The 116,852-nt window shown below is 36.3% G+C and overlaps 1 protein-coding gene across 7 annotated transcripts; it reads left to right on the top strand.

The window, feature by feature from the left end:
- Positions 1-19,577: 19,577 nt before the first annotated feature.
- Positions 19,578-99,956, top strand: ENTREP1 (endosomal transmembrane epsin interactor 1). Of its 7 annotated transcripts, XM_051961979.1 has the most exons (13): positions 52,798-52,976; positions 53,986-54,606; positions 62,870-62,989; positions 74,040-74,150; positions 76,361-76,489; positions 78,738-78,845; positions 78,967-79,100; positions 81,224-81,319; positions 88,809-88,938; positions 89,918-89,996; positions 92,343-92,495; positions 94,704-94,993; positions 97,448-99,956. In XM_051961979.1, the coding sequence occupies exons 3-13, from the start codon at positions 62,969-62,971 to the stop codon at positions 97,649-97,651; spliced, it is 1,455 nt and encodes a 484-aa protein (XP_051817939.1). In that variant the 5' UTR covers positions 52,798-52,976; positions 53,986-54,606; positions 62,870-62,968; the 3' UTR covers positions 97,652-99,956. The 7 variants fall into 7 exon arrangements, 5 of the variants coding, with proteins under 5 accessions (XP_051817910.1, XP_051817930.1, XP_051817922.1 ...); XM_051961950.1 differs by lacking the exons at positions 52,798-52,976; positions 53,986-54,606; positions 62,870-62,989 and adding exons at positions 19,578-21,342; positions 35,717-35,773; XR_007947716.1 differs by lacking the exons at positions 52,798-52,976; positions 53,986-54,606; positions 62,870-62,989; positions 97,448-99,956 and adding exons at positions 19,581-21,342; positions 35,717-35,773; positions 93,296-93,407 and having other exon boundaries at positions 94,704-94,771.
- The last annotated feature ends 16,896 nt before the right edge of the window (positions 99,957-116,852 follow it).

Consider the following 116,852-nt stretch of genomic DNA (forward strand, 5'->3'; position numbering starts at 1 on the left):
GAAACTGTCATGTTTGTTTTCCCTCAGGCGGGGTTCCTCACAGAGGAAAAGTTGAAGGAGATTTTCTCCTTTAAGGATTTTTAGAGTTTGGGGGTTTCTTTTTCAAGACCATAAGTCACCTGAGGGTATGGACTTCTTTTTTTAAGCTTTGTATTTCCAGCACTTTGCCTGTGCCTGACACATGGTAAGGATTAATAAATGTTACTCATTGGCTCAATAGAGGCTGTGTGATATTTTTTAGAGGTCTAGTCCTGAAAAGGCTGGGTTCAGATTTTGTCTCTGGTGCACACTGAGTGATTGTGGGTTGTCACTTAACTTGTCTAAAGAGTATACCTGCAAAAGAATTGCTAAAATCTAAACTTTTTTTTTTTGTTAACTACAATGTGTACAGTCTGAAAAGAAATATCTTGGGCATAAATATAATCTCAAAGATAACGGTAACTAATGTTTACAACAACAACCATGGAAGATAGAAGTTATAGTTGACCCCATTTTACAGATGAGGAACCAGAGACAGAGGTTAAGCTACTTGCCTAGGATCACATAGCTAGTGATCTGAAGCTGGATATAAATTCTAAGCAAGTATTTTAGAGGGTGAAATAGGATCTACAGAGAGAGGGAAAATAGGTCTTTATTCATTGAAGAGAGATGAAGAACACTTTATTCTCCAAAGATTCCCATTCTTTCTTATTTAACCCACTGTTTCTTCAGCCAGATTTTTTTTTTTAACTCCATATTTACCTCCAAGAGCCCTATGCTTTTGACTGTGAGACTCTTCCTCTATATTAAAGAATATATGTTTAGGACATTTGAGATACTATGGATCCTCGAATTTATTGCCTAACAGCCTCTCTTTTTTTGAAGCAATAATGTCTAAATTCATAGCTCCTGTATTTCAAATTGTTCCCCAAGTTTCAAATTTTACACTGAAATTCTAGTAAGGAGCAAGGAAGACAAAGATTTATGAAGCAAGTGCCAGGCACTCTGCTAATGATTGGGGGACAAAGACAAATGAATAAGAATCTTATATGCTACTGGAAAGAGTCAGAGAAGTAGGCAATTTGATATAATTAACATATATGTTATCTTGTAAAGCTTATTTTCTTACTAGTCACAGTTGTAAAAGAAGAAACACACCAAAAAGGGAAAACCATGAAAAAGAATAATATAAGTGAAAGAATGTGCTTTGGTCTGCATTCAGACTCTATCAGTGCTTTATCTTCATGTGGATAGTATTTTCCTTTGTGAATCCTTTGTGTTCATCTTGCATAATTGCATTACTCAGAGGAGCTGAGTAATAGTTGACCATCACACAACGTTGCTGATACTGTGTACAATGTTTTTCTAGTTCTGCTCATTTGTATCAATTTACACAAGTCTTTCCAGGTCTTTCTGAAATCTGCCTGTTTATCATTTCTTATTGCACAATAAATAGTATTCCATTACATTTATATACCACAGCTTATTCAACTATTCCCTAATTGAGAGATATCTCCTCAATTTCCAATATTTTGACACCTCAGAAAGAGTTGCTATAAATATTTTTGCACAAGAAAGTCATTTTTTATGATCTCTTTGACACATAGACCTAGTAGTGACACTATTGGATCAAAGCTCAAACAGTTTGGTTGTCCTTTGGGCATAGATCCAAATTGCTCTTCAGCAATTTGGTTGGTTGGATCAGTTCACAACTCCACCAACAATGCATTAATGTCCTAATTTTCCCACATCAGATGGTTAAATATTTTCTGATATCATTTAGTCATTTGACAGCAGCTCTAGGAGATATCCTGGGTCACTTACAATCTTGACCTTTATCTTGTTACTGAACTCCAAGGACATGAGGAAAGAGTAAGACTGATGTCTTTGTGCAACTCTGCCTCACTCTTTGATGTCATTTGTCCATCTCAAAACCAAAGGACAAATAGCAAAACTAGGAATAGGGCTCGTGCCTGTCATATGATATTGTACTCATTTTATTTTGTAACATTTAGAGTTGGAAGCCATGTCCCAGTTCTTAGGATATACATGTACCATCCTATTAGCATAATTCTGATTCAGCTGAATAAGTGATTCCTGGTTTAATATTATATTGACAACTCTTCCATTATTAGAGCCAAGGATGGTTATCTCTTTCCAAAGAACTTATATACTCACCCAAACATGCACAAATAATAGAGAACTTCTAACTCAGTGAAATGTAATTTTATAGTTATTTGAATAACTAAGTGTAGGTCTATTTTTGCCTGTATTTTCAGTCTATTCTCACAAAGTACTACACATACCACCACCCTCACACACACACATTTCCCATCTTACATTTGGGTCCCATAAAAAGCTGCCCTGCAAAGGTATTCTATGAAAGTGAATATATACATGTACCCATTCAAAGCCATAGTTCATGAGCACTCAGCCATCTTTAACCATTTCACTGTTCAGTAATTTTTCAGTTGTGTCCAACTTTTCCTAACTCCATTTTTGATTTCTTGGCAAAGATACAGGAGTGGTTTGTCATTTCCTTCTCCAATGATTTTACGGATGACTAACTGAAGCAAACAGTATTAAGTGATTTATCCAGCATCACATGGCTAGTATCACAAAAATGAGTCTTCTTAACTCCAGACCAATACTAGGTCCACTGTAGCACCTAGTTGCCCCTCTTTAACCTTTTATAATAAAATAAATCTTTTTGAGAAGAACTACAATATATACAACACTTTTGAATTTAAGGATCTGAAATATTATCCATGTGGGTTTTCTTTCCTTGGATAGATATTTTAACCTCTCCATGCCCTAGAAGATGATTACATGAGCTGCTATTTTGTTACCCCCCCCCCAAAAAAAAAATTGACTCCCTTTGACAGCTTTCTCGTGATCAAATTGTCGAATTTAGTTACCCTGGTCCTCATGTGACACATATACAGTCTGTTGCTAGGCTATGATTGAAGTTTTTCCAGTGTGGCAGGATTGAGCAGAGTTAAGTTCCACTGGCATATGCTTTAAGAACCCAGGATCACTTCCATGCTATAATTAAATAGCAAAGGAGGGCTTAAAGAAGACACTTCTTACATGGTCTGAAATAGTATATTTACCTTGAGATACATTTTTCAGAGAAAATTATTTTTCTTCCTTCCTCTTTTCATAAGAATGACATTCAGAGAATAATTGATAGGGGGAAAAGACCATTTAAAAGAATTTCACTTAAATAATGACCTATTTTGAGTTTTTTTCCATCTCATCCCTCCATATCTAATATGTTTCTTTCTTGGATTCTCTTCTTTTCTCTCTATACCCTTTCTCTCAGTTGTTTCACCAATTCTTTAGGTTCACTTATCTCTGTAAAAGTCACTCCTGAATTTACATTTGACAATGATTAATAAATTCCCATGGTATCATACCCTCTTTTCATCCTAGTGATTCTAAATATCTAGCTGTCATGGTTTAAACCCTGTTATCTTGACTATTCCCTTATTTCCATCCCCTTCAACTAAGTCCTCCTAGTATCCCACTTTAAAGCTATCCACTCTTTCACTGTATTCTTTAGAATGCCTGCTCTACAGACAATAAATTAGTTCTTATCTTAAATTTTTGCTTTCTTGTTCCTCCTATCTTCTTGAATTCACTGAAATCTATCTTTTTTTTTTTCTGATGACACAGCTTGTTAGACCACCCTTTCCCACATTGGTTTCACTTTCACCCATACCTCTGAAATCACACTGGTCATGGTGGGTAACTTGTATTAGTCTTTGCTCTTTGCTGACACTGTCAGACTCTTCCTGTACTCCCATTGCTCAGAAACCTTTCTTTCTCTGTAGGTTCACTCAATCCATATTTCCTCCATTCAAGATCTCAGTAGTTTTCTATTAATTATTGGAATAATCTCCTTTCTTTAATAATTTGAGGGCCTGATTTATAATCCTTTTCTTTTTCCAACTCCTGCTCTCATACTATGAGACATTATTATATATATGTTGTTATGCCCTCAACACCCTAATCTTACATTTTCCTTTTTTTTCCTTAATAGCATTTTATCTTCCCAAATACATGTAAAGATAGTTTTCAACATTCATTTCTGTAAGATTTTCCTGTTCTAAATTTTTTCTCCTTTCCTCCCCTATCCCAATTTTCCTTCTCCCAAAACAGCAAGCAATCTGATATAGGTTATACATCTGCGGTATTTCTAAACATATTTCCACACAAATTTTCAATTTATTCATTTAACAAGATATATTCCTCTATTTCATCCCAATGATACACAAAAATGATCATAAACTTGATCTTACCATCACCCATAAATACACCACTTCAAGGATTCTAAAGTTGCCTCAATTGATCACAATCTATTGCCATGGAGCTGCAACCTCATCATTTTGGGAACTCCTTAATCTCTTGATTCCCTACCCCATTCCTTTCTAAGTTGTTACTTTCACACTAGCTAAACTCTCTTCCCTTCCCCATCTTGACCATACAGTGAACCAATTCAATTCTATACTATCCTCTATTCTGTAGCCCATCTTTTCCTTATCCTAATACTTATACTGTTCTACCAAGTGATAGCATGAATTACTCACTTGCTTTTACTCCTATTCATATGCTGGTGAACAAATACATGATAATTACAAAACTGTGCTGATGAGTCCATTACAAATTTATGTTAAATCTGAAAACAAATGACCCAAAAATCACAGATTATGCAACTGCTCGTCTAACCCAGAAAATGCCAAAGAGTTCACAAAGGTTCTCACAAACCATGGTTTATAACTAAGAAATAAAATAAACAAATAAACAAAAGACCAAAGAGCTAACAGTATCATAAGTAAAAAGTTATCTTTATTCCATTGGAGGAAGGAAACTAGATGTGTTCTGGGGCCTCTTCTAGAAGAAGAACAGTTTTAGTGAGACCAAATCTTAATACATAGAGCAATAACTATGCAGTTAGCTGTAGCCCTGACAATGCTTTATAACAAGGCTTCACAAGTAGAATATGGATCTTTTAGGATTCAGAATTCAGAAAATAACAGTAAGGAGGACCTCAGGCCTAGGGCAATGTTACCCACAACACAGGATTAAAGTCTAATTATAATAATAAGCTTCTAAAAATAAAATAGAATTAAAATAAATAAGCAAAGATAAAAGAACCCAACCACAGATAGCTACTTTGGCATAAAAGAAGATCTGAGTTCATATTCAGAGGAAGATAGTGAGGTGGAAAAAAAGCCACTCCTACCCAAAGAGTAGCATCAAATGATCACAATTCCAAAAAGACTTCTTGGAAGAACTTAAAAAGGAATTGAAAAATCAAATAAGAGAGATTGAGGGGAAAAAAACAGAAAAAAAACCCAAGAAATTTATGAAAAGAAAATTAAGAAAGTTAAAAGAGTCCAGAATTTTAAGAAAGAAAATAACTCCTTGAAAACTAGAATTTGGGCAAGAAGAATTGAACAGCATTATAATATATCAAGAAATAATAAAAGAAGAAGAAAAAAAAGAGACTCAGAAATCTCATTAGAAAAAATAACTGATATATAGAACAGATTGAGAAGAGACAAAATGAGAATTATTAGACTACCTGAAAGTTATAATAAAAAAGAATATGGATACAATATTATAAGAAATTATTAAGGAAAATTGTCCTGAATTTTACAACAAGAGGGTAAAATAGAAATAAAACAAAATCTACCATTCGCTACCTGAAAGATATCCCAGGAGGAAAACTTACAAAAATGTCATAACCAAGTTTCAAAACTCCCAGGTTAAGGAAAAAATACAGCAAGCAACAACAACAAAAAAATACAACTTGAATATGATGGAAAAAGTCAGGATTTCACAAGACCTAGTATCTTCTATTATAAAAGACCACAGATCTTGAAATGTTGTATTTCAAAGAACAAAAAAAAATGGACATTATTATCTAAGAATAACTTAATCACCAAAGTTGAGTATAATCCCAACTGGGGGAAAAAAGAATAGTTAAGGAACTGAAAGACTTGTATGTATTTGTAATTAAAAAAACCAGAACTCAATGAAAAATTTGAAGTGAAAGCTCTACAAGAGATATAAGGAAAACACTTAACATATATATGTGTGTGTGTGTGTATGTGTGTGTGTGTGTGTGTGTGTGTGTGTAAAGATATGTGGGTATTATATATGAATGAATATATATGCTTTTATATATGTAATCAATATTGTTAAAACTGTTATTAGTAAGGTAGTTTTAAAAAAAGGTTGGGATTATTTAATTACTTAATGGAGTGAATAAATATCTTTGATACTTGCAAGAATTATTTTCATAAGGATTTTTCTTGTAAAGTAGATGCACTTCCATAATTAGAGATTTTTTCTCACTCACCTATTTTTTAAAATGTTAATGTCTTCTATTCTTTTGTGTATTATCATTCTGAAGTGATCACAGGTGTTTAAAATTTAGTTGTTTTTAGAATAGATCACTTCTGTATATATTAGTCAAGGTCAACTGCGTTATGGACCAGAACTCTGAACTTGAAACAAAGGATTCTTACAAGGTACTAAGTCAGTGGAATTGATAGAGACAATAGTTATCTAATTTAGCATGGTTCAGTATGATTGATTTAATCCTACGAGGAGATGTTATGGGCCAGAACTTAAAACAAGGTACTAAGTGGAATTGAGGAGACAATGGTTAAATCTAGTTTGGCATTGATTCAACCCTACAATAAATAATGGTTTCCTAGTGATATAATGGTTGGTTTGTCCTCAGTATGGAGCTTATAAGCTAGAAGCCTCAGCCAGAGATATTTGGAGGGACAAGCAGACAGAAGGCTGGAGGCTGAAGGCTGGAGCACAAGCCCAGATTCATCCCATCTCATACCACCTTGGTGGCAGGCTCTCCTCCCACCTCATTTCTCCTTTTAAACCAAGACTCCAGAAGGCCTCCAGAAAACTAGCCGAGCCCCAAGTGAAGGAGACAAGACTTTGAAGGAGACAATAAAGGATTTGAACTTTAACACCTGGCTGCACCTATGGTGATTACTGAACTGAAATGAAGGCTGCTCCCAGAGACCCCAAGAAAACCTCAATAGAGAACATTACATTTTAGAGAGAATATTACACAATTGTTCTAAAATTTTCTTCAGTGTTAATTTCACTTTCTCATCTAGCACACTGTGTAATGCCTCAGTTTCCCTATGTTTTTGTTGTGCCTCAGTTTCCCTGAATTTTGCTATGCCCTGAATAAAATTATGGCCACTCCAACTTCCTTACCTTGTTAAGCTTTGGCCACTCTCACATTCCAGTAAGTCATAAAGCTCCAGATGGTTTATCTCAAATGCTTAAGTATTGCTCACTGTCTCTTGCTCTAGACTCATTGTCTCCTGCTCCCAATCTTCTTGACCCCCAACTCTAACTAAGTTAGAGTTTACCCAGTGTTCTCCCCCTTACCTTGATTTCTCTGATAGCTGGAGCCCTATAAAAGTCTCTGTAATTAATTGCTTGGTACTGAATGCTTTGAGACAAGAATCCTATTCAGCAAACTAGGGGTCAGATATCTTTTGGACATGATTCCTGTTTGACCACTAGCCCAAATTCTCCATTAATAAAATATTAAAAACTAATTTCTGTCTTTCCTCAATTTCTCCAGCATTATAACTGGATATGGAGGAATTAGCATTCTAATGTGACCCCATTGTTACTGATGATTGAAAAAATAAGCTTATTATAGAAATACGGGCAGATTCAGTACCTTTTGTGTTTTTCTCTTTAGTTTCATGTATGAATACTCTTGAAAAATTTCCCTTAGTTCGATCTCATGAAGTTTTCTGCAGTCTTGTTTTTCCATGACCTCTAGCCTTTGCCATTTTCTTTTTCTGTCATGTTATATGAATAATTATTATTCTGCATTTGTCCCTCTTAATTAAATCCTTTGAGAAAGGAAAGAAACCAGCACTTATCAGTTATTTCAGTCTTGTCCAACTCTTTGTGATCCCATCTGGAGTATCTTGCAAAGATACTTAAAAGATTTACTTCAACAAGATTTCCTTCTTGAGCTTGTTTTACATATGGGGAAACCGAGGCAAACAGGGTTAAGTGACTTGTCCAGGGTCATACAGCTAGTGTTTAAGGTCAGATTTGAACTCTGGTCTTTCTGACTCCAGGTCTGTTGCTTAATCCACTGTACCGCCTAGCTGCCCTATTTATTTGGTATCTATTATGTTCCTGGCACTGTGCCAAATGCTTTGCAAATATTATCTCAGTAGCTTTTCACAAATAACCTTGTGGAACAGGTCCCATTATTATCACCAGTTGAGGAAACTGAGGAAGACAGAGATTAAGTGATTTACTCAGGTCATACACAGTATGTTAATACAGTCCAAGGCTGTACTGGACTTCTTGACTGTAGGCTTAGTTCTCTAATTACTATATCACCTTGCTGCCTTTAAGGCCTATTTCTCTGGCTTGTGTCATCACTGAATTATTCCTAAATAAATAGTTTCTCCAGTGTAATTCTCTCTTTTTTTTTTTAATTTTTTATTTAATAATTACATTATATTGACACTCATTTCTGTTCCGATTTTTTTTTCCCCTCCCTCCCTCCACCCCCTCCCCTAGATGGCAAGCAGTCCTTTATATGTTGGATATGTTGCAGTATATCCTAGATACAATATATGTTTGCAGAACCGAACAGTTCTCTTGTTGCGTAGGGAGAATTGGATTCAGAAGGTATAAATAATCCGGGAAGAAAAACAAAAATGCAGATAGTTCACATTCGTTTCCCAGTGTTCTTTCTTTGGGTGTAGCTGCTTTTGTCCATCATTTATCAATTGAAACTCAGGTCTCTTTGTCAAAGAAATCCACTTCCATCAAAATATGTCCTCATACAATATCGTTGTCGAAGTGTATAATGATCTCCTGGTTCTGCTCATTTCACTTAGCATCAGTTCATGTAGGTCTCTCCAAGCCTCTCTGTATTCATCCTGCTGGTCATTTCTTACAGAACAATAATATTCCATAACATTCATATACCACAATTTACCCAGCCATTCTCCAATTGATGGGCATCCATTCATTTTCCAGTTTCTAGCCACTACAAACAGGGCTGCTACAAACATTTTGGCACATACAGGTCCCTTTCCCTTCTTTAGTATTTCTTTGGGATATAAGCCCAATAGAAATACTGCTGGATCAAAGGATATGCACATTTTGATAATTTTTGGGGCATAATTCCAGATTGCTCTCCAGAATGGTTGGATTCGTTCACAACTCCACCAACAATGCATTAGTGTCCCAGTTTTCCCGCATCCCCTCCAACATTCATCATTATTTTTTCCTGTCATCTTAGCCAATCTGACAGGTGTGTAGTGGTATCTCAGAGTTGTCTTAATTTGCATTTCTCTGATCAATAATGATTTGGAACACTCTTTCATATGAGTGGTAATAGTTTCAATCTCATCCTCTGAAAATTGTCTGTTCATATCCTTTGACCATTTATCAATTGGAGAATGGCTTGATTTCTTATAAATTTGAGTCAGTTCTCTATATATTTTGGAAATGAGGCCTTTATCAGAACCTTTAACTGTGAAAATGTTTTCCCAGTTTGTTGCTTCCCTTCTAATCTTGTTTGCATTAGTTTTATTTGTACAAAGGCTTTTTAATTTGATGTAATCGAAATTTTCTATTCTGTGATCAGTAATGGTCTCTAGTTCATCTTTGGTCACAAATTTCTTTCTCCTCCACAAGTCTGAGAGATAAACTATTCTATGTTCCTCTAATTTATTTATAATCTCGTTCTTTATGCCTAGGTCATAGACCCATTTTGATCTTATCTTGGTATATGGTGTTAAGTGTGGGTCCATGCCTAATTTCTGCCATACTAATTTCCAATTATCCCAGCAGTTTTTATCAAATAATGAATTCTTTTCCCAGAAGTTAGGGGCTTTGGGTTTGTCAAACACTAGATTGCTATAATTGACTATTCTGTCTTGTGAGCCTAGCCTTTTCCACTGATCCACTAATCTATTTCTTAGCCAATACCAAATGGTTTTGGTGACTGCTGCTTTATAATATAATTTTAGATCAGGTACAGCTAGGCCACCTTCATTTGATTTTTTTTTCATTAATTCCCTTGAGATTCTCGACTTTTTATTGTTCCATATGAATTTTGTTGTTATTTTTTCTAGATCAATAAAATATTTTCTTGGAAGTCTGATTGGTATAGCACTAAATAAATAGATTAGTTTAGGGAGTATTGTCATCTTTATTATGTTCGCTCGGCCGATCCAAGAGCACTTAATATTTTTCCAATTATTTAAGTCTGACTTTATTTGTGTGGAGACTTTTTTATAATTTTGCTCATATAATTCCTGACTTTCCTTTGGTAGATAGATTCCCAAATATTTTATGGTATCAACAGTTATTCTGAATGGAATTTCTCTTTGTATCTCTTGCTGTTGGGTTTTGTTGGTGATGTATAAAAATGCTGAGGATTTATGGGGATTTATTTTGTAGCCAGCTACTTTGCTAAAATTATGAATTATTTCCAATAGCTTTTTGGTAGAATCTCTGGGGTTCTCTAGGTATACCATCATATCATCTGCAAAGAGTGATAGTTTGGTTTCCTCATTGCCTACTCTAATTCCTTTTATATCTTTCTCGACTCTTATTGCCGAGGCTAGTGTTTCTAATACGATATTAAATAATAATGGTGATAGTGGGCAACCTTGCTTCACTCCAGATCTTACTGGGAAAGGTTCCAGTTTTTCCCCATTGCATATGATGCTTACTGATGGTTTTAAATATATGCTCCTGACTATTTTAAGGAAAAGTCCATTTATTCCTATGCTCTCAAGTGTTTTTATTAGGAATGGATGTTGGATTTTATCAAATGCTTTTTCTGCATCTATTGAGATGATCATGTGGTTTTTGTTTGTTTGGTTATTGATATAGTCAATTATGCTAATAGTTTTCCTAATATTGAACCATCCCTGCATTCCTGGTATAAATCCTACTTGGTCATAGTGTATTATCCTGGTGACAATTTTCTGTAATCTTTTTGCTAATATTTTATTTAAGATTTTAGCATCAATATTCATTAGGGAGATTGGTCTATAATTTTCTTTCTCTGTTTTCAGCCTACCTGGTTTAGGTATCAGTACCATATCTGTGTCATAAAAGGAGTTTGGTAGGACTCCTTCAATCCCTATTTTTTCAAATAGTTTATATAACATTGGAGTTAATTGTTCTTTAAATGTTTGGTAGAATTCACATGTAAATCCATCTGGTCCTGGGGATTTTTTCTTAGGGAGTTGATTGATAGTTTGTTCTATTTCTTTTTCTGAGATGGGACTGTTTAGGATATTTACTTCTTCCTCTGTTAGTTTGGGCAAGCTGTATTTTTGGAGGTATTTTTCTATTTCATTTAAGTTGTCGAATTTATTGGCATAAAGTTGGGCAAAGTAACTCCTAATTATTGCTCTAATTTCCTCTTCGTTAGTGGTGAGTTCTCCCTTTTCATTTTTAAGACTAACAATTTGATTTTCCTCTTTCCTTTTTTTAATCAGATTTACTAAGGGTTTGTCTATTTTGTTGGTTTTTTCATAGAACCAACTCTTAGTTTTATTAATCAATTCAATAGTTTTTTTACTTTCAATTTTATTGATCTCACCTTTTACTTTTAGAATTTCAAGTTTAGTGTTTGACTGGGGGTTTTTAATTTGTTCCTTTTCTAGCATTTTTAATTGCAAACCCAATTCATTGACCTTCTCTTTCTCTATTTTATACAAATAGGCCTCTAGAGATATGAAATTTCCCCTTATTACCGCTTTGGCTGCATCCCATACATTTTGGTATGATGTCTCATTATTATCGTTTTCTTGGGTGAAGTTATTAATTATGTCTATGATTTGCTGTTTTACCCAATCATTCTTTAGTATGAGATTATTTAGTTTCCAATTATTTTTTGGTCTACTTCCCCCTGCTTTTTTGTTGAATGTAATTTTCATTGCATCGTGGTCTGAAAAGGATGCATTTACTATTTCTGCCTTACTACATTTGAGTTTGAGGTTTTTATGTCCTAATATATGGTCAATTTTTGTATAGGTTCCATGAACTGCTGAAAAGAAAGTGTATTCCTTTCTGTCTCCATTACATTTTCTCCAGAGATCTATTATATCTAGCTTTTCTAGTATTCTGTTTACCTCTTTGACTTCTTTCTTATTTATTTTCTGGTTTGATTTATCTAATTCTGAGAGTGCAAGGTTAAGATCTCCCACTATTATAGTTTTACTGTCTATTTCTTCTTGCAGCTCTCTTAGTTTCTCTTTTAAGAATTTAGATGCTACCCCACTTGGTGCATATATGTTTAATATAGATAGTGCTTCATTATCCATGCTACCCTTTAGCAAGATATAGTGTCCTTCCTTATCTCTTTTAATTAGGTCAATTTTTGCTTTAGCTTGATCTGAGATCAGGATGGCTACCCCTGCTTTTTTGACTTCACCTGAAGCATAGTAGATTTTGCTCCAACCTTTTACCTTTAACCTGCATGTATCTCCCCGCTTCAGGTGTGTTTCCTGTAAACAACATATTGTAGGATTTCCAGTGTAATTCTCAGTTGAACATACTCTGAATTTAAGGATTTTTTACTCCAATATATCTGGCTTTCTTTATTGACTCCAAGTGAGTAGTGTCAGTTTATTTCTCTGGTACTCAGACAAAGCTTTCCATAGATTGGCTTTATCATACAAGTTTTGTCTCCTGAGCTTTACAGGGAGCAATCATAGTTAGGCTGTGTATGAATGAATTGCAACATCTGTGTATGTTGCTTTCCAGTGTTTGGTAATAAACACACATTGAAGACTGTATTCATTAAAATTGTTGAATTTTATAATCCTACCAAGCACTCTGCTTATATATATATTCCCCTGGCTTGGAAGGCACAGAGTACAAAAAGAAAGCACAGTTCCTGCTCTTAGCAGCTTAGGTTCACCAAAGAGAGATAACACAGTTCTCATGAAAGATATACCTGATATACAGGCAGTAATCTGATATCGGAATTGTGAGGGCTTCAGTTTTGTTTCAGTTTCCTTTAAAAACATACCTTTCTTTGACAATTTATTCTTGAGGAAGTTTTATCATCAGTATTTCCTAGTTTCAGGAAACCCAAAATCACGGTAGTTTAGGAAAGAGATAAAGGGAGCCAGCCATTACTGTGATGGCTTTTGGGATTCTTGAACATACTGATGGAATTTAGAATCATAGAATTTGTTTCCTTTGTTTATACATCCCATGCATTTCCCAAAGTCTCTAATCCTTTTCTTCTTCCAGATAGCCATCCGTTATTAGAAGGAGATAGGAAAGAAAGGAAGGAGGGGGAGAAATAAATATTTATATAGTGCCTATCATATGCAACATAATGCATTAAGGCATTTCAAAATTTTTTCTTTTACAAATAGTGCCTTATTTGATCCTCACAACAATCCTGCAAAATAGATGCTGTTATTATCACCATTTGTAGTTGGGAGAATTGAGGAAGAAAGAAGTTAAATGAGTTGCACAAGGTCACATAAGTATCTGAAGTTGGTTTTGAATTTAGATCTTGACTCCAGACCAGAGCTGTAATCACTGAGCCCCTAGCTGATTTGGGAAGAAAAATAAGGCAGGCAAGAAAGGCAAAAAACATTTATTAAGCATCATTGTGCTAAGTGCTTTACAGATATTATTTCATTTGATCTTCACAATAATCCTGGGAACAAGGTTCTATTATTATACTCATATTACAGTTGAAGAAAATGAGGCAGAGGCTAGTTAAGTGACTTGTCTATGGTCACACAGTTAGTAAAATGTTTAAGGTGGTATTTGAACTCAGATCTTTCTAACTCCAGACCTAGCATTATTTCCATTAAAAGTCACAAAGAAAAATAATAAAACAAAACACTACATTATGTAGTATATAATATATAATCTATGTTCTATACACACACATACAGCAAGAGAGAGAAAGAAAGAACCTTTTGAAAGTATAGTGAAGGTTGTTCACTTTTACTAAAAATAATGTTTTAAATGTATAAAATAAAAAACCAATATTACAAAGGAAAACAATTACACTGAAATATGTTTCTCAAGTGGGAACTAGGTGGCATAGTGGGAAGAGTCTTTTTTAATTTTTATTTAATAATTACTTTATATTGACACTCGTTTCTGTTCCGATTTTTTTTTCCCTCCCTCCCTCCACCCCCTCCCCTAGATGGCAAGCAGTCCTTTATATGTTGGATATGTTGCAGTATATCCTAGATACAATATATGTTTGCAGAACCGAACAGTTCTCTTGTTGCATAGGGAGAATTGGATTCAGAAGGTATAAATAACCCGGGAAGAAAAACAAAAATGCAGATAGTTCACATTCGTTTCCCAGTGTTCTTTCTTTGGGTGTAGCTGCTTTTGTCCGTCATTTATCAATTGAAACTCAGGTCTCTTTGTCAAAGAAATCCACTTCCATCAAAATATGTCCTCATACAATATCGTTGTCGAAGTGTATAATGATCTCCTGGTTCTGCTCATTTCACTTAGCATCAGTTCATGTAAGTCTTGCCAGTCCTCTCTGTATTCATCCTGCTGATCATTTCTTACAGAACAATAATATTCCATAACATTCATATACCACAATTTACCCAGCCATTCTCCAATTGATGGGCATCCATTCATTTTCCAGTTTCTAGCCACTACAAACAGGGCTGCTACAAACATTTTGGCACAAACAGGTCCCTTTCCCTTCTTTAGTATTTCTTTGGGATATAAGCCCAATAGAAACACTGCTGGATCAAAGGGTATGCACAATTTGATAATTTTTTGGGCATAATTCCAGATTGCTCTCCAGAATGGTTGGATTCGTTCACAACTCCACCAACAATGCATTAGTGTGTGGAAAGAGTCTTGATCCTACAGTCAGAACTCTTGAGTTCAAATTTGTCCTCAGATACTTACTAGCTGTGTGACCCAGGGAAAGTCACTTAACCCTGTTTTCAGTTTCTTTTTCTGTAAAATGAGCTGGAGAAGTGGCAAACCATCCCAGTCTCTACTAAGGAAACCCTAGAAGAGGTCATGAAAAGTTGGACATGACTGAAAAAGACTAAAATGATTATCAAAATATATTAACAAAAAAAAGTTCACAGACCCCCAGGTTAAGAACTCTTGATCAATACCATGCTGCCTATAATTCTTTGTGACTGTAGAAATCACAATTCTCCGCAATCCAAGAAGAAAACTGAATTGACTTCCTATGCATAGGATCCGTATTGATAGAGCTACCTCATAAGAAAATATTGATGTGGATATATTTAATTGATTATTAAACAACTTCATCCTCTTAGGGCAAACATTGATGTATATCAATTATCTTTTTTGGGGGGAGGTTAACTAAATCAACATTTAATTATAGCGGGTGAACTCTATTCCATGATGGAGCTGTGAATGCCACAGAAATCCTGCTAATGTAAAACTGGTAATTATATCAATACTGGGTTACTAAGAAGTCCTTCCATTCTCTTTCAAACACTATTATATGAAGCAATATTCATCTTCCCCCCAAACTGAGGCCCCAAAGGAGTCCAGTGAATACAGTTATCCAAATGCACTCCTGATGATCAATAGCTGGCTGTGGAGGAACTAGCAGCCAGGGTAGGAGTTTCAAGTATATGTCATTGCATATTACTGTGTGAAGAAGTAGTGACAATGAAAATCCAGTGATGGCTAAAAGGAATGTTCATGATACTGGTCTTTATCATCATCATAATCAGATGTCTCTTCTATCAACAAATGAATTACTAGATTCAGCATTTTTTTGCTGGCCAAACTTCTGGCATAGTAAACCAAGTAATTACTCCTTAGATTTAATGACAAGAGTCCTCAAGGTAAGGAGGGTATGTGCCTCTAATGTTGAAATTGTCTTCAATTTATTCTGTGTTAGATAAATTGTAGGGCTGGTAATAACAGCATTATCTTAGTTTAGTTAAAATACTCAGAGGTTGTTGAACATTTAATACAAAAGGTTTACATTGCCCTAACCCAGCAAGATAATACAACATGGAATCTCAATTTCTTGTAGCCAGGCTCAGTAGCCTGCTCATCAGTATTAGAGAATTCATTTGGTTTTAGGCACTCATCAAATCTGTGAGGGATAGATTTTGGAACCTTTTAAGTTTTTTTCAACACCTGGAGTCAATCAGGGCTCAAGATAGCTTTGTCCTAAGCTTATCCCTTATTGGCTGGAGGGGTGGGAGGTGGGAAAGGAAGCTTCATCATCAAAGCAGAGGCCAATCAGTTAGAGGTGGGAATGAGGGTAGGCATAGATTTGTCCTATTATATCCTCTATGTTATATTGTTTGTACAGAATTGTTTGTAGGTTGTTTCTCCTATTTGACTGTGAATTCCTTGAGAGCAGGGATCATATATTCTGTCTTTCTTTGTATCCTTAGCCCTTACCATAGTGCCTACACATCACAGGTGTTTAATAAATGTTTGTTAAATTTATTTTAGCCACAAGTATTCCCTTATAAGTGGTATAGAATCCAAATTCTTGGAGAAGTTAAATGAGTTACAGGTAGAAATAGACAGCAAAACTTTAATAATGGGGGGAGGGTCTCAACTCCTTCCTCACAGAACTAGTTAAGTCTAACCACAAAATAAATAAGGAAAGGAAGCAAATAGAATTTTTAGAAAAGTTAGATATGATAGAACTCTGGAGAAAATTGAATGGGGATAGAAAGAAAAGTACCTGTTCTCAGTAATATATGGCATCTACACACACTCACCCCCCCCCCCCAATCAAATGCAGAAGTATTATTAGATACATCTTTTTCAGATCATGACAAAAATTACACAGAATAAAGGGTCATGAAATGTGACTAAAAATTAATTGGAAACTAAATAATCCTAAAAGAAGAGTGGGTCAAACAAATAATAGAAACAATAATTTCATCAAAGAGAAACACTGTAATGAATCAACATACTGAAACTTGAGGGATTCAGCCAAAACTGATCTTTGGGGAAATTTTATATCTCCAAATTCTTATATGAATAAAATAGGGAAAGATGAGATCGGTGAAATGGGCATACAATTTAAAAAGCTAGGAAAAAGACAAATTAAAAATCCCTAATTAAATACCAAATTAGAAATTCTGAAAGTCAAGGAAGAGATTAATAAAATTAAAAGAAAATTATTGAACTAATATATTTTTAAGGAAGCTTAAATTATTTTAATGTATACCTTGTTGAATACATTTTATTTTACTGAATCAGTTTTTTGGGAGACAGCGGAAAAGAAGCATGGTGGAATCTCGGCATCTTTCAAGTAATTGTGACATTATATTCATATTTTTCTAGTATAATTAGTACTACTGATTTCTAATCATTAAGTTCTGGATAAAACTTCTTTTTTTAAATAAGTGTCATATGCATGGAAAAAAAATCTTGCACTTTATTACTATCAAAAAAAAAGGCAACTGAGACAATAATATCTACTGACTTATATGATTACACTTCCATCTATTAAAAAAATCTTTATGAGTCATCCATATTTGGATGGAGAGAATCATTAATCAAAGTATTTTATTGTAATATCTGGACTAGCTCTCTGGAGGACCTTGGAGTCCACCCCAGTCCTTGGTCTTAGTAGAGGACTGATGGAGGCAGAAGAGCTACCATGTAGATGGTCAAAGATGGAGTCTGAAGGATGGTGGCTCAGAGAACATTCCCAGTTGTCCCAGATCTTAAAATACTTCAGTACGATTACATCACTACAACACACTGAACATGCACACAACCATTACATGACCATATCAAGTACTAAATATATGCTTAACTATAAGTACTTTGCTAATCTAGATTTAAGTACACCTTTTCAGAGTTCTGGCCTTCTACATTTTATAGAGAACAAGCTGTTTTCACAAGTAATATTTAATAATGGACCATGGGAGTATGATAGGGCAAGCATAGTATTGGTTACTGGTAGTTGGATGGCCCAGGGCAGTGGTAAAAGGAGGGCAATTTCTAGGTCAAATAGGAGGAATGTAATACCAACTAGGAAGAATTTTATTGAGAATGGGAGTTGGGCGGAGCCTAAGGGATCAAATCCACATTTGTAGGAGCTAGATTTTTCTAGGTGTAAGTAGAGTTGTGGTAATCAAAAGGCGATGAAAACCATGATTGTTGCTGGGGCAGAGTTGATCAGGAGAGTTATGATTAGGTTCACAGGACAAAATAGTCAATAATTATAGCAATCTAGTGTTTGACAAATCCAAAGATCCCAACTTTTGGGATAAGAATTCACTATTTGACAAAAACTGCTGGGAAAACTGCAAATTAATATGGCAGAAATTAGGCACGGATCCACACTTAACACTGTACACCAAGATAAGATCAAAATGGGTCCATGATTTAGGCATAAAGAACGAGGTTATAAATAAATTAGAGGAACATAGAATAGTTTACCTCTCAGACTTGTGGAAGAGGAAGGAATTTGTGACCAAAAAAGAACTAGAGATCATTATTGATCACAAAATAGAACATTTTGATTATATCAAATTAAAAAGCCTTTGTACAAACAAAATTAATGCAAACAAGATTAGAAGGAAAGCAACAAACTGGGAAAACATTTCCACAGTTAAAGTTTCTGATAAAGGCCTCATTTCCAAAATATATAGAGAATTGACTAATTTATAAGAAATCAAGCCATTCTCCAGTTGATAAATGGTCAAAGGATATGAACAGACAATTTTCAGATGATGAAATTGAAACTATTTCCACTCATATGAAAGTGTTCCAATTCACTACTGATCAGAGAAATGCAAATTAAGACAACTCTGAGATACCACTACACACCTGTCAGACTGGCTAGGATGACTGGGGAAAAAATAGTGATGAATATTGGAGGGGATGCGGGGAAAATTGGGACATTGTTGTTGGAGCTGTGATCTAATCCAACCATTCTGGAGAACAATGTGGAATTATGCCCAAAAAGTTATCAAGCTGTGCATACTCTTTGATCCAGCAGTGTTACTATTGGGCTTATATCCCAAAAAGATACTAAAGAAGGGAAAGGGACCTGCATGTGCCAAAATGTTTGTGGCAGCCCTTTTTGTAGTGGCTAGAAAATGGAAAATGAATGGATGCCCATCAATTGGAGAATGGCTGGGTAAATTGTGGTATATGAATGTTATGGAATATTATTGTTCTGTAAGAAATGACCAGCAGGATGAGTACAGAGAGGCCTGGAAAGACTTACATGAACTGATGCTAAGTGAAATGAGCAGAATCAGGAGATCATTATATACTTCAGCAACAATACTGTATGAGGATGTATTCTGATGGAAGTGGATATCTTCGAAAAAAAGAAAGATCTAATTCAGTTCCAATTAATCAGTGATGGACAGAAGCAGCTACACCCAGAGAAGGAACACTGGAAAATGAGTATTTGCATTTTTGTTTTTCTTCCCAGGTTATTTTTACCTTCTGAATCCAATTCTTCTTGCACAACAAGAGAACTGTTCGGTTCTGCACACATATATTGTTATCTAAGATATACTATAACATATTTACCATGTATAAGACTGATTGCCATCTAGGGGAGGGGGTAGAGGGAGGGAAGGGAAAAATCGGAACAGAAGTGAGTGCAAGGGATAATGCTGTAAAAAATTACTCATGCATATGTACTGTCAATAAAAAGTTATAATTAAAAAAAAAAAAAAAGAAACCATGCAAAGTGACATCTTGAGCCGCTGCTTGGGATAGTCATCCAGACAGAGCATCAACAAGTGGGTTTGGAGAGCGACCCTATCCGCTCAGGTTTCCCTTTTGTTAACAGCTCTGACCCCAGTAGTCTGGCGACTTCCTCGGCTCCAAAAATTTCCTAGAAACGCAACGACTCTAAAACTCAGGTTGGTGGCAGGGAGGAGAGAGCTGGCTGAGGTCATCCTCAGACCTCCGACTTCCCACCTCCAACGAGACACGAGATTAAAAGTAGAGAAGCGACAAGGGAAAGGAAGATTCAGGACCCAGCTCGGTTCCTGTTTGCTACTTGCAGCCGTGGCGGCCAAACAACCTCAGTCTCATTCCCCTTCCTCCCTCCAACCCCCACCTCTTGAGGTCTCTCAGGATCGCTTCTTTCCTCTCTCGTTAAGGACCGGCAAACAATCCAGCAGATTAAGAGACTCTCCCCACTACCTCAGGAGGAGTTACTGGAAAACTTCAAACTCGGAGCCTTCCGCCTCAGACCGTTCGCCTGTAGAGAGGCTGGCCGCGGGCTGATCTTCCTCCCCTCCCCCCCGCCAGATTATAGTTTAACCGCCGGAGTACTGGAAACCATGCGACTGCCGGTGCACTAGGTTGTGGGCGGTGGCTATGGCAGCGGCCGCGGCAGTAGCAGCAAGTAGTATGTGGGGGAGGGAGGAGACTGTCAATGGCTGCAGGTGGTTTGAGTGGATCGAGCGGCCTCAGTAACAGCAGCAGCTCAGTATTCGAGGTGGAAGAAGTACTTGCAAGTGTTGGAAGACCGGGTCCTCCAGTACTTGGGAAAAGCTCGGCACCGGTTGTAGAAACTAGGATACCGTTTCCTTCTTACTTCGTTTCTCTGACATCTCCTTTGCCCCCGCCCCTTGCCCCACTCTGAGTGGTGCTTACCGCCTCTGTCGTCTCCTCTTCCTTCCCCTCCTTCTTCTCCCTTTCCCTCCTCCCTGTCCCTTTCCCTCCTCCCTTCTCCCCCTCCTCTTTACTCCTTTTTCTTCTCCTTCCTCCCCCTCTTTTCCTTTCTCCCTCTCTTTCCTCTTTCCTCCTCCTCCTTTCTTCCTCTTCTCCCTCCTCCTTCTCCTCCCCCTCCTTCCCCTTTTCATCAGACTAGGATCCAGCCCCTGCCCTTCAACGTCTCCTTGCAACCGAGGCCGCCCACCCTTCCTTCCCATGTCTCTTCCCGTGGTACTCCCAGGCTCCTGCTGCCCGGTGGCGGGACTTTGCGCCGGGACGCAGGCTGGGGGTCCCAGCAATTCGGCTACTATGGCCACCGCAGCCCGAGAGCCGCCGCTGGCCCCGCTCCAGCCCCGCTTGTCGCGGGCAGGGCTGCAGCCCACGGTGCGGCCTCGCTGTGCAGTTGCTTCGGCCACCTCAGTGCTCTCGCCGTTACAGCCCCCGCTGTCCTCCCGCCGGGCTGCCTCCGCCGCCGCCGGGGTTTCGGGATCCGGACTGCTGCCCGCCCGCCCGTTGCTGTCCCTGGGCCTCCTGCAGCTCATCTTAGGTTGCTGCATGGTGGCGCTCAGCTTTGGAGCGCTATCTCTGAGTAGTTCCCCGCAGGTGAAGAACTCGTGCCCGTTTTGGGCAGGCTCTTCGGTAAGTAGTTCTCTGGTCTCTGAGCTTGAGCAGTCCCAGGTGAGAAGCATGCATGAGGATGACAGCATTCTTTTAGGGACAAGGAAGTTAAGGGGTCTTGCCTACTTCAGGCTCTTCTGTGCCCCTCCTAATTTGTTCTTCGGGGTAGCACTTTTATGGTGCAATTCTGTTGTGGCTCATAGCTTTGAGAGGTTGGGCAGCCTTTTATGAATGTATGTAAAGATTGTAACTTTTTTCCATCTGGATTTAAAATTTTAATACGTAACTGTCATCTTTCTGGAGTAATGTTTTACAGCTATTCCCACTAGTTAAAGTAGAGAGGAGCACACTGAAGGGAGAGAAAGGGAGAAGAAAAGGGAGAGGGAGAGAGAGATTGAGATTTTCGGGGTTATGATGAGCTTGTCTGGGGTAGAATCTATACTTTTCCTTCATTGCTGCGTATGTACATGTAACTATTTTTAAATGTGATATTTGCATAATATAGCTATGTAACGATAGTATTTGAGGAAAGGTTCAAATGTAATGGAGAAGGTACAGGTGCAGATAGGATGTATTTTGTTATTCTGGTGTAAATAGAAAAAAGTTTTAAGTAATTGTGTTATGTTTCTATAACCTATGTTTCTATAGGTATGTCACTATATGAAGAAAGCAGTTTTAACCTTAAATCAGATACAGTGTTTAATTCAGGAGACCATCTAGAGATGCCTGTTTTTAGCCTCAGGATTCTTGTCTTGCACAACAGTTGCAATTTGATACTGGTTCCCTGTTGAATATGTTTTAAAGTACATGAACCCTTAATAAATCTGTTCATAGGATCTCCATGTAGGCCTTTGAGAGTGAGAGTAATAGCTTCATAGGATTGCCTGCTGTTAAGAGATGTAGCCACAGCCTATTTAAGGTGCAGTGATGAATCTTAAGTGCTGTAACAATCTAGGCATGTGAAAAGTTAGAAAACATAATGACCCAAAAAGTTTTCTGTGAGGGTTTTGCTCTCCAAGACTTGGAGTCTTGGAAACAAAGGCTCACATTCCACCAGGGGGGCTTTGTGGAAAAGCAAGAGGGCCAGTCACTATGAAATTTAAGACAAATTAAGTTTCTTATGAACTAGTTAAAACCCTAATGAAAACTTCTAGACTACACTTTCTTTTTAATGCATGTGTCTTTAGGGCTCTAATGAATATACATTATGTGTTGAATCTCATATTTTCCTGTAACACACTTCCCTTTAAAAAAAAAAAAGAGTGATTTATTTATTTTCTTTCCTTTTTGATCTGATTTTTCTTGTGTAGCAAGAGAATCGTATAAATATGTTTACACATATTGAATTTAACATATATTTTAACATGTATAACATATATTGGATTGCTTACCATCTAGGGGAAGGGGTGGGAGGAAGAAGGGGAAACTCAGAAACACAAGGCTATGCAAGGATCAATGTTGAAAAATTATCCATGCATATGTTTTGAAAATAGAAAGTATTTTTTTAAAGATTGAAACAATCATACAAACAGAATAATATAGAAGAGTCAAAAGTAACTTCCCACAGTTCAGCTTTATGTTTGACTAATGTAACATCAACATTAGAGGGCCCAACTAGATTGATATTTTATTCTTAATTTTTCTTTCCTCACTGCAGTAGTCCAATGATAGATGATTTTTATGGATAATACAATATATACTGTGACCAATAATGTGTAAAACCTGCTATGAGACCACCATTATCACCTTCTAATAATCAAAAATTGGCTTCTTGCTTTGCTCTACATTCTGGTGCCTCTTTTAGGAGGATATTCAGTGGATCATAAGCCTAGAGCAGAAGAGCACTCATAGCCTCTATTGTCCAACTACCCTTTCCTGTTTTATAATTTTTTAAAAATAACTTTTTATTGACAGAACCCATGCCAGGGTAATTTTTTACAGCACTATCCCTTGCACTCACTTCTGTTCCGATTTTTCCCCTCCCTCCCTCCTTCCCTCCCTCCCTTCCTCCATCCCCTTCCCCCTTCCTCCACCCCCTCCCCCAGATGGCAAGCAGTCCTTTACATGTTAAATAGGTTACAGTATATCCTAGATACAATATATGTGTGCAGAACCGAACAGTTTTCTTGTTGCACAGGGAGAATTGTTTTCAGAAGGTATAAATAACCCGGGAAGAAAAACAAAAATGCAAGCAGTTTATATTCATTTCCCAATGTTCTTTCTTTGGGTGTAGCTGCTTCTGTCCATCCTTGATCAATTGAAACTAAATTAGCTCTCTTTATCGAAGAGATCCACTTCCATCAGAATACATCCTCAAACAGTATCGTTGTTGAGGTATACAATGATCTCCTGATTCTGCTCATTTCACTTAGCATCAGTTCATGTAAGTCTTGTCAGTCCTCTCTGTATTCATCCTGCTGGTCATTCCTTACAGAACAATAATATTCCATATCCTGTTTTATAATTGAGGAAACTGAAGTCAAAGTATGTTAAGTGGGTTTGGTCACATAGGAAGTATGGGTATCCTTTCCCTAGTACCACACGACTTCCCAACTTTAATCAGAGGTCTACATTTAACAGTTTGGGAATCAGATCCATAGTTCATTTATAAATATATATAATTATATATAATATACATAAATATATATAAAATAAATGAGGCAAGTCCTAGTTACTACATGATAGACTTAGATCTAAATGGGATCTTAGAGACCATTCATTGAAAGGCACCTAAGTATTGTGGGTAGAGTACTTGATCTGGAGTCAGATGATCTACTTCAAATTCCATCTCGTGACACATACCTATGTGTGTCCTTGGACAAGTTCTCTGACAAGTTTTCATCTATAAAATGAAACAATTGGATTGGATGCTCTCCGAGTATCCTTTCTGATATACATGTACCCTTCTTTATTTTATATATGAAGGATTCAGGTCCAGAGGAGTCAGAAGTTCCATGAGATTAGGAACACTATATTTTATTAATATTTTATCTTTCTCATGCTTGTAGACTGTTATACAATAGATGCTTAATGAAAGTATAAGGCACTGGAGGAAGAACAGATTCAAACATAGTACAAAGAATACTAGTCCAATTAATCCAGTCATCTTCACAGAAGCCTGTATTGTTCCTCTTCTCTGTCTCACCTGTGCCTTCTCTGGTATGATGCTTAGGAAATGGCAAACTAGTTTAAATAATTTGTGATTTGGAACAAGAAACTCCATTTTGTCCTGGAAATTTTTTTCTTGTTTTAAGTTCAACCTTCCCACTAAGTTATATGCAGTAATTTTCCATAAATGGCTTCTTTACTTTAGATTGATCCCATTCTTTACTGGGATCACAAAATCAACACCTACTTACTATAGTTGAATAAACAGGAGGTTAACAGTAAGTGCTTTAATTCCTGAATTATTTGGCTGTTAACATCTTGATAAAAGTTTACATATCATTAAAATGTTTTTATATTACATTTTTTTAATCAACAAAAATCCAGTTTCTCTCTCTGCCACCTTAATCCCACTTGAGAAAGAAAAAAAAACATTTGCAAATATTTACAAACAATATTCTTGCATTGTTCATGTTAAAAAATAATAAAAAGCTCTCAATCTGCACTCTGCATTTATCACCTCTATTAGAAAGTGAATAGTGTGTTTCATCATGAATTCCCTGATCATTGTGATTAGAGTTCCTAAATCTTTCAGTTTTATGTCTATACATGTTATTGGCCTTGTTGTTCTCCTAGTTCTGTTCACTTCACTTTGCATTGTTCATACAAGTTTTCTCAAATTTCCTTGAAACCATCCTTTTCAACATTTTCTATAGTAGTACCTTTCCTGTCACATTTATAAACCATAATTTGTTCAGACCCCAACTGATGGGTAGTCCTCTCAGTTTCTAATTCTTTGCTACCACAAAAAGAGCTTCTATATTTTGCTATATGAGACTGACACCATTTAAAGTAATTATTTGTATTCACAATTGTAATTATGATATTGTCCTGGAATCAGGAAACTTTTGATTTATTTCAACATGGGAAAGACTAAAAATATTGACATCTCTTATTATTAGGCCCAACTCATTTAATTTTATTTAGCTAAAATAAAGTGTTCATAGAAAAGCTGAAAAATACCATGGGTGAGGAATGGGCAGTAGTTTTAAATTCAAGGTAATTCCTTCAATATCATTTGAAATTTAGGGAGCTAGATTAGAAAGAACAACATAACCTAAATATTGAATTGCACTAAATATAAAATAGGAGCACTATGTATACGGATATCCTCAATATGTTAAGATTTGAATGGCCAGCATGGGCTTTGGCCCATACCAATTAAATAGACAAATCTATTGACTTTAAGGAGAGTTTTGCCCACAAGAGGAATACAGATTAGGGCTCATGAATAAATAAATGCATTATTTAAGAGAGAAATAAAACACTGGAATATATCAACAATAGAGGTATTTTTCCAAACTTCTGAAAATCATAGTATTCTAGAAACCAAGAAGAGAATGTCTATGTAATTTCTGTTGTCTAAATACTAAAGAGTTAAAGAAGTAAAAATATGTAGTTTTTTATTAAAGAACAAACAAGCCCTATTTGATAAAATCATAAACAAAAGAACCAGTTTTTAGAACTTTAAACTGTCCTCTCAAAAAGTTATAGAAACAATTTGAAGGCTAATTTCATTAACATATATGACATACTTGAGAAATAGCCCAAATGCCTTCTCCTTGTCTCTGTCTCTCTTTGTCCCCCCATCCCTTATGTGTGATTCCATCAGTGCAAGGACCCCCCAGTGAGAAAACTTGTGTCCATGCTGGTCCTGTGTTCTTAGAGGATTTCTATGAACACTGAGATTAAACGTCCAAGGTCAGACAGAGAGCATGAATTAGAAGCCTCGCATAAGTTCTAAATAAGATTTGCACCCAAGCCTTCTTAACTCTAGAGAGAGTCTGAAAAAGCTGAGTTGATTCTAGATTTAGGATCTTGCGACAGATTATCTCTAAGAATGTAAGTTAAAGATAGGTTGTTAAAAGGAATTTCCACTGAGAACATACACTAATAAAATGATAGAAAATGGGCAAACATAGACACACACACACATACCCCCACACCCACCCACCCTCTCTCTTTATACAGGCACACACATACACACATGTATTAAAACTAGTTAGCTTTAACTGGCCTATTGATGAATAGGATCTAAGCCAAGTCTCATTTAGTCATTTAGTCATTTAGTCACCCAAAAGTACTCATTTTGGGTACTGATTGACTTAGATTGAATGTAAATAGCAGTCGTTTCTGCTTTGACCATAAACACCTAAATCTTCCCCTGCAGAATCATTTATTTAGATTTTTTGGGACTAAGCTAATGAGATTCTTTGCTTTAATTGCTGTCTAGTTTTAATCATTGAATGGGTACAGCCTCAGTCAAACTGAGACCTCTTGAAGAACTTAGCTTAAAAAGGCCAATATCTCCCATTTCATCCAGGGCCATCTCCAGTCATCTTGATCTATATTGATTTAAAGGGGATTTTCTACCCCTTTATTCTCAGTGGATTTCTTAATTTGGAGTAATTAGGTGATTAAAAATGGGGGCTGACAGTGAACTTTTAGCTATTGCAGTCTCTAGCTTATGGATGATCTATACACAGTAACAGCTGCTGCTATTCTCCCCCAACGCTTCCTTTCCTCCTTCTGCCTGAGCCGCAGCTATTGCTGCCTTCTAGGAGCCACAGATTATTGCTCCCTTACTCTCAGCTCTTTTTTTATTTAGCAGGCAATGCAGAAGGTTCCACACCCATACTTCCCTCTCTCCACCTTCAATTCAGTCTCACAGGAGCTCTGCTTTGCTCTTCTCCACTGGAGATCTTTGAGGAGCTGGAGGAAGAGGGAGTATTCACCACACATGTGAATGAAGAAGATGGTTCTTGTGCTCAGATTGTGGAAGAGGAGATGAGTTCTTAGCATCTCTAGTAGGAATTTTCGATACATCTTCCAAATGAAGCAATTTTTAAAAAGGTGGTTAGGTTCTATTATGCCATCAGTACTACATACATAATGTTATTGTTGTTCAGTCGGGTCTGAATTTTGTGACACTATGGATTAAGTATAATATCCATAGTGTTTTCTTGGCAAAGTTATTGGAGTGGTTTGTCATTTCCTTCTCCAATGGATTAAGCCAAAAAAAAAAAAAAAAGTTGGTGTAAGTGACTTGCCCAGGGTCTACTAAGAATTTGAAGCTGGATTTGATCCTAGGTCTACATCATTTTAGTCCCAGAGTTCTAGCCACTGAATTATCTAGCTACCTTGTGTTACATGGTGCATCAGTATAATATCCTAAACAGATTGTTGTGTCTTAATCTGGGCATCTAACCACAATTTACAATATTATTTTGGGTGGAATTCATTTTGAATTACAATAGTGATAGTAATGTAATCCTTTAAAGCAAAAAGTCTTAAACTTTCTGTAGAATGGACTACTTTGGCAACTGGATGACACTTATGGACTCCTCAGAAGAGACAAAAAAGCAATAGTCTCCAAACTATTTATATTTCTCTTTGGAATGCATTATGCTAGGGCTGTTCTCCATATTTATCATTTACTAAAAAGCAGTAAAGTATGATGGAAATAAGCCTTGGTTCCAAAGAAAAAAAGTGAGAAAACAACTACTTCTACTCCACATCTTTCTACACTATAAAAGCATGTCTTACTTTTTTTACTCGTTTTGTAAATGTCTTCCCTTCTTCTCCCTTCATTTTTTATTCTTTGTTAAAAGGGATTGCTTTTATGATGAAAAAATATTGTAATTTAGACACATGTCACTAAAGGGGAAATCTCTGAGGTTTTATACATTTTTAAACATGTATGTGGGAAGGGAAACATTCACTGGAAATGTAGACGACTGAAATTAGGCTTGGAGCTCATATATTTCTTTTTTTTAGCATCGACAGTTTTATATTATAATTTTATAATCATAATTCATATTATACAAAAGTATATATGTAAATTATATACAGTGTACGATAATATGTATTTTATATTATGAGCGTTGTCCTGATTCCTAGGCTTTTTAGATGTTGAAATGTTACTTTTTAAAAATAACTTGATATGAAAAATATTCTTTGAGTGACCTTAAAAATTTTTGGTAACTTTGAAGTAAGCATTTAATTTAATTTTTATATTCAAATGTCAGAAGATAATAAAATTTACTATAAGGCACTGGTTCAAATCTTGGCTCAGACATTTCACTTATTAACTTAGGGGCTTCAGATAAGTCAACTTGGTGTGCCTTAGTTTCTTATCTGCAAAATAAGAATAGTGATGCCTGTATGATTCTCTTCATAGAGTTGCTGTACACAAAAAAATGCTTTGTAAGACTGAAATTAATATACAAATGTGAGCTTTTTTTATTTTGATCTTCACAAATGTAGTTTTTTTATTCTTAGCACATACCAGTGATATCAGATATATGTTACACACTTTTCAGAAAAAGGATTTTTAGAAACATATTAACTTAATATCTAATATTTAAAAAGTGCTATATGGTTTGCAAAATGCTTTGCAATTATTAAAATTCTATATTAGAATATGGAAATCAGATATTGAGAAAAGTTTGTTAAAGAAGAATCTTTAAGGAATTTCCTTAACATTTTTGGCCAAAAGTGGGGTATACTGTTTTTTTTTTTTCCTATATTAGAATATGTTAGTATTTTTTCTTTTTCTTTTTTTTTTAATTTTATTTTTTAAAATAACTTTTTATTGACAGAACCCATGACAGAGTAATTTTTTACAGCATTATCCCTTGCACTCACTTATGTTCTGATTTTTCCCCTCCCTCCCTTTACTCCTTCCCCCAGATGGCAAACAATCCTTTACATGTTAAATAGGTTACAGTATATCCTAGATACAGTATATGTGTGCAGAACCGAACAGTTTTCTTATTGCACAGGGAGAATTGGATTCAGAAGGTATAAATAACCCGGAAGAAAAACAAAAATGCAAGCAGTTTATATTCATTTCTCAGGGTTCTTTCTTTGAGTGTAGCTACTTCTGTCCATCCTTGATCAATTGAGACTGAATTAGCTCTCTTTATCGAAGAGGTCCACTTCCATCAGAATACATCCTCATACAGTATCGTTGTTGAAGTATATAATGATCTCCTAGTTCTGCTCATTTCACTTAGCATCAGTTCATGTAAGTCTTGCCAATCCTCTCTGTATTCATCCTGCTGGTCATTCCTTACAGAACAATAATATTCCATAACGTTCATATACCACAATTTACCCACCCATTCTCCAATTGATGGGCATCCATTAATTTTCCAGTTTCTAGCCACTACAAACAAGGCTGCCACAAACATTTTGGCACATACAGGAGGGATATACTCTTGTTTGGGAAGAGGGAACACTGAGTACAAGAGAAACTTTATACTTTTTAGTTCGGTTCACTCTCAGTCCCCTACCTTCAGAGAAAGGATTGTTCCATTCTGTGCCAGGTTACAAGCTTTCTGATACTTCCACTTCCTCCTAAATGTCTAAGCATGTCTAAGCATGTCCTATTCCCCCCTTATCATATAGCCCACGTTCAAAAATGGCAGAAAACTCTTCCTATAAGGCCTGTTGTTTAATATTCAATTAACCTAAGCAAGCACAGTAGTGATTTGGTTCAGTGAGGTCATTGACCTCAACCAGTTTGAGCTAGATCTGCTATTATCTTAAGTTTGGTTTTCTTAAAACCACAAGGCTCTTTCTGATTGGCTGAATCCACCTGTGCCTTCCCAGCTCCCCAATTCCTTGTTCACTTAAGACTTCTTTTTAGAAGTTTCAATGTTTTCATTGAAACTTAATTGTTCTGTGGAAACTTAACCTTCCTTAATTTCTTACATTCTGAAAACCCATTGATCAGTGATACAAGTGGTATTTTACAATACTTTGAAGCTTACAACATTCTATGGAAACTTGACTTTTCAGTATTTCTTACAATTCCCCCATTTCCTTTTAATAAGGATTTGTTTTCTACATTTTTTCTGTTGCCCCTTCTTCAAACCTTTTTAATATCATCTCATATTCCTGATTTATGTTTTGATCTTCCTCAAAAGTAACCATTCTCATTTAACATTTCCCTTTAAACTAAAAATATAACCTGAAAGGAATAAGACTAACAGGAATACAATAAACTTGGCTCACACAAGCGGAACAATAAAAACAATATGTTCCACATTCCTTAGCTAAGTACACAGTTATATGTAGATCCTTAGCTTGAACCCATCATCTTTCTATTTTTTGGGGGAGATGGTATTCTGGGGACAAAGGCTGGAGATATCAGTCTTCCACAGGAATTGTGGCTACTTTAAACTGTAAGGGATGTGGAGTTGAGTCATTCTATAGGGTAAACCTTATTTCATATAGACATATGCATGTAGCAAGAGATAAAGGACTAAGCCAAGGCTTATTTACTTACTATTTAGGATAAATGATTACATATTTTCAGATTCAAAACTGCAAGATCTTACATATTTGAATTGTACTTATGGTTTGACCACTTTTCCTCATTATAGAAACTTGCCATCAGAAGAAAAAGCAGGAATATGTTTATAAGAACAACAAAACTGATTCTTCAGGTCTCATCCTATCATATATGTGACAAGATAAAGCATCCTTAGCTCAGTTTGACTTGATAATTGTCAGTTTTCAACCAATTATTCATTTTATAGTCAGACTCAGGAATAATGAAATAGGTTTTTATTCAAAGTAACACCACTGAGAAATTGAGTCAGAAGGATCTTATCTTAAGTGGAGCCCAAGGTTGTTCTCCCAGCTCTTGCCTAGATACTAATCTCCATCTGTAACAGTTCAGGATCATATTTTTCTCAGTAACTTGTGGCATATTTCTCTCAGATGGTGGATTACAGAATTAATGATTTCATCAGTCAATTATACCAAAATTCAAAACTAGAAAATACAGCTCCAAGAGATTTTATCTCAAATAGCAGGTATCATTAATGAAAGTCTCAGGTGAATTTAAAATTCAAGGATTACATCCTAAATAAGTATTGACTGTAATCTTACAGTGATAATAGTAAGAAATTTGTCCCAGAAAGTTCACAGTTTACCTTGATATCTAAATAGATGGTTTTAAGTTCAACAATACACAAGTCATTTTGCTTTAAGATACTCAATAACCAATCTGTAGCAAAACATGTTCAATTATTAACTATGTTCAAAAGGACAAAGACATAGATTATTGTTCTCAGAATCTCTTTAAACAGTGGGAACAGCTTTAAGATGACTCAAAACAATCAATTAAATCTCATATATGTAAGAGATTTCACTTAACATTTTTGACCCACTCTTTTTTTCTTTTTGAGTTTAAATTCATTTTATTATATAAGGCAAACATTAGATTAAAAGGGACTTCTGGCCAAGATATACTTGGTGCATGCAGAAAGCACACGCACATCTATTTAAGCTCCATCTTTGCTGACAGAATACTTTCATAACAAGGCCTTGGAATTAGTGCTTGATGAAAAAAAAAAAAAACCACCCACAAATAATTACCAACAGAAGATATCCTCAAAATTCACCAGAAAAGGTCTGTTTTTGCTCACGGGTGGGGATGGTTAGATTAGGCGCAGACTAAGGGCAGGCAGCGGCAGCACAGCAGACAGTGAGAGTACAGAAGGCAGCCCACACTGAATTGACAACTGAGGGGAGTGGGGTGTGATCTCAGCCGTTTCTACGGGGAGAACTTTACCACAGTGTGGCTACTTTGCCCTGGCAGCAAGGCAGTAGATTAGCAGAGAAGCTATAAACACAGGGAGTAAAGATTATAACCCTGAAAAGATAGGGTCTCTCAGGACCTGGCCACAACTACCCAGAGTGTCTCAGCACACTCTCAGAGTCTCAGAGCACAGATGCAGCACAGCCATTGCTGTCTTGCTAGTGCCTCACTGCTGCCCCTTGCAGTTTGTAGAGGAAGCTCAATAATACCATCCAACCCCCCTCCAAAAAAAAAAAAAAAAAAAGCAGACTGCATTTGTTTTATTTGTGAGTTTGTTTTCTTTGATTCTTCTTTCACAAAATGAGCAAAAAATTAAAACGGACTCTTAACTATTGATAGCTTCTATATGGATAGAGAGCAGACTTTAAACCTTGAGGAGACTAAAAACAGACTGTCTCCAGATGAATCCCCAAAGAGGACTATGATCTGGCCCTCAACACACAAGATTCTCATAGAAGAAATTTTAAAAACTCTCACAGGAGATCTAGAAGAAAATTGGGAAAAGGAGAGGGAGGCTTGGCAAGAGAGTCTGGATAAGTCATCCCACTCATTTAAAGATAGAGTGGATAAAAAAAATCAAATCCTTGAAAAACAGAATTAGTGAAATGGAAACAGAAAATAGCTCTCTAAGAAATAAAATTGGCAAAATGGAAAAAAAATTCCATAGAACAAAACAACTCACTTAAAAACTCAATTGAACAATTAGAAAAAGATATAAAAAAGTAAGCGAAGAAAATATTCATTAAAAATCAGAATTGAACAGATGGAATTGAATGACTTGAGCAGACATCAAGAATCAGTCAAGCAAAACCAAAAAAATGAACCAATGGAAAAAAATTTGGAACAAAAGGTCTTGCAGGGGTCAGTGTTGAAAAATTACTCATACATATGTTTTGTAAATAAAAAGGTATTATAATAATAATGTAAAAAAAGAAACATAAGTTTTCAGTATTTTTCATAACTCCATCTCACAGAAAAAGAAACTGAGGCAGACAAAAGTTAAGAGATCTGCTCAGGTTTATATAGCTAGCTAGGTGGAATTTGAATTTAGGTCTTCCTGACTCCAGACCTTCTGCTCTAGCCACTGCTCCCCACTTGACTAACTTATATAGAAATATGATGCCAGTTGAATTTAAATTTTTCTATGGGTAAACTGCAGAGTGGAGAAATCATAACCAAATAAATGAGTGTTAACAATGTGTGTTATACATTTTTTGGGGAAAGGTAAATTGCTTTTTGGAATATGTAAAGCTCCAAAGTACCATGTAATCTTTAAATCATAATATATTTTTGTTTCAACAGATGATGATACAGAGAAATTTGTTCTTCCCAGATTGTTTTTGGCTGTCAATATTAAGATGGGTTTATGTTCTCTCCCTTTTGCAGAGGATATGTCTGCTAGTTCACTCTGTACACAAGGGGAGTCCCCTTTGCAACATTTCCCAAAATGTTTGTGCCTTTGCCCCCAAATGATAGAGAACCCCCTGTCTTGGCAACTCTAATTGTTGGGAAATTTTTCTTGACATCAAGCTTAAATTTGTCTTGTGTATTTTGTGTTATATCTTATTATTTTTGAGGGAGGGACATTTTATTTTAAAATATTTTTTGAAGTTAGGAGGACTTCACACACTTTGGACATAAAAATATATCTTACTGTACAGGAAAGTGTAGATGGGAAAGGAAATAAATTATGACAAAAGGAAAGATGGATTTGGGGAGGTCAGTAGTCAGAAACAAAATATTTTTGATATGTTGAAAGGAAAGAGTGAAAAGAATTAAAAGGAGGGAAATAGAAGGAGAGGAAATACACTTAGCAATGAAAACATTTACAAAGCAAGTTTTTCTGATAAAGGCCTCATTTCTCGAATATATAAAGAATTTTTTTTCAGTTTCAAATTTATAAAAAATAAGACTTTAATCATTCTCTACTAGTTCTTCATTTTTTTGTGAAGTGGAAGTTAACTTTTCATTATTTGTGACTATCCTTGATTTTTTTAGTTATTTAGAATTGGTCTTTTTAGTGATTTCATGTGTATGCTTTTAGTCAGTGTGAATTTTTTGTTGTTGTTCTGTTCTTTTTATGAAGCTAATTCTCCCTGATAAAAAGAGAAGCAAAAATTAGACTTGAATGGATATGGCTTTTCTCCATGGTACATTATCATTGTCTCATTTAATTGGATTATAGGTCTAGTTCCTTTTTTGATATTCCTTTAGCCCCCAAAATGACTGGAAAAAAAAAAACAAACAAATCCTTTTTTGTTGTCTTTAGCATTCATCACCAATTCTGTTTGTCCTGAGTTTTGGTATTCCTAACACTTCTTACAGGGCCACATTATACTTTTGTCTTCATTCTCTATTATCTTGTCCTAGTTTCTATATGTTGTTTCAAAATTTAAGCTGGTTAATAACTTCCTGGAATATGCATACAAGTTTCTTAAAACTTATATGTTTTATAAAAACTTGTAAGCTCTTAAAAAAAAAAAAGCTCTTTCTTTGCTCTTTTCTTTCTTTTTTGGTATCTTATATGCTTGTGGCTCTGGCGTTTTATTCTTCAGAGTTCTTTGTCTAGTCAAGTCCCATTTAATGCTGTGGTAAAATTTACTCCTAATTTGTGAAGGTGTATAGTGTATTAAACTTTCTTGGGTGTTTTTGACTTTTTGAATATTTAACTTTTCTGGGGGAAAAAAACATAAAAATTTTATTATTCGTAAATGGTAATAGTGAATTACTGTTGGATTTGGCAAGAAAAAGCATGTGCGAATTAAAAAAACCTACCACAAGTGGCCCAAACTTCATTGTAAAATGGTAATGGGTTTAGAACAGTGACTGGAATGTAATCAAGGGGTTGAATAACTATTTCCATTATGATTCATTGGCCAACTGCTTAGAATTATAATATCCACAAGGTGGATTCTAGTTTGAGGTTTTAGAAAAAAAAATTCTCTGACTCCTTTTCCTGAGTTTTGAGCTTGTGTTTTATTGAAGTAATACTGTGACTTTTTAATTAGATTCTTCTTAATTGAAATATTGAATTTTTTCCCCAAAGAATACAACATAAAATCATTTCCATTTAACCCAGCTTCATCCTGTTCCCACTGTTCCCCTTCCTAAGAGTCAGTGTGGAAAAATGGGAGTGATGGATTTAGAGTCAAAAACACTTGGGTCCAACCCATACATACTATCTTTATAATTCTGGCCAAGGCACAACCTCTCTCAGCATCAATTTTCTGATTTGTAAAAAGAGAGAGCTGAAATACAGAGCCTCTACCCATGTCTAAATCGATGAGCCTATGATATCGTTGCTGAAGACTTTTATAATAAACTTTTGAGAAGAATGAAACACTTTCTATCTGTGTAGTTCTGTTTTGCTTAAAAGGAAAGACACCCAATTAACAAGGCTATTGTGGAGGAATGGAGATAGCATTTTGTGAAATAGCATACTTAACATTGTCAAGGTAGTGTCTTCTAAGGCTCAGATTTTTTGTAATGAGCAGCAGTGTCAACACTTTTTTTATTAGAAAATTTTAAAGTTTTACAATCTCTTTCAATACATCTCAGAGATTACAGGGACTGTTTTATTGAAAGAAAAATTCATATCCATATTTACTTTTGCAGGTGATCCTTTCTGGAATCATAGGACTAACAACGTGGAAAAGACCGATGATACTTTTGGTATGTTGTGATTTAAAAAACTGTTAACAGGGTTAAAATGTACTGTTAAAAAAAAATCAGTTCTGATATAAAGTGAACATCAAAAAAGTTAAATTTCCTCCTCAAAAAATGAGTGGTGCTGATGAAATTAAGGTCTGGCAGTTGGCACCATATGATGGGATTTGGTAGCAATTTACATCTAACGAACTCACAAGGGTTTTTCTCTTTGCCAAAAGGTTCCTTTATTTATGAGAAGTTACAGACAAAATAAAAAGATAAAATAAATACCAGGAGGAGTAAATATGAAATTGTTTTGGGATAACATATAGTTAGCAAGAAAAGGGGTTAGCAATTAGTACTGGAAAAGACAAGGTCCCCAGTGGAACTGGCAATTAATTAAGAGAAAAGTAGTACTCCATGAGGTGGGAATATATCATTGACTGGCAGGCTAAATCCTAAAAGGCATTTAGCATCCAAAGAGTTAGATAGATAGCTATAACAAGGAGAAATACTTAAAGAAGCATGGGGAAATGTGGGAAGAAATAAGCAACTAAACCAAAAAAGATTCAGCAAAGATGAAGTGGGCCATGGACAGATTTATAGGATAAATTTAACCTGCGAGAGCAGGATTTGACATTATAATGACTTTCTGATTACATGAATTGAGGTGGGATTACCCAAGACCTCCACAGGGTGTAGCTGATCCTCATCAGTGCCCTTTCCTACTTGCCTCAGGAAGTAGTCTTATCAATACTTCAGGCTTTCACCCAGGACCTAGTTAGTGCTAACAAGGCAAAATAATGTAGTTTTACTTATTCATGAAAATAGGATTAGTTATGTCAAACATTCCTTTTTTTTTTTTTTTTGGCTTAAAAAACAATAGCAATTAAACAGGTTACAGCACTTGTCAGAACTGGGTTTATTTATTTCTTCTTGCATAACTAGTGCCATATATTTTTAGTTTTAATTCTTCCAAGGATCTCATTCTACTTTTTTGGTACTCTTACTCCCAGTTAGTTGTATGTAGTACATGATTTATAGAGACATATGTCATTGGTGTGGGTACTTTTTCTTCACTTTTTCATTCATATAATTTTGTTTATGTCTTCTGTGAATCCTCTTTTGAGATTCTAGGTTAGTACATTAGAGGCGATCTTATTCTTTTAATTAATATATGTTGAAGTTAATATTCACTAACTGCCTCTAGCCCTATAATACTACAAATTATTCTTCCTCCCTCCCCCATGAAATCCACTGTCATTTGAAAGTAGTTAAACTACTTGTTCTGGAAAAACAAATTGGATGAAAAATGCATATTGCTTTAATGAAAACATGCAATTGGAGTTAGCATGTACAATCTGATCAGGTGCTGTTGCTGTACAATGATCTGGATACAAAATCAAATAAAAAGAGATCAAAGTGGATTATATTTGGGAATTAATACAGGTTCTTCAATAACCTTAAAAGGTTCATTGATACAAAAATTACTTTTTGAACAATAATATCTTTGGGTTTCAGATTATGGCCGTAAATTTTGGAGTGCCATGATTTTGACGGGGGTGAACCCTGAAACTGTCCCCCTTGACTTGTGGGGAAACAATGGTGGTGAACTCTGAAACTCTCTTCTGACAGTGACCCACCCTTCAGGGCAGTTAGGTGCTTTCATTCTGTTGGAAATCTTGGCACAGACTAGTTGCACCCTCTATTGAGTAGCTATATCCTCTATTGAGTTGAAGATTAGCCCAGGACCATTCCCAGTAGCTCGAACTTAAGTGGTCTCATTCAATTGGAGATCTGGGCCTGATATTCCTGTTGAGTGGCTTGAAACTCCAAGATAAGTACTCTCTTTTCAACTGGAAATCTAGGCCTGGGGGCATTGAATAGAAGCCCCAGCCTCAGACTAATTATAAAAACACAATTTTGAATCCCAAATCTCTGCAGAAGTCTGAAGTCGGATTATGCTTTGCCAAGAAGCTCTCTTCTTGGCACAGCTGCCTGCCAGGACTCTTGCCTGCTGTAAAGATGCCCTTTTCTTAATGTTAACTTTTGCCATTTTCCCTGATAGGACCTTTTGTCACTAAGAAGCCTGTCTTCCTAACAAAGCTGGCATCTCAGTGCCAATAAAAATCCCTTTTCTTGCCACATCCAGATTTTGGGTTTGTGAATTCTTTTGCATTGGACCTGCATCGACCAGAGAGGATTTTCACACCCCAATTCTCTACCATTAACACCGCATCAATTTCAGAAGAATCAAAAAATGTGGGTTGTCCCAAAGATAATAGAAAAAAAATTATGTGACAGGTGTAATTTACACAGAAAAGTATCATAAAAAATATATTTGAGGCCATTTGTTTAGTGAAAATAGGAAAGAACATATAGATAGCCAATCTACTTGGAAGGGAACTATGACTTGGAATTTTAGTGCCTGAGTTAAATTTAGTTTTTCTTGATCCTAGGAAATCACTGAGGTGGCATTGGTGCAGGGTGTTATGCCAGAAATCCACCCTGGGGAAAAAGTGGGTCTCTGAATATATAGTGTCTTGGAACAAGCTCCATCTTCCAGTCACTGGTACTATTAAATTCTTGGAAATGTTAAAAGAACCCAAAGGAAGGGATGATTTATAAATGTTGTTCAGTTGTTTCAGGCATGTCCAATTTTTCATATCTCATTTGGGGATTTCTTGGCAAAAGATACTGGAGTTTGCCATTTTCCTTTTCAACTTATTTTATAGAAGAGAAACTGAGGTAAATAGGGTTTAAGTGACTTGCCCAGGATCACATAGCTAGTAAGTGTCTAAGGCTAGATTTAAACTCAGGAGAATGAGTCTTCCTCATTCCAGAATCTGGGCTCTACCTACTGTACTACCTAGCTCCCCCCATTGACAGACAGACAGACAGAAATTATACAAAAAAAGAATATGTGAAAAGCTTATAATCTGTTCCAGTGGAGGAGGGAACAAATTAATGGGATCATGGATCTAAATAGAATCTAAGTATACCAGAAATAGGGATATACCATTTGAAAAAGTGGGAGCATACTGTGTAATATTGATTCATTAATTAAACTGATTCATTTAATATTTGATCTATTGCCTTCAACACAAAAGGTACTGTGTCAGGTGCTATGTCAATGCGAAAGTGAATAAAATGTGCTATTTGATCCTTATAATTTTGTAGGTGAGATGAATCAGGCCTATAGCTTACTATAATGTATGTATAATTCATTAGACATGTTCTTTCTGGTTTTAGAAGGGAGATAGGTGGCAAAGTGGATAGAGCACTGGACCTAAAGTTAAGATGACCTTGAGTTCAAATCTAATCTCAGACTTTTACTAGCTATATGAACTGTACTCATTTTACTGAGCAAGTCACTTCTATCCATATCAATTTCTTTATTTGCCAAAGTGGATAATAACAGCATCTATTTTTCAGGGTTGTTAAGAAAATAAAATTGGATATTTTAAAAGCATTTTGCAAACCCAATAGCCCTCTATCAGTGTTTTCATATTATTATTATTTATGATAAGTAATTTTGTCCATGTACCTCAAAAACAATTTAGCAAAATTATGTTACATGTAGTATTTTAAATAAAAAATTCCCTGATGATTTTGGGGAGAGAATACATTGCCTATTTTATCTTTTTTGTTTGTTTCTTTTTTACTATTTGGGCCAATAGATTTTATTTGTGAGTTTGTTCTTTTAGGTTTGTCTTCCAACACTTGCTTCAGTTTTGTAGAACTTTGTGTTCATCCCTAGGTTAATTCACAGTTGTCAGATTGCTCTTCACATCCATATCACAATTCCCCTTCTAAAGGATCTTTTTGGGGGCAGCTCTTGGTAGAGTATTATTTTAAGTATTTGATCACCCTTTACTGAAGAACACTTATCAAATTCCTGCTCTTTCTTTTATCATTGTTTCAGTAATTACCTCAAACTTCTCACTGTGTGTGAACTAAGGAGGGCTATCAAATTCAAGTTAATTTGAAAACTTCAAGGATAAGAAATTCACAGTAAACTATTCTTCATACAGATTAAAACTTCCATGTATTATATATAAAAACAAAATGTTTATAAGAATATATTTGGTTCCATTTGAATTTAAGTTAAATTTTAAAGAAAGGTATTTGATATAAATATGTGTGTATTTTTAGGGGGAGCATTCTAGGATATTTTTATCCATTGAGACCAGATACTCTGCATTTAGATCAGAGGATATGAAGAGCTTCCAAATTGTTTCTAGAATGGTTGGATCAATTCACAGTTGAGTCAACAATGGGACTTTCTTTCTATAGTATCTCTACCACTGATCCTTTGTGATCTATGCCACTTTGTTAGATGTGAGATGAAACCACAACATTATTTTTTTTTTAATTTTTAATAACTTTTTACTGATAGAACGCATGCCAGGATAATTTTTTACAGCATTATCCCCTTGCATTCACTTCTGTTCCGATTTTTCCCCTCCCTCCCTCCACCCCTTCCCCCAGATGGCAAGAGTCCTTTACATGTTGAATGGGTTGCAGTATATCCTAGATACAATGTATGTGTGCAGAACCGAACAGTTTTCTTGTTGCACAGGGAGAATTGAATTCAGAAGGTATAAATAACCCGGAAGAAAAACACAAATGCAAGCAGTTTATATTCATTTCCCAGTGTTCTTTTTCTGGGTGTAGCTGCTTCTGTCCATCTTTGATCAATTAAGGCTCTCTTTATCGAAGAGGTCCACTTCCATCAGAATACATCTTCAAACAGTATTGTTGTTGAGGTATATAATGATCTCCTGATTCTGCTCATTTCACTCAGCATCAGTTCATGTAAGTCTCGCCAGTCCTCTCTGTATTCATCCTGCTGGTCATTCCTTACAGAACAATAATATTCCATAACATTCATATACCACAGTTTACTCAACCATTCTCCAACTGATGTGCATCCTTTCATTTTCCAGCTTCTAGCCACTACAAACAGGGCTGCCACAAACATTTTGGCACATACAGGTCCCTTTCCTTTCTTTAGTATCTCTTTGGGATATAAGCCCAGTAGAAACACTACTGGATCAAAGGGTATGCACAGTTTGATAACTTTTTGAGCATAGTTTCAAATTGCTCTCCAGAATTGCTGGATGTGTTCACAATTCCACCAACAATGTATCAGTGTCCCTGTTTTCCCACATCCCCTCCAACATTCCCCATTATCTTTCCCTGTCATTCTAGCCAATCTGACAGATGTGTAGTGGTATCTCAGAGTTGTCTTAATCACAACATTATTTTTTACTTCTCTTATTATTAGTGATTTGGAGTGTGTTTTGATTTGGCTATTGGTAGTTTCCATTTCTTTTGGAAACTGTTGCTAGCCATTGACCATTTATCTTTATCTTTTGGGGAATGGCTCTTGAGCTTATTTGTTTATGTTAATTTTATATGTATGTATGCACACATACACATACATATGTGTGTGTGTGTGTGTATATATATATATATATATATATATATATATTAGAAAATAGACTTTTATCAGAGATATTTAATACAAAGATTTTTTCCCCCTTTGACATTTTTTTCTTTTTTGTTGTTGAGGCAATTGAGATTTTAAGTAACTTGCCAAGGTTCGCATAGCTAATAAGTATCAGATATCTGAGGTCTGATTTGAACTCAGGTCCTCCTGACTCCAGGGCCAATGTTCTATCCACTATGCCACCGACTTGCTCCTTGACAGTTTTTTTTTTCTCCTTATCCTAAATTCATTAATTGTTTGCAATCAATTGTTTTGATTTTTTGAAGCCCTTCGAACCTGACTCCTTTAAACTTTCCAGTCTTCTTACATTTTGATAATGATGTTTAATTGTTTTAGTTGTGCCCAACTCTTCATGACCCCATCCGAGGTTTTCCTTGCAAAGATATTGGAGTAGTTTGCCATTTGCTATAGATAAGGAAACTGAGGCTAACAGGGTTAGTTGACTAGTGTATGAGCCCCAATTTGAACTCATATTTCCTGGCAGTATAGTCTATCTACTGTGCCACCTAGCTGCCCTTCATTTTATTCCTCTCCATATACCCAATGATCCAGTAACATCAATCTTCTTGCTGTTACTCAACCATGACATTTCATCTCTTGTTTCCTTGCCATTTCTCTGGCTGTCCTTCATGCCTGGAATCCTCTATTTCTTAACCTCTGCCTTCTGGTTTCTCCAGCTACTTTCAAGACTGAGCTCAAGCATTATCTTCTTCAGGAGGCTTTTCTGGGTTCTCCCCTTAGAGATTATCTTTCATTTATACTTTATATATCTTGTTGTATAGTGTGTGTGTGTGTGTGTGTGTGTGTGTGTGTGTGTGTACTCTGTGTGTTTTGTATATCCAATTTTTTTGCATGTTGTCTTTCACTTAAGAATGAGAGTTCTGTGGATAGAGCACCAGCTCTGAAGTAAAGGAGGCCCTGAGTTCAAATCTGTCTCAGACACTTAATACTTCTAAGCTGTGTGATCCTAGGCAAGTCACTTAACTCCAATTGCCTCAGCAAAAAAAAAAGAAAAAAAAAGAATGAGAGTTCATTGAAGAAAGGGTCCTTATGTTTTTGTTTTGTTTTGTTTTTGCCTTCCTTTGTATTCCCAGCATTTAGCATAGTCCCTGAATTAATATTATTTAATAAATACTTGTTGATTTATTGACTGACAGTGTCACAAAAACTCAGAGAGGAAAGAGTATCCTGGAAAAATGTGACCAGCAAGATCAAATATTGCCAAGAAGTCAAAAAAGGTAAGCAGTGAGAAAAGGGCCATTGAATCTGGCAATTAAGAAATTATTGATAATTTTAGAGAGAAGAGTTTCAATTGAATGATGTGGTCAGAAGCCATTGCAGAAAGTTTAGAAGAGAGAAATAAGGACATTGAGTACTAAAAACTTTTTCAAGACAGAATTGGAAGGAATTCATCCCATCCAACCATTTAAAAACTGAGATTCAGAGAGTGATTTGGAAATGTGGTTTTATTTTTAAGATTATGCCTGTCCTGGTACTCCATATTCTGGCAAGGAAGCAGTGATATAACTGAGCTTCTACTTTTATCAACCAGCTAATACTTACGAACTTTACAAATATAAATAGCAACTTGAATTGCTTCTGAGTAGAGGCAACTAGGTAGAACAGTGAGTAGAGCATTGGGCCTGGAATTAGGAAAACCTGAGTTCAAATTTGGCCCTGACTAATGAGTGATCCTGGGCCAGCCATTTAGCTTCTGTTTGCCTCAGTTTTCTTAACTGTAAAGTGGAGATAACAGCACTAACCTGCCAAAGTTGTTGTGAGGCTAAAATGAGATATTTGTTTTACCTGTCTAAGCATAAATGCTTAGTCCTTTCCTCTTTCTCACTTTTGAATAGGTGGATGATTGAGATCAGGAATTGGGGCTGGAATGAATCTATCCTTATTCCTCCTTCTTTTCTGAGGGTTTTTCCTACTTTCACCTCCCAGGGTAAACTAATGTCACTGTCCAACCCAAAAAGGAAAGTCTGGTTCAGAACTGAAAGAGGACAGTTGTTGTTTCTTAATGTTTTTCAGTTTAAAGTAGAGACTAGAGTGCTTGTCACCACTGTTTAAGGGCTAGGGAGGAATAATGTACTAGGGCAAAGGTGAGGCAGCTACCGGGAAGGAGAGACTGAAAGACTTGGAGAATGGTTGAGGGGAGAGACAGAGTGCAATGTAAGGAGTAGTGAATGATAAAGACTCAAATTTTGCAACCAGAGATCTATAATTCTAAAGAAAATCTTGCTTGATTCCTTCTCTACCAAATTGAATTTATGTTGTCATTTCTATTCTGAAAGGTAAAGACAGATTTTTGATTAGTTAAAATAGCAAATATGGCTGTTATTGTTAGGATTCATAGCCAGTTATTTTGTTAGTAAAATGTGCTGCAGAACAGAGACAAGGTCAATAGCAAAATGATTAATAAAAGTTCATAGATAACTTTATGTCTCGAGAATAGTTTTCTCTGTCAAAAACAATGTTGATTCTTGGAAAGACTATAACTAATGTACACTTTCATGTTCCATAAGTATTTTTACCTTCTGGTGCTCAGCCAAGCTACCTGATTACTTAAATATATTCATTGTTTGAGAGTCCCAAAATAGTATGTGACTCACATGGTGAATCTGAGAAGCAAAATATGTACCGAGGGCAGAGTACCTGGTGCCTTTTGTCCTCTATTAAGTTAGAATGTCACCTTACTAATAAAGTCTTTTCCTTGGAAATAAAGGGAGATGATTTGAAAGTAAAGAAAGTCAAGGCAAGGACATTGGGGAGTCAAGCAGGAAAAAAGCCATGTAGAAAATCTGTCTTGGCAAAAAAGAATTTGCCTTTTATGGATCAGAAGTCCTGTAAGTACCATTGTGATTTGCAAATATTCTTGCCAGGAATAAAGACTTGGAAGTAATACATTCTTTTAGTTCTCCTAATAACTGTGCTTGAACAAAATAAAGTTTGTATCTTCAGCTCTGGAGGGGAAAGGGAAAAAAGAATCCTTTTTGCTTTATTTAGAGGTAGAAAGATAATAAAAATTGTCCTTAAAAAGCAAACAAACAAACAAGAAAAGGAACTATAACGATCAGGGAAGGGTCATTGCAAAATGGAAATTTTTGAAACAATAAAGATATGGTTAATTCTGTTTGCAATTAAGTCCTGGCTAATTCTGTTTGCAGTTAAACTTCTTGTCTGATTTGTTGGCATAGTGCACCTGTTCTAAGATGAGAATTTATTTGCCAGACTTCTGGATAAGATTTAAAGAATAAGCACAGAAACAGACTTTTTGGGATCTGGGGAACAGCCCAGGAAAACAATTCTGTTTGTGTAAACTCCAGAAACAGGTCTAAGGAAATTGGAATCTTAGGCTTTGTGATAGATTGAAATATAATGTATTTTGTTGCTTTTCTTAGTAGTGGATATTCAGTCCTTTTATTTCTTTTATAAAATGGGTACTTCACAAAGATTTATTTTGTTGTCTCATCATGGTTTTCTTTAAAACATCACTGTAGTTAATGAGTGATTTTTAATGCTGGATATTAAAATGTATGCCACAAATTAAATTATTTGATAGCTTATTAAAATTAAAGAATTGAATAACTATATAATATAGCCTATATATCTTAGCTGTGTGAACCTAAGCAGCTCCCAATTTAGAATTAATTGTTTGCAACTAGGAATACAAACACATTTTTTCCCCCATAAAAATCATCTAACAACTTATGGCTGGTCCAAAAAAAGTTATTTAATTTATAATATAGTTGAACTACTTGTCTGAACATTCCTCAGTCTTCTTGTTTGGATAATCACACATATCTCACCCTCTCACTGTGAATGGCCCTCAGGCTCTTTCTTGGGTCCTTTTCTTTTTCCTGGTATATATATTTTTCTTTATTTCTCCTAATGCTTCATGGTCTTTTGAATTATCTTTTGAGGAAGTTGGATGACTGTCTGAATAGAGCACGGCACCTGAAGTGAGCAAGGCCTGAGTTTAAATCCTGCCTCAGATATGGATTAGCTGTGGGAACCTTGCCAAGTCACTTAATTTCTCTCAACCTCAATTTCCTTATCTGTAAAATGAGGATAATAATAACACCTAGCCTCTAGGCTTGTAGGAATAAAACAAGATAATTTGAAAAGTGCTTCATAAATCTTAAGATACATATAAATGCTAACTATCATTTGTTTTTCATATAGTTCCAAATTATCTTTGAACTAACATCAATTTAAATCTTCATACATTTTTATTAGATGTATTTCCTATAGATGCACTTCATGCTAATAAGATAAAAATGAATTATTAATGATCCATTGATGCAGAATCTTAGAAATCATTATTACTATAACTCATGTTCAAGATTTTGATTACATCATTCTTTGGAAGATATGTGTCAACTTTTTGAATGGATAGAGGAATGTATCTACTGGGATATATTTATTAACACCTCATTTAGAATGAGTGATTGAGTGTCAGTGATTATGGATAATTTGGTTGAATGGGCTTTTCTTTGTTGGTGGTACAAGTTCTGTATAATTCCTTTGTGCTGAATCTATGAAAGAAAGTATTCATTGTAGAATTATTCTTTTCTCCTACCCCTACTTTTTCTTTTCAATTATTTCAGAAACATCTGAGACCTAAAGACTTGAGAGTAGATTTTAGTCTCTAATAGAGTGAAACCTATATATCATACACACACACACACACACACACACACACACACACACACACACATCTCCTATACACATATCTTTTCAATGCCTGTTGACTCTTTGCTTTAATTCTGCTCCTTAACTTGCCTTGCTATTACCTAACCTTCCTCTTTCCACCTCCTCCCCATGGATCCCTCCTTTGTCGTCTTCCCTCATCCTTTGCTTCCCCATCTGCCCGTCCCTCCCATCTTATTTCTTTATAGATTTTGCAGAGTACTATACCCTTTATAGTATATATATTCCCAATGTGAATAGATTTTCAGAACTATGAGCCTTCCTCTTCCCTCTAATGCCTCTATGTCTATTCTTCCTCTGCACTTCATTTGTACATCATAATTACTATTTTTACCTTAACTCTGTCCCAAACTTTCTTTTGAGTTACCCTATTGTTGATGTCATTCTTAAACTTGGTATATGTTCCCCATGTTAAAAAAAAATAAGCAATTGTTCATGTTGAGTTCCTTGAAATTGATCTTTGATATTGGCTCTTATATATTAAATTTTCTATTAAGTTTGGGTTTGGTTGATAAAAAGCCTTAGGAATCTGCAAGTTCATTGAATGTCCATTTTTATCATTCAATTTTATAGATAATTTTGCAGAATATAATATTTTTGGCCACAGCCTAGTTCTTTTGATTTTAGGGCCTGCAGTCTTTTTATTGTGGCTGCTTGATAGGTCCTTTACAATTCTAATTGTAGCTCTAGTGTATTTGAATTGTTTTTTCTTGTTTCTTGCAAACTGTTCTCTAATCTGTGAAATTTGGTAATATTTCTATGTGTTTTCCACAAAGAATCTAATTGAAATGGTGATTTGTGGTGTTTTTTTTTTTTTCTATTTCTACTTTCCCTTCATATTCCAAGACAATTTTCTTGAATTCTTTCTTGCATTATTGTGTCAAGGTTCTTTTTTTTTTTTTTTGGTTGCAACTTTCAGACAGTACAATTATTCTTATATTTTCTCTTCTTGATCTATTCTTCAGATCTGTTATTTTTCTTATAAGATGTTTCACATTCTGTTCTATTTTTTCATTGTTTAGACTCTGTTTTATTTCTTGATCTCTTTAGCTTCACTGGCTTCCCCTTGCTCAATTCTAATTTTCATAGAGTTATTTTCATTTTTGAGACTGTATCTCCTTTTCTAATTGATTAGCTTTTTAAATAATCTTCTTGTTTTTCTTTGATGGTTTCTATTTATTTATTTTAGTTTTTCTTCAATTGCTTTCATTTGATTTTTAAATTCTTTTTTTGAGCTTTTCTATAAGTTCTTTCCAGACAGGGTGCCATTTCAATCTTTGGGATAGAAGCAGCTCTTTTTATTTCAGTGTCCTTCTGAAGATGAACCCTGGTCTTTGTTCCCATGTAAGTTTCTATGGTGGAGTTCTTTCTTCTTCTTCTTCTTTTTAAATTAGAGATACTATTGTAAGCACCTCTAATCCTGGGATGGGGGATGGTCCCATTAGCTTCCCTTCAATTCTCCCCTCTGCTCTGAAACCCCAAACCAAGTGCTCCACTCTCTAGCAAGTGCCCACAGCCAACAGCGTCCCTGCCCCTCTGTCTCTTCACTTACAGGTGTGCTATTTCATCTTGTTCAGAGTCGTGTCCCTGCAGCATATCTGGACCTGGCATTCTTAATCAACCGAGGTTCATTCAACCTCAGTCTTCCCAGATCCAGACCTCTATTCCACACCAGCCTGGAGGTGGAAGTTCCTACTAAGGCTTCAGGCAAATCAGCTAGACCCAGCATTCCTCACTAGTTATTTCTATAGAGCTAGCCTGGAGGTGTTTGCACTTCACATAGGTTAATGTCTTCCTCCATATCTTCTTGAGTTGGATTGGGAGAACCCTTGTTCTGCCTCGTCTTCTTGATTTTTCACCAGTCTATGTTCACCCTGAAGTGTAAATTTGTTTTATTTGTGAGGGAAATCTGGAGAGCTTAAAACTTAACAACCTATTCTACCATTTTCCCAGAATCCTCCATGACTGCTACTGTAATGATGGAGAAACTGAGGCAAGACAGAGATTAGTTTTTAATATTTTAATAATGGAGAATTTGGGCTAGCCAGTTGGACATAATTCCAAAATATGTCCGACTCCCTAGCAGTTAAGACACAGATTTTTTTCATAGGGCTCCAGCTATAAAAGAAACAAAGGCAAGGGTGGGAGGAGAACACTGAGTAAGCCATAATTCCAGGAAAGGATCATAACTTTAGTCCTGAGAGGATGAAGGTCAAAATAAGATGGTCGAGGGCAGGAGACAGGAGTTAGAGGGACAAATCCCAGCAGGCATTTGAGATAAGCCACCTGAATTTTCTGACTCTTTGGAATGTAAAGTGGTCAGAGCTTCAAGATTTTAATTCAGCCCTAATGGCCAAGAACGGGGAGGCGGCCATAATAATTTTATTCATAATAATTTTATTGCATTACATTTATTATAATTATTTAAATTATAGCATAATAATTCAGGGAAACTGAGGCATAACAATTCAGGAAAACTGAGGCAGGGAAACTGAGGCATTACATTCCACACGCTCTCTAGTGGGTATTCAGATCATTGAAATATCTTTCCCCAGATACCTGGAGGTCTTAGCACCATGATTTTGACTGACACTATCTGGGAGTGAATCGAATAAAATTAGAAAATATGCAAGGACCTATGGCAAGGGCAAGGAGAAGGAGAAACAATAGCCTTATAAGGGATGGGATAAGGATGGTTAGCCATGGGAAGGAATTAAACAGAGACTGATACCAATTCGAACCCTGACCCTGCTCCAGTTTTCTAGACTCAAGATTCTTATGGACCAAGAGTCAGACTTTTCCTGATTATCCTAGAGTTGTTAGCCTAAAAGCAGCATTTCTCATTTAGGATGGCACAAAGGCCTCATCATTGCAAGAATAGCAAGTGAATCCCCCTGCTGTTTTGGAGTACCATCTCAGATAGGGAATCAACCTGGTCTTCCAATTTCAAGATGGATGATTCAATGTGAATTAGGTCTGTAGTCATTTGTGCACTTAACTCAGCTTAACCAGAACTGCCCATCAGGAGGGCAGTGGTGCTAAGGGCTGTTGTGCCAGCTAACCCTAGTCTTACTATGAGGGGAAGGAGTTGCATAGTACATCGCTATCTGATAAGACTCCAAGGGGGAAAAATGAGACCTGAAGTGGTTCTATCTATTCCTGTAAAGGGCTGAAACTTTGAATAGGTGCACTTGAATCAGACAGCCGAGCACTTAAGGCTAATTACTTATTGGCCAATACTCTGTTAGCATATGTTTGGAATTGCTCTTCTCACAGTTAATGCTGGCTCAATGTTTGGAGTTAAGAAAATTATAAGTAAGGATTAGGGGGTGGGGTGAGAGAGGCCAGAGGACTTCACTTTGCTGCAGGACCAGGAGAAGAAAGGTTAGTGGCGAGCTTGTGGCATTTTATCCTTCACTTCTCCCCCCTAAAGATCTAGGACTTTTACTTATCCTGACTCCGGCTGTTCCTGAGGTCTCCAGGGAGCTAGTCCAGACTTCATACATCCCCTTGTGGAAGAACAGACAGGCCAGGGAACACCGCTACCAGGATACAGAAAGGATCCAGATTTCTGAGCAGGGTATCAGAGCATGCACACTTAAGCCATCACGGCAGCGTTCTGATACAAGACTGCAATGTCCTTTGAGGATGCTGAAATGTTAATTAAGGAACTGGGATTACAAGACTGGAAGAGTAGATCAGAAAGACTCATGAAAGCAGTCACAAAACAGGACCTGTGTCTTGGAAATTTCCAAGGGTGATTTTTGGTTATTCCCTAGAACAGGTAGATTGAGAAGTGGTCCTAGAAACTGAGTCTGCCAGGGTAATTCCAACAAAATAAGAGGGTACAGAGTTAAAGCAGAGCCAGCAATCACAATCTAACTGGGGATTTGTGGAGTTCAAATATGGGTACACTATTGGCAATAAATCAAGCATGGAGTGGGGACCAAAGGATTTGGCGGGGGGCTGTCAGCTGGAATTGATGGGTCAGGAAGGATAGAAAAATTTAGGACCAGATATTTAGCCAAAGATGGTGTTAACCAAATGGGGTCAGCTAGGGCTAATGTTCTGGGTTGGGGAGTGACTAGTAAGACAGCCAGGGGTCCCATGAGACCCTTTGAAGTGAGTGTACTAAAAGGTAATGGCTGTACTTAAAACTGCTACCCTGGGTAGCTGGGAGCAAAGGGTCAATCTTCAAGACTTGTTCCCACTTTTGGTGGGATGGGCCTGGATAATTAGGATAATGTGTAGGGAGGGTTGCAGAGTGATCTGGGTCTGCTGATCAAAAGTTTGGATGGTCAAAACTGGGAGTTTGTACCCTGGGAGTGAGTACCACCCACCATCGAGGTATATAGTCAGACTGGAGAGGCCACTGGGGCTTGAAAGTGAAAGCAAGGAGCCAGGATGGGGTCTACTATCATAGAGAGTTCTAAACCTGAGTAGTAGGAGACAGAAAAAGAGGGGCCTCTCTCCAAGTCTCTAAAAGTCATAGTTCATGTGCGTTTCAGGATATGTGGGTTTCCTGAAGCTTTGGGAAGCAGAGGGAGAAGGAGGAGAATTAAGGAAACCCTTATGTTGTGTTTGGAGGGGCCCCTTAGAAAATGATGTTGCCCCTATACAGACAAATAGGGCAATCTCAAATAGTATTAGCAAGGCAATGAGTACAAGGTCTAAATCCCCCAAGATTTTCCACCCAATGTTTCTCATAGGTCCATTTGGGATTAAGGGGAAATCAAGGATCAGAAGAACAGACCTGTCTCAGTTTCAGGGTCTTCAACTAGTTTCTTCTTAACATTCTGTGGTAATTGCTGCTATAATGGAGGGGATGGACTCAACCATTACAGTGGTTGACATGGTGAGGATTACGGTATGAGGTCCCTTCCAGCTGGCTTCAAGACCAGTGGTAGAAAGTTTCTTTATCAGAACTGCATCATCAGGCTGGAATGGATGAGCAGGCTCCGTAACAGGGACAAGAAGACCCTCCCAGGCAAGATGCAAAATGTCTTTTTGGGTTTTCTGTAAGCCTGTAAGAACTTGATAAGGGAGGAGTTGGAGATTTCAGCAGTTATGTCCTCTTTGACCAAGAGTAAGATAGGTGGCAGTTTCCCAAACAGAATTTCAAAGGGAGTCTTCAAAGGGGGCCGGGGTGGGGGGGGAGGTGCACCTACTTCTAAACAAGGCTAATGGCAGCATTGGGATATCCAGGAGCTTTGGGTTTCTGAGACAAGCTTTGTAAGGAATTGTAAAGTTCAGACTAGCTCTCTGAAGATCCTCCAGAAGGGCCTTGGTCTCAGCAGCATAGACACCCCGAGAATGGACAAAAATAGAGTCTAAAGTCTTTATTGTCTCTTACACAGTCTGCATGTGTCATAGTCTGACTCAGTCTCCCTCAGCAGTCTGCCAGTCTGCTAGTCTGACTTGTGTCTGACTTCCTGTCCCCAGTACTTATATACCCTATTACAATTACATCACTACAGTATACTGAATATGTGTGAACTAGAGAACTCTTACATACCATGCTAAGTACTAAGTATATGTAAACTAGATAACCATTGTCTCATCTATTCTTCTGAGTTAACACCTTGTTTCAAGTATACTTCTCCAGAGTTCTGGATCTCTACGAGGAACTCTTTTAAGTGTTCTATTCATTCTTTCCACTTGTCCAGAGCTCTGTGATCTGTATGAGCAATGAAGTTTCCATAGTATACCTAGTGCCTTGCTGATTCCTTGTGATTATTTTTGTAACAAAGGCAGGGTCATTATCAGACTCTATGGCCACTGGAAGACCAAAACGGGGCATCAGTTCATTTAGTATCTTTTTAACCACTGTAAGAGCTGTTTCATTTCATATGGGGAAGGCCTCTATTCACCCTGAAAAGGTATTTACAAAAACTAAGAGGTACTTGTACCCTGTTACTGATGGCTGTATCTCAGTATAATCTACTTCCCATCTCTCCCCCGGGATATTTCCCTTAAACCTGATTCCCACATGGGCCTTTTAAATTCTTTTTTCATTCACTTGGGGACAGGTGTCACACACACACACACACACACACACACACACACACACACACATATATGTGTGTATGTATGTATGTATATAGCTTCTGATCAATTGGCTGACATCCTTTATATAATAAATTGTATAAATTATATAAATATATAAATATATATAAATGCTGACGCATTTTCTTTTTGTTCAAATGAGTGAAATCGTGCAAGTCCTTCACCAGTATGCTGCTTAATGCTTGTGGAATAAAAATTTTGTCCTCTAGGTACCACCAGGGACCCTCCCCTTTGGGTTTCTAAGACAAGCTTTGTAAGAAATTCTTTAATGTTCTATTCATTCCACTTGCCCAGAGTCTTTGGTCTGTATGCACAGTGAAGTTTCCATTCTATACTCAGTGCTCTGCTGATATCTTGTGATATTTTTGCAACAAAGGCAGGGCCATTATCAGACCCTATGGCCACTGGAAGACCAAAACTGGAGCATTAGTTCCCATTTTCAGAGGCAAAGGAATTTTCTGAAGGAGAGTACATAGGCACAGGGTAAGGGGGGGAATGGCCAGGGCCAGAGAAGAAGTGGGGAGGTGGCTGTGTACCAGGCTGCTGCATCAGCTGCTGGATTTCTCACTGTTTCCATTGTCTCACCGTATTGGTGACCTGGACAATGACAATAGCAACAGAAAGGGGTAACCAAATAGAGTCTAGTGAGGGCTGTTGTGAAAGCATAATGGCTGTCAGTGAATTTCCCTTCTGCTATGCGCAGGGCATGAGTCAGGGCAAAGAGCTCAGCCTTTTGGTGGGAAGACCCAGAAGAGAGGAAAGAAGACCACAGAGTAGAGAGAAGAATATTCCACCACTACTGCCCTAGGAACATGGGTGTCCTTCAAAACAAGACTCAGATCAGGGTTTTCCAAGTATGGTATCTAAAAGGTTGGGCCTCACTGACTGGGCCTCGTCAAGAAGCTGCAAGCTGTCATGTACGGGAGCCAGGTCAGAACAAGGAAAGGGGGCAGGATTTAGGACAGATGTTTTGGAGAAAGTGAGGCAACAGTGATTGAGAAGCAGAGCCTAATAGTGGGTGGTTGTGTGCATTAGAGAGCCACTGGTCAGGGGCAGACCTGAGGAGAGCCTCAACAGAGTGAGGGGCAGAGAGAGAGAGAGACTGCCACAGCCCTTAGGCAAAAAGACCACCCAATTGCTACCGAATCCAAGCGCTTAGAGAGATAAGTGATAGGATGACACCAAGGACCAAGCGTTTGAGAACTCCCTTTGCAATACCTCTAGCCTCTGCCAAGAAAAGATGAAAGGCCTTTGTGACATTAGGAAGAACTAGGGTGAGGGTCTTGGTAAGAGGGTCCTGAGGTGATCAAAGACAGCCTGTTCAGGAAAACCTTAGACAAGGGAACCGGATCCTGCTGTGGTGGAGTAAAGGGGTTTTGCTATCTCAGCAAAGGAGGGAGTCCAAAGGAGGCTGTCCCCAGAAATGCATGGACCTGCTTTTTAGTGGAAGGGACTAGGATAGATAAGATAGCCTGGATATGTTCAGAAGACAGGGAGCAGTGCCCAGATTTAAGAATGTATTCCAGATAAAAGACCTCAAAAAGGTCTTAACTGGTAGCCAAGGGATTGTAGGAGTTGCCAAAGTTAGCTTTCGAGCAGAGGGACTCAATGGGGGCAGCAAGAATAAGGTCAATAAGAATGTTCCTGTGGAAAAGTTGGAGATCGAGATAGAGAGCTTCATCAAAAAGGGTGGGGGAGTTTTTGAAACCCTATAGCAGCCTAGTTCAAGTGAGCTGCCCTGAGAATCCCTCTTGGGGATCTATCCCCTGGAAAGTGAATACAGGTTGACTAACCGACTCAAGGGGTAGCAAAAAGAAAGCATCCTTGAAGTTGATGATAGTACATACAATATAGTATGACTGGAAAGTAACAGGCTGAGCAAGGTATAAGGATTGAGAACTGTGGGATGGATAATAACTTGTTTGTTTATTTCCTTAAGATCCTGAACTGGGCAGAAGTCCACAGATCCAGGCTTTCTAACTGGAAGAAGGGGAGTGGTCCAACAGCAATTGCAGGCAACTAGAATATCAGCATTTTTCAATCAGTTAACGTGGACAGAAACACCCAGGAGGGCTTCCTGTGACATGGGATACTGTCTGAAAGATACAGAGGAAGCAGTGGCCAGAAGTTATACAACCACTAGTGCATGATGGGAAGCCATGCCTGGAGGATTATTTTTCACCCATATCTGAGGGAAATCTGCCTGTAGCTGAGAGAGAAGAGGGGAGGGAGCAGAAGAGGGTGGCGGGGAAGAGGCCACCAAGAGATGTTCATACTGGAGGGGTAGGGTGACAAGAAGATATTTTGGACTAGCAGGATTTAGGGTCAGAAAAGCCTGGTCCTCAGAGAAGGAAATAGTTGTCTGAAACTTTTGAAGCAAATTCCTTCCAAGAAGGGAATATGGGCAGTCTTGCATGACTAGTAAGGAGGAGGGGACCGTACCATGCCCTAGATGGACTATACGTTCAGTAGTCCAGGGATAAGAAATAATTTGACCAGTAGCACCTTGTATGGAGGTGGATTTTGAAGATATTGGATCAATGAGTCTTGTAAGAACAGAGTAAGTGGCTCCAGATCAACCAGAAAATCGACAGGTTGACTCCCAATATATAAGCAAACCTTAGGTTCCCCGGGTCGAGGGAGAGGGAAGCAGGGTTCCTTCCTGCCACCCCTACAAGGGAGAAAACATTCTTGGGTCCATGTTGTTCCAGGCATTTGTTTTTCCAATGACCAGTTTCCTTACAATAGACTGCTACAACTGTTCTAGTGTACTGCTTACCCACTTCCTCAACCAGTGTGTGTCAAGGGTTAATTAAAAATTTTCAGAGCTATCTCAACTAATTGGACTATATTCACGCCCTCAAATTCCTCCTGCTTCTGTAACTTCTGATGTATATCTGGGGCAGACTAACAAATGTGATATTCACAGATTTATAATTCTTAGGGGCCTCAGGATCAATTGTACTTTAAATTTGGCAAGCCTCATGTAAATGTTGTAGAAAAGCACCAGGGGATTCATCTGAACTCTGCACAACCTCAGAAATCTTTGTCATGTTAATTAGGTTTTTGGGATGCAGCTTTAAGATCTTGGAGAAGGAATCTTATGATAAGGAGACAATCCTGTGGTGGGAGTTGGGGTTCCAGTCAGACCTCTTAGAGGGAAAACTAGCTTCTGCCTGATTATGATACTCTTATACTGATCCCCCTCCAGGTCCAAGAACAGCCTTCTTAGACCTCAAGTTGAATCCTATCCTTCTTATTAGTGAAAAGGGTGGTGAGAAGTTGCTGACAGTCGTCCCATGTGGGTAGGTAGGTATGAAAAACAGATTCAAGGAAGTAAATCAAGCCATAGACTTGTCAAAAAAGGAGGATTTTGGCCTTTTCAGTTATACATATTACTTGTAGAAAAGGGGACATAAACCAGAAAGGGCACTTTCTCCAGTTTCACCATTTCCCTTAGTGGCAAAACTGACTTTGGGAGGACTTGGGGGCGGGGATGGAGGGAATAGGGATGGAAGGCAGGTGTGGAGTGGGGGTGGGTGGCTGGACAGGTCCCAAAGCTTTATATGGGGTTCTGCCTTGGGTACAAGAGGGTTATAGAGGAGGTAGTGAAGGTGAAGGTGGAAAGGGACAAACAGGGGAGGCAGGGGACAATGGGGCTGGTGCCAGTATTTCTGTTCTGGTGCTATGAAGCTCCTGTGAGTGGAGATTGCAGGGAGGAGGAGGAAAGGAGGGAGGAAAGGGGGAAAAGAGCAAAAGAGAAGCCGACAAAAGAATTGGTGCAGAAGGGCAAGTCTCAAGAAGCTTGAGTTTTTCAAGTGGCAATTCAGTTGGGTATGGGGAGGGTCCAGGCAAGGGTAGATACAGGCCCGAACCCAGATATAGACGGGGAGGGGGATTATCTAGGGGATCTTCAGAAGAGTCCTTGTAAGATTTTTTTTTCCGGTTTTGCTTGAGTGCCCAGTAATTTATGACCTTCCTTGTCTGTCCCAGCAGCCTGGGTGACCTAAATGTAAATACCATTTTTCATGGTCTCAGCCCTCAGCCAGGAAGGGGTATAGGGGGGTAAGAAACGATTTGCAGCCAGTCATCAATATAGGGATACTGATCTGGATGGCCAGATTTACCAGTGACAATTTGTGCATTGTAGAAGCTGAAACTCTGAAAAGGTGTACTTGAATCAGACAGCAGAGCACTTAAGACTAATTATCTATTCAGATGTGAGATAATGGTTCTATAAGCATATACTTAGATGATATGGTAATATGATGGCTCTTCTCATGATTGATGCTTGCTCAATGTTTGGTGGTGAGGTAATCATAGGCTAGGATTGGAAGTCTGAAGGAGAGAAGTCTGGGGCACTTGGCTGCAGGTTGAGGAGGAGAGAGGCTGGAGATGCTGGACTCCAGAATCCAGGATACATCTTTGGCAAGCTGCCTGGCAGCTTGCTTGCCTCACAGCTTGCTTGCCTCCTTCACTTCTCCCCCTAAAGATCAAGGACTTTGATTGATCCTGACTCTGACTGATCCTGAGGCCCTCCAGGAAGCTGGCCCGGACCTAATAGTACACTGCCTGTAGTATGTGTCTTATCATATGTGCCTTCTGGTGGCCATCCCACCCCAAAGAAAGGCCACTCATTCTGGCAAAACATTTTTAGTTTATTTCTCTATGATAATCCATAATCGTGATATTTGCACGTTTCAGAAAAATGATTAAGAAGGTAGAGTTAAGTAGAGTTCTGCCTTTGAAGCAGAATTGTGACTGAATTGACAGATAGGCTTATAAAAAGGGGGATGAATTCCTGATATCTTAGGAGTATCAATTACCCCTTATTTTTCTTTCAAGAGTAAACCAAACCCCAAATTGAGATTAGAGAAGTGCCCAGATGCATTGTCTTGTCTCTAAAAAAAAAAATTCAAAACTAAATGTATCAGATGGCACTTAGTGTGCTAATCAACACCCAAATTTATGCTAAGAAGCACCCAGATTTGTTGTCCAAAGGCACCCAAAACCAAATAGTGCTTGAAAAGGACCCAGAGTTGTGCCCAAAGGCACCCAGACCAAATAGTGCTTAAAAAGCACTCAGAATTGTGTCCAAAGTCACCCAGATCAAATAGTGCCTCATGGCGTCCCACTGGCACTTTCCAAAGTTATATGGTTTGTCAGCCCAATTGTATCTGGGGATCCAAAGTGCTAGCACCCAAAAAGAACAGAAAATTCACTTCTGGAGGATTTTTAACCAGTTCTCCACTGCAGCTGAAATAGAGGTGTCAGTGGTGGGTTCTTGCTGTGGCTGGAATCAGTCTCTCTGTGGGGTTCTGGAAGAAACCAAGGGCCCACTTCCCTAATAGAATCCAGTCCAGCCAGCTCAAGGCATCCCACAGAGGCCTGCTATTCTCTAATCTCTAATCTTGCTCTCAGATCTTAATTCACTGGGATGTCATGTGTGTAATGCTGGAGAAACTGGGGCAAGACAGAGATTAATTTTTAATATTTTAATAGTGGAGAATTTGGGCTAGCTGAACTCTTGTCCAAAAAATGTCCAACCCCCTAGCAATTAAGACACAGACCTTTTATAAGACTCCACCTATAAGGGAAAATAAAGGCAAGGGGGGAGGGCTGATCCAAGAAAGGATCATAACTTTATTCCAGAGAGGATGGGGGTCAAGATAAGGAGGTGTCGAGGGCAGGAGACAGGAGTAGGAGGGGCAAATCCCAGCAGGCATTTGAGATAAGCCCCCTAGAGTTTTATGACTCTTTGGAATATAAAATGGTCAGAACTTTGAGATTTTAATTCTCTCAACCCAAATGGTCAGGAAGGCCATAGTTTTATTCAGGGCATAGCATAATTCAGGGAAACTGAGGCAGGGAAACAGGCATTACACTACTTATTAACTATATGGTCATAGGCAAGCAAATTATTTAAGAAATAAGGATAATGAATCTTGCACTATATATAACTGGATTGTTGAGAGGAGGATGCTTTGCAAAGCAAAATACTTTATAGGGGAAAATTCTGGGAAGATGATGGAGTAGATTGGTAAACTTCAAGCTCTCCCGATTTTCCCCACAAATAGAACAAATTTGTGCTTCAAGGTGAACGTAGACTGGTGAAAAAAAAAAAAACAAGAAAACTTGGAACAGGACAGGGGTCCTCTTGACACAACTTGACAAAACCCTGGACTAGGATTAACCTCTCTGAAGTACAAAACACCCCTGGTCTGCAAAAACATCAAGTAGGGGTTCCTCAAGCTGGAGCTTCTGTAGAAATCTAAAGACTTTTACTTTCTGACTATTTGTAGAATTTGGGTTTGAATTCGGGAAGACTGAGCAAACCTCAGATTGGGGGTTCCAGGCCCGTTGTGCTGCTGAGACACATTCCTGTGTCTCAGGGTAAAGGGGGAAGTGCAGAAACAGTAGAGCAGGAGGATACTGCTGACTATAGGCACTTGCAGGAGGGTAGAGCTCTTGATTTGGGATTCCTGATTAGAGTGGAGAGCTGAAGGAAAGTTTGAGGCACCATCCCCCCACCCCCACCCCAGGATTAGAGATACTTTAATACCTCTTATTTAAAAAAATGAATCAGCAAAGAATCCCACCATTGAAACATATTATGAAAATAGGGAAGACCAGAATTCATCTTTAGAGGAGGACACTTTGAAATGATTCCCTGCCCAGAAAGAATTTATAGAACTCAAAAAACATTTAAAAAATCAAATGAGACACATTGAGGAAAAGCTAAAGAAAAAAATTAAAATCAAGAAAAACAAGATTATGGAAAAAAAGTTAAACAATTAGAAAAGGAAGTACCGAGTCTCAAAGATGAAAATAATTATTTGAAAATTAGAATCTGGCAAGGGAAAGCCAGTGAAGCAATGAGAGACCAATAAATAACAATATAAAGAATGAAAAAATAGCACAGAATATGAAACATTTCATAAGAAAAACAACAGATCTGGAGTACAGATCAAGAAGAAAAAATATAATTATTAATTGGACTGCCAGAAAGTTGTGACCAAAAAGAGAATCTTAACACAATAATGCAGGAAATAATCCTAGAAAAATTTTCTGGAGTAATAAAACATGAGGGAAAAGTAGAAATAGAAAAAAATCCAACAATCACCACCTCAAAAGGATCCTTTGTGGAAAAGACATAGAAATATTATTGCCAAGTTTCAAACACCCCAAATCAAAGAGAAAATTTTGCAAAAAAAGAAAAAATTCAAATATGCTGGAGCTACAATTAGAATTGTACAAGACTTATCAGCATCTACAATAAATGACCGTAGGTGTTGAGATCATATCTATAGACAAGCATTGACAAGTTCCAAACATTTTGTTCTAATTTTTCCCCTCCTTCCCCTTACCCCCTCCCCTAGATGGCAGGATGACCAGTAGTTAAATATATTAAAGTATAATATAAAGTTAAATATATTAAAGTATAAATTAGATACACAATAAGTATACATGACCAAACTGTTATTTTGCTGTACAAAAAGAATCAGACTCTAAAATATTGTACAATTAGCCTGTGAAGGGAATCCAAAATGCAGGCAGGCAAAAATAAAGGGATTGGGAATTTGATGTAATGGTTCTTAGTCATCTCCCAGAGTTTTTTCGCTGGGCATAGCTGGTTCAGTTCATTATTGCTCCATTGGAACTGATTTGGTTTATCTCATTGTTGAAGAGAGCCACATCCATCAGAATTGGTCATCATATAGTATCGTTGTTGAAGTATATAATGATCTCCTGGCCCTGCTCATTTCACTCAGCATCAACTCATGTAAGTCTCTCCAGCAAACCCGAACTTAACAGAAAATTTAACATAAGAGCCAATATTAAAGAGCAATTTTAAAGAACTCAACATGGACAAAGTATGTACACGTGGATAAATTGTTTTTGTTTTTGTTTTACAAGAAAAATGTATACCTTATTGTTTAATAATACTCTTCTTAAAGGGTAAGCTCAAAAAAAAATTGACAGAGTAAAGGTAAAAATTGTAATCATGTTCTACAAATTAGGAGCAGAGGAAGAATAGTCATAGAGGCATAAGGGAGAGGGGAGAAGGAGGGCTCATACTTCTGAAAACCTACTCACATTGGGAATGGGCTAAATAGGTAACACTACATATATTTCATGAAGGGTATAGCCTCCTCCAAAATCTATAAAGAAATAAGCAGGGAGGGATAGGTGAATGGGGAAGCAAAAGGTGAGGGAAGAAGACAAGGGAGGGATCTCTGTGTGGGGAAAGGTTAAATAATAGTAAGCCAAGTTGTGGAACTGAATTTAATGAGTAAGCAGGGATAGGAAAGATGTGTGTATGTGTGTGTGTGTGTAAGTATATGTATGTATATATCTGCATATGTATACATAAATATATATTTTCCTAACTTTAGCTTGCTTGGGGGTGGTAGGAAGGATGAAAGGGAGATATATGACTGTATATGTGGGTGTATGTATATGTGTATACATACACCCACATATACAGTCATATATCTATATATCTACATATATATATATCTATATATATCTATATATATCTATATATATTTTTTTAAACTATAGCCTACTTTGGGGTAGTGGTGGAAATGAAAAGGGAGAAAAGGTAATAGGTAAATAGTAAAAGATAAAAAGGTAAATAGTAAAGGTAAAAGGTAAATAGTAAAAAAGGTGTCCTGCAGAGAATAAGAGAACAATTTACAAGGAAGAAAAGATGGACACTCATGAATATAATTTCTTCTAATATATATATCTTTCTTGGACTGGTAAATTGTTGTTATATATTTTGAATCCTCCTGATAATATTATTGGGTACATGATGTTTTCTTTTTTGTTTCATTTTTTTGTATTGTTTTTCTGATTCTTGTTCTGTTTCTTCAAATAAATTTGAGGAAAAAAAGAATTAAAAAAGGAAGAAAAACACTTTGTAAATATGAATTACCATTATCAACATCATTTCCATGACCTGTGCCTCTCTAGTCATTAATTCCTTAGTGAGTTCTGAATCTGTTGAAAACCAGATGAGAATATGATTATAGAACATTGAGAAGCAAGATAACAGTTTTCCATCTTCATTATAGAAATCATGTTTTTTCTTTCTCCACTGGAAACATCTGTTTTATAGGTGTCTCTTGGTATTTTATAAATTGTGACATTTATATGAATAAATCATATATATATAGCCCACCAGCAGCTTTGTTTGGCTCTCTACTAACAGGAATATTTTCTCCACAACTTATTTCTTTTTTTCTTGTTACTATTTCCTCATTTGTAAAATGGGAATAATGACATTACCTATTTCCCAGGGTGGTTGTGAGAATTAAGTGAGGCAGTAATTCTCAAGCTCTTGGCACAGTGCCTGGCACAGAGTAAGCACTATATAAATGTTAGCTGTTAGCTATTGCAGGCAGAGGTTGCATGATTTTGTTGGAGATGTTATGGAGGAGAATCTTAACTGGATATAGATTGAACTAGAGCTCCAATTCTGAGATTCTGGGATTCATCCTAGCACTCTTTCCAGTACAATAGATAACATGACATCTATTGGGTAGGAATTCCTATTTCCTAGAACACCAGATCAAGAGAATGCTGGGTATTCAGTGATTTAAAGGAATAGCCTTTGCTCTCTCTTTAGCTGCCACTTGAAGAGTGGGGTAGAAGGGGGAAAAAGAGTAGGAATGAAATGAAATTACATGTAAAAAGATAAGTGTAATTACTATAAGACACGATATTATGACCAAAAGGAGAAATGTCACATGCTCTAAGTACATTTTAGGAAGAAAGCAATATTTTGACATGGGGATCTCAGGATAGGACTCATAAGGGATACAATGCCTGAGCTGAGTTTTGAAGAAAGAGAAATATTCTGAAAGCCCAAGAGAGATTAGGCTACAGTATAAGGGATGCAGGAATATTCTTCTTCTCAGTGTATCTTAAGTTTTCAGTGTATGGTTTTAATACTTTTGTTGTTGAGTCATTTCAGTCATGGCTAAGTCTTTGCAACCGTATGTGTGATTTTCTTGACAAGAGTGCTTTACCATTTCCGTTGCCAGCTCATTTTACAGATGAGGAAACTGAGGCAAATAGTGAGGATCACACAGCTAGTATCTGAGGCTAGATTTAAACTCATGAAACTGAGTCTTCCTGATGTCAGGCTTGGCACTTTATTCACTTTACCATCTATATTTCCCTTTTACACCTCGGAAATCAGTAAATACTACAAACAAGGATAGTGTTTATTATTCCTTTGGTTACCTAAAGTTAGGAAAGTGATAGAAAAGATAACACAGTAAGGAAAAGTAACACAGACAAAACTCAAGGTATGTTTTGCATGCATTTTCCCCCTAGAGAGCCAGTCAACAGTTTGCCAACATACTGCTGCTTGTATACAGGTACAGACAAATGGCATGTCATAGAATCGTAAAACTGCCTTGGAGACCATCTTAATCAATACCTTCATAGTATATATGAAGAAACTGAAGTTCACAGAGGTTAAGTGATTTTGCTTAAGAGTCCCATAGTTAGAAGGGATTTGAACCCAAGTCTGTCTTCCCTCACTTCAAGTCCAGCCTTATCAAATCACTCCATGGCATGATTTATTACCAGAACATCTACTAATGAATTCATTTGGCTGGAAAATAGAGTATGAGAAAGGAAGAATATTTAGGACATTATACTGAAAGATTAGTTTGAGCTGAATAGTGGAAGGCTTTAAATGCCAGGCTAAAATGTTGGTATTTTATCCCATACAAAAGGAATAGGGAACTACCAAAGATTATTGACCATAGAAGTGAGAGATATGTGACTTAAGATTATTTTTGTAGGTGTATCAAGAACAAAATGGAAATGGGAGAAACTGGAAAAAAATCAATTAGAAGCAATTATAATGAAGAGAGAATGAAGTCTGTGACAGGAAAGGAGACATGGGAGATATGCTAATGGAGGTAAATTTGACAGGACTCAGATCTGACTGGATATAGTGGGGTGGGTTGTGAAGCACAGCAAAGCATCAAAAATAGGTTTGGAAACCTTTCTCTGAGCTTTCTGTTGTTATTCTCAGGACAGGATGTTTCCCAGACTGAACTTTCTTTTCTGAGCATTAGAAATCAACTGACCCTGACCTTCCTGATAAAAACTCACTGTCTTTGAGGTTATGGGCAGTTTTTAGATAAGACACACTCCAGAGTCATTCCGCAGTGGACACCCATCCCTTTTCTAGATGCTAGTACCAGCAATGTCTATGCTGAGTCATGCTTTTCTCCCTGGGAAAGTGGTTGACTAGTCTCTGGATTTACAATTAGAAAAAAATCCTAACCCACAGAAATAGAAATTTTAACCCATATAAATCCTCACAAGTAAGGCAGGGTCTGGAACCACATATGAGATGAGATCCTATAAAAATATTTGTGAATGAAAAGAAGTTAATAAAAATGAGAATTTTTGTTGAATTAAATATTTGTTTTTTGATATCATGCTAGCTTATTATTCAGCCTTGGAGCAGGTTATTTAGATGAAAGGTCAGGAAAAGGATAGAGCAAAGTAAATTGAGATTACTGAATTGTTCATTGTATTGAAAAATAATTATTGTCGATGGTACATGTCCTAAAAGCATAAGCATCACAAAACAATTTACTTATTTAAACCTAAACAAAAAGTAAAAAACCAAAACTTGGACTACCAAGCAAGCCAGTTTTTAGAAGCTGTTTTATATTTTGCCATTTAAGTAATTAAGTTAGGGAGCTCCATAGTGCAGTAGTCAGGGTATGCCTGACATGTGAGTACTTCACAGAAAATATCTTTTATTTTCTGCCTTCTCTTAATATAATTTGAAGAATTATTAGGTATTAGTTGAGTTGAAATAGTTAATAAGCTCATGGATTTTGAAAGAAACTTTAGAGGACATTCAGTTCAGCCTCCTAATTTTACAGATGATGGTGATGAAGCACAGAAAGTTTAAATTATTTATTTACACTTACTAGCTAGTAAGTATTGGAGTCAGGATTTGGACTCAAGTCTACTCAAAGCTCTAGTGGGTCTTGAGAAAAAGAATCATCATAAACTGATTCTACTAGGGCCTTTCAAGGAGAGAACATAGAATCTTTGCCTCATTTCTGGTTGAAAAATAATCATTTACTAATCTGAGATTAGAATAAAAGGCCTTCAATTCTTCATTGTTCTATAGAGCTGACCTTCAGATTTTTTTTGTTTGTTTTTATTAAAGCTTTTTATTTACAAAATATATGCATGGGTAATTTTTCAATATTGATCTTTTTTTTTTTTTTGTTTTTTTTTTAGGCAATTGAGGTTAAGTGACTTGCCCAAAGTTACATAGCTAGGAAGTGTTAAGTGTCTTGAGTCTACATTCAAACTCAGGTCCTTCTGATTTCAGAGCTGGTGCTCTATTTACTGCCTCACCTAACTGCCCCTCAACATTGATCCTTGTGAAATGGACAAAGGACTAGCCTTCCCTCCCCTCCCTCAATCTTAGGTTAAAGGGCCTGGAGCTCGCAGAGAAAGGTCTGATTAAAGGAGGTGTTTTGTACTTAAAAGTGCCTGTTCTACATTGAGGGATATCTGTTCGATAAGCCTGACCTATAAACTATGTTAAACATCTGCCATTGTATCTTTTGTCCTGTTAAGTCGAGTCACTGTTTAATGTCAAAAGGTGCCAGCAAGGGTGAGCAAGAATGCTTATAAGGCTGTCCCTACTTCACTTGGGCACGGAACCATGCCAGAATCCTACTGGAGGTCCGTCTTGGCCATGCAGACCATCTAGGCAAGTTACAAATACATTATTTCTAAATTATGAATTACTATGGCTTTCTTGAATTTCATTGCCTGGGCTATTTCACTTAGAGGTCCCACCGAGATAAACCTTTGGCTCGGTCTGATGGTCAGTCCCTCTCCCTGGAGGGCAAAAGAGATTATGGATCCTAGGGGGTGGCCACAAACAGACCTTCCTCGGACTCTAGTACTCATTAATCTCTTTTCTGCGGACCAGCAGAGTGAGACCCAAATTTTGAATTCGGTCCAAAATTGGCATAAAGCATTCTAAAAGCCAGTACTGGTTGATAAGATTTTGAGGGGGCCCCTGCAGCTGCAGCTGCCTAACTATCCTGCAGCTAGCTGTCTGGTCTGGTGAGTATTCCTGTATCTGTAGTAAGAGGGCCTAGCTGGACTCAGTGTTGATGGACCCTTGCTGACCCTTCATGGGACACCATTGTGAGGGTCCTGATCTGATTCTGTATGTGTGAGACTAGTCTGTCTGTTATGTGGTCTTTGCCCTGTGTGTGTTCTGTGTGATTTGTCAGTCTAAAAGCTTTGTTAACAACATTGCAATGGTGCTTAGTTTAAAATTGTGATTTCTAACTTTTAATCTGTTGCACTAATTCGTTAAGCAAAAAGCAACAGGATTTAAAAAAAATGTAAAAGGTGAAAATGGAGCTCTGCATGTGTCTGTGTGTGTGTTTGCTTTGTATTTTATGTTCTGTGTTAAAACTTAACAAGCTTGTGAGAGATAAGAATTCAGCCTCTGTGTTGCAGGCTTAGAAAATATCAATAAGTTTGAAAAATCTTTCTCTCTCCCTCTCTCTGTCTCTGGCTGACTGCAGCAGCCTGTGAGAAAAAGGGAGAAAAGGGAGAGAAAGGAAGAAATAAAAAAGAAAGTTTGGAAAGTTAAAAAACTGCTAACATTTAAAGAAAAGAAGTTTGAATGGAATATTTAGGCATTCTCTGTGAAAGCAGAGAAAAGCACTAAATGGGCTTGGAAGTTCACAGAAGCCCCTTTGGATTCTGAAAGATAAAAGGGAATTCAAGGTGAAATAAATTTCTCTCTGGGGGTGGAGGTCCTGGAAAAGCCCTTAGTCTGTTTGCTGATTTAAGAGCTTTGTTAAGTTTTAAGAACAATGATTAAGAAATTTGGGAATTGGTTGTTTGAAAATTTGCTTGTAATTTTAAACTTTTTTTTAACCTGTTGTACTAAATGGAATTTGGCTGTTTTAAATGGACAGGAAAGTTTTTTTTCCTTGAAACAGGCAATAAAACCTTATCTCATTGAAACTCAGGCAGGGAAGGAATTTGATTAAGAATTTTGGGATGGTTCTGAAAAAAAAAAAATTGTGCGAAATGGTTTTGCTATAGCCTTTGCATGCTAGATTTGTTTTTTCTGAGTATAAGATTTTCGAATTTGTTTAAATATTGATAACTTTCTTACTTAAAAGGAAGAAAAAAAGAAAAAAAAAAGAGAAAAATAGAATTCCAATTTAGCCTAGGCTGGGTCATGGAAGCTCTGCCTGGAGATGCTAATTACTGTCAGACAAACTGACTTGGATTACTAAAATAAGTTGTGAAAATACTTGGGAGACATTTATAAGGTGCATAAGACATCCCTTATTTTGAAATGGGATTGGGATATCACTGAGAAATACATTCTGGCTAGAAAATTTTATTTGTCATATATTCAAACTTTGGTTTCAGTCTTCATTAAATATAATCTGCAATAGCAATCTGAATGAGAACTTGAAAATTAATCTATTACAGCACCTAGTAAAGTATGCAATGCAGTTTCTTACACTGTAGTATATTATGCCACATAGAGTCTTATAATAATAATGTGAGGGTCATGAAATTATCAGTAAATTATTGATTTTTATATACCTATTTATATATCTATATATCTGAGAAAAAATTTCTCAGGTGACAAGGGGTCATGAGCAGAAAAAGTTTAAGAATCCATGGTTTATATTGTCTCTATTTGGTATTAAAACTCTTTAACAATCTGGGTCCAACATACTCTAGCAGTCTTATTGTATATTATTTCTTTTGCACACACACACTGGCTCAATATAGTCAGTTTTGTTGCCCTTCCTCACACATGATATCCAATTAAGTAAATATGGGATGCTAGAAACAGTGAGAAAGAACATATTATATTAGGACAGAGGTTTGGGGAAAGGTGAATACTATTGTGAATTTATGCCAGCCAGAGGCCTAAATTGTGGTCCCCAAAATTATAGTAGAATCTAAGGGCCAGGTCTGATAAAAAGGCTAGGGAATCATAAGTTTAAGCAAATTTAGTAAATTTGGATGTTGTCTAGATTACTTTGAGTAGATTTCTTGTACTCGTTTTAAAATTACCTTTACCTTTGTATATTATTTCTGAATTTAATTGTATCCCTTCCAAAATAAGTCCTACAAAAGCACACCTGGATTCAGGAGTGTTTGGAAAAAGAGAAAAAAAAAAGAAAAATATATTTGTCAATGTAAATATCTTTAGGATACAGTTATTGCTGACTTGGAGTGCTGGGTCAGCCAGAGACCAGTGCAAGTTGTAACTCATTTGTCTCTCATCCCATGCAATTCATTTTCATATTCTTACATAAGTCCTTCATAAAAGTCACTTCCTTTAAGAAGGAGAACTACCTTTGAGTCTTTTCACATTTCATGGTTATTAAGTGCAGTATTTGTGCAGTTAGTTACTGCTAGCTTATGTAATATGTTAAGTCCATCTTCTTTCTCAGTCATGTGAAATACATAGCTTTTTGATAACTTTTATTCCATATTTTTCATCCATGTCATCTTTGATATTATGCTAAAATCTACTTACCCTCACCATGCATCTTTTCATTGCCCTTTGGCTCATTAGCTGCTATGATTATCTCATGACAGTCTTTCAGGATTCATAATCCTATAATCATCACTAGGAGAAAATGGATGATTTAAAAATATGTGTTTTGGCAAAGAGAAGCTTGGGGTGATTGAAAGTGCCATGTTAATTTCTGAAATATGATCCAACCTTTTTCTCTTCCTATTCTATCCAGGGTCCACCTCATTCTCCAGCCATGTTCTCTGTCTAAGAGATATCTAATGGACTAATTTGATGGGGCTATCCTGGGTACGCCTTCTTTGTTCATTTAGTTTTTTTCTTTTGTGGATTTTTAAGTCAATTTCTTTTGAATAATTTTAGGCTTCACTGAAGAAACTCTTCAGGATTATGGAATATGAACAACACCATCAGTAGGTACATCTGGGGAACCTCACCATTAGAAGAATCTCCTTCCATTGGGGCCCAATATAAAATAAATAAATGTAAAATCCAAGAAACATAAATTCAAATCCTTACTGTGATTTTTAGTGATTGTGTGACCATAGTTAAGTTTATCTGTAAAAATGAGTATGATAACTATCCAAGGTTTCTGTAAGGATAAAATGAGATAATAAATATAAAATTCAGGCTTTATTAAGCCTGAAAAAATTATGTAAACTTCGCCTATGTAAACAGGGATATTTCTAAATCTAAAGTAATGGAGAAATGTTATGGGCTTCAGGAAATTAAATTAGTCAAGAAATATTCAAGCTTCAAACATTTATTTAGTACTACGAAGGCAGCATAGTACAATGGATAGAGTATTGGGCTAGGAATCAAGAAGACTCAAATTCTCAGATACTAGTTTGTATGACCCTGGATAAGTCACTTAACCATTTGTCTCTGTCATGTAAAATGAATTGGAGAAGGAAATTGCAAACTGTAGTTGCTTTCTAGAGCCCCCACATTGGGGTGCCAAAATATACTGTCTGGACTAACTCTCTAAAGGACCTTGGGACCAGCCCGAGTCTTTGGTCTTAGTGGAGGAGTCATGAAGGCAGGAGACCTATGAGGATGGTCAAAGATGAAGTCCTGAGTCTTCTCTGTGTCTGTGGCTGAGATTCTTCTGAATCTCCTCTGTGTCTGAGACTTTCGGTTCCCAGGCCTCTCAGTCCTTAAATACCTCAGTACAATTACATCACTACAGCAACTGAGCATGTGCCAACTGTAGAAAATTACATCACCATATAACACTAATTATATGCCAACTAGAGTGATTACATCATTATATCACATTAAGTATATGTTTAACTAGAGAACTATTATCCCATCAATCACACTGAGTAGGTATTTAATCATAAGTACCCTGCTGTCCTTGATTCAAGTATACCTTTCCAGAGTTCTGGCCCTCTACAGTAAATCACTCCAAAATATTTGCCAAGAAAACTTCAAATGAGGTCACAGAGAATTAGACATGGTTGAAATATTTGAATAACAATGTAAAAGAATAACAATGTAAAAGATTCTGTCCTAGGCACTAGAAATAATAAATAAAAAAAGTCCCTCCCTTCAAAAAACTCCTATTTTAAGAGAGGAAGACCACACATATAGGCAATAGTGGCCAGGAAGGGATGTTTTGAACAAGGTAGCAAGTGAATGGTGAGAAGAGTCAGAGCTATCGATTGACATGACCTTTTCAGGAATGGTAGTATTAATCGTTTAAGTATTTACAGGGCTAGAACTGGAAAAGAAGGTCAGAGGAAGAAGAAATGCTTTCATATTAACACCTAAAATGACAAAAGTTCTAAAACCCATGCCTATTTTTATTAGAGCTGGTCTAAAATTCCATTTGTTATCTTCCCAAAACCTCTGCCATGAGAATTCCCTGAATTGAGTCTTGAGTTATCTTTGTGATGATAACCATTGGACATAATGATGGATGGGTTTAAATCATTGAATTGCATAGTTTTATATATGGTTTGAAGACTCTGCTAAGGTCAATACAGTGTAGCTTGGTTAAAGAGACAGAGACAGGAGAGAAAGAGAAAAAGAGACACACAGAGACAGACAGAGACAAAATTTGGAGATAGGGAGAAAGGGAAGGGAGATGAAAGAGACAGAGAGATACACATAGCTACACACATAGAGATTCAGAAAGTAAGGAAGAGAGAGAGAAAGAAAAGAAGGGAGGGAGAGAGAAAGGGGGGGAGAATATGGAGAGATAGTAGGAAAGTGAAGGAAGGAGAGAGGAAAGGAGAAAAAAAGGAGGGAGAAGGCAGAGGAAGAAGGAGGGAAGAAGAGAGGAGGAAAAAAAGTAAAGGAAGAAGGGAGAAAAGGAAAAAAGGAGAGAGAAAGTTATCACAAAATACATATTATATTTCTTTTTCTTTTTTTTTAATTAAAGCTTTTTATTTTCAAAACATATGCATGAATAATTTTTCAACATTGACCACTGCAAAATCTGGTGTTCCAGAATTTTTCCTCTATCCTCAAGCCCCTCCCTTAGATGGCAAATAATCCAATATATGTTAAACATGTTAAAATTATCATACATACTATTGTCTAGGATTATTATGTTTAGCAGCACTGGAAGAGTAAAGTAAGCCTTCTGTAAAGTAAATATCCTGTTCCCCCCAAGGCTTGATCATGCTGGGTGATCCACAGGAAGTGCAGAATTCCTATCCAGAGTTTCAGTGGGTTGCTGCTTTGCTAACACATACATTGTTGACTAACCCTTCCATCTCTTTTTTTATGAAGGAAGAGTGAAAAAAGAAGAGCCACGGGGGAAAGAGTGGCACTTTGTATAGCCCCATCTTGTACCCAGACTTTTGCCTTATATCTTGGCTTTAATCAGTCAATTTAGCAAGTGTCTGGCACTATGCTTGATGTTGGGTTAATGTGGTGGTCTCTTCTTTTTTATAATATATGATGGTTCTCTGTGAGAACAGGTTTCTTGGGGAGGTTTTCTGGAGGCAGCCAGAAATGAAAATAATTTCATTTCAGAGTAATAATCACCCCAAATGCAGCCAGGTGTTAAAGTAGTTCTTTATTGTTTCTTCCAAAATAGCCCAATTAGCTTTCTTTGGTTCCAAGAGCTCTTGTTGATAGCTTCAGCCTCTCTCTGAATCTTAGTTCTGCCTAACTGCAGATTAGCTTCTCAGATTAGTATCTCAATCTCTTGAACTGAACTCTCACTCTGTCAATCTTGCGAAGTGACTTCTGGCTCTAGCTCAACTCCGACTCGTGGCTTCTTCTGAACTGACTGAATTCACTGACTCGTCACCTTTTTATGCTCTCAAAGGTTGACTCTTCCTCCCAGAGTGGGATTATGGGAGGTGTGAATTCACAAAGTTACAAAGCTAACTTTGTGTATCTCCCATACTTGTGAACACTTGCGAATCTTCCAGACTTGTGATCTGTGTATGAGCTAATCTGTGAACTCTCAAATGTGCAAACCTAAGCACACAAGCATTGCTTCTATCAATTCCATTGAGTTATCATCTTGTTTCAAGTTCTGGTTCATAACAGGTTAGCAAATATAAATTAATCTTTTTTAGTAACTTACATTCTATATTATGTTCACAGATATATAAATAAAGGATCTATACAAAATAGACATCAGTGGGGACTCATGACTGGGGAAATCAGGAAAATGTTGAAGGAAGCAGCAGGTAAACTGAGCCTTGAAGAGAATTAGGGGTTCCAAAAGTAGAAATAAAGAAAGTAGAAATAAAGATAAAAAACATTCCAGTCATGGGAAACAGCTTGGGGAAATGGGTGGGAATAGGAGAGGGAGATTTGTGGACAGCAAATAGAGATTAGGCCAGTGTTGATGGATTAGACTGTTGAGTATGTGTGTGTGCATGTATGTGTGTGACTAACGTGGACATAATTGGTTGGAGCCAAATTGTGAAGAGCTTTAAGTGATAGAGGAATTTGTACTTTATTCTAAAGCCATGAAGAACCTCTGAAGCTCATGCAAAATAACACAGTGACTTTAGAAATCTCAGCTTGTTATCTCTGGAGAGGATAAATTAGAAGGAAGGAAATAGTTTTTGAGTGGTTTTCTGTGTGTCAGGAACTGTGTTAAATGCTTTTCAAATATGATCTCTTTTGATCCTCATAACAACCTTGAGATATAAGTACAAGTATTATCTCCATTTTATAGTTGAGGAAACTGAAACAGAGGTTTAATGTCTTGCCTACGGTGACACAGCTAGCAACTGTCTAAGGTAAAATTTGAATTCAGGTCTTCTTGATTTCAGATCCAGCACTCTATCTACTATACCAATTGTTGCTGTTGTTGAACCACTTCAGTTGTGTTTGACCCCTCATGATTCCATTTAGGGATTTCGTGGCAGAGAGACGGTAATGGTTTGCCATTTCCTTCTCTAATTCAATATATTGAGGAGGAAACTGAGGCAAATTGGATTAAGTGAGTTGCCCAAGTCACACAACTATTAAGTACCTGAGGTTATATTGAACTCAGAAAGATGATTCTTTTCTGATTCTGGGCGTGGCACTCTATCCACTGTATCACATAGCTTCTTCTAATTAGAGAAAGGAGAGACTTTAGAATCTAAAAGATTTGCCTTTATTGCAAAATAAGTTAGTTTGATTATAATCAAATTTTCAGTTTCCAAGTAAAAAAGGAAGTATAATTCTTGGTTTACAATATCAAATATTGGCTGCTTGGTTGAGACTGACCAATTTTAATTGTATAGTGTTATATTTGCAAATATCTAGCTTTAGGGAAAGCTACAGTGGAAATATGTTTCATTTAACAACTGAGTGCTTAAACTCTCTTAAGCAGAAACATTTGTAAAGACTGTGTTCTTTATCTTAGTTTGCTTGCTGTGCAACCATGGTAAATACAAAGATATTATGGTATTAGATATATCCTATCTGTCTCTGATTGCTGTTTCCCAAAACCTCAAAAATATCTATTATGTGAATAGGATTGACTGTTTTACAAAAGAGAGGAAAGAACGGGAAGATAAAATTCCAGGTAATCTAAACCAAAGCTCCTCCTGCCTGTCACATGTTATTCATAAATAGCAGTGTTGAAGAAGCAGTCTGGCTAAAACTTTTTTTCTCCCAATTGTTGCTGCTTTCTGTCTGAGAACTCCAAAGACTTGTTTTGTTTAAGAGTCAAGAATTCGACAAATTTTCAAACATTAATATGGAGAATGTCTTTTAAGTTAACAGTTTTTAAGAGCAAGAAAATCAACAAATCTTTTTCATGCACTCTCATAAGTTGATAAGATAGTTTAAAAATTAATTTCTGATTATGTAAGTAAAAGATAAAAATGATTAAATTATTTGAAATTCTGTTTAAACAGTAATGGAATAAACATTCTTTCGAGGAGTTACAGATATTTGAAATGCAACGCATGTTTGTAGGTTCAAAACATCCATCAGCTTCTCCCTCCCAAAGAATACTGTCTTTCTAGTGAACAAATAGATAGGTATGTCAGATAGTAAAGAAGTTTCAGTAGGAAAAAGGGATTAAAAGTTCTATGAGTTAAATTAAAAGATTTATTTTTTCTGATTGTTTTTTTTTTCCAATTCAGATTAATTTCTTTTATGCCTGTGCCTCTGGACTTGTTTTTTTGCAGTAAGTTTATACTAGGAATATTTTTACTGTCTGTCTGATTCCTGACTTTCAAAACCCTAAAAATAATCTTGAAATTTTTTCTAGAAAGCCTTGATTGTCCTCTCTGATCACTGTTTTTTCCCCTCTTTTCTCTGTACCTTTTTTTCATCAGAGATTCTATGGCATCTATGAACTTTTTATTTTCCTCTAATGATATTATCTTTATTTTAAATTTTTTTTGGTAGTATTTTATTTTTTCAAAGATAGTTTTCAATGTTTACCTTTGCAAAACTTTGTCTTCCAAATTTTTCTCCCTTTCTTCCCTTTCCCTCCCCAAGACAGCAACAAGCAATGAAGTATAGGTTAAGCATGTGCAATTCTTCTAAATATATTTCCCTATTAGATTGTAAGCTCTTTGAGAGAAGAGACTTTGATTCATTCTTCTTCATTATGCCAATGCCTAGACCAGAAGTAGGAATTTAATAAATATAAATATACACATAATATATGTTCAATATATAAGTATTTATTGAGTTGTATTTAAGGACATGAGAATTAATTAAAGACAAAGAGGAATAAGAAAGATAAAGGTAAAATCATTTGAGAGAAGATAGGTGGGTTGAAGGAAGAGAGGTAACATTGATGACTAATTTGGATGGTATATCTTTTCACAACTTTGTACAATATCTAAAATATGTTTTTTTCAAAAGATCTTTAATCTACATTATTCTCCCATTTTATAATCAATCCAAATGCCTCATTAAATTTTATTATCTTCCTTTAACAATTGTGGGCTCATCTTTTATTATTTCAGGTGAACCTCTTTGTCTTACTATCTGTGGTCTGTGTCCTGTTGAACCTTGCTGGATTTATCCTAGGCTGTCAGGGGGCCCAGTTTGTTTCCAGTGTACCCAGATGTGATCTGGTGAGCAGACCTTAAAATCTAGTGTACCTCTGAACTGAACTCATGTCTGGCTTTCCTAGTATACAAAAGTATTGATATTTGGCATTAATAACAAAACCCCTGAAGTGAAATCTGAGGATGGCTAAGGAGGAAAAAATAGTTTATTGAATTCTGTCTGCCACATTTTAAAAAAAAAAGACAGAAGAACCAGTCAGACATAACTTCAGTGTACATCAATAATATATACATCATTAGTTTGTAAAAACATGGATTAAACTGTCACAATCAATAACTGTCTATTTCAATTGAGATCAAGAAATTGATATTGTCAAATTACCCTCTTTTAAACAGTTATTTTTTTTAAATTACTCAGTTAAATATCTGTTATTTTACCATGAAGTGAAAGAAAATAATCCTATGAAATATATAATAACACTTCTATCCAGAACTCAGAAAACCAATGACCTCATTTTTGGGAAAGATAGCTGAAGATCTAGCAGAATTTTAAAAAGCTCTTTGGATAGTTGAATAGAGGTCAGGAAGTCTATGTACCAAAAACTCATGTCTTTCCTCATATAGGGTCCCTTAGACTCCCTTCTCCTGGCTTTTTGTCCCCTTGTTTTCCTATTCATCAAAGTAATTGAATGACCTTAGGCAAATAATTTAATTTCTCTGAATTTTCATTCTGTCAACTAGAAAATGAGGGCATTAAATAAAATGATCTCTAATAATACAAATATGTATCATTTTTCAACTTATAAAGTGCGATCACTTATAATATTGTTTTTATTTTTTAAAAATATTTAAAATTTAAAATTATTTTTAAATATTTAGAAAATTTTATTTAAAACTTTTTTTATTTTTCAAAAATTTAATTTACTTTAAAAAAGAAACTTTTTTTTTCTCTCAATTCTCTCTCCATCAGGAAAACACCCCTTTAAACAAATATGGATAGTCAAATGAAACAAATTCTCATATTGGTGATATATGTCTTATTTTTATCCTATGACTGTGACTCAGTCTTGGTAGAATACTCTACAATTTGGTTGATCATTAAACTGTTTTAAGTCTTTCAAAGTTTTTTTGTCTTTATGACATTGTTATTATCGTATAAATTATTCTCCTGGCTCTGTTAATTCAATTTTTCAACAGTTCACACTAGTCTTTACAAAATTTCTCTGAAATTTTCATCATTTCTTATGGCACAATATATTTTAAATTCACATACCACATTTTGTTCAGACATTTCCCAATTGATGGGCATTCTCTGCCCTCTCCCCTTCTGATTTCTATTACTTTTGGCAAAGTAAAAAAAAGCTGCTGTAAATATTTTCAATAGTTATTTATTATGTCTTTTATTTTCTGAATAGAGAGAAATCTTTTATTTTTTATGATCCTCACAAAAACCTTGGTTAGTTAGTAGAGTTAGGTGTCAATCCCGGGTAAGAAAATTGATTCAGAGCTAATTAAGCACTTATACAAGGTCACAGGGCCAGTAAGTGGCAAATGTAGGACTCAAAAACTCTGGTCTTAGAACTCCTTACCAAATGTGCTTCTCAAAATACCATAGTGCCTCTTTAATGCCCAAATCCTGTGGTTCTATAGTTCTAGTCTTCTGTTAGAAGAAAATGTTGTCATCTTCAGTACCTCAAGGAGAAGAACAAGAAGGAGATGAGACTGAAAATTAGCAATCCATCAGTTAGGAATTAATCTTAAAATCACAAATCTTTCTTGTTGTCTATAACTTCAGACAATTAGAATTTAAGAAAGTTACAGGAATCTTATTAAAGAAACAGAACCAGCATCTTCTGGTAGACATGCCAAGCAAGAAGGTAACCATGTGAGAACATGGTAGTGAAATCCTTAAAATAAGATACATAGTTAGGAAGAGAATAAAAAGTAGTTAACCTGGATCCCTTCCCATAATGGAGGCTCCAGAAGGGATTCAGTAGTGAAATAAGAATGTTGGCATAGTGGAAGGATGTTTCAAGGTAAGGTCTTAGGTGATCAAGGAGGATATAAGCTTCTTTAAGACATGAAGCATCTCATTATTATATTTGTAACCTCAACAAGTATATTGTTTAATACTAGCAAGTTCTTAATAAAGCTTGTTGATTCCTTTGATCAACTTGGAACATGATTGCATAACCTGTGTATTAATGTTAAATGTATAGATGGGGAGAAAAGGAATTATTGTAAATTAAAGCATTATCCTGCTTTTTGTCCTCAAGGTGGATCTAGGGGAAGGAAAGATTTGCTTTTGCTGTGAAGAATTCCATCCTATCAAATGTACAGAAAAAGAAAACGTGTTGAAACTCTTCCCAGTCCAGCCATGTAGTGCTGTTCACCTTCTATTAAAGGTACCTGAAAATGGATGACAACCTTGAGATGATCTTTTTCTTGACATTGCAAATGTTAAAGACTGTATAAATGTTTGCAATTGTAGTTATGGTTGTTGTTTATATATACATATATAATATATATGTTAATATATATAAACAATATATATAATACATATATATAACATATAATATAATAGGTAGAAAATATATAATAATATAATATGTAAATATTTTTTGCTGAGTCAATTGGGAGTTAAGTGACTTACTCTAGTGTTGGAATCTTTACAAATTGTTAAGTCATTAGAATTGATAGAGACAATAATTATCTAATTTAGCATGGTTAGTATGCTTGATCTGATATTACAAGGAGATGTTATGGGCCAGAAGAAACAAGGTACTAAGTGAAACTGAGAAACAATGCTTGTGTTCACACCTTTAGAGAGCTCATATAAGCAAGAAGCTCTTAGGGCCAGAGGCACACTGTGCCAGACACGGAGCACTCTGGGCCAGACACAGAGCACTCTGGGAGAGCCAGAAGCCCTTTCTCGGAGGCAAGAGAACTTGCCTTCACCTTTCACCTTGGTGCTGGCTGGAGACATTCAGAGTTGAGCTAGAGGAGTCAGATGCATTCCATCTTCCACCTTTGTGCTGGTTGGAGGCTGAAGAAAGCAGAGGCAGAAGCAAAGGACAAAGCTGCACTAGCTCTTAGAACCAAGGAGAGAGAGAGGCCTCTAAAAAAACTAACCGGCCTAATTTGGAAGGAGAAAATAAAATATTTGAACTTTTATCACCTGGCTGCATTTGGGGTGATTATTGATCTGAACTGATACTAAGGCTACCTCCCCAAGAAACCTGCTCCCAGAAAGAACCTTCATATTATATTTTAAAGAAGAAGAACACCACACTCTAGTTGTAGAATGGTATTCACATCTTTTGTTATACTGTGTGGGACGTATTATTGTCCTTGTACTTGAGGCTATAAAGCAGCAGAAGTATAAAACAGTTTAATGAAATTACCAAAAGCTATTCTCTGTGGAATCAGGAAGAACTGAATTCAAATCTGGCCTCGGATACTAGCTGTAGCACTAGCTGTGCTACCTTAAACAAGTCAATTAATTTCTGTTTGTTTTAATCCACTGGAGAAGGAAATGGCAAAACACTATAGTATTTTTGCCAACAAAACCCTATAGACAGTATTGTCAGAGGGTTACAAAGAGTTGGATGTAATTGAAAAACAACTGTCCTCTGAAAGGACATTAATAATAGCATCATATGATAAACATGTCATCAATTTCTTCCATCTCTACCTTAGGTAGTGGTTTCAATACAGCAAGCTATCAACAGCTTCTTGCTTTCCCCCTTCTTCTATTTCCCTTTTCTCCATTTCCCTCTTTCCTTTTTTCTTCCTTCTTTTCTCCTTTTCACCTTTGACTTCTTTCTGTTTTTCTTCTTTCCCTTTGCTCTTTTTCTCTTCCCTTTCTCTCTCCTCTTTCCTTCCTTTTTCCTTTTCCCCTCATTCCTCTTTCCCTTAATTGCTTCTTCTTCTCCTTCAAGTTATATTTATTTGTGTAAGAAAAGGTCCACTTGGAGGAAAGGACTTAGAAGTTTTGTGAGGCTTTCTGTTATCTGAAATTCTGTAGGATTAAGAAATAGCCTTTTCTCTCTCTGGTTCCTCAATCTCTGGAGGAAAATGCTAGCTTTAGGAGTTAGGGTTATGGAAACAGAAATATTTGGAGTTCCCTTAGCTACTATTTTAAGATACCTGTGCAGAAGAGAACATATTTTTCTGCAGTCCTGCTTACTTGGTTGCCAGAAGTTTCACTTTAGACATCCCATCTAGAGGCTAATGAAATAGAAGTAAAGTCTTCAAATCAAATAGAATACTCTCAAGATGGGAGGTATAGAAGGAGTCCAGATAATATGGTGACAGCAGCATTAGGTAAAAAAAAAATTGTCACAACCCATCAGCTGTTTTTCTGCCTGGAATTTCCCCTGGGACATCAATTTGATATTTGTAATAAGATAAAGATCTACACTTAGGATTAGATCTTTCTTAGACTAGAAACTTTTGTGACATTTCTGCAACCCATGAATTCCCAAACCTTTCAAAAAAGCAATTTCGAAAGACAAGGAAAAGGAATACTTAAAGGAATCATTTGTTTTACTATAATTGTTCTTTAAAGTTGGTGTAGTAACATGTGCTTCCAGTACATTTAATTTCTGAACCTCAACTTTCTGGTGGTTTCATTTTTCTCTCCCACTTTAGAAAGTCCTCTTTGCGCTGTGTGCCCTGAATGCCCTAACTACTACGGTGTGCTTGGTGGCAGCTGCTCTGCGTTATCTACAGATTTTTGCCACCCGAAGACCCTGCATAGTAAGTAAGCACAAGGCATTGTTGGCAATTCGTACACAAGCTTCCTTGCATAATTCATTACTATGCTTAGTGTTTCTCTGGTGCCAAAGGCTGTTGGCTAATCAAAGTGTTGTTTGATTAGGATGAATCCCAGATTTCCACAGAAGAAATAGAAGGACATGGACGCATTCCAGACCTGGAAGATTTCATACCACCTGTGCCACCCCCCCCATATTTTGCTACATTTTATTCCTGCACACCGCGATTGAATCACAGGTATCTCTCTAAATTTCTTGCAGTTTTATTTTTGGAATATTATTAATCCAGTCTAAAAAGAAAAAAAATAATATATGATATAATGAATAGACTAGGAGTTAAGATGACTGTAATATTTTTCTCTAAAATATAATATTTTCTGGGAGCAGGTTTCTTGGGGAGCTTCTGGGATTAGCCTTTGTTTCAGTTCAGTAATGCCCCCAAATGTAGCCAGGAGTTAAAGTCTAGATCCTTTATTGTCCCTTTCTAAGTCTTGTTTCCTTCCTTGGGCTCGGTTAGCTTTCTTAGAGGCCTATCTCTTTTCTTGGTTCCAAGAGCTCCTGCCACTAGTCCTTTGCCTCTGCCAGCTTAAGCGCCAGCTCAAAGGTTTCGGAAGATGGAATGAATCTGTCTCCTCCTCTGAGAGCTTCTAGTGGGCTTGTGTGTCTGGTCCTGAGAGCTTCTTGCTTATATACTGTACACTGAGTACATACCAATCATTATATCACTAGGAAACCATTATTTGTTGTAGGATTAAATCAATGCTAAACTAGATTTAACCACTGTATCCTCAATTCCACTTACTTAGCACCTTGTAAGAATCCTAACAGATGACTTAGATTCACCTTGCCTCTGATACATTCTGGCTATGTGATACATTTGATAACTCTCAAAGATCATAACTTGTAGTGTAGTTGGTAATTCACATTGGCAGAAGAAGTTTCATCACCAGAAATTTCCCATATCAATTAAATCAGAAGACTGGGCCAAAAAAACCCACCCTACCTCTGAATTAAGTCCCAAAAGAAAGTTATAGGTATGGAATTGAAATTTGCTTCCTCCCCCCTCCTCTTCCATGCACCTACCTCAGCCCAGCCAATAAATCAGAGGAAAGGTAATAACAGTATTCCCATTTTGACCTGAGCATATAATTATGCAACATCCCACTGTGCACTAAGAGAAAAAACCTGGTGCCATGTGAGAGAAAAGCTGTCTTTTTGTGAGTAAGAGTTTGGTTGCTCTGTTAGAACTCCTAATTAAGATGCCTGCAACCAGTGTTTTTACCACCATCAGAAACCACAAATATCTTTTTTAGCTCAGTGAGGCTACTAAATTTTCAAACTTTAAAAAGAAAAAATATCCATGTCTTGATTGCAGTTTCCTGAACCCTGGCAACTTTTATCTCAGCTCTATCACTGCTATATTCCCCTTTTTATATCCCCATATGGCTGGGTCCCAGAAAAACTCAGGTGAGCCTTCACCCTGCCTACCTAGTTTGCCTAAGGAGCAAAAATTGCTAGTTATGATTCTCTCTTTCCTTACTTTGGGCAATTGTTTTTGAGTATGAAATGTATTTTAAATTAGATATCCACCTTAGATACTCTGTGTACTTCTTGTCCCATTCCACTCCTCATGGAAAACTGGCATCCTGGTCCACCATAAATCTTAGGCCCTCCAGTGATCAGCTGTGTCAGTGTGTATCTAGGGAAGAAGGAGAAGGAGGACTTACTTTATCCTGTGAAACAAGCCAAAAATAAAATAGGAAACAGTATGTCAGGGACCAGCTGCTCAACAAGGAAGGGGTCTTATTCACATAGCATCCTGATGAATGGTAAGAAGTCTAGGAAAGACTAGATTTATTGGCTACTCCAAGAATGGCAAAGTGAGGACTTTAATGGGCCCTACAGTTATATGCTTGAGATGCTCCACTTTTCTTCCTCCCTATCTCCTTTGCCTGCTCCAATGTCCTTTTTTAAACTTTGCATTTGTGATTTTATCAGTGGGGAACTCTCTGTTATAGAAACTCTATCCAGCTTTAGGGGAAGATTGGCAACTGACAATTAAAATGGTGGGAGCACTTTGAGGAGGAAGAGAAGCCAAGTAATTTGTTCAGGCTAGTCATATGCTTTTTATATGTCAGAGGTAGGATTTGAACCCGTCTTTTTAAATATTTGTTGTTCAGTTGTATCTGACTCCAGGCCTCCATCTGGGGTTTTTGTGATGAAGTTAGAGTGCTTTGTCATTTCCTTCTCTAGATCCTTTTACAGTTGAGGAAACTGAGGCATTTAGGATAAAATGACTTGCTTAGGGTCACAATAAGTTAATATTTGAGATTGGATTTGAATTCATCTTTCTGATTCCAGACCCAGAGTGTTATTCACCTCTTCAATATCTGCCCATCATTTAAAGCCCAATTCAAATGCAAGGAAACTTTTCCTTCTTTACCACAGTCCATGCAGGTAATGACCTTTTTCCCTTTGGACCTTATGACGTACTTTGTCTTACCTACATCTCCCAGCTAAATTTATGCTATTATACTATTTTGTACTGCAATGAATATGTGAAAGATGCCCCCACCTTTTCTCTCATTTAAATTGTAAATTCCATGTAGTCCAGGGACTACAGCTTTTTGTTTTTGAAATAATAGCTTTTTATTTTCAAAATATATGCATTCACCCTTGTAAAACCTTGTGTTTCAAGGGACTACATCTTTTGATCTAAACCTTTTTCTCCCAGCAATTAGTATGGTGCTTAGTATACAGATACTGCTGCATACAGTAGGCATCAATAAATCAATAAGTATCTTGTTGAAATGATAATAAAATTCACTTTCTTCCTGTTTACTGAACAGTTAGACAATTATAAATAGCCCCTGAATCTTTTCGAACCAAGAGATCATGCCAGCATGTAGAAAAAGTGTGTGTTATTTCATGATTTGTAGCTGTGTTCAGTAAACATTTCTTTGGTTGTTCTATGTGAAGTGACATCTAGTTAGGGTTTGTTGTTTTGATATTAATGGTGCAGTGAGACAGAAGAAAAATAGCAACAGGCAGATTTAATTTCCCTCTGTAGCAGAGAGAGGAAAGTGACTCATTTGGGATTAAGATCCATGTCTAGCAGAGTGTCATTTAGATTTGACCTGACCCTTCTTCTTCTTTCTTCTCTCTTTTGTCTCTTGTTTCTTGAAGAGAGCTCTTGTCAGACTGTTTGCTCCCTTTTGGAAGGTCATATTGGAGTCTTGGACTCTCCTTCTGAAATCTAAGATCACACTCAATCAGATGTGAGCTAGAGCAAATAAAATTGAGCTTATCCTCAAGTGTTCCTATCTATCATTCAAAAAACATTGCTAAGGTATTTGAAAATAGAACACGGTTGTGAGTAAGTACTGCCAGGTAGAAAACACATGCCAAGATCAAGATATCCTTTTTTTTTTTCACAAATGATTTTTATTTTACTCTTAATGATGCAGGGAATAAAAAAAGAAATATGTCTGTCCTTAAAAGATTTAGATTACTTCACATACATGTAAAAAGATAAATCTGAAGTGATTTTAGTAGAGAAACAATACTAACAACAGTTTTGACAAAAATCTCCAATAAAGAAAAACTGAGGTATAAGTTTCCAAGTATGGTCAATATATATATCAGGAAGGTTATTGGTTGCCAATAAAAGTAGAGCAATGTCCCCTCAGTAGCCAGACATCTCTGACAGAGAAACTTTTTGTAGCAGGTTATATTGGGTACCAAAAATACTAAACCAGAATTGAAGATTGAGTAGAAGGCTTCTCTACTCTAGATTAAATTCCTTATAGATTAGATGAGAGTCTGACCAAGACTGAGAATTATTCAATTTCATTATCAGCAACTCTTTTTTTTTTTTAAATAACTTTTTATTGACAGAACCCATGCCAAGGTAATTTTTTACAGCATTATCCCTTGCACTCACTTCTGTTCCGATTTTCCCCTTCCCTCCCTCCACCCCCTCCCCCAGATGGCAAGCAGTCCTATACATGTTAAATAGATATTGTATATCCTAGATACCATATATGTGTGCAGAACCGAACAGTTCTTTTGTTGCACAGGGAGAATTAGATTCAGAAGGTAGAAATAACCCAGGAAGAAAAACAAAAATGCAAGCAGTTTATATTCATTTCCCAGTGTTCTTTCTTTGGGTGTAGCTGCTTCTGTCCATCCTTAAGATCAAGATATCCTGGGAAGCATTGAGAAAATGCACGTTCCTCCCTCCTTAGCAGAAATAGGGGACTATGAGGGTAAAATAATGCATGTAATGTCAAATAGGGTGATGTTTTGCTGGTGGTTTTTATTTCTTTTAAAATCTTTGTTATGGGGGCAGCTAGGTGACACAGTATATAGAGCACCAACCCTGAAATTAGGAGGATCTGAGTTCAAATATGACCTCAGACACTTACTTTCTAGCTGTGTGACCCTGGACAAGTCCCTTAATGCCAATTGCCTCAGCCAAAAAAAAAATCTTTATTGTACAGGATGGCTTGTTGATAGGAAAAGGAGGATAAATGTATTTAGAAATGTAAAACAAAAGATACCAATGCAATTAAGATAAAGGTGAGAGGGAAATGGAGGGAAATGCACAAAATGCATGTAGATACAGGTGTCCCTCTTAATATAGTTTGAAATTGTTAAAGCTTCAAACTACACTGAAACTTTTGGGACACACAGTACTTTTGTGAGGTACTTGGGGTTAAGTAACTTGTTCAGGGTCACACAGTTAGGAAGTGTTAAATGTCTGAGGCTGGATTTGAACTCAGGTTGTCCTGACTCCAGGGCTGATATCCTATCTACTGCACCATCTCCTATGAAATTTTTCATCACATATGTTCCCTAAGATGTTTTCAAATTGGCTAAAGGTGACATCACCGGAATCATCTTTATTGATGCTAAGTGTCACTTACCTTCTCTGTACTTTGAATTCTTAGGGCATTGAACTAAATATCCTCTAAATTCCCTTTCAGGTCTAGGTCTAGTTTAATAAGTTCCAACTATAATTTTGTTTCCTACTGAAAATTATTGGTTATGTTTATTGTTTCCAGATTTATATTTACTAAATAAACAGCACTTAAATTCACCAAAAATTTATTAAGATGCTACTATGTCCATGGCATCATGCTAAGTCTTCAGGCACTCATGAACAGGACAAACCCTGATCTCAGGGAATTTAAATTCAACTCGATTATTTGACAAAGAAAAATGTTAGGTTAATATGCTTATAACCTATTATATTAAATCTTTCATAATAACCATTTCCCTGTGTTTAAAGAGAAAATGATTTAGTAAGGATACCTTGTCATGTGCTTGTTTCTCACTGAAAGGTCCTCCTCTTAAGAGATCATGTGATTCTCAAAAACAAAAACAATCGAACTTCAGTCAAATCTCAAATAAATGAATCATTTTATGAATTAGTTGCATTAATTCATGTCCTCTGCTGCTAGCAATAGGGAGGGACAAACCAAAATAGAGACCTCATTAGGAGTATGGATGACCAAAAGAGGATTTAGTGTATATTTCTCTGAAAGCATATCAAAGCTGAATATAAATGTGGTAGCATTTTCTGTTTCTTACAATCTATCATTTCTTCTTTGTTCAGCAAGCAATGAATGAATGTGATTTATGGAAAAGAACAGTAGGCTTGGAATCAAAAGATGTGAAACTATGTAGTTATATGAATCAAGGCAACTTACATAACCTGAGTCTCAGTTTCTTTATTTGTAAAGTGGGAATGATGATATTTACACAACTCGTTTCAGAGTTGTAATAAGAAAAAGTGCCTAACAAACTTGGGTGGTACAGTGGATAGAATACTGGGCTCAGAGTCTAGAAAACTTATTTTCCTAAGTTCAAATCTGGCCTCAGACACTCACTGTTGTGTGACTCTAAATAAGTCACTTAACCCTGCTTGCCTCAGTTCCTCATCTATAAAATGAGCTGGAGAAGGAGATGGCAAACCACTTCAGCATCTTTATCAAGAAAACCCCAAATGGTGTCACAAAGAGTTGAAAAGACTGAAATGACTGAACAACAATAGCAGCTTAATACTTTATAACACTGTGTTGTAGAAAGAGTGCTGGGTTTTCATCCCAGCTTCAGCACTTGACAATTTTTAAGCCTCATTTTCTTCATCTGTAAAATTTATATATAATATGTATATAATAATACTTGAATTTCTTATTTCACAGTACATTGAGAAGAAAGCACTTTGTAAACTTTTAAGGACTGTATAAATTAAGGTTATCAGTAGTTATTATCAATAATATAGCTAGTTGACAGTTGACCTTGATTCATAAAAGATACCATATTTTCACATTGTATAAAAGAATTTTTCTCTACTAACCTCATACCTACCTCTCAATCAACAATTTTCTAAAACTAATCATTGCATAGTAAAAGCCAGATTTAACTAGCTTGTGATTAAACCATCTCACAGTAGTTATTTGAATTCTAGAATTTAATGTCTAGAATTCCTTATCATTTTTAAAGGTTGGGGAAAGGGACATTGCCATTCTTTGATACTCCCTTTTCTCAAGTTCAAGTAAATGAAAAGCGCCTCTTTTAAAAAAATGAATCAGCTGTGCTTATGAACTGACTTTTAGTATACTTTGTGAGAGTAATAGGGTTTTTCCTAAAATTCTCTCCAAAAATTATCAAAAAATTTATGTCATGAAAGATACTCTTTTTTATTAAAAGTTTTTATTTTTCAAAACATATGCATAAATAATTCTGCAACATTAGCCCTTGCAAAATCTTGTGTTCCAGTTCCCCCCCCTTCTCCCACCCCTCTCCCCTAGATGGCAAGTAGTCCAATATATGTTAAACATGGTAGAAATATATGTTAAATACAATACATGCACACATATTTATATAATTATCTTGCCACACAAGAGAAATCAAATCAAACCAGAAAAGAAAATGATGAAGAAAATAAAATGCAAGCAAACAACAACAAAAAGAGTGAGAATGCTATATTGTGAACCACACTCAGTTCCCACAGTCCTCTCTCTGGGTGTCGATGGCTCTTTTGATCACAAGACCATTGCAAGTGGTTTGAATCATCTCATTATTGAAGAGAATCAATTCTGATAGAATTGATTATTGTATAATATTGCTGTTGCCCTATATAATGATCTCCCGGTCCTGCTCATTTCACTTAGCATCAGTTCATGCAAGTATGAAAGACACTCTTTTAAAAATTCTCTGCAAGCTAGATGACCCAGTAAATAGTATGCTAGAGTTGAAGTCAGAAAGACTTGAGTTCAAATCCAGCTTTGGATGCTTATGATTCTGGACAAGCACTAAACTTTGATCTGTCTCAGTTTCCTCATTTGTAAAATGAGACAGTCTTAACATCTTCTCCCTAGAGTTGTTATGAAGATAAAGCAAGATAATATTTGCAAAATATTTTGTAGAACTTAAGTTTGGGATAAATTATTTTCGTTATCTTTGTAAGAAAGTCATATAATATGGCTGTCTCTATTTCAAGGTTAATTTCTTCATCTGTATATATTTGCATTCAATTTTGAGCTCTTCATGGGGCATTTCATGCATATAGAGCACCCACTAACCCTTGAGAAGGAACAGTTATTATAGGAAAGAACCAAAGAATCATTAATGAAATAATTACAATAATAGCTCTAGATAAGCATATATTTAACTAGTGTTTTAAGGTTTGTGAAGTGCTCTATATACATTCTTATTTGATCTTGACAGACAATTTTTTGAGACATTTTTTGGATGAGGAAACGGAGGCCAAGAGACATTAAATGACTTATTTAAAGTCACACAAATAGGCAGTAACATAGTCAACATTCTCAGATTCCATTTCTATTACCATAATTCCTCTGGCATTTTCTTCAGGCCAAAATTAGAATTTTTGACAATGATTTACTGAAAACTGTAATTTGTCTGGAGAGATATTTCTGATGAAAAATATGAAGTTGTGCCATAAGTCAACTCTATTGAATTTCTCATGACAAACACATGAAAGAGAGAAAAACTGAAGTTCTTATTTCCTTCAGCATTAGCGTATCACATGATATGAATTTATTGGACCTTCTGAGAAAATCACATAGTGATTTCTCTACATATATATTAATCACTGTATAGTAACATAACTGAATTCTTCCCAGTCTGTCTCCATTTTGTTAACTGTGCTTTGGAAAGGAATTGTCACTTGATAATGTTTCTTTTTATTGGGCTCCTTTTGTCTCAGAATCCATAATGTGAATGGATCCACCATTCTGGATAGCAATTTTTAAAATAAAAATTTTAGTTTTAAATTTTTTCTCTCTACTCCTCTCTCTCTAAGATAAAAAAAATTGATATAGATAAGAAATTTGATATAGGTTATATATGTGCAATCATTTAAAACCTAGTTCCATATTATTCATAGTAACAAAGATTTAAAAAACCCTAAAAAATAACAGTTCAGCAAAACTAACCAACAATATAACAATATTCTACCATGGTCCTCTCCCATCCTTTGCAAAAAAAAGGGAAAGAAAAAAGAATCATTAATGAAATAATCACAATAATAGCTCTAGATAAGCATATATTTAACTAGTGTTTTAAAGTTTGTAAAGTGCTCTATATTCATTATCTTATTTGATCTTGACAGACAACTTTTTGATACATTTTTTGGATGAGGAAACAGAGGCCAAGAGACATCAAATGACTTACTTAAAATAATGGGTCCAGTTCTTCTCTGGGTCAAAACTTGGCCATTATAACTATAAATTATTCAGTTTCATTTTATTATTCTATAAATTTACATGAACATAATGTCATAGGTCATTGTGTACATTGTTTTCCTGTTTCTATTTATTTTACTCTGCCTCAATTCATCTACAGCTTCCCTTGTTTCTTTTAATTTTTCATGTTTATCATTTTTTATCGACCAGCAGTATTCTACTACATTCATGTACTACAGTTTGTTTAACTATTTCCAAATTAGCAGGCACTTTATTTTTATTTTTTTTGCTATCACAAAAAGGATTGCTTTAAAAATATTTTGTTGTCTATGAAAACTTTCTTTGACCTCCATAGGGCATATGCCTAACAGTGGAATATATGAACCAATGGATATAGACATTTTATTCATTTTGTTAGCATAATTCCACATTGAGTTCCAGAACAATTGACCAATTCACATCTCCCTTAATAATGTAGGGCTTTTCTGTGTCCTGTCTTTCCCGTGTTCCTTTTTTAATATCAGGTATGAGTGTTTTGATTTATACTTACCTTATTGTTAGGAGCAGCCTTTCATGGCTGTTTAATAGTTTACAATTCTTTTGAGAACTTTTTGTTTATATTCTTTGACCCAACTTTTTTGTGCTGGGGAAGTATGATGCTGTAGGGTTTAAATAATCTTCTTCATACTTTTGTCTAATATTTATTTTACCAAACAGTAATAGTAACAACTTGAAAGGAAGGATGGTGTGATGGTCACCCTCTATGGGACAGCTGATGTTGGAGTTAGAAGGGCTTTGATTCAAACCTTGCCTCTGACTCATACTCACTCTATAACTTCAAATATGTAACCTCACCTCCTAGTGCCCCTGAAACTATATATTATAGACAAGTTGATGATTTGCAGAAATAGTGGGAATTTCCATGTGGACTAAGTTACGTATCCAGACCATTCCCCTAAAACTCACCTTTGTCATACTTTACAATTTCCTTTCTTCACAACATCTTAGGAGCTAGATAAAGTGTCAAGTATTCTGATCCCCCTTTTTCAGTAGAGGAAACAGACTCATAGGAGTGTGGTATAAAGGTCATGAACCTATTAAATGACAGAAGGCCCTAGGCACTGTCCCCTATATTATTGTGCTTTTCAATCAACCAGTCACTAATCAAACAATCAAATGCCTGTAAATTGAATAGAACACGTTGACTGATGCCAAGATGTTTTTCCTAGGATGGTAGGTCCTGATGTTATTCCACTTCCACACATCTATGGAGCTCGGATTAAAGGTGTAGAAGTTTTCTGTCCTCTGGACCCACCTCCTCCTTATGAAGCGGTAGTAAATCAAATCAATCAGGAACAGGTAATGTAATCATAATTTTTCTTATTAAGGACATTTGAGATCCTATTAAGAATAATTTGTGTTACAGTCTTACTAAAAACAAACAAAATGAGATATAGATCATGTAGAAAATCTTAAACTAAAAATATATTTTTAATGAAAAGAATATGTTTGCTCAATGTCTTCTTCTGATTTAAAAAAAAAAAAAGTTCCCAAGGATGTTATACATTTGAGCTCAAGTTACAAGGTCTCTTCACATATTTATTGTTATATAGTCCCGCTCTATCTTTTGAAAACATGATTATATCCTTTCTCCCCACCCCTTTTCTAAGGGAAACTGGGGGAGCTCAGGCAACTTCCTGGCTTGTCTCGATCATCTTGATTTCTCCCCTCTCTATCCTTTCTTGAACTATCCACCTTTGTAATTAAAGAAGAAAAAAAAAGCAATTCAGCAAAATCAATCAACACATCAACCAATTCTGAAAGTATACGAAATCTCCCATACTTACAGTCTTCTACCTCTCTCCAAAGAAGGGAAAGAAATGCATTTGGTCATCTCTTCCAATTTTTCCCTCCACCTCCATCTCTTTGTGCAAGATTTTGTTGCTGTTTTTTCCCTATATAATCCTAACCTCCTCTGACTCTGCATTCTTCACTCTGCAGCACTTTACATGTCCTCAATCTTTTTTTTTAATGTCATTTTAATGATATGATAATATCCCATTCCAATGATACAAGTTATTCAGGCATTCCCCAAGTATTGGCCATTAGATTGTTTCTAGGTTTCACTATTAAGGATAAAACCACTGTGGATATTTTTTGGTACAGATGAGTAAAAATTTAGTATCTAGTAGTAAAAAAGATAACCTTTACAGAAAACAATTGAGTATAATACGCATTGCAGAACAAGATCATTTTCTGTCATTATCGCCTTAAAAAGAGAGGCTGAAACAAAGACTAGATTTTGAAGAAAAGCAAACAATGCTGTTTTGTGTGATAGGGGACTTCATTCCAAAGTCCAGAGGCATCCGAAGTTGTGACAGGCTCATTGGACCCAGGCAGTGCACAGGTGTCTCAAGGTAACAAAGACATTACTTTAATAAAAATTAGTCTTCTACTCTGATTGTTTGTCAAACCAATGAAAATTGCTGATCATTTCAGATGATTGAAATATAATATTGTAATCATCAATATAGATCTGTAGCATAGATTTCTTTAATTGTTTTTTTTATCAATACACAAGTCTTTATTATTATTATTATGATGATGATGATATTTTTGCTAAGGCAATTGGAGTTAAGTGACTTGCCCAGGGTCACACAGCTAGGAAGTGTTAAGTGTCTGAGGTCAAATTTGAACTCAGATCCTCTTAATTTCAGGGTTGGTGCTCCATCCATTGCACCAACTAGCTGCCCCTAAAGAGTTGTGTATTCTTAAAAGAAATAGTACAATTGTGTAAAATCCATTGTGATTTTATATCCATGAGTTACCAACCCTGAAATTAAGAGGATCTGAGTTCAAATCTGACCTCAGACACTTAACACTTCCTAGCTGTGTGACCCTGGGGAAGTCACTTAACTCCCGTTGCCTCAGCAAAATGTGTTTGTGTGTGTGTGTGTGTGTGTGTGTGTGTGTGTGTATGTATGTATTCATATACACACACACACACAGACCCCACCCCACCCACACACAACTCCTCTCCAAAACTAAGGGTTTAATTTTGGCATTCCTCAGCTTCTCCTTACTCCCTCATTCTTTGCGTGTAGTGCTTTTTCTCCCCCAAAGACAAGATGGATCTTTCTGGAAGCCTCTCCATTACTGCAGAGTAGATGACTATGAAGTCACTCTGTATAATTTATAAACTAGGGCCAGGATCATGTTGCCTTAATATAAAGTGAATTCTGTTTTTTAGTAGTATAGAGAATACAGAGTATGATTTATATTTATCCTTGTAAGTTAAGGGTACATTATTACAGCTTGCCCTCTTTGAGGAGGTTTTAAATGGCCCCAAAAATTGTCCACTATATTGCAGATGGTAATGAATAATGGATCAGACTACAGCTATTTCAGATGATGATAATTTTTCAGTAATGCCATTTGGAACTGGTTTCTTTTGCTCATTTTCTATCTTGAGTAGAAAGGTGAAGAAAGGTCAAGTTTGCTCAATGTAGTTATATTCCATAATGTTGTTGTTAATATTGTTTTCCTTTCTCAAACCACAGGGAAGGGCTTACAATGCTTTCCATTTTATTTTCTTCAACAAAAAGTCAAGCTAACCTAGGGTATTTTTAATGGATCATTTAGCTGCCACTTATTTTTTAACTAGACTGGTTAGGATTTTATCACAGTTTATAATTAACCCTCAGGCTTATGCAGATATAAAGACTTCCTCCTTATTGGTGTGTGTTTTGGCTTCTAGCCTGAGGAGTGAAAGGTTATTATTTCAGGTGCTATTTTATTGTGTTCCTCCAAATGAAATATTAAGAATTATCTAGTAGTTGTGAATTTTGTCATATTAATATCAGGATTCTGCATTTGGGAAGATTTTAATTACTGGTTTTTAAAAATACCTTCAAGTGGGTCAATTTGTTCTTGTTTTAAAATTATGAGTTCTTTTCAGAATTGTTGTTTAAGGAAAGTTTGCTAAGTTTTGACTATAATTTCTAAAGCATGGGTCTGACCATATCATGTTCTGTTCAATAAACTCCAGTGGCTCCCTATTATTTCTAGGATCAAAGTCTTCTCTGACTCTTAAAATCAAACTGTAGGGGCAGCTAGGTGACACAGTCCTGAAGTCAGGAGGACCTGATTCAAATCTGACCTCAGACACTTTACCACTTCCTAAATGTGTGACCGTGGGCAAGTCACTTAATACCAATTGCCTCAGAAAACAAAACAAAACAAAAAACTGTTGGCTGTAGCCAAATTTTCCAAAGCTTATTATATATTGCTACTTTTCATGTATTGAACAGTCCAGCCAAACCTCAATGCTCTTCACATCTAATATTCCATCTCTTAGCCCCATGTCTTTACATAGAGTTTCTCCTTCATGCCTGGAATATATTTCCTTTTTACCTTTGCTTCTCAGATCCCAATTAAAACATTACCTTATCCATGAGGTCTTTCTTGATTCCTCTAGGGCTTCCCTATCCACTCTCCTTCCCCCATTATTTTTTATTTGCTTGTGTATATTTATGTGTCTATGTGATATTTCCTTCTGAAAATTACTTGAAAATAGAAATTGCTTCATATCCTTAGCATTGATCCTAGCAAATATGATAATAGGAGGTCCTTAATAAATGCTTGCTTGCTTGCTTGATGTTACCCCACACTGTTAAGTAGGGTTAATTTTGCAGGTATTATTGACTTGAATTGTGAAGTGATATTAATGAAAATTAATTTATGTTTCTTTTTCAACAAATCAGGTGGAGACGTTCCTAATACACCTGGGGAAGAGAGCCCATCTCTGTCAACTCCTGATTCAAACCTAGCACATCTTCCATCCAACAGGAAAGCTTTGCAGCCCTTGAGAGCAAGATCAAAAAGCGACCCTTTACTCCACCATTTGACAGCCAGAGGTGATGTCATTTTGCTGATTTCTAACAAAATATTTTTTAATCATTTTCTTAAAGAATCAAATTGAATACAAATGATGTAGTCAGATTCTGGTCTGACCCTAATTTTAGGTGGTATCCTCTTGGAAGTTGAATTATGTCCTAGAAAAAAAAATAGGGAGAATGTTAGAGAAATGCATCTGCTCATACTTAGATGCTCAAATCCTTTCAAGGTTCATTTTTTCTCCCTTTGTGATCAAAAGTATTGCTTAAGCTCTGTACAGTAACCCTGCTAAGTGATAAATAGAAGGTAGATTTGATATCTGATTTCTGGACATTGTTAATCCTGCTGGGAGAGTGTCTTCTTTGGAAGAATAAGCTAAGGGGGTGTATCTGCTCTCGTTGATTATTTTTCTTCTAGTGTATTCATTTTTATTGTGTTGTGCTTAAATTCTGTAAACAGATCGGCCCATTTAAAATAAACACAACTAAGTAGAATTTATTTTATATGGATAGAAACACAACCATGTCTGTTTTTGCCTGCCTATAGGTATTATTTGAATGAATATGTTTATCCTTGAACATGATTCCAGAAAATGAGAGATATATGTATTTATATATATATAATATACATAATGTATTCATATAAAACTCTTCTCCAAGACAACTTCCTAATACTTCATAAACTTCCCAACTTTTCTGATGGCCAAATTATCTTTTCAGGGTCTTGTAAGTTCTGCTCCATTTCCTCTAACATCATCTATTGTTTGCCGTAGTTATAGATTGACCATGTACCTAAGCGAAAACTCCTCTTGTTTCTACAGCTGCCACAGAGTGGGATTCTCCCACCTCCCCGTGACTGACTGTGTATCACCTCTGCAACCCTAACAGGCCTCAGCAGCCTGGGCTCTAAGAATCCCAAGACCTGTCTTCACCGTGGGTCCCCTCCACCTTTACTCTAGCAAGTTGAGGAATCGGGCTGGCCACCTGCCGGTTTCAGTTGGAACTTAGTTCTCTCTACAGCATAGTCTTAGAAGATGGACCCTTACTCATTTTCTGCAGTTCTGAAAAGTCAGCAGGCAGGAGGGTGGACAGCATATGTTTATTTATTTGGACCTCCTAATGCAGAAGGTGGTCAGGGCATATTCAAGTGAATGAGCATAGAGCCTAACAAGTGTCGTATCAAGACTATTAATTTTCCTGGGAGATTAGATGAATGTCATCTGGAGGGAGTGGTGTGGGGATGGGGCCAGCTTCTTTTCCTCTATTTAGAATTCCATGTTCTGAAAAAGGGTCTAGTCAGTCTCTGCGTCCTTTGCGACAATTTCATTGTCCCTTCTGCTTTTTGTCATAGCTTGAATGTTTTCATTCCTGCCTCTCTGACTTCTTCTAACCAGGGCAAGCTAAAGACTTTCATAATTAGAGAAACATGATTGTATCTCTCTTCTCTTCCCGATATACTTCTTGACTTATTGACCCCATCAGGGTCTAGTTCATTGGAGGTTTTCTACATATCTTTAAAATAACTTTACAAAGTTGGAAATTTGGGAAATCTGGAGGTGTTCATTAAATGCCCCATTGACTAGACAGCTCTTAATGAGTTACTTAGTTTCTTTTGATTTGAATTTCTCTGCAAAATGGAAATATTGATTTACTTTCTCTTTGCCTCACAGACATGAAGGAAGAATAGGTGAAAGGAAACAGGAAAAGAAAACTTTGAGAATCTTAGGATAAAGCTATACAACCAAAGAGTACTAATAGCATCTTCTCATAGACCTTGTTTCTCTAGTCTTCTCCATACTTGTTTAAGCAACATTTTCATCCAATCCCTGTTGTGTCATTTTCTTCCACCAGGACAGAAATGCTTTCTCTCTGTGGCTCATCAGTTTGCCACCCATTTGCAAGTATCACTTGAAAATATTACATATGACCATGTTGTCTTTTGTTTTCTGGTTGCTCTTTGTCATTTCGTATAACTTGAAAATTGTCTTCTGTAATACACTAAAATCTTTAGGAACATCCTTGGATTGAAAGACATCCCTGAAACAAACCCTGTGTTGTAGATTTCTTTTCCTCTTTCAGTGAAATGAAAGAAAAAATTTGTATGGATGTCAGTATTTTGCCAGGTGATTTTCCATGTTGAGCTAAAGACCTGGGCTGGGGTTTCAGATAGTCATATGTTCTAGGAATGTTGGCAGAAGTATGCTAAGGAGTTTTTCTCTTTATCTGTAGGACCTGTACTTAGTTGTGAAGCTGCAACTCAGACTGAAATAAGACCTGAACTGGCTCCAGTGAATTTAAGAAAGGGCCTTCGAACAAGAGCTGTTCGAGCTCGACCTCACTCCTTGATAGACTATAAATCTTATATAGACACCAAGCTGCTGGTGGCAAAGTTCCTGGAGCAGTCATCTTGTAGCATGACACCAGACATACATGAACTGGTGGAGAACATCAAGTCTGTCTTGAAGTCTGATGAAGAACACATGGAGGAAGCCATCACAAGTGCCAGTTTCCTTGAACAGGTAGTTTTATTGTGCACTGTAGGGTGAATAATCAGAGACCTCATTGTTTCTTTATAGGGTTGATTTGAAAGTTTGCTGTTCAAAAAACATTCATTTCAGAATCATCCTATCAAGGGAGCAAAGGATTAGTTTCCCTTCCTTTCTAGGAATGTACTGTTACTGGCTTAAAGATGTCACAACCAAGCATCTATGATGGGAAAGCAAATCTATTAAATACAAAGAGGACAAGATAGGAGACTGCTTGTAGTGAAAATAAAAGAAGATAAATGAAAAAAAATTGGGTGATTACTTTGTAATTAAGCACTGGAGATACAAATAGAATAATATGGCAGTCTCTATTAAAGGGTGATAAGCATGTATAAAAGGCTTCAGTTGCAAGGGGATTGGATAGAAAGACCCAATAGTGGTCTTTAAGGATTCAGTAATGAAAAGGTCCAGGGATCTTAAAGATTTCTGACTTGCCAGGGCAAGTTAGATAGCAATATCTGGGAGTTGGGGGAGCATATTGAGGAAGCATATACTAAGGTCCAGTATACAATGTGAGAGAATATAAACAAGAAAAGAATGCCTTTGTGATTCCTGAATTTAGTGCTTGCCTTGAATAGTATGTTTTCTCAGTCCCTTGAAAATGATACAAATGGGCATTATTTGAATCGACAGAAATCTAGAAAGCAGTTTGTCTTCTCATGAAATTATGTACAAGGTAAATAGGTGGAATTTATATTCAAAAAGAATTTTTATTTTTCTAAAGGAGAAATGAATGTATTGTAATAGACACGTCCTTCAAATTCCAGCTAAAACCCCACATTCTACAAGAAATCTTTCCTGACCACTCTTAATTCTAGTACCTCTGTTATAATTTCCATTTTATCCTGTCTGTAGCTTGTTTGTACATAGTTATTTCCATTTATCTCATCTTTTATATTGTGATAAAAGGAACCATTTTTTTTACCTTTCTTCATATCCACAGCATTGGAAAATAGTAGGCACTTAGATATTTATTAACTGTTGGATAACAGGATTTTTCAATAGATTATTCAGAATTATAGAAAAGATTTGAAAATACAAGGCAGCTTCCTCAAACTGGGCCCACTCAACTTAGAAAAATATATATCTAGGGGCAGCTAGATGGCGCCGTAGATAGAATACCAGTCCTGAAGTCAGAAGAACCTGAGTTTAACTCTGGCCTTAGACCCTTCACACTTCCTGGCTGTGTGACCCTGTAAGTCATTTAACCCCAATTACTTAAGCAAAAAAAAAAAAAAAAAAAAAAGATATATACCTACTGGGAGTGAGATACCAAGGACTTGTAAAATTTTTGCTATGCAAAGTTTTTTATGACTCAATTGCATTTTACATCAAGGTTGAATTCCTGGGATGGACCAGTCCAAGCTGCCTTAAATCTAGTTGGCTCTATAGTAGACACAAGAAGCCTATATACTTGGCACTTAATGGCAAATAGTTGTCATTATTACCAGGGCCCTAGGCCATATTGCATGATAGATAGTTTTGCCCATCCACCTCCCTTTTTTTGTATAACAAATTTATTTTCAATTCACAAAACAAAAAAAGCATTTTCATAGCACAGCACAATAAAAAAGATGATTGCATATGAACCTGCAAATCTACCATGTGCAACTTGCTATTCCCTTCTAATATACAACAAAGTTATCATGTATATTTCTTTTTTCCCTCCTTCTCCCTCTTCTCTCCTTCCCCCCACCCTAGAGATGGATACCATTTTATATATATATATATATATATATATATATATATATATGTACACACACACACACACACACACATATATACATGAGTATATGCATGTGTGTATATGTATATATATGTAAAATTATTCTATACATCTATTTATCAGTTTTTCTCTGGAAACACATAACATCTTTCTTCATATGTCCTTTCTTTTCCTTCCCTACCTAATGCCCTAATGATGTCCTCTCTTTTCTTGTCCCAAGTTCACTGCCAAGCCTTTCTTTTTCCTTTCCTTCTTATCTAACAAGAGTGTTTCCAGAGTGAGAGAAATCTTCTCTCTTCCATCTCAGAAAATAAAAAAATAAAGAAGCCCCCAAATAATAAGATGTTTTTAAAAATCTAATCATAGGATCATCACTCTAAATCTAGAAGTAATCTCAAAGATCATGTATTCCAGCTCCCTCATTTTCTAAATGAGGAAATGGAGGACCAGTGAGGCTCATAGGATCATAACAGTAAAATTGGAGGGGCTCTCAGAGGCCATTTAGTCTAACTCCCCCATTTTACAGATGAGGGAATTAAGGATCAGAGATTAAGTAACTTCTTCAAGGTTACACTGGTAAGAGGTAACAGAGCCAAGTTTTGAACATAGATGCATGGACTTCAAATCCGGCTCCTCTTTTAAATAAATGAGAACTCTTTCTTGAGTTGATTGTTTCCTTTTTCTTATTTTCTTTCCCTAAGATAATGACTCCTGCTCAGCCGAGTACATTGAGGATACAAATATTGCCCTATAGAAGATACCCTGGGCTCCTTCATCTGGAGAGTTGTGGAGATCTGAGCACTTTCGTTTCAGCAGAAAGTCAGAGAGTGAAGAGAAGGGTTCCAAGAACAGACCCAGAAAGGCCACATAGCCTTATTGGAGTTGTAAAAGAAACTGTACTCTGAATTAGCCCCTATGGGTCCCTTGTGGTCAGAGCTCCTTTGAGAAGCCAGTGAGCTGGGAATGAAAAATCAAGACTGGAAAGCCTTATCTCATGCAGCATGTGTCTCTGTGTATACTATTTTATAGTTTAAGGCTGATCTAGGAGACAGGTTTTTGTTCTAGTAGTCTTTGCCTAAGCAATTTGGGATCTACACCACAGGGAATGTTTATTTCTCAACTATTGATTTCATCACCAAGGACATTCAGGGGACAATGAGTATATAATTTCAGTTCTATTGACTCATCATTATAATTTGTGAGCTCAAGTTCATCCCTCTTCTCTGGGCATAATATGTGAATGTTCCAGACCTTGGTGAGGATGAGATGTGAGGGGGGTAATGCCTCAGCCGCCCCTATGTCTGTCCTGCAGAAGGACAGAATCTGTTTGGAGGCTATTTATAGCTGCCAGTAGCTTCTTGCCATTCAATGAGAATGTGAGTTGGCATATAAGCAGGATGATCAAATAGCCCTGCCATTATTGAAATGTTAAAGCCTATGTTTAGGGCAACTCTCAAAGCATCTTATTTAAAGCAAACAGGAAGAACTTGTGACAAGTTTTTAGCAAAGTATTTGGATTTAGCAAAGTATTGGTTCCATTTATTCATGCTTGCAAGACTAGAGACAGTAACTCTAGAATCAAGAATAAAATCATTCATTTTTCACATTTAGTATAGGTCTGTTGGATCTGTTTGTCATACATTGAATTGGACTAATGCTCTGGGAATACAAAACTGGTACCTGAATAAGGTCTTAAAAAGTCATTAAAGGTCAAAGTCTTTCTGGAGTTGACTGTCTCCTGCTTCCTGAATATCATGGATTATGGAATATAATAGGATATAGATAGGGACTAGAGAATGATGTAGTTAATGGAAAACTGACTTTGGAGCCAGGAAGATCTGCATTTAAATCCCACCTCTCACAACTACTGACTGTATGATCCTAGGCAAGACATTTAATCTCTTCCTCCTCAAGGACACTGGCTTAGATTATAAATTACATTATGTATTGACTACACTGGTAGAAGTTAACTCTGTCAATGAACTCAAAGAATGATGTAGATATTGTAAAATATCAGAGCTAGAATGGACCAGGTCTTGGGGAGCGAGGGGGAGGAGAAGGAGTGTGATAGAAAAAGAGAAAGAGAGAGAGAGAGAGAGAGAGAGAGAGAGAGAGGGACTCCTTGGGCAGATTGATGAAAACTATGGATGCCTTCTCAGAATAATATATTTAAATGCATAAAATATGCTACAAAGAAGATGCATCACAATAAGATGGACAAAGGAAAACAATTATATTAAGAAAGTTATCAAAACAAAATAGGGCTAGTAATCATTGATCCAACCAACTCAAACTTAAAAATTCAAGAAAGAGAGAATAATCTACATTATGTCAGCCATATTAATATTGTTTTAGATGCATGCTTACATATATGTAAATATGTATATATGTGTGTGTGTAGGTATGTGTATGGGGGGTGTAAGTGTGAATTATACAAATATATATATATATATATATATATATATATATACACACATATATACTTATTAATTGGCTTAATTGTAGTCTGCTTGGGGGGAGTTAAGGGAATAAAGAGGGGGAAAATAAAATTAAAAGTACACAGCAGAGAACAAAGGAATAACCTACAAGGAAGCAAAGATGTACAATAATGAATATAGTTCTTTTCTATTATTATATGTGCTTTCTTGAAATGGCAATATATTGTTACATATTTTGAATCTGCTCTGGTATTCTGGTGGGAACATGACAATGTTTTTAAAATTTTCCTTTTCTGTCTTTTTTTCTATTTTGTTTTAAATAATAGAAAACAGAAGAATTTTTTAAAAAGAAAAAAAGTACTCCCCATTTTTTTTTAAGTTCAAGGATTCTAAATGAAACAATTCTAGTCCAACTCCTTTTTATGGATGAAGAAGCTGGGGTATAGAGAGGTTATGATCCAACATCACACACATCACACAGTTACTTCATGGAAGAGAAGGGACTAAAACCTAGATAGTTCCATCCAGTTCCCAGGTTCTTCTTCTTCCAACATGTTATTCTTTGTATATAACATCTAAGAAAGAGGGGAGGATTCATGTTTTCTTCTATTGTCTGGATTTATGTTTAAAAATGTTAGATTGAGAGAGAATTTGGAATTCAAAATTTTTCTAAAATGTTTAAAACTTTTTATATGAAATTGGGAGAAAATATTATTAAAGATGTACTTCTATAGGGAAAATATTAAATTAAAAAAATCAAGTTTTACTTACAGTTTTTTGAGTTCAGCTGGCATTGTTTTTTTTAACTAATCCTCAGAAGCCTGAGCTTAGAGTAAGAAGATCAAAGTTTGAGTCATTTACTGTGGCTGTATAATTTTGGGCTAATTAACTTATCTGAGTATCAGTTCTCTCACATGTAAAATGGGATAATAGTATTGCATTGGTTAGCTTACAGGTAGATTGAACTAAAATTTCTTTTAGCTTTGAATCTATAATCTTGTTGTTGAGTCATTTTCAGTCATATATGACTGTGGCTCCATATGACAGTGGCAAGGACACTGGGGCAGCTTCCTTTTCCAGCTCATTTTCCAGAAGAGGAAACTGAGGCAAACAGGGTTTAGTGACTTGTCCAAGATCACATAGTTATTAAATGTCTGAGACCAATTTTAATTCAGGAAGTCTTTTTGACTCTAGGCCCAGTGCTCTATCCATTGTACCACTTAGCTGTTCTCCTCTACCTCAGCCCTGTCTCTCCCCAAATCTATGATCTTATGATTCTATAAATGCATGTAAAAATGTCCCTTTCCCAAAGATACATAGAAAATTAATCAACAAATATTTATGAAGCACTCACTATATGCCAGTAGATAGAGGACTGGGCTGGAAGTCAGGGAGATTCATCTTCCTGAGTTCTAATTTAGCCTCTGATAATTATTATCTGTGTGACTCTGGACAAGTCACTTAACCCCAATTTACCTTAGTTCCTCATTTATAAAATGATCTGGAGCAGGAAGTGGTAAACCACTTCAGTATCATTGCCAAGAAAACCTCAAATGGGATCACAAAGAGTCACATATGTCAGAAACTGTATTAACTGCTTAAGGATAAAAAGAAATTCGAAATGGTCTCAAGAAACTCACATTCTAATGGTTCAGACAACATGAAAATAACAATGTCCATAGAAGGCATAGATAGCATAAATGGAAGGCACTATAGGAAGGGCTTCCTTCAGCCCAAAGGGATTTGAGCTGAATCTTGAAGTAGGCCCCAGGGGACCATTCCAGGGAAGAGCCAAAGCAAATACAGTCTATAGAATCAGGAAATTAAGGACTATATGTGTGTGTTTGTGTGTGTGAGGAACAACCCATAAATTAGTGTAGCTACAACACAGAATGTAGAAGGGAAGAAAACATGAAAAGACTGGATGAACTGGTTTGTGAGGAGTTTTAGATTCCAAAGGATTTTTTAGTTTGATTCTAGAGGAAATAGGGAGGAAATTCAATGGAATTTATTGAGTTAGGTGCCAGGGTCACATGATCAAAAAGTGATTCTTGAGATGAAGGATGAAGCAAGTCAGGCAATATTACAGCAGAACAGTCTTCATTCTTTCTGCAAATTAAGGTGGATAGACATTTGTCATGGTGTCATTTAGTATGCCTCTGAGGGCATACTGTGCCATCTCAGTAATATTGCTCATTTTATCTATAATTGAAAAGAACCTTCACATGTAATAGCTTGCCTGTGAGCTATTGGCTAAAATTAGCAATGACTGTGGGACAGAGATGAAGAAGAGAAAGAAGAAAAAGGCCCAGTTTTTTTCTAAAGAATTTGCTTGAATTCTAGCTCATATGAAATATTATTTCATGAGAGAGGAAAAAATCAGTTTGGAAGGTAGAGAGGCCAAGAGAAAAAAAGAGAAAATGATTTCTTAGTTTTAGACAGAGGTAGATATTTTTCTGCTCTCTTTTTGTTCAGCAATCTAGGGCCTCCTTTCAAAGTATAGAATTTAAAGAATCTGACTTATTTCTTCAGTGTATTTAATAGAGTGTAAAGTACATATATTCTGTAAGTACTAGCACGGGGTGGCCTAGCTGCCCATGGAAAAGAGAGTTTTCCCATTGACATCTTACATTCTTTGTTTGAGAAAAAGTGAGAAGGAAGAGGGGCCATATCAAGAAAGGAGAAGCAAGCAGAAATGTACTCCAGTGCATTTGAAAGTACTTTAATATGTGCCTATGTGTGTCTGTCTTTCCTTCCATATCTCCAAATGTTCTACATCTTTAAACATGTATGTTTATATGTGCCCACACAACACACAATATACGTGTCCAGATGATTCAGTGCATACTGTGTTTACCTGTGTTCATGTGCACACATATCGTGTATATATAAAATATACATATAAACATATATGGTATGTATATTATATAACATAGATATATGTACATACAAACCTATACATAAATAATGTGTTTTGGTGTCTAGAAAAATAGCCTCATATAATATTTATATAACTATCTTATATTTGTATTTTTAATATATATAAATACATATATGGGTAAATATTATATCTTTATCTCAATATAATTAGTTTCCTTTGAAATCTTATGTATTTTATTTTATACATGTAAAAACTACTTTATAGGCTTTACCAGGCTGCCAAAGATTCCATGACTTCAACTTGTTAAGGATTACTGTTATAGACCATCTTAGCAATCCCCAGGATTATCCATTACATGCCTCATCTGAAAGACATTCAGGCATAAATTTCAATATTTCAATGAAATTGTGACGCGTTGTATATGGGTATTCCTTCCAATGAATCACAATTTCTTATCCACATCTTCTCATATATTTTCTATAGACAGTCTCACAGATCTTACAGGTTTTAGGTTTTCAGGAGTTCTGCAATGAAACCAAACTGTCCATCTATTTGTTATTGCTACATGACCTGCAAAGACTACCTACTCTACTTCCTTCCCTCCCTTCTTCCCTTCTTCCTTCCTTCCCTCCTTCTCTCTCTCTCTCTCTCTCTCTCTCTCTCTCTCTCTCTCTCTCTCTCTCTCTCTTTCTTCTTTTCCCCTCCTTCCTTCCTCTCTCTCCCCTCCTCTTTCTCCCTCTCTCCTTCTTCCTTCCTCACTCCTTCCCTCTCCCCCAAATTCAAAACAAACAAAAAGTACCCCCAACTATAAATTGTGATGATAAAACTTTACTTACTTAATCTGTAAATTGGTTTCCATATCAATACCAATGACCAATTTGACGAAATGGAGAGGGAGTGTGAAGAAATCAGACAGTAGCTGTCCTTTTCAGTGGCTTGGATTCCCAGTAAACCTTCTTTCTTCATAAATTTCTTCTGTACTAGCGAATGTTGGGGTAATGTAATGAATATTAGAGTAGTTAGATGGATAGAGTGCTGGACCTGGAGTTGGAAGACTCATGTCCTTGAGTTCAAATGTGACCTCATACACTTATTAACTGTGTGACCTTGGACAAGTCATGTCATACTATTTGCTTCCTTTTTCTGCCAAGAATACCTCAAATGATGGTCATAAAGGATCAGAAAAGTAACTGAACGACAAAAAAAACCCAAAATGGTAATAAATTAAAATGGCCTTTGGGGCATAATTCACATAAATGGCAAAATAGATGAAATAATGGGCCTAGATTTAGGAAAACACAAGTTCAGATCAGATTCATAAGTGTGTGGCCCTGAGTAAGTCATTTTACATTTACTTGTCCCAGTTTTGAAAATGCAAAATTATTATAATCACAGCACTTATCCCATAGGATCTAAGGAGATAATATTTGTAAGAACATTTAGTATGGTGTCTTGAATATAGTAGATACCATATAAATGCTTCTTAATCCTTCCATGTTTCCCAATAATTCTTAATGTCTGTCTCTTTGGTGTCATCAGACACCTTCTGAGAATCCTTTCCTAATACATAATATAAAGTATCCACCATTATTCCTGTCAAATTCAGTGACTCGTTGTTTATGACATTTCTCAAATTCCAAATGTGTAAATTTGCCAGCATGCCTTCTCTCTCCACCGCTGCAACACCCCTCTCTCAGTGAGTTTCCATTTGAAAGCTCTGTTTTGAGGAATAACCTAGACCAGCTATATCTCATTCTTCAGACTCTACCACTGTGCCTCTGCATAAATACCTCTTCTATTCCTTTCTGATCCCTTTTGTGTGTTGTTTTCCCCTACAAAAATATAAGCTCCTTGAGGGTGGAGACTAATTTTTTTTGACTTGTATTCATATACCCAGTACTTAACAGAGAGACATATGTATAAATGCTTATAATAAGCATTTAATAAATACTTCTTGACTTAATTTATAATCCTACTATTTCAACACAAAGTCTTTTAGAAATGTAAATTGAACTTCATTCCCAGCTGCTCCCCAAAAGGTGCAAATATTAGAGATATTCAGATATGAAATAATCCATTGAAGATTCTGTTGGGTATCATAGAAGGGGCAAAAAGTGAAGTACTAACTTGAAAGAATTGGAATGATTGGTGTTGGGGCAAAGTGTTCCAGGGACAGACTAAGTAGCCTCTGGGAGGGAACAGTGCCAGAGAACTTGAGTTCCAGCCTGCTCATGGAATGCAATCTAATATATGTTATACATGTTAAAATATGTTAAGTTCAACATATGTAAATACAGTTATCTTATTGCATAAGAAAAATTTCAGATCAAAAAGGAAAGAAAATGAATAAAAAAACAAAATGCAAGAAAACAGCCAAAAAAAGAGATAGAATGTTATGTTGTGATCCACACTCAATTCCCACAATCCTCTCTCTGCATGTAGATGGCTCTCTTCTTCACAAGATCATTGAAACTGGCCTCAATCACTCATTGTTGGAAAGAGCCACATCCATTAGAATTGATCATTGTATAATCTTATTGCCTTGTACACTGATCTCCTGGTTCAGCTCATTTCACTTATAATTAGTTCATATAAGTCTCTCCAGACCTTTCTGAGATCATCCTGATGATCATTTCTTATAGAACAAGAATATTTCATAGCATTCATATACCATAACTTTATTTAGCCATTCTTCAACTGTTGGGCATACACTCAGTTTCCAGTTTCTTGCCTCTACAAACAGTGCTGCCACAAACATTTTTGCACATGTGGGTCCCTTTCTCTCCTTTAAGATCTCTTTGGGATATAAGCCCAGTAGAAACACTGCTGGATCGAAGGTATGCATATTTTGATAGCTCTTTGGGCACATTTCCTCATTGCTCTCCAGAATGCCTGGATCCTTTCACAATTTCACCAACAATGTATTAGTGTCCCACTTTTCCCAACATTCCCTCCAACATCATTATCTTTTCCTGTTATCTTAGATAATCTGAGAGGTGTGTAGTGTGAGGGACTCCAGAATAGACCTCCTGAATGGGGAGTGAGCGGTTCTGTGTCTGAACCCGCCCACCCGGAATTGCCACGTTGGCTAAGGCTTACGTGGACAAGAGCCGAGGGTGCTGGGAAGGCACAAGAAGAACATAGCTCCACTTTCGGGGAGAATCTAGGAGGAGCCACCGAAAATACCGGAAGAGAAGCCTAGAGAGATAAAAGGAAGAAGCACGGACTTGCAGGCGGACATTTCCTTCCCCTCCATTTGCTTAAATAAACTGTTGCAGTAACTCCAGCTCCCTGTCTAGTCATTTCCCTTTCAAGGGAACCGGGGACGCCCGAAGCTGAGTTCGCGGTGGACGGACTTAGAGTGCGGAGGAAGGAGACCTGCTTTTGCCGTGAATACCATGATTTGGCCCCGAACAGTGTAGTAATAGGGAGATAACTTTTAAAGAAGGAAATTTCAGAGGAAATTAAAAAGAGCATTAGAAAAGAAATATGCTCTTCCAGAAAGAAGAGCATCAAGGCAAACAATAAGACTCAATAGACTTTGTCAAGCAATAATAAGATATTTGGATCCAAACCAATAATTGTTGGGAAGAGGAAAATGAACTTAACTGTTGGAGTGATACTGAGGGAGGGCTGAGCCCAAGGAGAACAGCAAATCACACATGAGTCTTACAGTTTCATGTGCAGTCATTTTTTAATTATGCTAGCTATATTTTGTTTTTATTTTATTTCATAAATTAACTAAAAACAGAATCAAAGAATCTGCCAATTACCACTTATATAGTTTATTTCATTGTTCTAGCCTGTTTTCTCAGCTACAAAATAAGAAGATTGGACTAGAATTTCCCTTCCATTATTAAATATGTGATCTTATAACATATATATATATATATATATAGTAAATGCATTAGAGAAGTATGGTTTAGGGTTCCTAGGAGAGGTGATTACAGCTGGGTCAGGGAGGATTAGTACCTTTGTGGTAGAGCCTACATTGGAGAGAGGTTTTGAAACTTTTGAATATATTATAGATGAAGCTCAAAGAGGGAGAAAATTCCAGTGTAGAGAATACTTATGTCCATTTTTTTTTTTTTATAGAGCATGATTCATATGAAGCAGTTCCATTTGTTTTTTATTTTATTTTATTTTAAGGAATTTATCAGAAAAAGGCCAGTAACGAAATATTTTTCTGGGCTTTATTCCAACAGAATTTAATTACAATAGGACATCAACTACTTTGCCAAATGTAGGAGTTGCTAAGAGCACTTTCAGTCTTTCAACAATGTAGAAAAATTGGTTTCTCACCTAAGCAAAAAAGAAGAATTAGATGGAATAGAAAGCTGACAGCTGCTTCTTTCCTTCCCTATATTGGTGAATTTCTGTGTCTTGAGAAATTGCTTGATGCACTCTAAGACTTGCCCAGGGTCACACTGCCAGTGTAATACTGGAGAAACTGAGGCAAGATAGAAATTAGAGAGTTTTTAATATTTTATTTGGATTTCTGAGAGAGATTTTTTGGGACCAAAGGTTCCATTTTGGTCTCAGGGATGATGTCTCAAAGCATTCTGCAGCACCAGCAGCCAGGAATGTGAGATTCCAATGAAATATACATGTGACTTCAATCAGGAAAGAAAGGAGTGGAGTCCAAACACTGGTAAAGACAGGAATTTCCAGAAACGGACCATCAATCCGGTTCTGACAGGGTGAGGTTGAGGACTACAAATTCTGATAAACTGGGAGTAGTTAGTTAGAGACAGAAAGTTTGGAACTTAAAGATAGAGGATAACAATTAGGTATCTGAGATAGAACATCTGGAGTTTTATCTTTCAGAATACCAGATCTCTACAGCCCTAATTATCTCAGGCCTAGTGGTAAGGAAGGGGGATTGTAACCAGGGGGATTGAGGCAGAATAATTCAAGGAAATGAGAACAATTAGGGAAAGTGAGGCAGACAACTTAGGAAAACAGGCAGGACAATTAGAGAAACTGAGGCAGGACAATAAAAGGAAACTGTGGCACAACACTAGTATATAAGTTAATTTTACTCTTATATGTACACTTATTATAATGCATAGTATCTAATACACTTATTCATAACTTTTTTTAAATTAATGAGTTGGAGCATTTCCCAGATAAGTTCCTTGCACAGTAAAAGGATGGGTGTCAAGTCTTACAATGATTTGGAATGAAAATTTTAATCTGATGAAGAAAAGATTCAGGGGCATGAAACAGTCATATTCAAATATTTGAGAAGCCAATTGTACAATAGGGAATAGACTTATTTTGGTGGGGGCAAAATTTGGAAATAGAAGCTTGAAATAAGCAAATGTAGGCTTGATGTAAGAAAAAAAAATATGAACAGTTAAGGCAGGTAGATAGAGTGCTGAGCCTGGAGTCACCAAGATCTTAACTATTTCTGACCTTAAGCAAGTCACAACATTTACTTCAGTTTCCTCAACTGTAAAACACCCACATCATAGGATTGTTGTAAAGATCAAATGAGTTAATATTTACAGAGCTCTTAGGATAGTTCTGGCACATAGGTGCTTGTTCCCCTCTTCTTTGAAAGTAGTTCTCCTATGAATATAGATCTTCAAAGGGAAGATGGATGATCCCTTGCTGATAATATTATAGGAAGACTTCTTGTCTAGGTACACGCTGATCTAGGTGGCTCTTCAGCCTTCTTCCAACTGACATTCTAAGATCTTAATGGAAATAATTTAGGAAGACAGAAATAAAAGATTTTTTTCTTGAACTGCTCCCCTAACCACAACAGACAAGCCAATGGAACTCTTGGGGCCTGCTTCCTCAATTAAGAAAGGGCAAAACAAATAAAGCCCTAAATAATACAAGGAAAAGGAACACACATCTGTGCCATTACCATGTTGCTTGTCTGTTGACATATTTGACTATTTGGGAATGAGAAATGTGCAGTTCAGGAAATCTGTTATGTCCCTAGTTGTCCACTTGGCGGCTGTAAGATCAAAACATAATGGATAGAAGAAAGCGATCTTCAAACATATTTGTTTGTTGTTTTTAAATAATTCGATAGCTGCATTTCAATAGAATTGGTTTCTTTTAAGTCTATGGATCTTATTTTATGCATTTTAAAAAAGCACTATGAGAAAGATCCCTAGGCTTCAGTAGACTGCTAAAGGATTCTATAACATAAAAAGGGTTCTGCAGAAATAGTGATTACTAGATAAGCAACTGAGAGGTAAGTGGTTTAACTCAAGTGCGACCTCCTATACTTGGCCTTTTAAAAAAAATTACAATATTTTATTTTTTTAATACATGCAAAGATAGTTTTCAACATTCACCTCTGTAAAACCTTGTGTTCCATATTTTTCTCCCTCTTTCTCCTCCCTCCTCAAGACAGCAAGCAATCTGATATATATAGGCTACACATGTGCAGTTTTTCTGAACATATTTTGATATTCATCATGCTCCTCAAGAAAAACCAGATTAAAAGTGGAAAAAAAAAAGAAAAGAAAAAAGAACAAGCAAACAAGAAGAAGTAGGAGGTGAAAATACTATGCTTTGATCCACAGTTAGTATCCTTAGTTCTCTCTCTGGATGTGGATGGCATTTTCCATCACAAGTCTATTTAAATTGCACTTAACCTTTCTTGATTCCCCCTCCTCCATACCCCAAGTCATAGCATTCTTCGTCTTTAAATTGTTATTTTTATCTTACCTGTATAGATAGGATAATAGTTTTAAGAGATAAAAAAGATCTTAAAGGTCATCTAGTCCAATCCTTTCATTTTATATATGTGGAAAGTGAGGCATAGAGGGTGTAGATGATTTGTCTAATGTCATATATGTAGAGAGTGGCATATAAACTTACTGATACCAAGTCTACTTCAGCATGATGCCTATGTATTAATCTCATTTCTGGTTCCTCTGAACCCACAGATCAGAAAGGAAAGCATAGATTTTGGAGATAAGAGAACTAAGTAGGTAGAAGAAGTCAGAGAAGGCTTCATAGAAGAGGTAAGACTTGAATTTTAAGAGACCTTGGATACAGTAATGAAGATAACAATAATAATTATAATTGTCATTTAGCACTTTATAGTATCAACTCACTTGTTCCTTACATTAATGCTGTGAAGTAGGTTTTTCTTCACAAAAAATCCTAAAAGTTCTATTATTCCCATTTAGAAATGAAAAACTGAGGCCCAGAGAATGAGGCCTGAAGTATTCTATAGACTTTAGATAAACAGAGAAGAGTGATAGCCTGGATCAAAAGTTTAAAGTTTCACTGCTTAATTATTCATGGCTATTCTCAGTATGATTTTCACTTTGAATTTAATGATTATTTTTGACAGTCTATCCTTCCTAGATTTCAAGCCCATGCCAATCCTTTCTTTGGGAGGGTCACAGTGATTGAAGTCTGGCATATTTTTCTTATTGGTGTATATAATGAGACAATTATTCATGTTAGCCAGTGAGTTGTAAGCTCAGTGGAAAAAGACATTCCATTCAGGGATGGTTCAATATTAGGAAAACTATTAGTATAATTAACTATATCAATATTCAAGTTAACAGAAATCTTATGATTATCTTAATGGATGCAGAAAAAGCATTTGACAAAATCCCACACCAATTCCTATTAAAAACACTTGAGATCATAGGAATAAATGGAGTTTTCCTTAAAATGATCAGTAACATCTATCTAAAACTATCAGCAAGCATCTTAAGTAATGGGAATAAACTAGAAGCATTCCCAATAAGATCAGGGGTGAGTGAAACAAGCATGCCCACTATTGCCATTACTATTCAATATTATATTAGAAACACTAACTTTAGCAATAAGAGAAGAAAAAGAAATTAAAGGAATTAGAGTAGATAATGAGGAAACAAAATTATTACTCTTTGCAGATGATATGATGGTATATTTAGAGAATCCTAGAAAATCAAGTAAAAACTACAAGAAACAACCAAAAAAACTTATAGAAGTTCCATATTTAGGCAGCTAAGTGGCGCAGTGGATAGAGTACCAGCCTGAAGTCAGGAGGACCTGAATTCAAATTTGGTCTCAGATACTTAACATTTCCTAGCTGTGTGACCCTGGGCAAGTCACTTAACCCCAATTGCTTCAGCAAAAAGCAGAAAACAAATAAACAAAAAATCCTACAAGAAACAATTCATAACTATACCAAAGTTGTAGGATACAAAATAAATCCACATAACTCGTCAGCATTCAACAAAGTCCAGCAACAAGAGATACAAAGAGCAATTCCATTTAAAATAACTACAGATAATATAAAATATTTGGGAGTCTCCCTGTCAAGACAAAGTCAAGAACTAGATGAACACAATTAACAAAACACATTGCACACAAAGTTAGATCTAACCAACTGGAAGAATATTAAGTGCTCATGGGTAGGCAGAGCTAATATAACAAAAATGACAATTCTACCTAAATTAATCTACTTATTCAATGCCATACCAATTAAACTGCCAAGAAATGATTTTGTAGAGCTAGAAAAATTAATAACAAAGTTCATCTGGAAGAACAAAAGATCAAGAATTTCAAAGGAATTAATGAAAAAACATGCAAATGAAAGTAGCCTAGCTGTACCAAACCTAAAACTAAACAGCAGCCATCAAAACCATTTGGTATTGGATAAGAAAAAGAGTAGTTGATCAGTGGAATAAGTTAATAAACCCCAAACCTCAGCTTCTGGGATAAGAACTTACTATTTGATAAAAATTGCTGGGGAAATTGGAAAATAGTATGGCAGAAACTAGGCATTTACCAATACCTAATACCTTCTTACCAAGATAAATTTGGAATGAGTTCATGATTTAGACATAAAAGATGATACTAAAAGTGAATTAGGAGAACAAGGAATATTCTCTCAGATCTGTGGAAAGGGAAGGAATTTATGGCAGGAAAGAACTAAAGAACATTATAAAAGGCAAAATGGAAAATTTTGATTATATTAAGTTAAAAAGTTTTTGGACAAATGAAGCCAATGCAGACAAGATTAAAAGGGAAAGCAGAAAACTGGGAAAAAAATTTTTTTACATTCAAGGGTTCTGATAAAGGCCTCCTTTCTAAAATATATAATCGACTCAAATACGAGTCTTTCTTTAACTGATAAATGGTCAAAGGATATGAATAGACAATTTTCAGAAGAAGAAATTAAAACCATTTCTATTCATATGAAAAAATGCTCTAAATCACTATTGATCAGAGAAATGAAAATTAAGACAACTCTGAGGGTTCACTACATACCTATCAGATTGGCTAAGAAGACAGGAAAAGATAATGATAAATGTTGGACTGGACGTGGGAAAGCTGGGACACTAATACAGTGTTGGTGGAGTTGTAAACTGATCCAACCATTTTGGAGAGCAATTTGGAACTATATCTAAAGGGCTATCAAACTCTGCATACCCTTTTGATCTAACAATATCTCTTCTAAGTCTGTATCCCAAAGAGATCATAAAAAAGGGAAAAGTACACACATGTGCAAAAATGTTTGTACATCAGTGGCAGAAAACTGAGTAGATGCCCATTAGAGAATGGCTGAATATGATATATGAATGTTATGTAATAATTCTATAAGAAATGGTCAGCAGGGGGCAGCTAGGTGGTGCAGTGGATAGAGAACCAGCTCTGAAGTCAGGAGGTGTGACCCTGTGGGCAAGTCACTTAACCCCAATTGCCTCAGCAATGAAAAAAAAAAAAAAAAAGATCAACAGGATGATTTCAGAAAGATCTGGAGAGATTTACATGAACTGATGCTAAGTGAAGTGAGTAGAACCAGATAACATTATACACAGCAACAACAAGATTGATGATCAATTCTGATGAATGTGGCTCTTTTCAACAGTGAGGTAATTTAGGTCAATTCCAATAAAGTTGTGAGAGAGCCATGCGCATCCAGAAAGAGGATTGTGGAGACTGAATATGGATCACAACATGAGTATTTTCACTTTTTTGTTGTTTGTTTGCTTTTTTCTTTCTAATTTTTTTCCTTTTTTGATCTGATTTTTCTTTTCTTTCTTTTTTTTAATTAAAGCTTTTTATTTACAAAACATGTGCATGGGTAATTTTCAACATTGACGCGTGCAAAGCCTTCTGTTCCAAATTATTCCCTTCTTCCCCTAATTCCCTCCCCAAGAGGGCAGGTAGTCCAATACATGTTAAATGTATTACAATATATGTTAAATCCAATATATTTATACATATTTATACAGTTATCTTGCTGCACAAGAAAAGTCAGATCAAGAAGGAAGAAAGAAAAAAAAACTGGGAAGGAAGACAAAATGCAAGCAAACAGCAACAGAAAGCGAGAATGATATGTTGTGGCCTACACTCAGTTCCCATAGTCCTCTCTCTGAGTGTAGATGGCTCTCTTCATCACTGGATGTTGTCCAGTATCCAGATGATGTCCAAACAATTGGAACTGGTTTGAATCATCTATTGTTGAAGAGAGCCACATCCATTAGAATTGGTTGTTGGATAGTCTTGTTGTTGCCATATATAATGATCTCTTGGTTCTGCTCATTTCACTTAGCATCAGTTTCATGTAAGTCTCTTCAGACCTTTCTGAAATCATCTTGTTGATTGTTTCTTAGGGAACAATAATATTCCATAATATTCATATACCATAATTTATTAATAGCCATTCTCCAATTGATGAACATCTACTCAGTTTCCAGTTTCTTGCCATTAGAAAAAGGGCTACCACAAACATTTTTGCATATATTTCCCTTTCCCTCCTTTGAGATCTCTTTGGGATATAATCCCAGTAGGAACATTGCTAGGTCAAAGGGTATGCACAATTTGACAACTTTTTGAACATAGTTCCAAATTGCTCTTCAGAATGGTTGGATCCATTCACTTTGATCTAATTTTTCTTGTGCAGAATGATAAATGTGGAAATAGTTTAGAAGAATTGCACATGTTGAACATATGGATTACTTGCTGTCTAATGAAGGGAGTGGTAAGAAAGGAGGGAGAAAAATTTGGAACACAAGATTTTTAAGCGTAAATGTTGAAGACTATTTTTGCATATATTTTGAAAATAAAAAGAAAAAACCATATCAGATCTTTGCCTGGTTCTACAGATCACTTTAGTTCCATAACCCAAGCAACTCTCTTTTCTACAATCCACTTTTCCTCTCCACTTCAGCAAAGGCTAGGCCCAGTGGAATCTGCAGTCCATCTCCCTGTGAATTGTCAAGATGAGTAATAGCTTAAATTGGAATTGTACTCTACAATTTAACAATATTATGGACTGGTAGTGGCTTCATTGACCTAACAAACTCTCAAATGTGGAAATTCCATTGGCATCTTCTTTGAAATTCATAGTCTTTTTAAAAAATCTGTATTTAGAGTCCATCAGTTCTTTTTGTTTGTTTGTTTTTTTAATAGTATTTTATTTTTCTAAATACATGTAAAGATTGTTTTCACTATTCATTTTTGTAAGATTTTTGAGTTCCAAATTTTTTCTCCTTTGTTCCCTTACCTTCCCCCTCTTCAATTCAACAAATAATCTGATATGAGTTAAATAAGCACAATACTTTTAAACATGAAATTCATAGTCTTTTTTTCTTATTTTTTAAAAAACAGAATAAGAAAAAAGAAAAACAAAAAAGGAATTACAAAACAAAGTAAAACAAAACAAAAGAGACTATTGTCCTGTGCACAGTAGAAGATCGGGGAGGATTTTTGAATCCTGTTGTATATATAACAACAAATTATTAATTCAAGAAAGCATATATCTTAGTAGAAGAAATTATATTCATAAATATCCATCTTTACTTTCTTGTAAATTGTTCTTTTGTTCTCTGCTGTGCAATTTTAAAATTTTATTCTTTTTCCTTCTTTCATCCTCCTTACTCCCAAGGAAGCTATAGTTAAGAAAAGGTATATTTATGTATACTTATGTAGATATATACATGCACATACATATACATATACCCTCCACACATACACACATATATCTTTCCTATCCCTAACTCTTTGCTTTAATTCTGCTCCTTAACTTGCCTTGTTACTTGCCTTTCCCCCACCCATGGATCCCTCCCTTGACTTCCTTCTTTACCTTTTGCTTCCTCATCCATCCATCTTTCCTCCCTTATTTCTTTATGGGTGTTATACCCTTTATGATATATATACATATATATATATATATATATATATGTAGTGTTGCCTATTTAAGACATTCCAATATGAGAATAGGTTTTCATAACTATGAGTCCTCTCCCTCCCTTTAATGCCTCTGTGTCTATTCTTCCTCTGTATCTCATTTGTATAATATAATAACTATTTTTATCTTAACTCTGCCTCAAACTTTCTTTTAAGCTACCCAGTTGTTGATGTCAATCTTAAACATATGATATTTATTTCCCATGTTGAAAAAAACATAAACAATTTGTCTATGTTGAGCTCCTTGAAAATGATCTTTGATATTGGCTCTTGTATGTTAAATTTTCTATTAAGTTTGGGTTTAGTTGATAGAAAATCCTGAAAAACCTGCAAATTCATTACATTATTGCGTTAAGGTTCTTTTTTTGTTCATAACTTTCAGGCAATCTAGTTATTCTTATCTCTTCTTGATCTGTTCTCTTGATTGGTTTTTATTATAAGATGCTTTAAATTCTGCTCTATTTTTTTGTTCTTTATTATCTGTTTTATTACTGGCTTCCCCTTACCCAATTCTGATTTTCAAAGAATTAGTTTCATCTTTGAGATTCTGTATCTTCTTTTATAGTACGTTAACTTTTTTTTCATAATCTTATTTTTCTTAGATGGTTTTTATTTATTATTACTTTTTAAAAAGTTTTTCCTCAATGTTTCTCATTTGATTTTTAAATTCTTTTTTTAGTTCTACAAATTCTCTCTGGGCAGGGAACCATTTCTCATTACTCTTTGGGGTGGAAGCTTTTTTTATCTCAGTATCCTCCTCTGAAGGTGAATCCAGGTCTCTTCTGTTCCCATAGTAAGTTTCTATGATGGGGTTCTTTCTTCTTTGCTGGTTCATTTTTTAAACATAAGAGGTATTACTGTTAATACCTGGCGTGGGAGGATGGTGCCTCTAGCTTGATTTGAGTTCTCCCTTCTAACCTGAAATCCCAAACCAAAAGCTCCACCCTCCAACAAGTACCCACAGCCAGCAAACATCTCTGCCCCACAATCTCTGCATTCATGGGTGCGCTGGTTTCTTCTCCCTAGGGCTTCGTCTCAGCAACACAGGTGGGCCTGGAGTTCCTAATCAGCCAAAATTCACTCAGTCTTCCCAGACTCGGACTCCAAATCCTCAAGCTGTCCTGGCGGTGAAAGTTTCTATGGTTCCCACTGAGGCTCAGCTATACCCAGATATACCTAGCTAGCCCCAGGGCTCCTCACTTGGTGTTTCTGAGTATCCAGCGCATGAGTGTTTCCATTTCAAAGGGGTTAATCCTGGCCCCCAAGTCTTTCTTCAGATCTTCTTGAGTTGTACCTGGAGGACTCCTGTCCTGCCCCCAGTCTTCTTGATTTTTTACCAGTCCATATTTGCCCTGAGGTGCAAATTTGTTCTATTTGTGGGGGAAATCTAGAGAGCTTGAAATTTACTGAGCTACACCACCATCTTTCCAGAATCTTCCCCCAAAATTTACAGTCTTAAAAAGTTGTTTATATGACAGAGGAATTAAATGACTTGGCTAGTGTCATACAGACTCAGGGTTTTCTTGGATCAGAGACTGTCTATCCACTACTCCATACTGCCTCTCTATCAAATTTAAACCCTATGAGGAAGATAGTATCACTGTTAGTCCCATTTTAAACTGCTGTTCTCAATATTCTATCTCCCATGTCCCTTCTTTTTGCATAGGCTGTGCCTCTAAAACCAGGAATGTACTCCCTTCTTATCTCAGCTCTTAGGATTTTTATTCTCCTTCAAGATAACACTATTGTGTTATATTTTACAAGAAGCCTCTCCTGGTCCCTTAGTTTTAGTTTTAGTTTTTTTATGTTGTCTTCCTCTTCATTCAAATATTTATCTATTTATACATTGTCTAGCAAGGTTCTTGTGCAGAGTAAGCACTTAAATGCTTGTTGGATTGAATTTTATAAATAAAGAAACTGAGATAAGAGATCAGTCAACTAGCATTTATTATATACTTACATGTGTTCTAAATACTGTGCTAAGTGTTGGAAATACAAAAACAAACAAAAAGAAAGACAAAAGAGTTCCTACCCTCAAGGAACTTATGTAGAGGAAGTGGAGGAAGACCACACAAAAAGGAAATTGAAATGGTGAAGAGATGAGAAGGAAAATGACACTGGCGCTGGGGCATTTTTTTTTTCCTAGGGGGAAACAAAAAGGCATGGTTGGCCCAGATATCCTCCTTAAATGGAGGTTCTAGAAGAAGCTGCCCAGTCAGAGAGAGAGAGAGAGACAGAGATCTTAACAGTAAGGCCTACTTCAGAGGTAAGAATGTTAGCAAGAGAAATAAGGCTTCAGGATGAAGAGGTATCTGGGGATTATAGAAGAGTCTTCAAAGCAGTGTGGAGAGAAGTGAAGTAAGATGGCTTGCTTAATAACTCACAGCTACTTATAATAGTAACTCAAATTTAACAGAGTCACAGATTCAACAGATTCCACATTATTCAATTAATCTTTAAGATGCACAGATTTATAGGGTTTTTTTATATATAGATACCTGATAATAATAATAATTACATAAAGTTGAAATACATACACATATTGTTTTTCAGCCATTCAGCTCTGATAACACTTCATGATCCTGTGTCTATAGTTTGCTTGTTTGCAAAAATACTAGA

This window comes from Antechinus flavipes, chromosome 1, assembly GCF_016432865.1.
Source record: "Antechinus flavipes isolate AdamAnt ecotype Samford, QLD, Australia chromosome 1, AdamAnt_v2, whole genome shotgun sequence".
Taxonomy (NCBI): Eukaryota; Metazoa; Chordata; class Mammalia; order Dasyuromorphia; family Dasyuridae; genus Antechinus; species Antechinus flavipes.

Bases quoted from the DNA above. Each gene is read 5' to 3' on its own strand.
- ENTREP1 (XM_051961950.1), top strand. From the start codon at position 20,920: ATGTCTCTTCCCGTGGTACTCCCAGGCTCCTGCTGCCCGGTGGCGGGA. The intron at 35,774-74,039 runs GTATGTTGTGAT...TTATTATTTCAG, and splicing joins AAAGACCGATGATACTTTTG to GTGAACCTCTTTGTCTTACT. The intron at 92,496-94,703 runs GTGATGTCATTT...CTTTATCTGTAG, and splicing joins CCACCATTTGACAGCCAGAG to GACCTGTACTTAGTTGTGAA.